This window comes from Tinamus guttatus, unplaced genomic scaffold, assembly GCF_059628265.1.
Source record: "Tinamus guttatus ecotype Peru unplaced genomic scaffold, ASM5962826v1 Tinamus_guttatus_pri_ptg000297l, whole genome shotgun sequence".
Classification (NCBI taxonomy): Eukaryota; Metazoa; Chordata; class Aves; order Tinamiformes; family Tinamidae; genus Tinamus; species Tinamus guttatus.
Window position 1 is genome coordinate 3,110,670 of NW_028288831.1, and position 127,173 is coordinate 3,237,842.

The 127,173-nt window shown below is 51.2% G+C and overlaps 1 protein-coding gene across 4 annotated transcripts; it reads right to left on the bottom strand.

Annotated features, from left to right (window-relative positions):
• Positions 1-59,141: 59,141 nt before the first annotated feature.
• On the bottom strand, positions 59,142-120,098 carry RGS3 (regulator of G protein signaling 3). 4 transcript variants are annotated; one of them, XM_088527986.1, is made up of 21 exons: positions 120,039-120,098; positions 119,394-119,488; positions 118,370-118,438; positions 117,524-117,584; positions 115,927-116,017; positions 115,289-115,356; positions 111,383-111,464; positions 108,656-108,761; positions 107,725-108,067; positions 107,234-107,273; positions 103,811-103,998; positions 102,124-102,207; positions 95,749-95,860; positions 90,627-90,667; positions 78,191-78,313; positions 66,996-67,640; positions 64,673-64,746; positions 61,244-61,345; positions 60,552-60,613; positions 60,083-60,249; positions 59,142-59,604 (listed from the first exon to the last, which is right to left on the bottom strand). In XM_088527986.1, the coding sequence occupies exons 1-21, from the start codon at positions 120,093-120,095 to the stop codon at positions 59,419-59,421; spliced, it is 2,796 nt and encodes a 931-aa protein (XP_088384112.1). In that variant the 5' UTR covers positions 120,096-120,098; the 3' UTR covers positions 59,142-59,418. The 4 variants fall into 4 exon arrangements, with proteins under 4 accessions (XP_088384112.1, XP_088384113.1, XP_010217282.1 ...); XM_088527987.1 differs by lacking the exons at positions 115,289-115,356; positions 115,927-116,017; positions 117,524-117,584; ... (1 more) ...; positions 119,394-119,488; positions 120,039-120,098 and adding an exon at positions 113,729-113,861; XM_010218980.2 differs by lacking the exons at positions 64,673-64,746; positions 66,996-67,640; positions 78,191-78,313; ... (12 more) ...; positions 119,394-119,488; positions 120,039-120,098 and adding an exon at positions 63,206-63,290.
• Between the last annotated feature and the right edge of the window lie 7,075 nt (positions 120,099-127,173).

A 127,173-nucleotide genomic window follows, 5' to 3' on the forward strand; every position in this document is an offset into this window, starting at 1 on the left:
CCTTCTGCTGTTTGAGAACTACCCTGTCTATCTCTAACCAACAGGTCTTTGGGGAGGAAACCTGCTTTTTACACAACCAGTCAATGATTTTTATGTGAGTTTGAGAATGTGTTAACTGTCACCTGTACACTCACTGCAGTCCAGCACACAGAGGAGCTCCACAAAGTCACAGACACAAAGCAAGAAAAGGCAGGTAAGATGGAGTGTGGTAGGATGATGGGCAGGGAGAACCTCGTGCCCTGCAGAACAGCAAGTCTGAGAGCCATCCAGGCCAGGCAGGACTATCATTGCTGGCATGTCCTCAGCTGCCAGGTGAGGATGTAAAGTGATATACTGGGGATGTGTCCATGTCTCTCACTTCCTCTCCAGATTTTGTCACACTGTGAAGCAGCACCAGTCAAGAGGCAAAGTCTACCATGTCCAGACTGACATGTATATGGAGAAGGGCTGGCTGTAGAAGGAGACCACCCAGCTGGGCACCTGTGGCCAACCAACAAGTATGATACCTGACTTTTTCTGCCCTCGCCCCTGGGCAGAGATAGTGCTAGGGTCCTTCTTGGCTGTCAGAACACAGGTTTGCATGAAACTCAGCTGCTTAATCGCCTGGAATCCCCTTGTGAGCAGTAGCACTGGCTAACAGTTTCCAAATTTATTAACAGGAACTGAAAGAAATGTAGCGGAATAAAAGTTCTCAAGGTCAGAAATCAGGCCAAAAATGAGTTCACCAGATGATCCAAAACCCCAGCTGCTCACCCTTCAAGGGCTCCTGTAGTGCTCAACCATCTCGAGTTTCTCTTTGGGCTGTTTGCTTCTTTCTTGTCTTAGAATTTTGACAGAAGCAGCTTTTTTGTCCTTATGTCCCAGCATGGAAGGAAAGCTATAGGCTGGAAATGAGTGAACGAGCTCCTGCTCTGCCTCTACTTCTGCCACAGCAGTGTGGTGACTGTCTCAGGGCTGTCCCAGGAGAGGTTTCTCCAAGCTGTTCTCAGTTCCCCACTGCTATTATTACCTTCTTGTGAGTCTGCCTTGGAAGGTACCTCAAAATGTTTAGAGGACATTTTGCCTTAGCCCTCACTCTCTGAAGAAATGAAAGCCACTTCTGAAATGGTGGAGACTTGGGTTGGTAAATATTGCAGAGCTTCTTCTGTTCCTAGAATAGAAGACAAGGGCTGGCGCTTGCTAGCGGGATATCTGGCATGCGTCCCTGGGTAGCTCTGCCAGGAAGGAAAATGCAGTGGCCAGTGGTGAGTAGTCATGGATAAAAAATTATAAAAGCAGGCAAAAACCATGTGACCTTGACTGCAGGCTCTGGAAATCCACACTCAGGACAATCTGTGAGCTAACACCTTTGCTGCAGGTCCTGATGCTCATTTCCTATTTGGGGAACTGACCCAGGAAGCCAGCTCAGAGGAGCAGGAAGTAAGTGTCTGGACACCCTTGCATGCAGCCAAATACAGTAGTAATTTTTTTTTCTGCCCAAGTAATACTTTTTACCCAAAAATATACCAGTGACTTGCCATTTTAATACTCAAAAAAATTAATAAGGACCCTAAACATATGTGGATGTCCTGAAAATAAATCACTGAGCTCAGCTGTGAGCAGAATTGCTTGTCTGCATTAAAAACATTTTTCTTTTGTAAGTTTGGTTATACATTTCATGCCTGGATGCAGGACTGATAACGTGGCTCTATTCCTGTCCCATCGGCACAGCTGGATCCCCATTCCTTTCAACTGTAAATATCCGTTAAAAAGAACATCTGCGACATAGAAATCAAAACACTGTGGCCATAAATAGCAGCAGGAGGGGAGGCTTGTTAGACTAGCATGATTGTGTGGAAAATAATCAGAGCCAAAACAAAGCAAGGGGTTTAATGGGAAAGTGAAGCATCAAGCAGGAATGAGATTGAGGGCTTTCAAAGGGTGGAGATTCTGTCTTTAGAAAGGCAGGTAAAATAATAGCACTTAAAAAAGCACTAAGATGAGGTCTAAAAGGAATATGGTTGTGATCACAAACCCAGTCCCAGATAAGGCACTGGATGGTGCTTGCTGGGCTCTCAGTCAGTCACCGACCTCCCCTGGGAACACATGGTCCCTTATGCAAGAACCTGCTCAGTAACCAAGAGACTGTTCAGGTGGCAGAGGAACTCCACCAATGCAGGGCTAATAGCACAGGAGGGCTCAAGGAAGTGCAAGCAGTTTCATAATTCTTACCAAGTCTCTTCTACAACTTCCCCACTGCTCACAGATCATACTGAGAAGGCACACCTTGTGCAGCCAATAGGTTTGAAGGATTTTTTTTCTTGTGAATACCAAAATATATTGCATAAGCCAGCTTAGCTGTGCAGCTAGATTGTATGTGTCTCTATGAGCTTCTGAAGTCTATTCATGGAGGATAGTCATCCATCAACAACTTTTAGTGCTCCCCCATCAGACAAATATTGGCTTGAGTAGAGCTAGGCCAAATATGAAACTAGACAGTGCCCTGCAATCCCGACTGGCTGCACCTCCCTGCTGCTTTGGCCCAGCTCTGCCACTAGAAAATGCTGATGTGCACAGAGCAAATAGCAGTAGGAATGTATAGATGCAATCTATGCTTTCTATTAAAAGCCAGCATAAATATTCAATTTTGGGAAAGTAGAAATATGGATGTCAGTGCTGACATCACAATTTGTGCAGAATATAGCAGCAGAAAAGTCTCAATCAGGTCCAAAAGGATTTGCCCTTTCCCAAATGCAATCTACTCATCTACACTCCAGTGTTTTCCTAAAGCTGACCCATATTCAGATGGACTTGGACCTTCTTAAAAAGTCTTTCAAAAGAAGCTGAGTACCCAGACACTGCTGAGGACCTGACCACTAACCTCTCCCTGTATCACCCACATTCTGAGGTTTAAGTCTATAGCTGGGACAAGTCACCCAGTGGAGTGTAACACATGAGGAGAGAGGCTGGAGGGGGTCTTGATATGGCAGTCTGTCAGCTGAGCCCTCCAAGGACACATGCCCATGTTCCCTTTGGACAATGATGTCTGTAGAGTTCATTAGTGTAATTTTTCCGCATTCTAATTTCATTTATCTTATAGTACGTGATTATAATGTCATACTCATGCACAATCATCAGCCACAAAAAGCACCTTCTTTGGGAGTATCTGCCATTCAGGAGCTATCCCAATAGCTCAGAGGATAATTGGTCTGGCCGATGGCCCTACCACCCTGGTGCCAAGCAGTGTTACAAAGTGGAATTTTAGGATCAGCGCTTCATATTTCAGTTACTGCAAACATTTGGGTTTAGGGAAACTCAAAGTAAACATTGGCTTTAACTTTCCACTAGTCAATATTTACTTCTTCTGTCAATAAACCCTGATGTTCATTTTACCAGAAGCATATACTTGTTTGAACAACATAGATTCTTTTCCCAAACATATGTCAGCACTAATAGGAGGCAAAACACTCAGCTCATTAACATATGCACTGCCTTCAACAACCAGACTGGCAAAGCAAGAAGGATGGGCATTTCTGGAGAAATACTCTAAAAACCACACTGAACATGAGCATTGATCAAAGGTGAGCAAAACTTCAACACCTTCCTACCACTTCTGAACCACTGAAAACAAAACTGTGTCATGGGAACTCCTCTTTTGGACACATCCCAATTTTTCATTTGTGCACATCAGCCTTCTATAGACCTAGGATGCAGGATGCAGCTGAGAAAGGCAAATATGTTCTTTGGCATCCTTGGGAGAGAAGACACCTTTCCCAGGATCACTGAATGACTACAGTCATGCTTCCATGGGTGGTGTCCACTCTGCCTTGTGATGCCCACAGCTGTGGGCTGGTGCCAACTTCAGTTGCCACTATGGAAATCCCCCTTCCCAGGTTACATCCTGGAAGTGTTGGGTGGGAGGTGTTGCTGGAGGCCTCTACCCCAAGTCCCGCTCAGAGCACTTGTCCATTTCCAACTCTAGGGAAAGTCAGTGAGAGCTTTCTCAAGTCCAGTCCTGAACACCCAGTCCTGTGCTACACTTCCCTATTCTTTGTGCTATGTGAGTGGCACTGGCTCTTCTTCAACCCCAGTCACACTGATGCAAGGAGACAAACCACCCACAGCGGCATTCCTGCTCCTGTGGTCTTGGCTTCTGCCTGCCTGAGCTCCCTGACACAGCTCACGCAGGGCCAGAGGTGCCAGGGTGAGGGAGATGACAGGTCTTTGGGTACGGGAGTAGACAACAGCAGCCCAGCTTAGACCTGTTTACATTTCTACAGCAGTGGGCCCTTGATGGTGGGTTATATTAAAGATCCTTAACTTTCAGAAGTCAAATGCCTAAACAGACAAATAGCAGAGTGCTTTTCTCCTGAAGGGATGTTTTCCAAATGCTGCAATGAGATCCAAATTTGTAACAAGAAATTTAGGGGAATCCTGACCTGAATCCTGAAGGACTGAGCTCACAAATCCCTTTGACAAAACAGAAAGGCTGCTCAGAAACAGAGAAAATCCAAAGAAGATCTTTGTAGAACAGATAGTGTTTTTTATGGATTAAAACAAAAATGTGCAGCAACAACTAGAGGCAGAGTGGAGAAGGGCAATGTGTCCAGGTGCCAGCATACATGTTCCTATGCAGATGCAACTGCCATTTCTGAACAGCAGTACTCAGGTTCTGCTGTCTTTTCAGTGAGCTGCCACTATAAAAGGCCAAAATTAGGATCAAGTATGTGTCTCTAAGACATTACCATGGGCAATAAGATTGCTTACACAAACACAGGGAAGTTTGGTTTTCCAATAGATTGGTCTTTCGTAAAGAGACAGGAAGAATTTGACTCACAACGTCATTTATAAAGCCAGCACTCCAAGATGAAGCTTCATTAAATAAACCAGTCCTCTTTATGTCTACTACTAATAATTTTTCTTAAAGAGGCTTGTTACAGATTCAAGCAAAGGTTGCAGACTCCAACTGTGTTATTGTGTTCTTTAATCAGTTCTTATAAGGAGCAGAGCACAGAAAGCAGCAATGCAGAGACAGAAGGTTGGATATGTTCCAGAGCAAGAGCTTTGCTCTAATAACTCTATTTGCTCCATTAAGAGGAGGGACGTCTCTGTGGAAAGTTTCCACCATGGGTTGAAAGAAAAAAGCGTAGCTCTCTGGCAGCACCTGACTAGCAGGATTAAGGGTCATAGACAAATTTTGGGGATCAACAACTTAAGTTGCATCCGGAAACCTGGGAAAGTGAAATGACACTGCGGCTCAGAGCACTAATCAGATAGTACTTTACTAAAGGAAGAGAGATAGCAGGATTAATTGCTTCTTTTTGAATACATGGCTGTAACTGTTTCTGATCTTCATCTGTGGTTTCAGTCTGAGAGACTTCTCAGACTTTGCTATTCTTTGGGTCTGGTGACCTCCTTGGCCCAAGGCTACATTCCCAGTCATTCTTGCCCCACACAATTAGTCTCTTCCCAACTTGTATATCTTTGTACCCTGATTTTCCTTCTTTTGTTTGGCCTTGCACCTCCCTGGAAACGTAGTTCTTCCAAACAGCATTGAAATATGGCATTTTGACTGTGTTGGTTTAGATCATGCTTGATTAGGAATGTGCTGGTACATTTTGGCCAAGGTTTTGGTCCGCTTTGTGCCCTTCCTCCTGAGAGGTACCACCTGAACTCCCTCCCTCTGGAGCACCCTGTGGAAACTTGCTGTCCTCCTGCACCTCAGGGTCTTCAGCTTAGCTGCTGTAAGGCCTGGCAGTTGGGTTCCTTCAGGAGAAAGCTCTCCGTGGGCTGCACTTCTGCTCTGTCCTCATAATGTCACCTGGAGGTAGTGCTTTGGGCAGACATGTGCAAGAGCTGTCCTGCAGACACAAAGTGGGCCATGGAAGAGCTGCAAAGGGGTTCTTACTTCAGTTTCTTGTTATTCCTTGTGTGGGGAAACCCATTCCTGCAGTGCTGCTTGAGGAGGATTGCCAAGGTCTATAGTTGTGGCCAGCTATAGCACAAGAGGCACAAACTGAAACACTGACGCTTCCTTCTGAACAGGAGGAAAAACCTCTTCACTGTGATAGTAACAGAGCATGGAATAGCTTGCCCAGAGATGTTGTGGAGTCTCTGTGCTTGGAGATACTCAAAAACCATCTGGACAGGGTCCTGGGCAAGGTGCTCTGGGTGACCCTGATTGAGTTGCGGGGCTGGACTAGAAGATCTCAAGATCGCTTCCAACCTCAGCCCTCCTGTGATACTGACTGTAACCTGCTAAATCGACGTGCTGAGGAGCCCTGGATTTACCCAGGAGAGATTTTCTTTGCATTTCTGGAGAAGTGTGTGCTTGATCCCATTGAACATTCCTGCTTTGTACTGCCATCCACAGGAGCTGTTTCCCTCCTGTTTCATCTCTTAATGCCTCTATGTAGCTAACAAGGGTTGTTTGAAAACAAAAGCCAAAATTGGTCACTCAGAAGATAAAAGCAGCCAGCAGCAGAATAAAAGTTCTGGAGAAAATACAGATGAGGCGTGGGGGAAAGTTTGTGAAGAAAAGTAATGCAGAAAACTGAAGACTCGCAGCTGGGAAACATGTGGGCCACTGACAAAATTAAGACAATGAAAGATCAAAGCAACGTCCTTAACATAGTAATGGTACTGGGGCAGGGAGTGATAGCTGCAAAACTGCAGGTGCTGAAAATAAAGGAGCCACGGCCCAATCCAGATACAGTAGTGGGTGTAACGAGGTACTTCAGTTGCCTGCCGACCCAGCCCATCAGTTACTGGGTTGTCCCAAGTTCAGAGCTTCTGACTGCCACCTTCTCAGCTGGTGCAGGACAGGTAGATACTCCTGTGTTGCAGGCGGTAGCATCACTGCTTGCATAACACCCACCATTGTGAAATGAGACCCTGTAGGAAAGCAGAAGCAGCGAGATTTAATGTGCATCTGTTCAACATTTAAATTAAAGCCCAGGCAAGTTTAGTAAAAATCTTTCTTCTGCTGTGAAAAGCAGGGGCTGCCTGAGATTGAGAGGGAGGGTCAGAATATTTTTTTCTTCTTATTTGGGAGATGAGTTTCTTTGATCTCAGGCTGAGACCTATGAGCCATGCCAACTCCCTGAAGTCAACAGCAAAGAAGCTGAACACCCTCATCTCTTCTCCTTGTGTTTAGCACTCATCACACACGACAACAGATGAGAAGAGTCTATCCTCCCTCCCTGCTCAGTACTGCTCCACTGGGATGGCAGCTCTCCTTTGCACGTGTTCCCACTAGGATAAGTGAGCATGTGGATATTTACATTCTTTTTTCCTTTTAATGTGCTGCTCTATTTAACCAGCACAATAAGAAAGTCTGCTACAGGTGTGGTAGATGAAAAGCACGACCAACTGCCCATTTCGGCAAAGAAAGCCCCAGCACGCTGCACTGGCCAGCTCCCACGTGCGGATCAGCTTGACTGCGTTAACCACAGCCAGCTCTGCCATCCTTCTTTCCCCACTGACTTGGTGTTTTCTACCTCCGTCCAACCACGCAGCAGCCAGGATGTTGCAGTGAGCTGCAGAGGAAAGTGCAGCCCTCCCACATCAACCAGATACGGGTCACAGCCCTGGGGAAGCCACAGCCTGGCTGGGGTGCAAGCAAGCTGGTGACAGGGAGCCTGCATACAGAGGATGGGGTAGACTTTGTGCCTCTAGGAAACGAAAGACTTCATATCCTAAATGGCCACATTTATTGTGACCTCTTTGCCTAGATTTCCAAACTCCAGGACAGCTAATTGCGCCTCATTTTTAGGAAGCTTTGGGCTTTTCCAAAGGTTTTGGACATCTGTCTGATTGCAATGAGTTGCAGAAGGGTTCCCGTTGCAGGGAGAGCTTTGAAGCTGTGGGACTGCAGGAAGCTGCAGGAAGCAGATGGATTTAACTGACAAATTGAGGCTCATGCAGTTTTCATTTAATTAACTTTTAATTGGCAAATTTGGGGCTCATGCATTTTTAGTATAATTAGCTGCCTAAATTAGCTTTTAACAGAGATTTAAATTTAGTACCATGCTTTTTATATCTCATGTCTGGTTTTATACAGTATCCGTGTTGTGATTCTTTCTAAGCCAAAAGCTTTAACTCTATCAGTCCAAAATATAAGGAACTTCAGTATCTGCTGCAGGGACCCAGGATGGAGAAATCAAATGCACAGTTCCACAAGGATTGTCCTTAGTTTTCCTAGCTATGTGGGATTTCCAGTCTTTTACCAATGTCAGATCAAAGGAAGACCAGCAAATAAAGCTTCTCTGGAAGGCATGTGCACATTCCCTGACACAGGGCATATGAGCTTTGTGCAGACTGTAGAGGTGCCAGGTGCCGCAACAGACTCCCAAGCCATGGAAGTCGCTACCACAGGTTATTGTAAAAGCAAGAGCATAGCATAGTTCAGAAAATGCTAGGAAATGTATATGGATAATAAGACCTTCCATAATGAGTCTTTCCAAACTCAGGAACTAAAACTGTAACATGCAGTTAGGAAGACCCATCCCTGTGGACCTGATCTCTCCCAGGGATGGGAGAGACCTGTCTTTCCTTCCAAACTTAATCTTCTTTTGCAGCGTCATACACCAGCTCTGCCTGGGGATGGCTCTTAAACTGCACCTATTTGTGAGCTTGAGTGTACTTGGGCAGTAAGTTTGTACTGGGAAGTTATCACCCTTGTTATCAGGGTTAGCTAAAGGAAATCTCTGCTGGGAAGGGCTGTGTGAACCTTGGCATGTGGCTGCATCTGCAGCAAATGCAGCCTGACACACAGGCTTGGGCACACTGGGGTTAAGCCCGATTGAGCAAGGATCATAATATATACATCATCTTTTTCCTCAGAAAGAATAAAATCTACATTTTTCTTCTCTTTGGTAAGTTTTGTATTAATAGCACAAGAAACATTTTGCAGAGGAATGACCTTTATCTAAACAGAACAAGGAAGGCATTGTTGGGTCTCCATTCTTTCCTGGTTAAAAAAAAAGGTCAAAAAATATTTTAAGAACTGCTGAAAGAATGGAAATGTGGGTAAGTGGAAATTCAAGTGAAGTAAGAAACAATACTGTAGATTAGGTCATTCCCAACAAGAACAGGCAGAAAATTACAGGGATTTAAGTGGTCTTCACTCTGGTTTTCTCTCTTTTACCAGGAAAGGGAGGTGGAGATCACCCTGGAAATACCTTCCTTCGTGGCTTTGCAACTACCCTCTCTCCCTTATTGCAGAATCACAGATTTTGACTGATTTCAGCTGGTCAAATACAAGAAATAAATATATAAAGAAGCCATCAAATCCAGCTAGTTCCAAACAAAGCGATCAGTGCTGCACGTCTTTGTGCTCCCACCATTCTGTGGAGTCTTTATAACAGCCTGGAGGAGTGACCTGGCCCTGCAGTCTGCATCCATTTACCCAGCTCTGCAACAGTGGGCAAACTGAGGCTGGCTGGCCCTGGGGTTGCTCTCAGGAGGGAGGCTGAAATCCCCCTCCGGGAAGAGAGTGAATAAAGCAACAGGATGAGCTCTCTGACCACCCCTGCAATCCCAGAGGAGCTCCCCTGGCAGGGAGAACCTGAGCACTCATGGCATGGTCCTGTGTGCTTGCCACTAGCGGCAGAGGGGCTTTTCAGCTGGATGGTTCCTCCAGGCTGAGGCACATCCCCAGGTGATGTCGTTCATGATGGACCAGCACAGTCCTGGTCTTTGGGAGATGCAGACAAGCCTCTTCCCACTGGCCTGGGAACCTCAGGGACTTCACCCCCTTTGTGTTAATGATTTCATAATTCCACTGGTCTCCAGTTATCATCTGCCCCCAGCACTCTCTGCAGGATTTAGGCTCATGCACATCCAACAATTAAAAAGCAGCTGCCCGAAAACCACCTATGCAAAAATTTTCCCAGGGGAAAATCTTGATTTGCACGAAGTGAAAAACCCCTAAATCCTGGAAGAAGTCAAATTTCTGCAGAAATGTTGAAGAATTTTGAGAGGAGGAGGAAAAATGAGGGAGGAAACATTTTTCCACTGACACTTTGACCAAAGCAAAAAAGATACGTAATTTTGATCATGATCTTCAAAAATTTCCACCAGATTTTCTGCCCCCTTTTAAAAAGCATTTTGTGGGGCCCTTAGGTTTATGTGTTTACAACTGCTCCAGCAGGATGGTTCTGGGGTCTGCAACTGAAATCTGACAGGAAGCAAAACTTGCAGAGCAGAGGGATGGGCTCTGAACACCATTTGTCCTTGGAGAGGTTGATTTTGTCAGAAGACGTGCAGCTATTCTTAGGCAAACCCAAGAGAACAGCCTTCCCCCACTTAAAATTCACGACTGTCAGAATGGGAAGATGCACATAAGTTCACCAAAAAGCCGTTGCACTATTTCTCCATGTAAATAGTCAACCGACTTCATTATTGAGTCAGTTGAGGCTTGGGTCTTCAGCTAGACAAGCAAGGACAACAGAGAGGGAGCTGTGGATGGGTGGCTGCAATGAAAATGCACTAAGACATATGAAATCCAAGGATAAACACAAGCAAAGCAGAGATCTGTTGGTTTGGTCATCCAGATGGGGCTACAACACAAAATGTTCCTCCACCTGGCATATGAGCTAAGTAAAGCTGGATTCTCCTGGTTACAACCTAAACTGCCATTTTCCCTTGCTCTTCTCCCATGTGTTCCCCTCCTTGTTTCAGAAAAGCCCTCCTCTGAGGGAGTGATCTGCAAGTTCATTCCAGCAGCCACCGGCATTTCCTGCCAGGTGTCCTGGACTGTTGCAACTCTTCTAACTTCTTCCTCTCAACTTACCAGAGCTTGCTGGGTGACTTTAGAAGCTCCCAGCTCTCTAGCCAATCTCAGACTTCAGTATTCAAGAGTTCACCTGTCTTTTTAATCTACAGAGAGACAAATCTGGGGTTCAGTGAGCCAGAGAGCAGAGAGGTAGGACATAGTATGAATGGAAACCTTGGCTTAAGTGAAGATGAGAAATATCACATCCATAGCTTGGTAGGACTGCGGCGAGGGCTGCAGTTTACCCCAGTAGTGGGGAAACAAGAGGAAGAGTGCTGGAGCAAGGCTGGAATATGTGAGAATTCATCCTCAGCAAGGAGGAGTGAGGAGAGCTCCAGTTGTTTGCAGGGAACCTTTGCACCTGGCCAGCTTAATAAATCTGTCTCAGACATAGCAGCTGCCAACTGCTATAGCAGCAGGATAGTTCCTGTCATGCCTTTTGCACATTCTGTCTAGAAGAAATGTGTCCAAAAGTATTAAAGCAGGGTCACATTTTAGGAATTGATCACATCCTGAGCCTTCCGCCTTGCAGTGAGTCAGCATCAAATACCCAAAGGGATATTTCCTACAAGCTACTAAGGGAAATAAACTGCCAGGTTAAGATGCCCTGTTTATCACATTGGGGGAGAGACTTCTGTGCTTCCTACATGATTTCAAATAAATTAGAAGCCCACCTGTTGTGCTTGGTTCTGAGACATTAATTACTCCCAAAGTGAGTGACAAGTTTTTACAATAAAGCAATTATCAAGTTAATAATAAAGACAAAGGTTGGACCTTTGATAACAGCAAACTGCTACAACTCCAGGCCTGCACCTGGGCATCCCAGCAGTTCCCTCCAGACATTCATCCCAAGGGCTCCAGAAGAATGATGCAGTTTAAAGAATAATAATGACACCATGCTTGACCACGCTAAGAAGCATCCAGGGATGGGCTCCCACAGACATAAAATAATAGCACTTTTGGAATTAGCAGTGTGTTTTGTTGGGAAAACAGAGGGGACTGAAGTCTGAAGCACCAGGAATCTTTTGCTTTTTTGAGAAAATAACTGTTTGTCTCAGTGGGAATTTTGACCTTAGTCAACCTTGCAGTGTCTGCCCCAGAGATGCCCACAGCAGATGCTGCTGTTTCCCTGAGGCTAAAACCCCATAAAGCGCCAGAAAGCTCTGGACAGGAGGGCACAGTACTGCCACAGGGTGAATGTGAGTAACCAGCAGAGCTGCATGGACATGACTGGTGTGAGGTAGGACAGTGGCTCTCTGAAATACTGGGAGCCTCTGGAACTCAATCCAGACACAGGCACTGCCTTCAAAGTCCATGCTTGGGATGGGTCTCATGCAGGATCTAGGCAGACACATAGGCAAGAAACAAGCCTGTTCATCAGGGACTTTTCCATATTTGAATATGTCAACAAGTTGCTCATTTTTTAACCTATAAACCTGGGGTCAGTTTAATTGAGAGAAAAGCTCCTTTTGCTGCAGTGATGAATAGTGATAAATAAAAATCTGCATACAGGAGAAGCTGATTAACCTCAAGGTAAGGCTTTCCTCTGAAAAGCTGGCCCGAGCATCTTCACATACATTTCATCACCCTCTTTTCTTTGCCTTTGTATTTCCAAAGCTTATCTCTAAGGCTACTTTAGATGTCTTCTTTAAAAAACAAAAGGTGACAGAAGACGAGATCCTTTTCTAACCACCTGATTTTTATCCTTTTTTAAAAAATAGCAAAAACTACAGCTAGTGATAGAAGTTGCTACAGTATATCCAAGAAGCTGGATATATAATAGCATATGGTATTATGGTATCTGCATATTCTTGCATATTGTGCATCTGAGAAGTGTGTTGATTTAGCGATGAAATGAAAATTAACTGATTTCGAGGGAAGAAAGGACAAGCCTAACTTTTTCAAGGAGCACTCATTAGCAGGAGTATAGGACCACACAGGGCCAAGAAAAAACCTTTCCCGGCCTGCTCTAAGCTGTCCAGAATATTATGCAGGAGAACCCCCCATAGCATACAATATTCCCTTCCACTCTGGTTTGTGTTCATTTGAATTGCTGGTTTTCTGAATGTTCCTGCAGCTGCATCACATCAGGGAGCAAAACAACAAGGAGAGGTTTCTGAAATGTCCATATATTCCTGACACTTCTAAAAATACACAGTTCTGCAGAGACAAACCTCAGCTTCACCGAACTGAATGTTTCCGTAGTGGCTTGAGTGTTTTTTGGTGGCTATGTCATTGCTAAGAACGCAGATATTCACGTGGAGGCAAAGGACTTTTTTCCCACATAGCTAATGGCCAAGGAAAATGATGAATCAGGGCTTTGGATGATTTATCTGTTTCAGTCACCCCTTAACTGTATTTTCTATTTCTAGCATTCGCTGTCATTCAGGAAAATCTTTTTGGTATCAACAGCCACCATGACTCATTCTCTGGCTTTTCCAGCTGTTATGAATAAGATTTTTGCTATGATACAGATTTTGGCACTCTCTCTATTAAAGACTAGTTGTCTGGGACTGGTATCACTACTTTGGAGAGAGAATGCTTAATTTCTTATGACCAAGTCCTAATGTTTGCGGTCTTCATCATACTGTCATTATTAGCATGTCTTTTTAAATGAAGGAATTTAAACAATCTTGAGAGCAGAAGCAATAATGTTTTTAGCTTTTATTTAGCTCTCTATTACCTGCCCATGTTCTCCATCAACCAGAGAATCTCTTCCTTTTATTTGAGAGGCTGGTTGAAACCAACACCCTTGGAAGTTAATAGCAAAACTTTCTTTGAGGAGAAGCCAGTGTTTCACACCTCAGACTTCATATGCTCTTACCTTCCTGAGATGTTTCTGTGTTAGGAAGCCTGACAGTCAGGTCTGTGAGAGTCATCAAAAACATCAGAACTACCCCGAACAGCAGAATAATCGCAGATCCACACTAGAAGGAAACCACATGGCTGTAAAGCAGAGTTAGACGTTATGTGCAGCTCACCCTCTTCACAGACAGCTTCATCCTCATGTACTGCAAGGTTCTCCGTAGTTTAGAGCTCTGCACTAGATCCCTGGGCATGTTCCCACTGCCATGCCCCTCGAGTTTGCTTGTGTCCCCACTTTGCCTATGTTCCCAGACCATCAGTCTGCTCTCTACAGCTGCCATCCCGGGAGGGAATGGCATGCGTTAAAAAGGCCTGGATATTTCAGAGGTCTGTATCCTGGAGTCCACTCCCAACTATGGCCTCTTTCATACAGAAATCTCCTTCTCCAACAAAACACACACTGCTCCTCACTTCTTCAATTAAAAAGGGCTCCCATCTCTTAGTCCTTGTCCCACCCACAGCTCAAGCCATAGTATTTGATGTAGATGACAGATTCTGTCCCATAGCCATGAGACAGGTTTCTCACTGGCTTTGAGGACATTCAAGCTCTGGGAAAAGCAGTCATAAATTTCGTATAGCTGAAAGTCAATGGAGCCAAATCTGCCTGAGACAGGCAATTCCCATCTCAAACAGATCCTGTGGAAAAAAAAGTCAAATTCAGTCTAGCAGCAGCTCCCAGTTTGAAAGGTTGGAAAGTCTAAGTTGCAATGCAGCAGAGATCATCCCTTCCCTGTCACACAGTCCCAGAGATTGTTTTTGATCCCATCTTCCCCATGTCCAGACTCGGTCAATCGTGTCCAGTGCCTGCTCAGACTCACGTAGCTGAGGCCAGGAAAGGTCTGTGGATCCAGATGGCACCTTGGGAGTTACTAGCTGGAGAACGAGGTCCATCTCTCAGTGCCGATGGGCTAGACAGGAGACTGTGGACCTTGCCAGGGATAGTGGTTTAGCCACACAGCTGATGGTCCTCATAGTCCTGTGAGCAACCTGCAAGAGCTCTTGAGCAGATGCCACCTGCCTGCTAACATGTTGTAAGGTAAAGGGTGCCATACTCACTTCATGCAGTGTGAGGCTGAGGAAATACCTTCTTTTCACAGGCAGGCTGGCGTGCTGCAATCCTTCCTCGATGCTGCAGGAAAGATCCCTCTTCTTATTCCTGCTGAAACTCTCCTAAATCACAAGCCAGCTCCTCTGCAGGGCTGTGGTGATACATCAGTGTATCCGTCAAGATACGGCCTGCACAAGGGGATAGGGTCATGGATGATGGATGCCCACATTTCCTCCTGCCCACCCACAGCCTGCAGTGCCTGTAAATACAGGCACAGTGGTCAGAAACAAAACATCAAATGCAGGTCTGCAGGAAACCTTTCTTGCCAGCTTGGGCAGCTTCTTGTGTTTTTCTTTACCATAGCTTCCAGCCAGATATATCTCCCTCAGCATGGAAATACAACCGAATAAACCAACCTGACCTTGGTAACGTAGCCAAAAATCTCCCAAAGTCTTTTCCCACTTGCAGGCACAAGTGATGAAAATCCTCAGCAGTCATGCAACAATATTGGAACAGCAAAGTGCAATGAGCATAGAAAAGCTCACTGCAAGAGTATTTCAACAGGCAGAATGATTTTATTTTAAGTAAAACTGACTTCATGTGTTCTCTCACACCCACAAACTCACAAGCACCAAGAAGCGGGTGCCTAATGGTCTGTCCAGGCTCACTTGCAGAGTACAAGGAATATCAACTATCGAGGCCCTGTCACATCTTTCTTTTTTCTTTTTTTTTTTTTCTTAAATTGGCAGTCACATGCAAGGTTTTGGATGGGCCTCTCATATGCTTTAGGAGCTGACAGTAATTAACATTGTGGGGTGGCATGTTAGAGTTTCTAAACATGGAAATGCCTCTTCCTGTTTGTATCACTTTTGCCCAGGGAAATACAATTTTGTGTTGATTGCCAATAGCTAATAAGACAAATAAATAAATAAATAAATAAATAAATAAATAAATAAGATTCAGAGCAGGAAAGCAATACTGACTTGGGTGATTTATATATTCTTCTGATGGAACCAAATTAACAAGGCCCTATGAGCAGACAATCTGCTCAAACTGAAGAGAGGCAATATTCTCCCACTCAAATCAGACTGACTCCAGATGTCATCTTGGCAGAAAAGATGCTGCCATATCAAGTTTAAACACTTGTTGGGCTTTCGAAGAAACCGATGTGTCAGATTGGATCAGGGTTTCATCCCTCTCAGGGTCTTCAACCCACGGCTGATGTCTGTGGAGAGTTTGAGGCTACAGCTCTGATCTGATAGCATCTCTGATATCTCCAGAATTTTTCCTGGCTGGACTGGCTGGACTGCAAAGGGCATTGACTGGGGTGAACTGGGCATGCTGGTGATGACGTGTGTTTGTAGGATGCGTTAGGTACAGGTGGCCTCTGCACCTGTACCAGCTGTTTGGATGCTGCAGGGGCGGTGCACACAAGACAGCTGTGGCTTGGCAGAAGGGGCAAAGCCACCCAAACAGATCTGAATGATTCCAAATCACTCCTTCATTTAGAGCAGCAAGACAAGCCTGAAAGCGTGACCTGTGACAAAGACTCTCCTTGTGCAGGGAGGCCATTTCTTCCTTCAAAAGTGTTCTTGAAGATCTTCTGCTGAAAGGCATTGTCCCTGTGAGTAGAATTCATCCACCAGTGGCAGCCAGTGGCGAATGTCCTTCAAATGTCCACCATGCTGGTTCCAGACCAGTGACCAGTCTAAAAGCAGCCTGCTCTTAGCTGTGTGTCCAGCTTTGCCCTTGCACAGGGAAAGTTGCACTAACATAGGGAAATGGGAAAAAAAACAACACTCACAAATTATCACTGGGGTAGCAGGAAGAAAAGAAGGTCACACCAACCCGCTTGCCACTTCAGTATCCCCTTCATAGCACTTACCTGCTCATTGCACAGATATAATTAGTTCACCTGGTGGGGAGCAGGAGGGATGGGGCAGGTCCCCAAGCAGGTGAGCACACAAGTGACGTGCGCTCTCTGTGGTGCAGCAGTGAAGGACTGGCTGGTGGAAGATGTGGAGCGGAGAGCGCATTCTGGCTGAAGAACTTGTAAGAAACCAGGTCAAAACTTAATATACTTTTCAAGGAGTTTGGGGGATGCGTTTGACTTTGAACGCCCTCTTTAAAAATAAGAAGTGACCTACATAGGTCTGAGCAAAAACGAATATGAGCATCCCATGGTAACGTATACAGGAGCAGTAAACCTCAGGATTGCGTCAGAGTGGGATGTATGCCCTCAGTGCAGGGCTAGCAGGGACACCGCAGGTGGGAAACTGCAGCTCCTAGTGCTGGGTCACTCTGCAAGGAGAGATTTTTGCCACCCTATCTCAGGCAGCTAGTGTGACTCCATGAAAAATTGGGGCATGTCTTTGAGGTAGGGGTTAGAGATCTGCTGAACAGGGCTTGGGCACACTGAGACAGGCTGAAGGCTGGAGGGAGTCTACCTATTTGGATACTAGGAATAGTTTGTTCTCCAGCCTCTGCAGCCCTGAGGTTGAGAGCCACATTCATCTACAAGATGGATTAGGATGTATAACCATAGTGTAGTGCAAGGAGACATCTGCCAAGGGGGAGCTGGCCAAGAGCTGTAAGGGAAAGAATATGGAGAGTCCATCCTACAACTAGAGGCAGCAGGTTCAAGAGCTTCCCACAGGCAGAGAATCCTGAAGAAGCATCCTAAGCCCTGTTCTGGGTTTCAAGGGCCAGCATGGGGGAAAAGTTGCTGTGGGCCTGGGCTCTGTGTCCTCCCCTTCATTTACACTGCCCTTGGTGGTTCCTTTCCACCTGATACCCCAGGCACTGACAGCAGGTTTCTCTCTACCCCTATAAAGATCTCTTTTTACTGCCCTGGGACGTGCTTGCGTCACGGCACCGTTCCCACATCTCCCAAGATTGTGTTCAAAGCAGCTGAAGGGCCCAGCTTCCATGGGACACCAATGCCTTGGGACTGAGGCATCTCCGAATTGTGGGATGCCCACACATGCCAGCACAAGGCTAATGTGAACAGCCTGTGGCATTGCCAGGGCTCTGCTTGGCCCACAGCATGACGTGAGTAGCAAAAACCACATCCTGTCAGGACCAAATGTCCTCATACAGAGCTCTGCAGCATTTGCAAGTAGGAGACACTCCACTGCCCAGATTCATAAATCAAATCAATTCCTTTCCCTCAACAGTATCAGAACTTAATGCCATCCTAATGGCGATAAGGCAAGGACCAAGGAGGCTGGTCCAAGTGTATGAGTGACATAGGGTCTGTGAAGACAAATTATATCCTTTCTTAGGGCTATTTAGGAAAAAAAAAACCGAGCAGCTCTCAGGCATGCCAACTCTATCTCAAAATACATTCTGCTGTTTTTTTGTTTGTTTGTTTGTCTGTTTTGTCCCCTCGCAGCACAAATCCTGATTCATTCATTTCATGGCACAGTGAGAGGGGACCCCCATTTCCCTCAGGCTGATGCCATTTAGGAATGTAACTCTAACAGGGACGTCGAGTTGGCTGTTGCAGAGCCATTCTAACGCTATATACTGCTCTGTTGCCATATCAGGTCTGGCAGAGTTAACAGCCATCCAAAGCGCTCTGGGATCGCGGGCCTGCCCAAGCCAGCAGGTGCCAACTGAATACTTGAAAGCAGCCACATAGATGCTCTCCAAGCCCTCATGTACATAACGGCTCCGGATATTGCTCAGTATGCCTCCATTTACCATCTCCAGCTGCCCTGGCCATGTCTGCAGTGGTATCCTCAGCTCTTCTTTCCTGCCCATGCTCAGCCTCAGCTGCTTCCCCTGCTCTCCCAGCTTTCTCTTCTCACTGCAGACCCACATGGGGATCTCACTGGCCAGCTGGGTTTCCCTAAGATTGACAGGGCATCTGCTACCCTTGCTTCTACTTCTCCCCAGCGCTTCCGTGTTCTCAAATGTGCCACCATCCTCCCAGACCTGCTGCATTTGAGCTGCTCAATCCAGACAAGTCTCATTAGATTTATTCATAGGCCAGAGCATCACAGCCTCTGCAAGCAGCTTTTTCAGTGTATCACAGTACAGAAGAGTGTCTGCAAAAGGGAACTAAGAGTCCTACAGAAGTTTCGGGGTCAGTGCTTACTAAAAGTCAAAATGTTCAATTTGTCTGTCTTTCTTATAGCTTTTGTCATTGTGTATAAGAAAAGGATTTCTGTTTATCAGAATATGTATGTACCAAAGGGAGTGCTCATTCCTGAACTATCCCCATAGTCCTTGTCTGAAAAAGTTGCCAACTCCTGTAGAATGGTTTCTCTAAGGGTGATCATGGAGCCCAGGAAGCATGGCAGAAATGAATTCGCTTCTGAAAATCATAGATTTCTGTAATTTCGAAGATGTATGTCAGTCTGGCACAACTCCACCTCAGTCAGCAGCTCTGGGTATAAGCCAGTTTGGCCAAAAGCAGAACGGACTCCAAATTCCATGCAGGTAACCGAATATGAATTTAAGAACCTAAATATAGGCAGTCAGCTTGAAACATCCAAGCAGGATTTTCCAGTTACTGCTTTTTCCTGGTAGAGAGAAGGGAGGGTGACAATGAGTATGAAGATCAAGCTCAGGAAGGAGCACAAGCAACTCCAGAAACAAACTCACAGCATTTCAGCTGCTGCTTCCAACTCCTCCATCTCCCTCCGAATTAATGCTCAGATTTCGCTGCATGTGGGTCAGTAGCTCAGGGCAAAGCTGGGCAGTTTGTGCTGCAATATGGAGCATTCAGCCAAGGTGGAGGGAAGTGGTACCAAAACAAATTGACAAATTTTGCCCAGTGAGATCAGGGAAGAGATGTGGTAGCCCAAATATGACTCTTTATTGGTATCAAATATGTGCTGGAGCACCCCAAAAAATTGCAGGTCCCCTGTGAGTCTCTGTTGCATCTTCCAGCCCAATACAAATGATATCTCAACTACCATGGAGCAGAGTTACTGGTTTTTAGGGGCAGATGAGTGCCCCAGTACTGATAGACCTGTGAGCTCAGAAATGGCTCTTGGACCTGGGTCTGCTGGGAACCACTTTGACGGCCACATGCCCAGCCCTGGCTCACAGACACATCACCCAGAGAGAGGCTCTGCTGTAAGCAATGTCAACATTCTCATCAATGTTCCTGGGGTTGAGATTTCCCCTGGCTCACAGTGATGCTCCAGGCCCTGCAGCCACAGCCACGTGTCTCATGGCAGCAGACTGCCCAGAGTGGGGCCGAAGGGGGCCCTCCTGCAGCCTTGGGGCAGCAGTGCTCGCCCTAAAGTATCAAGTGCTGTTTCCAAATTGCTGCCCTGGGGAATGCCCAAAATACAGGGCGATTCTGCCCATGTGGGGCAGCCCCACATGTCCCACTGTCAGCCCCATGAGAACGAGCCCCTTACCTGAACAAATTCATTGCAGAGATAGTCCAGAGAGCAAGGCAAATGTAAACTAAGTTCCTGCTTCTCAGTCAAGACCCCTGAAGGAGCCAGTTTAACTGATGGCAGGATGCAGGTGTCACCTGTATCGTCCTGGCCCTGCATCCCACACAACTTGCCACTGTGGCAAGCATCAGTCCACATAGCACACAGTGCTTGGACTAGTGCTGTTCACGTTCAATGCATCCACCATCCTCATCCTGCTAGGCCCCACGGACCAGGTTTGTGCTGTGCCATATGGCAAGAGCATGCAGCCACTCTGACCCTTCCCCCCATAGAAAAGAATGGCGAGAGACATTTTTAAGCCAACTTCTTTTTGCCCTGTGCATCACTGGCACTCTCAAATTTGGGAGCATCACGTCTTATGGATGGGTCAGGAGCACACATTGGGAGGCCAGCGCTGTTATGCCATGCCCCCTCCTGCTTCATGTTTCTTATAAAGCCCATCTGGAAAAATAACTTTGGCAGCCGTGCTGACGAGTGACCAGCTCTGCCTCGCGCAGCTGCCCACCTCCTCGCTTTGCATGGGTGTGTGCTGGGAGCCAAACGGGGAGAGCCTCGATGTGTCCAAAGAAAACACAGCTCTTCCTGGACAACCGCACTGCCGAGAAGCCAACTGACGCATGGATAACTTATCAAGAAGCATAAATACAAACCCTGTCATAGGCCAGGGGCTCTCTCATCGCTGTAACATGCTGTTGCCACTGCCAGATTGATGTAGAGCATCTTGGGCTGCAGCCTGGGCAGAGGCAACATGTCCTGCAGCGAGGGCAGGTGGGATGGAGGGGCCACGTAGCCTCTGTATATCCAAGCTCTGCTTGGGGGATGGTTGCAGCCGCTGGGGGATGAAACACAAGCAAAGGATGGTCATTAACCTTCATCTACTAGAAGCACGCTCAGCAAAGGAAATCCCCAAACCCCTCGTGTAGTCAAGGGGAAAAAAACAACAACAACAAAAAACAAACTCATCAACTTTGTGTGATTTTGCTACCTAACAGCCCCTTTTAGAGACTCTCTGAGGCCGGGGGAAGAGTAGCTGTATGCTGCAAAACAGATCAGGATCAGGGCTACCATATGATTCTCTGATGGCAGATATTTTAGGAAAATTTAGTCTGAAAGGGCAGGAAGGGAAGCATTAAGGGAGGAAAAAAAATGGGGACAGGGCCTCAGCTAACATGAAGCAGCATCTGAGGTAGCGGAGCCAAGCAGCATCCTGCCAGCACCTCTTCCCCAAAATCTCCGCATGGGAGAGTTACCTCTGGGAAGTCCGTGCCCTGCCCCCGGGATGCCTGGTACCCACAGTGCAGAGGAACACATGCACTTGGGGCAATGCAAGGTGAGGATGTGCATCAGAGCCCCTGGGACCAAGGCTTTGTTGGCCTGTTTGTTGACAGGATCTCTCTGGAATGAGGATTGCTGTGACCTTCATCAGCTGGAATGTGAGAGATTTACTGAGCAAATAGTTTTCCAGTCATGCGTGAAAGGCTGAGAACAGCATCTATATGTTTCTGGGGAAAACTACAGGCAGACACACTGCTCAGATCACTGTGCTTCAGAGCCAGGCAGATAGAAAAACCTCTCAGATTTTTTTTTTATCTGTCTGAAAGTCAGTTTTGACACTCACATTTCCGTGGCAAGTATCTTCTTTGAAAAAACAAACTCCCCCAAATTGAAAATATTCCTGACTGAATATACAGAAAAACTTTCAGGCACAGAAAATCAGTTTCCAAATTTTTTGCTCAAAACTGTTTCTTATCCAGAACCAAATCTTAAAGGTTAAATAATCTGCCCAGACTCAGTCAAGAAACTAGGAACATCCAACTGATGCACTTCTTTGCAACTCAATGCTCAGCAGACATCTGACTTAACAGATAAGACAAATGTCACCAGAAGAATTGCAACTGACTTCATCACTTCAGCTAAACTTTTTACCATGGATATGCATCAGGCACAATAGCGGAGTCGATCACTTCTGCATGCAGGGCATGATCTTAGGCTGCATTAAATACCAGTCAAGAACATGCAGTTAGCTAGGTCATGGTCTTACATTCATCATGATACAGACAGCAATGATATTTATGGGAATCTTCAGTACTGATTAAAATAATAAAAGATGTGTTGCACTTTCCACAGGAATGAAGAAATCATTTTACAGGGGTAAGCAGAGACAGTGGGAATATTCAAAAGGCATTCTGCAGTATGAGCAAAGGAAATTTCTCAAATGCTCATGCTACACTGTCAAATATGAAATGAGATCATAAATATAATTGTAGTATAACTTCTAAGAATAAAAGCTCTTCGAGCTTTATTTGTTGCTAAGAAATGACAAAACATAAAAATAAGCAAAAGTTCTCTGCAGAAGACACAGATGCATACCATAGCAGTGTCTGTAATTATTCATGGAGATACTCGATTGCAACAGCAAATTAAATGCAGTTGTTTTCCATGGCTAAAGTGATACTCTGTGGTAGGAAAAAAGCTTCATGCATTACTAACAGTATATTAACTACTCAATGGAGAAAACAATTCAAGTCGGCTAAAAAAATTGTGCTTTTCTTTGTGGTTACTGAAGTCTCAAACTATGAGAATTTCAAAGCATCTTTCAAAGTGTCATTATTACCCAGCTAGAAAGGGAATAATCTATAGTCTGATTATTTTCAAGGATGAAATGCCACTAGGAGCATTTGAAAATGTAAAAAGTGTGTTTCAATCATGCAGTTTTGAATCCTAACAATGATTCATCATGTACCACTAAAATTTTAGCTGTGGAAGTCCCACCCTTTCCAGAAATGGAAAGGGAAAAGACTGAATATTTGCTTCTAATTGTCCAGTTCAAATATGAGATTTATCAAAATACGGTATAAATTCATTGTATGGTCTTGAATGCTGACTAACAGAGGTTTGCAAGCTCCGTCATTTAGCAAAGAGGTTATACAGGATTTGGCATCTCGGTCATATCAAATACATGGAAATGTTGAGGCAGTTCCTCATAAAATGGCCTTCTCTACACATGAAAGTCTTCTCCATGTGCTAGGTAGGAAAAGCATGGATGAAATGCATATATTCGTTGGTATCATGCAAAGGGCAAGGAAGATGGAAAGTTCTTTGTACACAACTGCTGAAGGTTTTCAATGATAACTTTAAAATACAGAATAAAACTTCTAAAGTAACACTAGATTAATCTTTTTGTGCAAGAACTTATGACACACATTCACTGAAGTGTAAATTACAGCCAAGAACTGACAGCAAATTCCTTGGTCATAAATGCTGCAGAGAAGAGTAAGTAGAAAAGGACTTCATTTGGCTGCATGAATTATCTTTCAAACATCTGATTTCACAACAATATCAGCATATGAAAATCACTTAACCTGATTCAATCATTTTTCCTGGAAAAAAATGCTGACTGTTCTGGAAATCATAAACATTCCCAAAAGGTTGATGTTTGAGGCTTGCTGGGTACTTGTGTGTATCAAAAACTTCAGTGAGTACACACATACCTTCATAATCTTAAACTAGAAAATGGTCTAACAATGGAACTGCAAATCCCAGATTTCTTTGTTGTTCAACAATATAAGGATCTAGCATAGCCATTTCTGTTACAGATATCTCAATATGCATCCTTGTACGAGCAGATCTGGATAGACTGCAGACACCTAAATATTGATTCTGCTAAAGGATGACTCTCACATTAACTCCATTTGCCCAGACAAAGTGTTTTATGGATTGACTAGAAAGCATAAACAAAACACAGATGAATGGAAATGTCTCCCTGTCATCCTCTCCATGAAAGATAATTAGAACCTTTTAAATAAGATATTGATTGGTGGGAGGGCCTTTGAAGATGCAGGGTTTTGGTGGCGTAGCTCTGGGCATTGCACATGAAAGCTTGTGATGTCTTGGGCAACGAGCCAGCTCTGCAGCTGCCGTCCAGTTTTGCAGCATGGCATGAAGCGGAATCTGCAGGGAGCTGCCAGCAGAGCCCTCCACACAGGACATTAGAGGCCAACAGGGGCACCTGGCTGCCCAGCTCTTGTTTCAGGATTGATTGACACAAATCAGAAACAAAGGCTCCAAGAAAAGCTGGTGTGCAGGGCTCTTCACTCCTCTTTTCTGGAGTCACAGTGGGTAATTTAATAACAGCCTGGCCTGGAAGAGAGCCAGGCAGTAGAGCCAAGTGAGATAGTCTCCAGTTGGCTTATTAATTTGTTTTTTGACTCCAGTAAGTTTTTCCTTAGAAAAAGACTTGTCTCCTGTGGGCCAGCATGGGGCAAACAAATTGGAGCTCAGGCCAAGACCTACATGTCACGTTTCTTTTTGCTCAGGGAAACACAAACAGATCTGCCTGGTCTTCTTGGCTAAGCGCCCATGAGCACCAGCTGGTCTCAAGCTCACAGAAGGACACGCTGCTGCAGCTCCCCTTCTGCCTGTCTTTGGGGAGGGGAACTACATAAATAAAGAAAATGCTAATGGGTTAAAAGGGGCTTATTTTGCTCTGCTTTCTATTTTGGTCTTTTCTCTTAGAGGAGTCATAGCTGCAGGTCAGGAGGTCTCCAAATGCACGGCCTGTCCCAGGGTATTCAGACCTTGCCTCATTACAAAGCACCTGGGGAAAGAAAATAATAGCTCCAGCAGGCATGACAGATGTGTGGAATTAGCTATAAGTCACAGTGAAATAAGCCTTTTTTAATGATTTTGGCCCAAACTTCTGTGAGTTACTTAAATGCTAGGTGTCCTGGACTCAAGGATATATTCCTACAACAATGAACAAAACACTGATGTTCATAACATCAACCCATAGGCATTTGCTGCCTGTGAATCTCTGGTTTTCCTTATCCAGAAAATACAACCTTTGTACAAGAGATGATGTTTAACAGTTGCATTTTCTGATGAAGCTATTTCTAGAAAATGAATGCAATAACTCTCGACTCGGATATGACTGTTTCCAGCAAAAACAAATCTACACAGCCTTTGGACCACGGATCTAGTGTCTGGAAATATCATTGCAGAGAATGTTTATTTGATGTTTTCCATTTCTTTTATTGTTCAGCTTGTTTTCAGCATCTGCATTCATCTGGGGCAAAACAATGCAGTCTATTTCATGTTTTTTTTTTAAAAAAAAACTTTTTCCAACATAAGTGCCTTTCATGTATCATTCCAGCATTTCTCTCTTCAGAGCTTGGGGACAACCAACCTACTTCACTGTAATTAGTTTCCTTTTATGACATGACATTCTTCCAAGTTTTCATAAAGGCTAAGTATTTATTTTATATACAGCAACCAGCATTGAGAACATGTGTAATCTTTGGCACATGTAATCATGTATTATAGCTGCTGCAACAACAGTCTGCATCCATCCTCAAACTGGAAAAGTTTGCTTAAACCTGTTTACACATACTGCATCAGGCTTCGGCATCCATTTCATTCAGGTAGTATGTCTCCATGTCTCCATTTTAGATGTTATTTCCAGGGTACCTTTAAAGAGGGAAGAGAGGAAACTGGTATTTTTGGAGAGTAGCTCACTTCGCCCTAAAGTCAAGATGTAACACTTGATAGAAGAAGTAATTGCAGGAGAAACCTAAGCAAGTGCTTCAGTTGGAAGTTCTCTGGACATCAGGTAAGATGCCACCCTTCGGTCTGATAGTGTTGTGTTTTAGCCCTAGTGTGCCAAGTGCAGCAGGAGGTCCTGCTCTGGCCTCTAGTCTGGTTCTCAGAGCCATCGGCTGGGCCTATTGCCCCACATTTCACCTATGTCCAAGCCTTTTGCTGTGTTGCATTTTTATTCTCCATCCTTTTTAACACTGTTTCTTAACTCAACCCCCAGTTTCCCAGGAATGAGGGAAAAGAGAGTGTTTTCCATATAGACTGATTTATTTCTGGTTGTTTTGGACCTGCGGAGTTGTGGAATGTTGGAAACCTTTGCTGTCCCTGCCGCATAGGGCAGTCTCGAGGATCACAACAGTTACTTCTCTGTATGGGGCTCCACAGCTGCAGACTAGTGATGAGCTCCTAAATACAGTTTCTGAAGAAGCATGTTCTAGCAAAAAGGTTCAGCATCCGTAAGGTGGCTGTCCATTCAAAATGGCTATAGACACGGCTGTGCGTTCCCATTCTGCCCTCTTGTTTTCAGTGGCTTTTCTCTTAAAATCTGTTAGGCTGAATTTTTCCAGGCAGGAGCAGTTCAGATAAACGCATAAGCTCCTGAAACACAGTTCCAGTGAAGCTGAATTACAGCTGCCACTTCATAATACCCAGTCCTGCTACATGGAAGAAAACCACCAGCCACCAGGAGGACATCCTCAAAGAATGCATTTCTTGTCCCTGTTCTAAAGGTCCCTGACCCCAGGCAACAGAGCTGCAGACCACCTGGGTAATGCAGAGATGTTATTCTCCACACCCCAAACAAAAGCATCTCTTTCAGAATGTCAGATGCAGGACTCTATTTGCTCTGTGTTTACATTCACTAACAAACCAACCACAGAGAGTAAAGCAGCAGAGTATGGAACACGTTAATTCAATGCGTGCCTTCCTGAGCCTAACATTACAACAGCGGATAAGTGTATTTTTGTCTCGCTTCCTCTGAGATATTTTTAGCTGCTCAAGTGACTTGTGGCATTTCCCTGAGGCCAGAGTGATTCATACGGTTTAGGAGACGGGCTGCAGATAGAGTGCTGGAGTGCTCTTTGGGAAGGGAGAGTCATCCCAATAAAATCAAGAACTAGTTTCATAGGCATATGGATTTTTTTAAAAAAAAATCATCGGTATTTCCAGAATAAGCTTTTTGGTACTGTCTAACTTGGAGCTTTCTGATTATTACATTTGTGGAGGGGGGATCTATATTGGGGATTTTTTTTTCTGATGCTGATGAAAGGGATTACATCACAGGCTGGACGCAGGCAGTGCATGGTGCAAGACTGTTCCATGGAAACTCTCATTTTCTCCCAGTCATCAGGACGTTTTAACCCTGCCCAGGGCACCATCTGTCATGTTTTGACCTGCTTTCCTCCCCTGCAACCTCATCTCCCTCAGTGCATATCAGTCCTGAACTGAATTCCTCCTCTCCCTTCAGACCCATGCCCCAGGCTTATCTGACTTTCTTGCACCTATGAAGGGCTTTCAGGGGTGTTTTCAAGCTCTCCTTTGCAGGCAGCTGGAGTTTTCGAGCATTTTTGAAGGTTAGATAACCAGAAGAATGGAGAAGAGGACAACTGTCTTGCTCCCCTAAATCCAATCTCCCCCTCTTCGTGGACACCCCTGAAATACTGCTCAAGAACTGGAAAAATCTGAGAATTTGCTCTGCTCTCCTTATTTCAGCTTCCTCCCTCCTTTATTTATTTTTTTTTAATAATGGAAACAGAGCAAGAAAGAGATGCAGAGCCCCCCAGAATGCCCCAAACCTCTGCAGCAAGCAAAGAATGAGCTAGAGACCAGCTTCCTTCCAGACTGATGAAAAACAGAACAAGAAGCTTCATATAAATCCATGGGAAGATGAGATGAGATTGATTCAAAGGGGAAATTCTTCCTCTATCCCTTCATATGCTTTTATCTGGGAATGAATTGCATGTCATACGCCTTAGGCTTCCCATTGATCCTCTATGATGTGGGCTGAATGTGAGCTGGATGAGTTCTGTGTTGCTTTTTTGTTACCTGGAAGAAAGCTGGGAGATAAGGTTGCCTGCTCAGCACTTCCTGACAAAGGCAGTAGGTGGCAAGCATGCTTGGCAACCCCTTTTCCAGAGAAAGCAATCAACAGGGTTGTAATTATGACAAGAAATAATCAGTGAGAGGGAAAGTATCACAAGCAATAATCAGAAGAACCTCTTTCCAGCAGTAGTCTTCATAGAGTCAGGAGTGCCATGTAAAGAGGGAAGGCATTAGGGTCCTCCTGGCAGGAGGGCTCTGGAGAAGGTGGAGAGGATCTTGAGGTCTACAGGAGACAGAGACACAGAGCAAGAGAATGCACATGGGAGGAAGATCCTCAGCCAGTGCTCCTTGTCTAGCTTGAAATATCATGCCTTAAGGATGCTCTTTGGGACTGAAACAGTGACGAGACCTCTAGCCTCAGTTCTTGACTTCCCTGATCATGTGGATTCTGCTGGACTCCAAACTTCCCACAGCAGCAGTGTTTTGCGGCCAGATAATTCCTGGCTGCTCTTGTATGTGTACTGTTAGACACTGTAAGTGACCCAGCTATACAGGGCAGTTGTTGATGAACAGGCCCTTCATGAGGTATTTTTGCCATGGACCTGAGCCAGTGAGATCATGTGCTGAGAAGTTAATTATCCTCTTTAGCCGTCACAGGCTTGGCCACGACAGTCAGGCTCCAGAAGTTATTTACAGCAAACCAGCCAAGCCCTTTGGCAAAGCAGCTGGTAAACTCCACCACCAAAGGCAACAAGGACTCCTTCCCCCCCATGACCAGCATTGCTACAAACACAGCGTCTTCAAGCCCTGTCTGCTCTGGGACTCATCCTTAACCTACCCTTGCAGTGCAGAGCCGAGACCTCCAACACAGGCAATGCACCATGTCCAAGCTTTTCTGCTATGGGATGAACATGACAGTGCTGGCCTCTGCTGCCAGCTCACACCTGCTGAACCCAACATCTCAGCCCAAACTGCCATGACAATGTATATGACACAGACTTCTCCTTCAACCATATAGGAAATACACCCCTGCCTTCACCCTCCTTCAGGCAGACACAGCTCCAAGCAGTCTTCTCCTCTATCAGGTGTCTACTGCATGGAGGGGATCCTGTACACACCTCTAGGACACAGTGAGCAGAATTTCTTGTGGATTCTGGTGCTTTGAGACCTCTGTGATTTTCAAAACTGCCGTTTTCTTCTGAGGAACATTTTCTATGGAGTATTAGTTGGTATCTTCTTGATACCAACTGTGTAAGTCATGACATCATTATGAGCCAGGCATACCACTCCATGCCACTGCCTTAATTCTTAGAGATGTGGGGGTTTCAGTGTTTAACAAGAATTTAGCTAGTTTGGTACAAACAGGGGTAATCATCAAAGAGGGTTTTATCATCTATTGCCTTTGGAGCAAGCTAATGAAAACAAAACATTCTAGTGTAGTCTAGATAAAATAAGTGTACCTTGTATCTGCCATAAACATTAGAATACATGAACATGTTAAAAAAAATCAGTTGGACATATTTTGATGGGAAAGTATTTAATTATTATTCGCACTTTTGCAGAGAGATGTGGTGAATTAGGTGATGATTTCTTATATTGACATATTCTGGGCATGCCTTGATCTTCCAATCTTTCCTCTGATTGACAACTAAAGGGATAAATAACTTAAATTATGTCTTTGCCTGAGTGACAAAAAGTAAATACATAAGTATTTACTACCCAGCTTGGAGCAAAGCAACTTTTCTGAGCTGAACGACTTTTGGAAGGCAGTGAGAAACCCAAACCACAGACCAATCTTCTGGAATAGATTGCAAAGGAATGACAAATAACAAGAAAGAGTAGAGACCAGTTGCCAGCACCTGGGAGAGGGGAATTCCAGGAGGACACAAATGGACTGCTGTGGATGCTGGGTTGGTGTCCAGTCAACAGAGACTGCCTTGGAAACATCTGACTCAATAATTTTCCTTCTATTTCCAAACAATCAGAATAAACAGGGTGGTTTTAGAAATACCTACTAGACTCGCAGTTCCAAGTCTCAAAGGGTTAAGTGCTCATTTGAGAGAAGACCTCACTGGTTCACTAGAGATGCTGTGGTATTCAGAGGCTGAAGAGCTGGTCAGAGTCGAGGGGCCTAACTCTAATGTGGAAGCCAGGCCAAGGCTGATTTCAAGAGCCATTCAAGGGTGTCATGTGAAAATTTGGAACAAAAACTATCTGTCACAGACCACAACAGATACAATCACAGCTGTGATGCCAGAGTGTGCTCAGTTAGGGTTGACAGGATTTTATTGAAAATCAACCTTTATTATTGGCTCCTGCTGTTTATCAACAGCTATAATTTCTGGTCAGAAAACCGGTTCTGAAACTGATGCATTAGGAAAAAAATAGGCACAGGATGTCCATAGCATGTTCAGCACCATAAAAATCCATCAATGTCATCGATTCATGAATTAGAAGCAAGTGCTACCAAATTACTTGCATTGTTTGCATAACAGGGAACCCTAAGTACACACATGATGCCAAATTTTAAAGACCAAGTCTGTTTTAGCATGCTGCAGTCATCCAAAGGTGAGAAGAACAAGCATGCTTTCATAGCTGGCTTATTTATGTGAAGATGTTCCTGAACCTGGAAAGAGACTAGCAGCCTGAAACATCGTTTTTCTAAATACTGTTCAAAATAGTGGTTAAATTCCCATGAAGTGCACTCTTGAATCAGACTGAGTCTAGAAAGCATCTCTGGACTTTATCACATTAGCAGAAGTATCAGGGGCATCCCAGAATCCTACTTTCCAGAATAAGAGATGCTCATTTCAGAGACGCTTTTTCTCTACAACTTCCTCTATGATAACAGCTCAAAACCTTTCTCTTATGCCAAATACTGGGAGTTGCATTCGGAGTCCAGCTATGTTACTGCCAGCTATTATTCAAACTTATTTGGCACTATAATAAAATAATGAGCTTAGGTCTTCTATTCTTTGATCTTTATGAGTAGTGACTAGGACCAGTCACTGAGGAAGAAATACCACAGAGCTTCCTATCATCTCATTTGTATAGACAACATAGCCAAGGGCTGTATAACAGGGGAAATCACAATTTATAATGACACAAAGTTTGGGAAAAAGTATTATTGAAATACAGAGATGACTTGAATCTATGCATCAAAAAAATGGAGAAATAAATTTAGTCATTATCAAAAGAAATAGAAAAGATTATCATGTAAAACAATATTAATTCAGATTCATGCTAGGAAATATGCTATGGATCTCTAGTTACCATCGTGAAAAGCAGTGTAATTATACAAAAATTACAATTTTACTTAGAAAGATTGATTACTTACATAGAGAGGAAATGATTTCATAATTCCTCATCTGGATGTTTCCCAGATTTTAAAACATTATGGTTTTCATTTACTTTTAATTGGCAGAGCAGCAGTAGGGAACATAGACATAGGGTTTTTTTCCAGACTGCAGTCAAAAGGACATGGTTCAAAACTCAGTTCTGAGCACAATCGAGAGCAATACCCATTGAGGTCTGGATCCTGGATCCAAAATAGCTTTACAAGGGAAGCAGTCTTGTGTGCCAGCCTAAAAAACTGGGACTGTGTCATGCAAGATAGCAAACTATCCAAAACAGCATCAGAGGTGGGATCCCAGAGTCGTATCAGCTGCTAAAATGTAAGAACAGATTCTTTCAACTCTAAACCCTTTATTAGCCCTCCAGCCCACTGTGGGAGCTCAGTGAAATCCCTTCCTTTGAAATCAAACCTTGCAATAACAGGCTTTATAATCGAGCTGGTATGCTGCCGAGGTATGCTTATGTGCAGTATTGCACATAGGCTATATTAGAAAAACAATGTTTCTCATTATGATGCTAACAGCATTTAGGAAATGGTACCTCGTGTTTTATGATATACAGTATCGAAACACTTTTATGGGCATAATAGTATTAATTTTGATGGCTACTTTTGGAATCTCCTTTACTTTTAGACTGCCTCCATTTTAAATGGAAGAAAAGGGCAATAATTTGAGCCCTGTGAATTCAAGCATGGTAGTCTCAACTTTATTTGAGATATAGCTTCTAGGTTTGTGGTGACAAGGAAAGATTTGGGCTCGTGACCTGTGGAATCTAGAAAAAAAAACATGAAACGTTAAAAGTGCCTGCTCAAATTGTCTCCTTGCTCCTAAAAGAGCAGCAACAGATTTGTGGAAAGTATTGGTAGGGCCGCAGCTTGATTCTTTTCTCACTCTTACGCTGGAGTGACACAAAACACTTAAAACCAGGTTCTTAGAAAGGTCTCGCTACTCTTGCATTTGGCCTTTCCTAAACTGCCTTCTCATCAGGCTCTCTGCTTCCTGCCCCTCCACTCCCTACTGAAAAAAAACAAAAAACAAAAAAAAACAAAAAATAAACACACCTCTGGAAATGAGGCTGCAGGAATTTCACGGCATATTTATCACATCCTCTTCTCTGGTACCTATTTTCACTCAGCACTGTGGTCTCAGTTCTGAGGATGCACTGGGACATCCCCGGGCTATCTGGAACTGTAAAGGTCACTCAGCATCACATGCCTCTAAGTTGCATAAGATGATCAACTGCAAATAGCAGGACAGGAGCAAGAGGCCCAGACTGAGCTAGAGACACTGCCCCTCTCCACTTTTACCTTGTGTCCCATGCAGCTGCCCTGCAAAGGCCATCCCTGCTCAATTCTGACATGATCAGCTTCCTAGTGGCTGATGAGACCTTCATTTCCTGCAGAAAAGGGCTGTGCTTTATCTGTTCTCGTTCTTCCATCTATGGGCAGCCCCTGGACTAGGGCCAGGGAGGATGACTAAAAGCAGTGATATGCTCAGAGCAGAATCACAGAAGCGCAGAATGGTTGAGGTTGGAAGGGACTTACCCTCTAGAGACCTAATCCAACCCTCCTGCTCAAGCAGGGTTACCTAAAGCATATGGCCCAAGGACTGCAGAGAGGTTTCACAAGAAAATAGCAATGGCAGCTGCAACCCCCAGCACCCATGGGCATGCGCCAGGGCTAAAATGTTTCTGAAAAGCTTTCTCAGAAGGAACAGGGACTCTAATGTCTTGAGTAAAACCAAGGCATTCTCCTATCCTGCCTTTGCACCATCATCCCGCTGATACTCCTGCTGTTCTGCTACATGCAGAAGAGCTCTCTTAGCCCTTCCTGCATTGTAAGCTCCAAAAGCAGAGGTCAGGCACAGTTTGAGTCTCTGCACCATATTGAGATGGACCATATTGGTCTAGCAGGGACTGTAAGAGAGACCCAGTCCCTGATTTAGGGATTTCTGTACCCCGGGAGACAAAATGACTCACTGTCTGGCAGGCAGCTGGGAAATTACCCTTAACATAGGCCAAGCCTATGGTGCAAGCAAGAAAATATCTATCTCAAAGAGACAAATAGAAGCAATACATTTACAAATGATATAGTGATGAACAAAAATGTATGGAAACCGGCTTGGTTCTACTAATAAGAGCCAAAGGCTTCTCTCATTCATTTTTTCCAGTGGACAAACTGTGCCTGAACACACGGCCAGGAAACCAACTCCTATGCAAACTTTCTACCTTCAACAAGTCTGTTACAAATGTCCCTCTGCACTTGAGTGAACAACAGTAATGTTCCATCTCCAGCCTTTTCCCACTTTGTCTCCTACCTTTCATAGAAAATGCACAACTTAACAACAGCACTTCATGCATTCTTGCAAATGGGATTAATCCAGATGTCTCCTCCGATGTCGTTCTGGGACCAGCCATAACAGCAAATCACTCAGTCCCTGAAGATAGCGGGGTTAGAGCATCTGACCCGTAACCCAACCTTTGCAGGATCCTGTTACACCGGCTGGCCACGCGACTCTGCAGGAAACGATCCTTCATTCTGTCTCTGGTCAGTGAGGGCTGTATGGCTTCTAGAGCTGTATGGCTTCGTAGACTCCTGGACAGGAGATATGTTAACCCTCTGAGAGCCTCTATAACAGAAATGTAGCACGTTAGCAGAAACCAGCCTCCTTTCCAATACAAAGACAGGATTCATCAGTGCCCACTGCAGTAAATTTCCCAAGCTGTGCACATGCTGAGTGAAGAAATATTTCCTCTGGTGTGTTTCAAATTTACTCCTCATTTATTCTGGGAGAGCCCTTCCCCTCCTATTTGAGGCAGGAAAAACTGAAGGGACCAAACCATCTTTATGGTATCCTCCAAACATTTCAATACCTTGAACAGAGCCTCTCCAGCTTTTCCTGTTGTCAAACCAAGGACTGTCTATATTGACAACATCCAGAGTCCAGACACACAGAGTGGGAGTCAGGTATTTGAATGTGGGCATCCAGTGCCTCTTTAGACATGATATAGTAGCTGAAGCACCCATAAATATGACCCAGCCCAGGGGATCCTGAAGATCTGGTCTGTACCAAAAGCTGGAATCAGGTACAACGTTTTGAACAACATTCTTGGTCATTTCTGAAGACATTAAATGGTTATGTGCCAAACTGCAGGCTTGGAATCTTTTCCATATCCAAACTAAGCTCCAGCTGTAGCACAAGAAGGTTGGGGATAGGGACCCCAGAATGGACACAGCTCTGCAGATGATGGTTCATGCAGATATATCCCAAGGACAGGGCCTAAAGTGAGCACAACAGATTCAGGTTGGTCATCTGGAACTAGAGCATGGAGGTGTTTGCAACAGGTATATCCCAGCTACCCCAAGGCAGGAACTGTGAAATTCTGCTATGTAAGAGGCTAAGCTATGTAGTGACCGATTCCTCCTTGCCTAGAAATCCACAAACCTGGAAGCTGCAGGAAAAGCAGACAGTGAGGCATTTGTATCCCATGCAAGCGCCTGTCTTGGGAGGGTGGCCGTCTCAGGCATCAGGAGGAATGCCACTGCTATGAGCCTTACATGCAGGACGTTTGATCTCTAGTAGTGAGATGATACCCCCAGGTCTCACCATGGACATGCCTGTAAAGCACGTTTCCCTTTCTGTAGAGATGGCCTTTTGCCAGGGTCTCAGAGGGAGGAGGAGTGTGTTACTCTGCTTCCCCAAGGACAGAGCAGTATTTTTCCTTCCCAGCCTTGCTTCCCACCTGGTATTTTGTGTTACATTGAACAGCTTCCTACTCAGACTAGAGTGAAGGTCAGCAGCATGGTGGGAGCTGAGTAAGAAACCGCAGAAATATCCATAGAAGGGAACAGCCCGCTACAAAGGCATTTCAGACACAAATATTCCCAGCTAAAGGCAAAGACAGGAAGCATAGACTGTGTCTACCGTTATGGCCATGGATCATCTAACAATCACCAGCAATGCTTCCAAATAGCCTGTTCAGACCTCCCCTATATGGCCGTCCATCTGATCCATTAAAACCACTAAGCACTAAACCTCTAGAGAGGTACAGAGACTTCAGCTTAAAACATTTCAGTGCTCAGGAAAGCCTTCCCTTCTGTGACATGGGCAGAGGATAAGACCGCTGCAGAGCCTGCTCTGGTTTTGGACTCTGCAGTGAACAGTAGCTGAGTCAGTGAGACAGATTCTGCCCTCTCGCCCAGCTCTTACTAAACCCAGGATTTCTCACACCAGAACTGATGATCAGCATGATTGGCATGTCTTGGCACACAGGAGATGATTAGCAGATCCTTCTCAAGGCCTCCAGATTGGGGACCACATCAGGCTACCCCCGGCCTCCCACCTTCCAGTCAAGAAGCTGTGGATCACAGGCACTGGTGTGCAGGTTTGGGCAATGCAAGAGCTGGGAGAAGATATCATCCCAGGGAAACACAGGAGCACCACCATCCCCCTCCCAGCCTTCTGCAGGGAGATGTCCTGCTCTCCCAGTAAACATTGTGCTCTGGGGCTGCAATCTCCTGGCGCCCTGGGCTCAGCCCACCTGCAGCAGCAGCGGCTGCCAGGTTTTCAAATGCTGCTCTCCCAATCATTTCTCCTTTGGCAAAAAGCCTCTCACTTCCTGCCACAGATAACTCAGCAGTTTTAAATCCAACGGGATTATTTTTGTGGATTTTACTGGGAGAGTCAAATTTGGGTTCATCTGGAACTTAAATATCAGCACATTGGTGTAGGGACCTGCTGAGCCACTACAGCACAATGACATGTTCTCTTTGTCTGGAGGAGCCTTTCTTGAATCAAAGGATGTTTATCCAGCCTGTGGGGGTCACTTGATTGGAAGTTACATCCCCCAGAGCTCCTGTCATGCCTGTCTGCCAGACCCTCCTCATCTCCTCCAGAACCAGAGCCCTGACCACATCTAAGACTCCCAGAATAGCACAGGATTAAGCAGATTGAAATGGATATCAATTCAAGACCTAGCTGAATGTTTTCTGTTGCTCTCTTTGGCCACTGGGACAGACTCCAACTCCATACCTTTTTCTCACAACATCACACAGATGTCACATGGAAGGAATTCATCATCAGCGGAGGAGCTGTCAGTCATTGCAGTATAGCCAGGTTCATCAGTAGGCTCCCTACTGAAGAAACCTTATCAGCATGCAAAACATATCCAGAGAAGTCAGACGACAGCTCTCTCCATCCACTAGGTAGTTTGCAGGCAGTTTGCACAGCTGGGGTCTCTCCTGAAAGGCAGTCCTGCACTGCCCACGAGGCCTGTGAGTCAGGGCTATACCAGTTCCCCCAGCAAAAAAACCTGCTGACCCAGCCAGGCCAAGTTCAATCAGCCAACTTCATCATGAATCCCAAACACTCCCCTATCCCATTTCTGATATTAAAATGTGAGATGTCTGTTTGTTTGTTTTCTTCCCAAGCGTCTGCCTTTTTCTTCCTAGGTATGCCCTTTCCCGGGAAACATAGTCATCTACCTGGAGGCAGCTACAGGACTGAGATCCCAAAGAGCCATTGGTTTCTGCAGTGTGTTATTACTGCTGCAGAAAATTGTATGTCCTTCTGGCTACAATGATCAGTTGTCAGAGCAATTGAAATGAACTGGAAAATTCCACACAGCGCGGCAAATTGAGCTGTATACCACACAGTTAATGCAGCTACACGAAAACTATCTTTTGAGCTTTAATGGCCCCTTTCAACTGCAGAGCTCACAGCACTTGAAAATGTTTATAAATAAGCCCTCCACAACTCTCCAGAGGAGGCTTTATTTCTCTTTTAAAGTTGGCCAATTGTGCAGAACAGAGTCGAGCAACTTTGCAGAGATCTGAGTGTGACACAAAGCAGAAACCTCTTCTCCTGCTGCTCTGGCTCTTGATCCAAAGAGCCTGTGCCTTCTGGATGCCAGACTCAGTGCCGTCAGATAAGCAAACACCTCCTGTGGACCTGCATTTCTCACAATAGGCAGTATTTTTTAGATGTCCTTGCCATCTCGTGTTTCTTTCCTGAGCCATTGCTAGTCACTAAGCTCCTTTCTGGAGCATGGAAAACACAAAGTTTCCTAAAATCTCCAGATGACCAAGGCAGGTGAGTGGAGTTTTGATGATTTTTGTCATCTCTAAGCATGAATGCAGTTTAGCCTCCCAGGATCCAGCCTGCTCCAACAGAGAAGGTGCCAGAAATACCTCTTTGCTGATCCAGTACTTAAGGGCATGACAACCGTGGGAGCTGAATGACCCACTGAGAGAGGCAGTGGCATAGCCAGCCCTGTGCTGGGTCAACCCTTTCTTGGCAAGTGTCACTGTGACACCCAGAGCAGCCACCCAGCTTCCTTTGGCTCCTTTGACTGCAGAGCCTGAATATCCCCAAACCAGGGTGCCAGGGCTGCAACGCTCCAGAAGAGCCGCGTCTCTGCTGCCTTGAAGCAAGCCAGCATGAGATGGTGCAGTCCCACTGGGCAGATGTGCTCAGGGAGCCCTTGGTCCTTCCTCTATGACCTTCAGGTAAGAAGGGAGATGGGGGAGCTGCTGCTTTCTCCCCTCTGCCAGCATGCACGGCTCAGAGAAGTGCACACACATCACCAGAAAACCAGTGAGCCCTGGAGGCTCAGACAGCAGCACCCTGGGGCAGCACCCACAGCTCTCACACCTGCAGACGTGGACTCAGCTGCAGGTCCCAGCACAGTGCCTGTCACCAGAGGGCACCCCTGGCTCCCTTTGCCAGCAGTGGGCTGTGCAAATGGGGAAGGGCAATCTCTGGAGAGGCTATGGAAATCAGCTGCAAGACAGGGAGAGCCCAAGCGGCTCCAACTCCAGCCTGCCAGCACAGACACTGAAACACTCCTTGTTCAGCGCCACCAAGAAAGCCCCAGCAGCTCTCTCCAAGCCAGGTCCACCTCTTCCATCAGCATTGGGGCAGCAGAGCGACAGTTTGCATTCTGAAGCCTCTGAAGAAGTCTCTCCCCAGATTTATGGCTCAGTTTCGGGCTTGAGATTGGGGCCCTTGCTGCGTTTCAGATCCTTTTGCCTTCCCCCACAGGTTGCTGCAAGACATCCCACAGGGTGAACATCTAGATGCAGGGGAGAAGCAAGGTCTGGCCAAACCAAGGCAGAACCTGGAAGGTTAGAGATGGAAATGAGAGGTGTGACCCCCCCTCTATGGGTCACTTTTCCTTTCTCAGGCTGGGAGAATCTCAGGTTGAGGAATCCCTGAGGCCCTGAGGGGGTTCTCAAAGCCAGCAGACAGTGTTCAGTGAAGCACGGGATTGTCGAGGCCGTGTAGTGAGCGGAGATCACAGCAGACCCACAGCAGTGCCACGTGGCCTCACCTTCCAGCCAGAAGGGACCCCACCTATGCCGGAGGAACCCGGAATATCTGTGCGTCCACTTGGAAATGCTGAGAGCAGCAAAGCAGACTGTGTGGGGTGGCTGGGCTCCATCCCTTGGTCATCCCCAGCTTTGTCTTCTCCCAGCTGCCCATGGAGGTGGAGCCCGAAACAGCGGCCTGCCTGCACGCGGAAAGGAAATTCAGCCTCGCATCCCCACAGCCTTTCCTGCTCTGCCCAGAATAGATCTGTTGTTCTACTGCTACTTGTCTGCTTAGTCAACTGAGGTCCCATTAGCCCTTTTTTTGCAGTCTTGTAAGTGCGGAGGATAAACGGACTGATTGTCTCCCCTTCACCGTGAACGAAGGGGTATTTTGTTTATTAAAAAGTCATGTTGTTAATAAAGATCTTCTCATGGCCAAAAATAACTAAGGCCACAATTGTTTCCTCTCTGCTTCTTTATCTGCACTGGAGGATTCACAAAGAGAGCTGTGGCCCTGACCAGATGCAGCTCCACGCTAAAAATATGCTTTGAAGCAAGAGGCAACGGGACCGCTCAAGAGCAGCAGAGATCTTTAGCAAAGCCTGCAGCCATGCACAAGCAGCAGACTCTGTTTCAAGAGCATTTCCAGGCGTGTGCTAAAGATGTCATGCCCAGGGTGGTAGCCCCAGCTTGCTTTAGCTCCCCAGACTGCTGTCACCCGTCTTTTTCCTTGGGAACACAACAGGAGAAATGTTAACTAGGGTGGGGGGTGTTGAAGGTAGACAGGAGATGAGAACTGCTCAGGACTCTTACCAGTGAGCCCAGGAAAGGAAGGCTGGGATCAGCAAGGGCTGCTCTCAGCCCTGTGTTTAGTAGTCTCTGTGGTAGGGGCTCATGTTCTGGGGGGTGTTCAGTGTGCCCTGAGGATGAGAGGGACAGTCCAGAAGAAAAAAAGCACCATGGCACCATCAACCAACCCCCAGACTCTCCAGCCATCAGCGGCTCTGGTTTGGTCGCCCATCCCAGGGCATTCAGACAAAACATTTACGCCTCCTAAACAGTCCAGATGTTTCTTCTGCTCTTCACGTGCAGGATGGACTCATGGAGCCCAAATCCACCCATGTAAGTGGCTGCATAGCCACTGTTCTTGTAACCAACTTCTCCATCAGCCACTGCACCCCAGATCTCAGCGGTCCTTGCAGTGAATCCTCAGAGATCTTACCAGGACAAGGTCCTGCATTTGCTTAACAGCAGCCCGCAGGCCTCTCAGCACCATCCCCAGGTGTGAGGCCTGCTCCTCAGCTGCTGCTCAGAGCTGGCAGGAAGGAGACCGAGAAATGGGTCAACATTAGCCATGCATGTCCCAGAGGTGTCCTTTACCCCTCCCAGTTTGAGGCACCATCCCACAAATGGTGCACACTATAGCTGTGGCCTCCCATCAGCTATTCGGACTGTACCTGTCTATTTTAACTGCACATATTTCAAGGCAATCACTGAACACAGCTGAAGGTCTCTGCCCTGGTCTGAACCCTGGTATGGGTGGAGGTTTTCTGGGACATGGCATTAGTAATACTATGCTCTGCACAGGTCAGTCCACAAAGAGAATGCACAATGAACTCTTCATAGCAATCTGGAAAGCAGGGCATGAATCCCTCTATCCAGAGAAACCTCAGTCATGGTCTTCTAGCCCCTCCTCTGCAGTAGGAGGGTTTTCATCAAGCCCTTCATGTCCCATGTCAGCACCCAGACAGGTGACACATCACAGCCAGCTTTGAACCTTCTGGGTAGCCCTGGGTCCGGCACCAGCTCTCATGGTCCTAGACACCTCCCTCCCTGGGATAAGTAGCTCGGGCATTGCAGGAGCATTGCATGGGCCACAGTGGAGGAAAGTCTGTGTTAAAGTATATTGTAGCTTTGGAACCACTTCATTTTGCTTTTTCAAGAGCCTGACTTTGCTTTCTGGCCTAAACACACTGCTCTTTTTTTTTTTTTTTTTTTTTTTTTTTCTGCAGCAATGAAGATAAATGCCAATAAATCTTCTGCAGTCATTTCATGGGGCCAACAGTGATCTCAGCCCTGAAGCATTTCAGTATCCTTCACTCAATGTTACACCCTAAGGCCCTGATCCAGCAAATAACTTAGATGGGTCCACAGCCTCAAACACGTAAGTGCCTCCTTTAAAAGAGCTTGAATATTCCCTCTGAATTCAATGATGCCTCTGTGCTCAAATGTTTTACTGGATCAAGTCCTAAATAAGCAGTCTGCATGTAGGAGAAAGTGCTGCTAGTGCCAAAGTCCATTTTGCAATTCTTACAGGAGAACTCCTGGGGACCCAGGTGTCCTGCTGTTCTTTGTAGTTGTCTTTAACCAGCACACAGTCCAGTGGCACACACCTTTGTGGCACTTAGGGACATGGTTCAGCAGGTATGATGTTGAAAGTTTACGTTTGGACTTGATCTTGAAAGTCTTTTCCAATCGTAACAATTCTATAACTCTATGATCTCGTATGGGTGCCCGTTTGTCTGAGCAGGTCGAGGCAGGTGTGTTCTCCTCTCTTGCTCTCTCTTGCAAATACATCAAGGGTTTGAAAGCAGGTGATACTTCGTGTCCTCTTCCATGCAAGACCTCATTCCAACAAGCGACCCATTCTCTGGAGGCATGAAGACCTTCCTCAGATCTAGGGACTGAGTGGAAGTCCTTCCAGGATGCAGGATGCAGGTTGCAGGAAGTCCTGTCAGTCCTTCCAGGATGCAGTAAGTTCCGACTCTAGCCAGTTATCAGTCCCTGGTATTTGCTTGTCTGATGTCTTTAGCTCTCACGGGACCAGCCTGTAGGCAGCTCACTACCCTCATTTCTTCTCAGCACATCACCTTTAGCTGGCTCCATAGGTTGCTTTCATTGCTTCCTTTAATTCAGGCTACAGATCCACCATTCAGAGGACAGGTGTTAGACAGTTGGCCATCCTACAAACTAAAAGGGTCTGTTTTCAGTGAAGGGAATGATTCACCCATCAGAATATGCCACTCTGGGCTGCAGAGAGCAAAGCTACCATAGCATAGAGATGTGACATATAACCCCAGCACAATCTTCCATTAGTGACTCTCTGCCTTCCCCTATGCACCTTGCAGCAGGAAGGATTTTAGCCCGATGGCCATCGCAGGGATCCCTTGCCCTGGAGCGTCCACATTGGAGCCTGCACATGACTTCTCCTATTCCAGGGTATCTCTGTATTGTTCTGCGTGAGCTATCTATCTGCTCCACAATGTCCAAAGGAAAGAGTGCAGCGGGCTCAGCCTAGAGGCTCTTGAATGCAGAGGTTGTGAAGCACAGCTGTATACAGCAAGGATGTCTTTGAAGTTGAGGTATATATTTTAAGGACTAGGTAATCCAGTCAAATTGCTGGACTGAGCTGAATCACACCAGCATTGATGCATCACACGGGAGGGGTCGAAGCTGGAAACTGGGTTATCGATCTGCAGGAGATGGAGGACATCCAGCTCTGCTCAGCCACGAAACTCCCATTCCTCACCCTGCTCAGGAGTCAGCCTGGGGGAACAGGATTGGTCCCTTTATGAAGGGGCAAGTGCTGGGACTGGTCGAAAAACTATGAGAGGAGACTCTGTAGTTTGCAACTTCTAACCAAACCGAGGGCTGGGAAATGTTGTTCTACTTGAGGCACAGGGGGTCAATTTCTGCTGCCCAGGGTGGGCAATAAAAGCCCACTGGGTAGCAGTCCTTTCCTCTGCAGTAGGACAACCTACATGTCTCAAACAGCAGTTTTATGCTTCTGCTTGCCTTTCTGGGAGAGTGGTACCTACATCCTACATAATCTGCAAGGCAGGGATGCTCATGCCCTGACATGAGTTGCAAGGTCTTCAGTTAGCCTTGTTTTCAGACATTATTTTTGGCTACTCAGCATATGTGCGGGGTGGTCCTTGCTGAACAACTTGACCTTGTGCAGTACCATGAAAACAGACTGTTTCTAGCCATCCCAGACCAGGCTTTGTCAGCACTCTTATCAGAGAAAGAGGTTAGAAATTCCTCTGCTGCCAGAGCTGGTGCCAGGTCAAAACTCTTATCTTCTGCAGTCTCTGTGGAAGAAAGGAACATCCAGTGTGTTCAGGAGAAATGAAGAATTCATTGTCCTAGCTGATTCCAGTGAATCCTCATGGATTGGAATGGAGCCTAAAGAAATCGAAGGTAATTTATTTTTTACATCCCTAGAGCTTTTGATGTTAAAAACTCGTAATTGTTCCTTTACAGTGGTTCTCTTGTTCCAGTTTAAACAAGGACTCACATCATATACAAGTACCTGTTTGAAATGTAGCTATTACAAAATTTCCACCTTTGCAAAGTATCTGAGGAGTCCTGCTTTGAAAGTGACCGTGAGCAGTGCAGTCACTCAATTCCTCTGCATCCTGCATCCCAGTAAATTCATTTTACAATCCAGGACAGGCTGACATAGCTGAAGACATTTTTGCTAACTGAAATGTTGCTTTTCTGAAGGCAATGCCACAGGTGAGACACTGTGTGTCTCTGCAGTAGTTCCAGGAAAGAAGGATAGGGCAGTTGAGCCATGGATTTCAGCCCTCCTGATCTGCTCTGCAGAACCAAGCCATATGAGGCCAATACTGTTCTCCTCCCTCTCTATGCCTGTAGCTCACAACTCAGATTAGTTATGTTGACCTCATCCATCTTCTATAAGCACAGATCTATTTTCTAGAGTTCGGTCCAATCCTTAAGGCACACAGGGAATCAAATGCACAGACTATTTGTTGACTTTCCACTCAAAAACCTCCTCTCTGAAAGGGATCTTTCAGAGCAGAAACGAGCATTTCAGCAGAGACCAAGGCATCAGGTACAGAACATCTGAAAACAGATGGCAAACAGATGTTGCTGCTAAAATAGTAATGCTATTTGGTCTGCCTGAAGTTGCTTAGGTAACACTGAAACAAAACTCACCTTCGAAGGATTTGAGAATCGGCATCAGTAGAATATGAGAAAACGATCTGATGAAGCCTACACCCTGCAGACTCCCTCTAGAAGCCAGCAAGTCTGGTTTTCATTTCCAGAGTGAAGATATTGAGCAAGCTGGAAGCAGGGTTCAAGAGCAGCCCCTGGACAAAAAGTTCATCAAGTGGAAGAGAAGCAGTAAGCTTCAAAGACAAAGGCAGCAGTATCCGAAAGCAGCAAGCAGAGGGTGGTGGAGAGAGCAGATAGAGGATGATCTGAAATTATCTAGAGGAGTTAGGCTCAGTTCTCATCGGTCTAAGGTGGAGGTCCAAGTTGGAGCCACTCGGGAGCAATGTCTGCACCCTGGGATTGCTTAGGACTTCAGCAAGTCCTACTACAGTAGGACCTATACGGACACTCTTTAAAAGTGTCCAGAAAGGGTGCTCTGGGACTACACTGCACACTTCTGGGAGTGTGAATCCTAGAAGGATCTGCGTGCCCTGGCAGGCTTGAGTCCATAGTCTAAAGAGGTTTTAGGACTGACCAAAAATGGAAACTTGGAACCCCAACAGTGAATGTTGCTGCCAAAACAAAAAACCTGTTTGCCAAAGGTGTTCTGCCCGGTAGCTAACTCCAGCAGCCCCCATGCACTCCTCGGGTACCTTCAGCTGTGGTGGCTGAGCTTGCTCATGGCCAGCCTTATGTCAGTGCAGCAGCACCATGTGGGCTTCTGCTCTTGGCAGAGCCTTTCAGTCCCATCTGGCCCAGGGCCAATGCCAGGGGCGTTCTTGGAGCCTGGCACTTCTTCAAGCCCACAGGACTGAACCAAATGACAAAGGGATCCCCTTCTTTTGGTGCGGTGGCCATTCAGTGGCTCCTCCCACAGCCCTGGGCCATCCAGAAGGACCCATGGCATAGTGGCCAGGCAGCACATCTGCAAAACACATTTCAGTGAATATTGTATGTGAAAAACCTGAAGGTCCCTGAAGCAGGGGCCAGAATACACATCTCCATACTCTAATCACTAGACAGGAGTGCCCTTTGTCCAGGCCTCCTCAGGTTTTCAGTGGCTTAATTTATATATAGCTGAGAAATATCTACCCTCCATTCCTTCCAGTACATCAGCCAGTGTACTCTTCTGTGCATGGTCAATGTAAGCCTCCTCAGACAGGCAAAGAAATAATCTTGCAGATCCTGCTAAGTGCCTCAGTGTGCTGGCAAGGAGCTGTTCTCCTCCGTGTCCTGGTAGGAGAAGCTGGCACCAACACTGCAAACCCTCACTGAGGACAGACTCAGCACTCTCAGGACACCACATACCAGCATGGTCTGTCAGCAAGTTGAACTAGCTCCAAGCCAACCTGCTGTTGCTTGGTGTTGCATGGTCCAGCTCCTACCTCTCCAGCTGGGCTCCAGAGGAAGCTGTCCCTAGAAAAACAGCCCCACCATTTCCATGCGCTTCTTCAGGGTCAGGAAGAGCAGAGCTGAGCTCGTCTCCCCTCCATCAGGCCAACAGAGAGCACTCAGGAGCAAACCTTCAGGGACCTGGGCATGTCCTGCCACTTCTGACTCATCCCTCAGTGTCACCCAGTAGAGTAGGTGGCAATAAGAGTGCCCATCCCTTCCACACCCAGCCCTTTCAAAGAAGGATTACAGCACCTATGCCCTATAGATCTTATCCTGTGCATGTTCACTGTTGAGGGAATCCTGACACCGGCCAGGCAGTCGAAGGATGGGAAATGTTCGGCATTTAGAGCAATGTCATCCTCCAGCACGTTCAGAAGATGCCTGGGCATCCTGGTGACAGGAGTGCTGGAGGCAAGCCAAGGAGCCAGCGGGTGAGCCATCGACTCTCACACATTCCTGGCTAACACTCGTCCGCTGCTGGTTTTCCCCACCCACACACCAGCCCGCTGTGTAGCTATTGCAACACCAGAAAAGATCAGTGACTGCAAAAACAAGAGTGTGTGCAATGAAAATAGCCCCCGTGGTAGGAGATGGACTGAGAGGCAGAAGTCAAGCAGTCGGGGAAATGACTAAAACAGAAGCTCAGGCCATTTCTAAGAAGCATCCTGTAATAGACTGACTTCAGTTCCAAGATAGAAACTGCTCCCAGGGGGACCATGACTGTTGCAGAAGGGTCATGGCACGACCGGAGGGCTAGGGAAGCCATGCCCTTACATCAGCTTCACTTGTGTGCGTGAAGCCAGCTCTCCTCCTCCCCATGGCCACCCAGGCAAGCATCCTCCTGCCCCCGCAGCTCCAAAAACAGGGGATGGCCATGCTGAAAACAGCCCCCACCCTGCTCTGGTCATAGCTGTTTGGGGTTTTTTTCTACTCCTTATGTTTAGAAATGCATGTGGTATGTTGCCAGATCCTGTTCCTGAAGCTCCTCAGCCCCATCTGAGCAGACGGTCTTCCAGCTCAATACCCTCTAGGAGCTGCTGCAGCCACTGGACACTCTGCTGCTCTCCCAGGACTTGGCTGGAAGCCAGCAGAAGGTGTGGGTGGCCTGCACACAACTTGCTGCACCAGAGGACATGTTCAAGGTCTCTGCGCTGCCCCTAGTAAGATCTTTAAGTTGCAAGTAAGTAAGGGCTCAAAGACTACCACACTCATGGCACTGGCCTGGGTGAGCAGGGTGATGCCATGAGCAGCTGTGTGAGCTTGTGTGACAAGGGACAAAAATGCACTCAGTGCAGCACAGAAAGGACCAGGCAGCAGTATGGGGCTGGGGAGCCCCTTCAAGCTGAGCTGTCGCAGCTGGGAATCCGAGCTGCAGAGAACCAACCACTGGAAGGAGAAGAGGCTGCTCCCAAAAGGAGTGGATGTGATGGAGAGACCCCAGGGCGCTCTCTGAACACAGTCACTGGACCCCTACTCGTCACATCATCCACAACGCACAGCCCTGCAAGGAGGAAACCTGGGCAAAAGGGTGAATGATGGCAAAGAGTAGGACATGAGGAGTAGCTCCAGAGGTCTAGCTCTGCAACCATCTTCTGAAAAATTAGTCCTTAATGTTCTGTTTTCACCTTTGAGCCATCCTGTGAGATCCATTGCTGCTGACTGCTCCTAATGGGAGCACAATTCAGCCCTCCATGTGCAGCCTCCCCCTGGGTGAAGAATCCCCAGGGGCGGAGATGTCTTTGCACAAGATGTCTATAGTGACCAGAGAAGGCCCACAAGGAAGGAGACAGCCCCACCGCTCCAGAACAAGATGTGAAGGTCCTGCTAGTGCCTAGGGCCAGACTGGTGGCATGGTTGGCAGCTATCAATCCATCATCTGCCCTCGGCTTTCACCTCGCTTGGGATGCAGTGGGAGACTCAACCCCACTGTGACAACACACCACGTCCACACACAGCTCAAAGAGTGCGGGGCAATGCCGTATGCTAGCAGCTTCCTTAGTGTGGCAGCGCTTGGAGCAGGCACGTTCATTCCTCCCCCATGTGCTGGATCACCCAGCTTATCAAAAGATGTTGGAAAAAAATGAGCATAAACCGCCCGTCTCTCCAAAGGAAATAAAATGAAACCAGCCCAAGCAGCAAACACAGTTGGTGCTTTGGGGAGCATCACTTATGGCTTTTGAAGGTCTGGGGGTGGCAGCGCTTGGTCTCGGCTTTCCCCGAGCTAGTGCTGTGCTGCTGGTAGGCAGCCCTTCCCGGACACCTCTCCTGGGAAGGAACCGCTCACCGGGACAGGGAGCTGCAGGAGGGAGAACAGAGCAAGCTGAGACAGGCCAAGGAGTGAGTCCTGATAAGGCTCTCGGAGCAGGAAGACCCAATGCAGTGAAACTTGTCATCGCTTTGTGATTGATGAGAGCCAGCTCAGCTCTGCTGGCTGCATGTACACATCTGCTGAGATCAGTGGGGCCCTGATGCAAAAGCCCAGGCCAAAAAAAAAAAAAGGGAAAAAAAAAAAGAAAAAAAAATCATTGTTTTTAAAGGAAAAAAATGCCACACTTAGGAGCCACAGTGGCCCCAACCCAGGGTCCAGAGCATCAAGGACCTTTGGCAGAAACTCATCTTGACTCTTCTTTTTCAGAGGATTTCTGGCATCTAGTGACAAATGTGAATAAAACAGCACCTCACAAAGCCCCTTCCTTCCGAGTGGCCAGACTCCTCTGCAGCACCAGCGAGCGTCTCTCCAGGGCTGCTTCTAGAAGAACAGGGTCATGATGCTTGTAGCACCATGGCCACTCCAAGGTCCTTGCCCACGATGGCTCAGCCTAGAGCTCCGTGATGCATCTGATTTATGGCAGGCTTTGGAGATGCAGATCTTAGGATGGATCTTCATGGAGCAGTGTTGTGACTTGAACTGAGCAGTACCTGCCGCTGGAGAGATGTGTCAGCCCACGCAGGGCTCTGCAACGTCTCACACACACCAGCCAACGAAACACAAATGAGTGATTTTTGCCTTGTTTTATTTCCATTAACAACTGCAGTTATTTTAGGCGCTCCGTGCAATGGGGAATGTGTTTGCAGGGACCAGTGTGATCTGGGAGGAAAATAGACATGTTTTTCTTTAAAAAAAAAAAAAGGCAGTAACTTGACTGGGAAAACGCTGGACTTCTTTGTTTTTCTGGGATTTGTTTTTCTCTAACTGGCCAGTTTTCTGACAATCTGGAGCATTTCAGGTTTTTCCTAAATGAAGAGCAGCAGCCCTGCCAGGAGCTGTTACTGGGCCACAAGAGCTAAAAGTGGCAGTTGCACCAAAGATTTCCAAAAACCACAGCTGGAAATAACTGACTGCAGCCCTATAGAAACACCGCAGGAAAAGCTAAGATGGACCCTGCGTGCTCCTTTCCCATGGCTCTCTGCCTGGGTTTTTCCAGTTGCTCCATGTTGCAGAGAAACACATTCCTCCCCTGGCCCAGGGCACTTTGGGGGCTGAGCTGTGCTTCTAACATGTCCAGAAAATAATCTGCCCTTCACTGCCTCCTTCCACGGGAGTTTCACAGGAGGCTGATGGATGAGTGACTTGACTGACATCTCTTAGTGAGTCCCCACAGCTGCTGAGAATTGGGAAACAGCAAGATATTGATTTTGGAGGAGAGAAACGGAGCTCCAGACAACAGGAGACTTCTAGGTTGAGGTGCTTCAGAGAAGAACTGGGAACAAAGATAGGGCTTAGATTTACCAAATCTGTCTCTTTGCTTTCATCTGTAGTAAATTAAATGTGTCCAGGACCTTAAATGTGCTGAGGACATCCAACTCCGGGCAATTCAACTCTCCCACCAAAACACATCCCTGAGTGTGATGTGCCTGGAAGGAATGCTCCTGTGCCCAGACTGACTCCCAGAGCATGCCTGGGAAGTGATTGAAGATCCCGTCTGGCCTGAGAAGGAGTCACCCGAGGGGCCCTCCTGCCAGTCTAACCCTATGGGTAGTTACACCTCCATCCACTTCCAGTCAACCCTGCCTGAGCACCTGGAGTAGGGGTCAGGCTTTTGGGGCCAGACTTTATACATAGGTAATGCAATAGATTTACACCTCTTTGGCATATGCAGCTAGCACAGGAGGAATGGCCTCTGCTGCCTTTCTGATGCCCGCCAAGACTCCTGCACCAGGAAGGTTCTTGCAGCCAGTCCATGGCTTGAGGCTTGTGGAGGTACAAGGGTGCTGGTGTGATGCCATGCAATGGACCACCCATATCCTTTAGAAAACAACAGCAAAAATATCACAAGGAAAAAACCTGTGCCTTAAAATGGCTCCCTAAGGATGTGACATCAAGCAGGGAACGATTACAAAACAACAGAATGAAAATCGCCTGCCTGGCCGGAGGTAGTGTCCACCGGTGGGGGCTGTCTTGGCAGGCCTGGCTGCATGCGAATGGATTAGTTTTCAGAAGATGTCCCTGGTTCAGCTCCCTGGAATTGAGTCAGGGTGGGAAGGGGGTAGCAGAAGCTGATCCTGATGTACCCAAGTGTGGGATGAGCGAGGCATATTCTGGCACTGGGCACCTCCTGCAGGGATGTGAGCCAGTGGGACCTCTTGCTCTAAACATTTACAGCCAGACCCTGGGCACCTCTGAGCAGGGAAACCTTTGGCTCTCAGCTGTCTATGACTCAGATACCTGGCTGTAAAAGAGGGAAGGATTCAATTTGTGCCAGCATTCCTGCCACGTGTCCAACCACAATGTTCCCCACCAGTTCAGTCCTCACCCGCACACCAATAGATTTGGAGACAGGGCTGTGCAGATGGACTGTGCACAACAGCACCTAGGGGCACAGGAACTCCAGCAAGGACCAGAAGCTGCTCCCATGCAACAGATGCTGGAGAACCTACCACATGGGCCTCTGCCCCAGTGCCGTGTTACATCCGATGACTTAGCAGGTGTATCCCCTGGCCAACAGTGGTGCCTGCACAGGGGCAGGACGCGGTGTTCAGGGTCTGTTCACATGACACAAGCCATGTATGCGCTCTCAGGTGCTGCTCTTTCCATGTCTCAGGTGCTAGAGGAGGATTAGCCAAGGCACCCTTCAAGGAAACAGTGACCTGGTGAGCAGTTTGCACTCTGCTCTGCACCTGACACAAGCGACCTTGTTTTTGTTTATGCTTCCATAACAACCAGGCAAGGAATTGGACACTGGAACTGTGTTGTTTCTGTTTCATGGATAAAAATCCTACCTCAGAGCCCAGCCTGCTGCAGGGCATGTGTGATTGCGAATCACCGGTTCACCTGAAGGCCTCTAAGACGACCTACGGGCTGTATTTCCCTGTTATTTTTATCTCTGTGGCTAGGAGCAGGCCATATCTTTGCCCCTTTCTCTCTGTCCATGGTCACCAGTTCATGTTTGCTTGCAGCAAATCTGTCTTGGATCCCTAGGTCTGCTCTCTACAGCGGAGTCCCACCACCTTCTACAGCACCTCTTTGAATAAGACACTACAGGTGAGGTCTATCTCAGGAACCACTGTCCCTTCTGCTCCCAGGGTCCAGGCTTTCACCACTGCCTCATGAATCTACAGGCATCTTCCATATAGCCCAGCCCTGAAGTTAAAGCAGCTTGTGAGCCAAATAAACATCTTCCACTGGGCATCTTCCCTCCAGGAGATAGTTAGGACCTGAAGAACCTTAGCCAGAGAAAGCAAGGATTTTAAGCTTAGCAGTAAGACAAATATTCAATAGTCCTATCCAGGAAATGAAATCATGGAAGGGAGACAGGTCTCCAAGAGCAAAAACAATAGCTGAATTTCCAAAGCCCAGCTTCACCTAGCAAGGGAAGCTTTAGCCATTCCTAGAATCAGAGGCAGTTAATGGAGTAAGATGATAGTCCCAGAAGTCAGACCAATAATCCATGTTTTCAGACAGCTTTGCAATGAAAGGAGCATCCAGAAGGTCTCGCACCAGAGGAGTGAAAGCACAGCACATAGCAGGCATGTGAGAAGACTCCTCTTACTGTCTGTTTGCTTATAACAGCCCAACATTTCGGTTATCAGTTTATCAGCAAAACTTTCTCTCACAGGCTGGGACTCGGAGCATCCTTCCTCATGACCTGGCAACCAGGCAGTGCTGGCAGGCTCTGGGGCAGAGCTGTCCATCAGCCACTCAGGTGGAAAAGATCACATTGCTCCACAATAGCTTCCCCAGCTAGGAGAGCTTTAGGCTCTCGGCAAACAGTGAATAGAGAATTACGACTTCTTCTTAATTAGGTTAAAGATCAAAGGCTTCAAAAGAAAGGAGTGGATCTGCATTTGGCTCAAGGCTACCAAAGGCATGGTAGATCCTCAGGCCAAGATTCTCCACTGTAAAGGTAGAGGGTTGCTCAAAAACCGAATTCTGGTCAGAAAGCTTGCAAAAAACAACCTTTTACACTTCTGTAGGTGTAATGGTCTTTAAAGCTAGACCCTGGAAAATATTTACGGTATTCGAGCACCTCTACAGTACACAGGCTGGCTGAAAGATAACAGAATCTCCTCTGTGAACTTGCATGGTCACTCTGGAAGCTGATTCCATAAATAGAAAGACATCTTTCAAGGGATCTTCTCTTGTCCAGATCCAGGAGCACTCAAAGTTCTTGGCATGGTCTGTGGTCACAAAGCAGCATGCCAGAACACCTCCTGCAGTGACAAATGGAGACATATATGATCTGGACAGCAGGAGTTTGTTTGAATGAGGAGATCTTCACTCTCCTTACCTGCCCATTGCCAAAAGATTGGCTCCATTCCAGTACTTTTCAGCATGTGCCCATTCCATGCTGGCTCTCCGCATAAATGGTCTTCAGGACCAAGAGTCTCATCAGCAGGGAAAGAGTTCCCTGTAGGAAAAGGTTAATGCTTGGTGTTCATGGTTCCCCAAAGAACTGGCTTGGCTCTGCACAGAGCAGCTTTGGGCATCTAAACTCATGGCAGTGGTGGAGTGGACAGAGAAATAGCACCTTCATGCACTCCCAAACCAATTCTCAGCAAATGGGTACCTGGGAGATGGAGAATGGAGTACCCAGGTAGAGAGACGTGCTCTAGCAGACAGTGCTCCTCTTCTTTGGCATACCTTGGGGAATGCATCTAAGTGAGAGCAATTCCATAATGAAACAGCCTACCAGGAGGCACCCACACAACAGGCAAGAGGACAGAATTGAAGAACGAGAGATGGCTGGGATCATGTGGGAGAGGCAACAACACTGGCCAGCAAGGGCTATCTCCCAGCACAGGCAGTAGCTGGAAGCTGACCAAGCTCTGCAGCAGCTTGGTCATCCCTAAGACAGTAACGGTGGCTACGTTTCCCACTGAAGTTTCACTCCTCTAAAATGCTCCTCTTCCCATCCTGGGCTCCCTGCTGCGCTTCAAGGGCTTTGTACCCTTGAAGAAGTGATGGATCAGCAAGGCCAGCTTTAGACCCCATGGACCTTATATTGATGTTCCTAAAGCTGCCCATCAGGCTTCTCATTGCACAGAAGAGAGGGAGGACAGAAATATGGGTTGCCTGCTGTGAAATCAGGCAGCAACTTCAAGGACTCCAGGTTGGGTCTGCAGCCTGGAACAGCCTGTATCAGCACAGTGGGCACAGAACATTATTTGCATCTGCTGTGAAGATGCAGCCTGATCTGACCCTCTGCTGGTGCGAGCTACATGTACAGAGGAGCTGTGCACTCTCTGGAAATAACCTCCCCAACATGTAAGCACCTGGCAGCCAGCGAGGACTGGTACAGCAGAACCCGCTATGCTCATTGCCGGCGTCAATTCCTCAGCTGTAATGAAGCTGCAGTAATGAGTGTGTCCATAGTTCTAATTAATGCTGTGCTAGTGCTTCAGGAGCTTCTATTTTATGACTTAGCCATTAAAGCTGGCACTCTATAGAAATGTGATTTGCAAGGACTCACGTTCTACCTCCTTCCTTTCTATTTATTTTCTAAAAGGAAGGGCGGGCTATATTAACTTATCAGACTTTCTACCTGTAACAACCTGTTGGTTCCCAAGAAACTTCCTTAAGCCAAGTGTTTGCATTCACATGGCAAACTGTGCCGAGCAATAGCTGCAAGAGCTACCCAATATCCTTGTCTCGTGTCTAATAGTTGTACAACTGGTGTTGCTCAGTCATTAAGTGGTTTTCATGTTTGTGGAGCCAAAACAGATCTTAAAAGGGAAAACATGGTAATCTGGGAATCAGAATTTTATAATCACATTGCTTAGAGAAATGACTTGCCTGATCAGTATCCTGCTAACAAGAGACAGGCTCAGCATCCCATCCTAGAACCCAGGCCAGGTCCTCGGTGCCAGTTTTTGGCACTCAGTACTTATCTTTTATCCAGATCCAAACAGTGTCAGAAGGTACAAGCTCTTCCCTCAGCTCAGACATTAACACGATATTCCTCTCCCAAAGCCAAGTGTTTTTTTTTTTTTTTAAGAAAAACACAGACTTCATCCTTGCCGATCCCGTGATGTCTTTGGACTGCTGCATTTCTATCTCACATCTCCCAGGGGCTCAGTGTCCAGGACCTGGAAAACATTACCTACGTCCACCAGCAAAGCAAGGGGGAGGCATCCTTGGAGGTCTCCAGTCCAGCTCTCTCTCAGACTAAGAAGATCACCAACACCCAAACTGTGAACTTATCTGGCTGAGCCTTGACCACCTCCAAAGATCGAGCCCCCCAGACCTTTCTGGGAACTTGTTCTCCACTGTATTAGCCTTGAACTTAAAATCTTTTCCTAATATCTAAGTGGAAGGTACCAAGATTGTCACAAACTATGGGGCTATTGCTCCTTATTTTGACACCTGGCACTACCAAGGTGCTACCAAGACTACTTGTCTCCATCACCTTTGTTGCAGTTCTTCCAAAGCTGTAGGATGTTGTTAGATCTTCCCTTAGCTTTCCCTTCCCCATACTAAACTAGTCATGTTGTCTCCATCTCTCCATGTGGGTCCTGTGCTTCAGGCCTCTGCATACCTTGATAGCTGGACCCTCTCCAATTTCTCCGTATCCTCTGGAGCTATTCAGAAGAGATGGGACACAAAATGAGACAGACTAACTCAAATGCCTGGGGTCAAGCACAGGAACGACATCAAAGAGCAGAACGATGTTTGTTTTGCTTTGTGGATCAGCCTTTCACGTCATTCCTTTCTATGCAGGGCCACTGATTCTCCCTGGGCCAAGAGCTTTGTCTGGCACTCCACGACCGGTCACTGCTGTCTCCAGACTTCTGGGAAGAGAGGGCTTCATCAGCTTGCGTTTGTGTAGAAACCATGCAGTTGGGTTTGGAAAAATAGACCTGCTGCACCAGCAAGCTGACGCACACTGTGCGTGGAACTTTCCATTAGAAACATGTGCATCCTTCTAAAATAATTAGCCTATTAGTTCAGGAAGGGACGAGAAATTACTTACAAATGGCTCCTATGCAAACACTGTGCCCCAGCTCCCCACCTGCGTCTGCTTGGCTCTTCCCCCCGCCTCCCTCTTCCTCACTCACTGCCAATCCATAAAGACTGGGAAGGAGGGTCCTGCATGTTTCCAAGGTGGGAATACAGTTCACCACCTCCGAGCCCATCTGTGCCCCCTGCCAAGCTGGGAGGCCCACGGGCCGTTTCCGAATCAAGGCCAGGGATGCTGGCGAGCTGCTGAAGCAGCTCAACGGGAGAGCAGGTCCCACGGGAGGCGTGTGGCCATTGGGAGCCCAGAAAGGAGACAGCAAAAAGGAGCTGAGCATCAGACAGACCTCAGTAAACATCACACTTTTTTTTTCCTAAGCAACTTTTCTAAATAAAAATGTTGAAATCTCCTACTGCTTCAGAAGCAGCTCCTGTGCTTCCAGGCACTACAGCTGTGTCACGTCCCTGGAAGATCTGCTTAGAAGCAAAGTATTTTTGCCATCCTCTTCTCCAGCACCTCTACAGTGGCTGAGAGTCAGCAGTATTTGCCTTCCTCCCCCAACATTGGGGAACGTGTGAGCTGGATGAGTGAAAAATGACCTAATGTGGAGAAGAATCAGAAAATGAGCAAGGAGATGGTCATAGCAACACTTCCCGAACGAGCTTGCTGCGCCCAGGGGACTGCAACCACCATTGGAGTTTCCTGTCCTGGCCGCGGCTCAGCTGCATTCATTCTATTTCCTTGACAGACATCATCCGAGTCTGACTCAAAGCTGGTTTTATTTTCACTTGAGAAGTGCTTTATTTTCTCCTTCTTTGCTCCCCCGGATTTTTGTAAGAGCCACAGTGCTGCTGCAGAGAGTTTTCCTAGGGCGGATGAAATCGCACAAAGGGCCACGGCAAGGCCCGTTTCCAGCTGCGCGTGCCCCAGGACCGTGTGGCGTTCAGAAGGACATGGGCCATCAGCGGCATCTCAAAAACCCCAAACCAGCCCTTTATCAAACCCGGTGGAAGCCAAAGTCCCCAAACAAAGCCCAGACCAGCACTGATTTGCAGCACGGCTGGGCAGGCTATTGAGGATGGGTGTCCTGAGCAGGAGCCTGGCCAGCTCCCGGGCACCTTGGACACCCAAATATGAGGGTCACATGCCCCCAGTAGTCTAAATAATTCTCTGTGTGTGATTAAGTGACTTGCATAGAAAATCAACTGCTTCACCAGGAAATTCTTGTGTCTGCAGCTCGATAGCTTGCTGTGGAGCTGTGTTTAGTCTGTGGATGTAAAGTAGGCTTGCTGCTATTCTGAAAATATTTGTCTCATCGGGGATCCAAAGAGATATTTTGCTCTGGAGAAAGCTATGTCTTTATTTTGGATAGATTTCTACTCTATAATGGGTGACTTAAAAGAAAAAAAGAAAACTAATAAAAGCTACAAATCACTGGAGTAGTTGAGGGCAGGGGGCACACCTGCTTGAATGCCAGAGTTTTGACTAATTTTGCAACCAGAGGGCAAGCTTTTGCGTTCCCAGCTGCCCGCCAGCTCTGGGACGAGGGTGGAAGGTCCGTGGGCACCGCGTGGCCAGGGCAGCACCGCCCCGAGCCCGGACGCTGCAGCTGCAGCCACCTCTTTGCAGGCAGATGAGACCTGATTTTGCACCCACTGCTCTTGGAGCAACGGGGGACACCCATGCTGGGCATTAGCTTCTTGCAGTTGGTTTGTGCTCACACATTTGCTGTCACCATCCTGTGGCGTCCTCCAAGCCCTCCTGGGGCTGCTTGCAGTTTCCAACATCCTTCACTCATGGGTGCCCAAGAAGATCATGCAGCTCCTCAGCATGGAAGGGACAAAGCTGCAGCTTCGGTGCCACCACGGAGGTTGTGCTGAGACTCACGCTGCTGCCGCTGGGCTAGCAGGGGGTACTGCTGGGCTGGCAGATCCCAATGAACACACCGAGTATTTGCACTCCCAGCCAAGCTTCCCTTCCCACCCCCAGCCCTGCCCCTCTTGGCAATCAGAGCACCTTCAAGCAAGCAAGGGTGATATTTGCAGAGTGACTCAAACCAACTTGAACTGCTGCTAATAAATTCTATTACAGCAATAACCCAATTTATACCGTTAATGCTGGGCTGTTTCTGTTTTGTCCAAGCAGAGCCCCCAGGTCACACTTTTTCTGCTTTTTCCATGCACTGGCACATCTGCTCCTCACAGGGACGGTCTCTGTGGCAGATCAGCAGTGTTTCTTCCAAGACATGCACCAGATCTTGCACTGTGTGTCTCAAAGCAGCTCCAGTCCCACTGCCTTCCCTGCTGGGCAGGTCCAGATAACTCAGGTGGCAGAGGCGAGCCAGGACTCAGGCTGGGAACAACTCGCAGGAGGGTTAGATGCTGCTGGGAGTCATTGCCCACAGCCCCAGGAGGAGATGCTGAATGTGGAGCTGAGGGCAAGAGAAGGTGTCAAGTGAAACCCTCTGGATGGGGAAGGAGAAGTGCCGAGGACTCCCTGACAGGGAATACCAGCGACCATCACCGTTGCGTCTCCACCATCGCGAAAACAGCAGCATCTGCTTCAGCGACCACGACTTGGCTCAGCCGCAGCGCTCAGTGGGTGCTGCAGTGCTGCTGTCCCCACAGGCAGGACCCTGCGGGACACCCACCACCCCTGGGTGCTGCGGTTCCCACAGGCAGGACCCTGCGGGACACCCACCACCCCTGGGTGCTGCGGTTCCCACAGGCAGGACCATGCGGGACACCCACCATCCCTGGGACCCTCCACGCAGTGCGGTCTGGCTCAGCGGAGCAGCACGGAGCCCCATGGAGCAGCAAGGAGCAGGGGGTCACGAGGGCTGCGGGAGCAGTGCTGAGCCCTACCCCGGGTAGGGGTCAGGGCCCTGCATGCCCCTTCCCAGGGCATCCTGCAGCCTGGGTGCTCCCAGGACAGGCTGGCTCTGCCCTGTGGCACTACCCAGAGATGCTGCCGCTGAGCTGAATCTGCAGGGCTGGCTGCAGGGCAGGCACCAGCCCTGTCAGCATGATGCTGAAGCCCAAATCCTACCAGCTGCCACAGAAAAAAGATTTCCTTGGCTCCCATCAGCCTCAAGCAGGGCTGCTAAAGCTCCTGGGGGACTAACACCAGGTCCTTGACCACCACAAAAAAAAAAACAGTCGGAGCCCCTGGTGCTGCAATGGGCCCTGGAGCCAGCTGGGCCTGCAAAGGGCTGGTGCTGGGCTCGTAGGGAAGCTGTTGGCCACCACAAGACTAAACAGCTCCTAGGGGCTCAGCTTGGAGGCCAACCACCAGCCTCAGGCCACGCCAACATCCTAGTTGGTGGCGCAGGCACCACTACAGCCTCTAGGCAACCCGCTATGGGGTCCCATCAGCTCTGCTTTAGCTTCCCCACCTCACCATCACCCTCGAGGGTTACGGGATGGGAGAGGGGGGCAACACAGCCAGGTCCCCGAAACAGACCATGTCTGACAGCCTTTCCCCATGAGCCACGATGGGCCGGGCTTGCCATGGAGGTCTGTGGCCAGCACACAGGGACAAGGATGCTCCTGGGTGTAGGCAACAGAGCCCCATGATGGACCCTGAAACATCACAACTGCTGAACACAATAGGAGCAGCCTTTGCAAAGACAGTGAAGAAGAACACACTGATTTAACCCAAGTGCTTTCTTTGCCAGGGTAGCCAGGGCCCCGCTACGCCAGGTGGCCAGGAAAACTCAGAAGAGCAGTACTGGGTTTCTGCTGCTTCCTTCCTCGGTCCAGTTTGGATCAGTCCGCAGAGGAACTACAAAATACGCAGATCCCTCCAGTTTCTGGCAGTTTCCACATTCAGAGGTTTATGTCCTGCTGTGTTCAAATACTACCTGTGGGAGCAGGCCTGGGAGTCTATTCTGGGAAAAGCTTTCCATGCGACTATAGTGCTACACCCATGCCTGGCCCTGGCTCTTAGCCTTGGAGCACCTGCACTTCTTCACTTCTTCACTACTTCACTGCAGAACAAAGCTCTGAGATTCATGGCACGGCATTTTTCCACCTTTAGCTACACAACCACATAGTGCTACACACCTCCACAAAGCAGGGGAAGCCCAGCTCTGCCAGGGCCAAGTTGCCCGGAGAAACATACCACCAAGAAAAGGCAGGTACAAGAAATTATATTCTCCTTTTATTTACCTATGACCATGACAATGTATTTTTGCTAGCTTCAGAGATGCTTTGCACTGTAAACTCAGCACCTGGGCGCACGCAGTCTGTCCAGCTTGGCCAGGTTCAGCAATAACCCATGTTTCTCCAAACACAGCATCGTTATCCAGAGTAGCGAGAGCATCTGATTCACAGCGCTGCTTATCTACACCATCAAACCCTCTGTCGTCAGGGAATGATATATACACCCAGGCTCCCCCAGCGGCCTGCTGCTAGGGAACACGCCATTTGTCAGATAAAACCTGCAAACTTAGAAAATTTTGTACGCACTCTTAAAAGAGGAGGCATCCGTTCCGCTGGAGAACTCCGCCGAGACACACACAAATATTGCACTTGTAATTTCAGACCGGGGAAGGACACAAGGATTTCCTATTACACAGCAACGCGTCCAGCTCTAAGGAGGTCAATAAATAAACCAGGAGGTGAGGGATGGGAGCAGGAAGCGGTTTGATTGCACACCTCCAGCGCAGGGGGACGATCCGGCTTTCGCTGCTCCCCGGGGTGACTCGCCGCAAGCGAAGGAAGCGCCGGGCTCCTGTGAGAGAGCTGCGACAGGGAGCACGGGAGCCAGGCCAGCGAGGCTCTCGCTGGCACGGGGGAGCACAGCAGCCTTGGTGACGTGGGACTGGTCCAGTTCACAAGTCTTATGTCCAGGGAAGATGTTCACGGTGGTGCTGTGTTCCCCTTGCCGGAGCCCTGCACAAAAGTCCTCCTTTTCCTCACCAGGTCAGGATCACTCGCCGCCTTCCAGAAGCGCGCGCAGCTCAGGTGTGTGCTTCACAGTAGTCTTGTGGGAGCTTTCCTCCTGGCTAAAATCCACACCAGAGCCACCGCAAAGGCGTCGTACCAGCGATGGTGAGATGGGGACGATAGAGCAGTACCAGACTGCTTGGTTGGTGGGTCCCCTCGGCCTCACGCTCCGTGCCTTTGCCTGCCTCATGCCCGGCTGCTGCAGGAATATGGCTTGGGGGCATGAACGCCAGCAAGAAGGCAAGCTCCTGCCATCTCCCGGGAAGGCCACCACCACCCGATTTCATGTAAACACACAGTTCCCACTCTGCTCCGAGAGAGTCCTTGGGTCTACAGCGGGGAGCTGGCTTTCTTCTGGTTAATTATGTCTAAGTACAAATCAGAGCGGAGGAAGCGGGGGTAGGAGTCCTTCTCCATGAGCCCATAAATTCTCTTCTGAGCGAGGTCAAAGCAGCTGCGGGTGATGTTCTGCAGGTTTTCCTTGGTGTGCTCCCGTGTGTAGGAGTCCAGGTTCACCTGTAGGGAACACAGACCAGCCTGGTGAGCAGTTTCCTGGGCTGCCACCAAGGCCCGGGCACGCGGCCAGCTGCCTATCATAGACACTTGCTGGCAGAGGCCTGATGAAAAATAGCTTTGGGAAGAAATTCTTTTAAAAAAGCAAGTGTGAGTTACAGACAGCTGTCCCACCCCGTGCACGCTGAGCTCACGCTCTGCAGGGCCGCTGCACCAACCCGTGCCACACCAGCACCTCCATCCATCAAGGAGGACTTGCCAGGGAGATCCTGCTCCTGCCTGCAGGACAGGAGGTGCCAGCAAAGGCACCATGAGGCTTAGCTGATCCAAACCACTCTCAGTAACACGTGCACACAGGTCTAGGCCTGTTGGGATAGGACCATGGTGTAGTCTCAGAACGGCACGAGAGCTGAGCGTCCCTGCTGTGCCTCCCAAGCCCTGAGGGACCTCACGATGGCTGAGGCCCAGTGGCTTCCCTCACCTCCTTGCAGGACTGGATGGCGATGTACTCTGCAAAGATCTTCTTGGCTTTGGACACCATCTTGGACTGCGACTTGATCTTTTTGTACTCTTCACATGCCAGCCAGAACTCCAGGTTCTCCTCGCTGAACTCGGTGCGCAGGAAGGCCCTGAAGGCTGCTAGCCCATCTGCAGAACAGGCACATAGCTCCAATCCCAGCTCACGGGAGCAGCCTCTGCTGGGCCACCCTGGAAAGCTACAACCTAAAACACTTCCCTCTACCTTCTCCTAGAAGTTCCTGGTGAGCCCAAGGCTGACCTTGGCTTCTCAAGGCACCACACACAGAGGAAAAAGGCAGCCTCATCACTAGCTCTCTTGTGCCCCCCAAATACTGGACAAGATTAAAATAGGAAATCCCAGCTTTATGCATGCTCCCATCCCAATATTTCCCTGCTGGAAAACAGAAGAGGAAGAAGGGGGGAACACTCACACTTGTGAAGCAGCAGTTTCTCCAGAGACTCCCCCCATTTGAGAGCTTCCTCCGGCGTTGGCCTGTGAGAGACAAGGGGTGCATGTTGGCATGGCAAAGCAGTGAGACCAGCAGGAGGAAAATCCAATATAAACAGGGCTCTGCGAGCAGCCAAGCTGTTTAGGGCATCTGAGCAAGGACCAGGAAAACCCTAAGCAAAGTCCAAGAATGGAGCCACAAGTTAAAGTGCCCGAGCTGAGATGGACGGACCCAGAAATTGCAGGCAGCCCCCAGGGCCCCACACCAGAGCCAGTCGGGGACCCGGTGTTACGGGCAGCCTCCCCACTGCAAGCAGCAGCTCCCCTCCTGGCGTGAGCAGGGCCACAAGGCGCAGGGACAGACCGCCAGGCTGCTGGAGCATCTCCAGGGCAGAAGTGTTTTTTCAAACCATCCTATAATGACTCGAAGGTTTTACGTGCAGGCACTGAGGGAAAGCAGCCATAAGGGGAATTTCCAGCTCTTCCCAAAGGCTGCACTGCCTCTGGAGAAATCATTTGGAGCAAAACTGCCTTAAAAAGGCTCCTCCGAAGCGAGGAGCTATTGGCCCACAGCATCCCTGAGCCCGTCCAGCCTGGAGGCAACGCTGGGCATGGCCAGGGCTCATCCCCGCTCACCACCCCTGGCAACCTGAGCCTCCCGCTCGCACTACCTACTTGAGCGACTTGAGCACTTTGTCCAGCTTGCTGCTGGGGTTGCCTCCTGGAGACTCGTTCCGCCGACGGAAAATCCCCAGGCGGTTCTTCATGTCTTTAGCTCTGAGTGGAGGAAGAGGAAGGGTTAGGAGCCGGGCGAGGTGGCCACAGGGCTCGCGCTCAAGGGCCCCACCACCAGCCCCATGAGCCACCTCACAGAGGGAGCGCGTCCCGCCAGCCCAGCCCCGACACCTACTCCTTCATGGTGTGCCGGCGCTGCAAGCTGCCGTTGTGCGGCCGCTGCACGCCCAGCAGCATCTCCGAGTGAAACTCCAGCGGCTGCGGCTTGGAAAGGTCCCGGAAAAAGGGCATAGCGGCTCCGGCGCCACGCAGGGGCCTCGCGCAGCGGCTCCCGGAGCGACCGGCCCAGCCAGATGCTCGGGAGCTCTGACGCCGGCTCTGTGCCGCGCTCCCGCTCCGGGCCGGTGAGTCCGGAAGTGGGAGGGCTCAGCCTGGAGGAGCTTTAAATGCTCCATGGCGTGAAAGAGGCATGTGTGAGTAAGGGCTGTGTCAGCGCCCGGCCTCGGCCGCGCGGGGCCCGCGGCTATTTATGACGGCTCCGATGGTCGTTGCTGGGGTAACCCAGGCAAGGGTGGAAAAACTAGCGCCCAGCAGGATAGTGGGGCCTTTCAAGAGCCAAGGGTGGAAAACAAGTGTGGCGGGGATTTACGAGCGCTATTTATGGAGCCCGGGCGGCCGCAGGAATGCGGCGGCCAGGCAGGGGTTAAGGGCTGCGCTCGCAGCTCCGCGTGCAAGGACACGGCCAGGCGGCCCATCGGGCCACTCTTGCTGAGGGGTTGTTCCCCCCATCGTAGCCACTGGGCCCATGGAGAGGCTGTGAGGAGGGTGCTGGAACATCCAGCACCGCGATCCTGCCTGAGTCCTCAGCCGGGCCTGGCCACACGCGGGTGCTGTGGGAAGACGAATCCCAGACACATGGCTCCAAGTTCCCCTGGGCAGGAGGAACTGAGTGAAGAGCATCCAGCAGGAACCCCGGCTCAAGCCCCACATCCCAACAGGCAGCACAAAGGCTTTGGAGCGGCCAAGGCAGCGCTGGACGGAGGGAGAAGAGGCATTGGGTGCGAGGAAGGGCGCGGACGATGCTGTCCCCTCGTGGCACCACTCCTGCATGACACCGGGGCATGGGGGCGGCGCAGGGCACAGTGAAGGAGTACCCGGGGCACGTGTGGTCCCCAGAGTCACATCCAGACCCACCGTGGGTCCCACGTGACTCACACGCTGAGTGTGTAGGAGCCCGCTCTGCCCATGCGTGAGCCCGGCCTCTCGTGCCCGCCGCAGCCCGCGGGTGGCAGGCGCAGAGCTTCGCCGCAGGTTCGCGGCCCCGTCGTCCCCGTTGTCCCCTGCCCATCAGCCGAGCATGACCGGGCAAGACACAGAGCCAAAGCAAGGAGTCTCCCGCCGCAAACGCCATCTGCCTCCCATTCCCGCGCTGCCGGCAACACCGCTGTGCGCAACGGCCCCAATCCCTCCAAGGGACAACTCCAGCAGCGTTCCCAGTATAATGAGTCCCGCTCAGGTTCAATGCAGGACTTCAAAGCAATAAAAAGCGCTTGTGTGCACGCAGAGCATACAAGAGGCAACACAGGCTCTTCAGGTACTATTCCATCTGCAGCGGGGAGCCCTACAGCCCACCGAGCCCGGGGGCTCGCAGCAACCCCAGCTGTCAGACGGCTCTGCTGCTGCACAGGCAGCATCTGCAAAAGTTTGCAAGCGCCCAAGGAGCGATGCTCACTGTGCTGCTGCTCTCCCATGCAATGGCAAATAAATAATCACCAGTGCTCATCCAATCTGCAGGGATATAAAACACCCTGGCAAAAGTACTGCAGTGCAAGAAACCGCTGGTCTCCGCTGGGATGAAGCGAGGCCGCATCCTGCTCCTTGCTACCTGCTGTCACATCCTACCTTTCCAGGTATCTCTCCGAAAAGTCCACCATGGCGTGGTACATGGGGAGGCGCCCGGCAGCGGCGGGGGATGAGCGGCGGCCGGAGGTGCGTGCTGATACCAGGAGCGGAGGCGAATGCCAACGGCAGCCACTCGCACCATAAATAAATACTGCTGGCGGCGGCCCCGCGAGCCAATAGCTGGGCCGGGCGCCACGGAGCCGCTCCCCGGCGCATCCCCAGCATCTCAAGGTGAGGGAGGAAAAGAACACCCTCTGCGCAGCTGCCTCCAATCCCTCGAAGCAGCCAAGCGGGACGAGGCTGGAGCCTCCCTCCCAGCCCCTCTCCGGGGTCTCCAGAGCTGCGGAAGGCACATTGCGGCGGTGGGGGGATGTTCCCCCTGAGGATGGGGAAGGATATTTTTAATTTTGAGTTTGTGGGGGAATAATATAAAGAGCTAAAAATACCCAGCCGCAGCGGTGGCTTGCGGGAGCTCACGGGGCAACAGTGCCGCTCGCTGGCAGCGCGCGCGCACGGCAAACGCTGCTCCCGGCCCGCGCGGGCAGGCCTGCTCCGGGACACATACAGCAAGCGGATCCTCACCTCTGGTCACTGCCATTAAAAACCCTGCAAAACGGCGCCCCATAAGAGCACAGCCCCACGTGCCTCCATCCCCATCGAATTGCGGCTGCACTGGTGCGCGGGGGAACCTGCAGCACCCCAAGCTTGCAACACCTGCCATAGGAGAGGCTTTTTTGGTGCTGGCCCATGGGATGGGGTGGTCCCGGAGCCAAAGTCAATGAGGAGCAAGGCCAGGCATGGGGCTTAGCCGTAGCCAGGATCCGTCCATTGCTACAGCTTACTCTATCGGAGCCCTTCCTTGTGCTGCGGATTCTCCCTAGTTCTCCTGCCCATGCGGGACAGCGGGAAGGAGGCCCCCAGTGCACAGTGTAAGGCCTTTGTGTGGCCTCTCCCTCCCCATGCTCAGCTTCCCAGCCTAGCCCAAGCGGTGGCTGCGCTGCTGGCACTGGGGAAGCCTCCGGCATGAGCTGGCCCCATCGTCACATCCATCCAAGCAGCGCGGCAAGGCCTCCCCCTTGAAAATCAAACCGCAAGGACCCCCCAAAATTAGATCCTAACTGATCTCCATTACCACCTTGTACTTTTCCTTGCAAAGCTCTGGAAAAAGGGATGAGGAAGAGATTAGGAAGAACTTCTTCCCAGTGAGGGTGACAGAGCCCTGGTACAGGCTGCCTGGAGAGGTTGTGGAGTCTCCTTCTCTGGAGATCTTCAAAACCCGCCTGGATGCCACTCTGTTCCGCGTGCTCTGGGTGTACCGGCCTGAGCAGGGGGGTTGGACTAGATAATCTCTAGAGGTCCCTTCCAACCTCAACCATTCTGTGATTCTGTGGATGTGGGGGCACCCTAAGGCACCGGGATGAGATGCTTATCCCCGAAAGCACAAGGAGCTGATACAAGGACACTTACAGACTCTTGCTCCTCTTCTTGCGGAGGGTCTCGTCCCCTTCATCGCAGCTGCACTCGGTGTCCGCTCCACTCAGCTGCGGGGGAGACAGAAGGCAGGAGGGCATCACGGTGAGGCCCACGTGCAGTCCCCAAGGGCATCGCCACGGGATGCCTGTCCCCAGCAACACGTTAGGCTGTGCCACAGCGAGAGGAGCTGCAGCCGCCACCACCACCCTGTCATGCCGGGGCAGCCCCCCAGCTTTGGGTTTGTCCTCCAGGGAGGATCCCCGTGTCGCCCCATTCCCAGCAGGTGCTAAATGCTCCTATTCCCATGGTCCTGCAAGGGCCCAGGTCCCTCCCTGGGGCTCTCCCAGCCTTCAGAGCCCTACATCCGAGCAGGGCCAGGCTGCAGCCACCCGCAGCTCCCCCAGGCACCCGGCACCCCAGAGTGTGGTGGCACCAAGCTTGGTGCCCTTGGCCACCCAAGGGCCATAAGGGCAGCCCACGGAGGACCAACAGCACCATGGTGGCTGCCAAGCCCTGGGAGCACCCACAAGACTCCTCATAGTGACCACCAACCTGGGGTGGCCCATGTGGATCTAGGACACGTTGGAGGTGACACCAGGCTGGAGCAGCGTCAGGGCATTCCCTGGGACCCCAAGGCCAGAGCTGGGCCTGGGTTCAGGCCCTTAATGCTGCTGGTGCCACCAAACAGGAGGCGCTGGCATCCTGTGGGGACCCGCGCCGCCAGTGGGGGGACACGAGGCGCTTTCCAGGAGCGCCAGCCCGCACCGGTGCCGTGGGAACCCACGGAGCAGCCCGGCCTCCCGCCTTGTGACACTTCCTTCCATTCTGTGCTTGCCTTTCCGGAGTTTATCGGGCCCGAACAATGCGATGGCCGTGAGGCGCCTTCCCCCGCCAGACGGGCCCCCGGCGGCCCGCGCGCCCCGGCGCTTCCGCCCATTGTCCCAGCGGCTCCGCTGCCTCGCGGGGACAAGCGGTCTCAGCGCTCGCTGCCACCGCGGGCTCTGACCCGGGGAGCAGGAGGCGCGTGGCCTGCGGGGCCAAAGGCGCCGAGGAAGCAAGAACCCTCCAAAAGGCATCTGGGGACGGGGTGGCCCCATCGCTAAGACCACCAGGTGCTGCAGTCCCGCACGGAGCTGGTGCTGCCACTAGAGGGAATCCACGGGGGAAGCGCACATTGCCTTGTCGGGTCTCGTGAAATATAATAAAATGCACATCCCTGCCACAGTACCTCCAAAAACCTCACCAGAGCTGGGGCTGGGGAACACCAGCAGACATGGGGGACCAGGTGTTCCCATGTCGGTCCTGCTGCTCCATGGGGTGTTGGACCTAGCTGTGCTCTGCCTCCGAGATGGGACACGTGCACATGGCCCCTTGGCCCACTGGGGCACTGCTGGGGCCAGTGGAGCTCCTCGTGCCACAGGCCAGCATGACACTGGCTTCACGAAGCACGACACATCCCGGCTCCGATGGAGGCACGGGCTGGCCCTGGAAAACCGCCTTTAGTGTGTGTGAGCGCAGCAGCACCACGCAAGTGCCCTGGGACAACACGACCCTGAGCAGCACGACACAGCCCCAAGCTGCACAACAAAGCCTTGAGCAGCAGAGCATGGCCTTGAGCACCACAATGAGGCCCCGAGCCCTGCGACGCTGCCCGGAGCCCTGCGACGCTGCCCCGAGCCCTGCGACGCTGCCCCGAGCCGCGCTGCGCTGCGCAGGAGCGGTGGCTGCTGGCCGCAGACCTGCCAGCGTGAGCGTGCCGGGGCAGAGCAGGGTGCTTGGAGGGAGGCAGGCAGCCGCTCTCAACCCCCAGCAGGGCTGCAGCCAGGGGAGATGGGGGCAAAGGCCGCTCAGCCCACACAAGCTTTGCCAACATGCGGTCACTTCTTGTGGGACACAAGTGCACGGAGTCTGGAGGCAGGGTTGGGAGATGAGGAGCCACAGCACCACCGCATGTGCCCTGGGCAAACCGGCCTGGGGTCCCACATGCTGGCCAGAGCTGGCTGCCAGTGGCACGGGAGCTGCGGACAGGCCCCGCTTCCACAGAAGGCCGGGCGCTGGCATCCTCGGCACGGCTTCATCCCGCATCCGGGAAGGGCCTTAATAGGGCACTGGGTTCAGCCTGTTTCATCTCTCCCTGACAGCAGGTTTTTGGCTCCAGGCCACAGCCCACAGAAGCATCATCACGCACACATCCTCAGCTACAGACAGCCCCAGCCCACCAGCCCAGACCCCTTCCCATTCCCAGCAGCAAGCCCTGATTGTCCCCTATCCTTACGACCCCGGCTGACCCGTGGCAGCCAGCACCCAGCTCACGTACCTTCCTGTGTCCTGAAAACAGCAGGCTGAGCTGGTGGATGGAGCCGCCGTTCTTGGCGAGTTCCTTCTTGAGGGTCCGAGGGGAGGGCAGGGCCCAGTGGCCCTTGGCGCCCTGGCTGTCCGAGCAGTTGAGGGTGGTGTCGGAGGTGAAGCAGTGGCCCTTGGCCTCCTGCAGCAGGCTGCCCTCACTGTGGGTCCGGCGCCGCAGGGAGCTCTGCACGCTCAGCGTGTACACGGGCTGGCAGCCCGACGTCTCGATCATGCTGCTGCGCTTCGCCTCATTCCTCTCCAGGTAGGGCTCGTCGCTGTCCTCCTCCTCATCATCATCATCCTCCTCGTCCTCCTCCTCGTCCTCGTCCTCCTCGCCGTCTGTGACGCCACCTCCCGGGGCTGCCGCGCTCTGGCTGAAGGTGCTGTCGAGCCGCAGCTCAGGGATGACGAAGGCTGGGGTGCAGCTGTGCCTCTCCTCTGCCCTCTCGGCAGCCCGAGGCAGCTTCTCGGTGGGCAGAGGCCCCTGCGCAGCCCCCAGAGCCTTCTTGGCCTCGGAAGGAGCTGGTGCCTCTGTGGCCGGAGGAGCATCACCTGCTGCAACCTTTCCCTCCTCAGCATGCATCGGCCCCGGCTTCTCAGCATCCGTATGCAGCATCTGCCAGGAAGCAAGAAGAGGGAAAATAAAGGATATAACTGGGAGCAGCCCAAATCTCTTACTGACCACATGCCAGGGAGCCGCTCTGCTCCGGTAGCCCCAAGCCCAATCCGCACGTGCCCAGCAGTGGCTGCATCACTCCCAGGGCGCCCAGTGCCAATCCCTGGCCCATGGAACAGCAACTTCAGGGCCCAAAGAGACTTGGGCACCTCCCAGCTCTGACCACGCAGACCCTAAGGAGCCCCAGGGCTCCCAGTAAACACAGGCAGCACTGCAGGAGAGGGTCTGGGAGGAAACCCAGGCCGTGGGAGGGCACCAAGGCAGCACAGCAAGGCTCAGCAGCACGACGAGGCGCCGGCACCATCGTCCTTACCCTGGCGCATTCCCTAGGGCCCCCGGCAGCCGCCGCGGGGTCTCAGCCCCACGGAGATCGTGCGCGGGCTGCCGGCAGAGCAAGGCCGCGGCGGCAAGCAGGCAGGGAAACCAGAAACACCCGTCGAGCAGCTCCGGCCCCTCCTGCCCGCGGCATCGAAACGCAAAGGGAAGCGCTGGCCTCTGCTTGCCCAAGGCTCGCCCGGGAAGGCCGCCAGGACAAGGCCGCGGTTCTGGCGCCACCGCACCAGCCCACTGTCTAGGTGGGGGTTTCTCCAACTTCAAAAGGAGACGCGGCCCTGCTAACCAACCCCTCCAACCCTTCCATCCCAGCCAGAGCGTTCGGCCCTTCCAGAAAGTGGACCCCGTTTCCAAAAAGCTGTTTGTATCCAGCCAACGGGGCCAGCCAGGGAGACAGCCCGTGGTGCCTGGCGGGCGGGCCGCTGCCTGGGCAGGGAAGGAGCCTGCCCGCACCGGCCTGGCCCATGACCGCCTCTGCAAGCGGGCCACACTGCAACCAGCCTTTTAGCACCACCTCAACTTCTGCCCCAGCAGCAAGCCTGAAGGTCAAAATTCCCCATGTCCAAGTAGCAACATGCCTCTTCCCCCGAGTAACTAGACAGCAACCTCCAGAGCCACGGCTTGTCCTGCCTGCAGCGCCCGCCCCGGCTCCCACCACCCTGGCTTCAATGGGAGGCTCACGGCAAAGGCTCGGAGCCGCCGCCACCGTCCTTGACGCTCTTTCAATCCCCTGGTAATTTCTTGTAAAAAGGATATACTGCCAGACTGTCGTGCAAGGATGCAATTTGCACCAACATTTTATTGATTCGATTTATGTGTTGTTTCTCTCACCATCATTATGAGCATTATTGCATGAAATAATTATAGGAAAAACGCACATGGCCTTCAGTGGCCTCTCTGCAAAGCCCTCGCCCCTCCCTGACAGCCGACTATCTGCACAGCCCTTCAGCTTCATCTTGCTGCTTGCCCCCATCAGATAAGGCCCTCGAAGGAAATGAACAGGCTCCTTTAAAATGAGAGACAGTTTTGGATTAAATTAAATCCCTGTACTAATTCAATCAGAGAACCTGCTACTCTTCAGCAGCGCGGAGGACGCAAGAAGGAGCCTTGGCAAGGTTTCCAGCTCAGGCTTAAAACAGCCCCTCACAGCAAGGGCTGGGGCCCAGAGTGCGGCTGGAGATGCTGGGGACTTCATTGCCACGAAGCCGAAGGTGACCTTGCTTGGAAAGGTGCCCAGAGCTGTGGGATTCTGCTCTGATGTGCCCCTGGAGCATCCCCCAGCCATAAGCCACCACCAGAGCAGCCCTAAGCTGAGAACCTAGGGTCGCTCTAAGTGGATGTCCCCTCTCCACAGCAGTCTGTCCTGGGTCTCCCTGTCCTCATCCAGGAGGTCTAGAGGCTCTCCTGCATTGTCCCTGGAGGTGAACACACAGCTCCAATGCAGCACAAAATCCAAGAAGGGCGGGAGAATGTAGATGAAAAGGCAGCTGCGAGCCCCAGAATGGCTTTCAGGGGTGGTTTTAGGGAAGCAGGAGCTCTGCTGTGAGACGAGCAGAAGGGCAGGAGCTCCAGACTTGCTGCGGCCTCTGTGCCTCTCCTTGACCTCTCCAAGTATCCACTCAGAGGACAGAATCACTGCAGCAGGTCCCAGCAGCAGGTGTGCAAGGGAAGGTGCAGGGTGCTCTCCTCTCCTGCGGAGATGCTGCCATGACCATCATAGTCTCTGTTGGGCTCCGAGTCTTCTCCCTCTGGCCATGAAGAGGTGCTGGGAAGAACGGGGAGTTAATCCCAGTCTGATTTATCCCAGTTGGCCTCAATGGAGTCCCTCTGGCTTTACGTTTGAAGGCATGAGATGATGCTCTTTCCCAGCCTTGCAGTGGCCCCAGGGTTTTGCCTGGATTCTGCACGTCCTCCTGGTTCAGATTTCACTTCTCTCTGCGGAAGGCATCTTTCACTGCATCAAAGGCTCTCCTGCAACCAAGACAGGGGAGAAGTGCAAGGCCTCTGCTCCTCAGGCTGTAATTGGATCAATTTTCTCAGGTTGCTGCTGCTCTGACGCCAACAGAGTAATTTTCAACCAACAGCCTTAATTGCATAATTATAAAAATATACATATAAATAACAAAAAAGCATTTCTTTAGGTGGTGTACCCTATCTGGTGACCATAGCCTGGGACTCCCAGCCTCAGCTATGCTGCAGCTGTGGCAGAAGCCGCTGCTGGCCTTGCCCCGAGTGCCTGGCTCTCAGGTGCTGTTGCAAGTGCCCCAGCAGTTGCAGCCCCCTTAAGTCCACAGCTCTGGGAAGCCAGAGAATTTTTTCAGGATTATTTGAGGCTCTCTCTATTTTAAAAGCTATGCTCCCAGTGGTCCTGTCCACAGAAACTCTGTGGCTCAAAAGCAGAGCTTGGACACAAGAAACCCAAATTCCATCTTTCCTAGCTTTTGATGCGGATGCTCGGGTTTTGCAGCTCTGATTTTTCTCTTGCAAAGCTTTGGGTGAAGATGGGACTTACGATGCTTAGGAGACTTGCAACACCCTGTGCTCAGGAGACTCTTCAGTCAAATTCAGGAATTCTGGAAAGCAGCAAAGCCCCGGTAGATAACACTGGAGCCAAGCATGAGAGCCAAGCCCACTTAGGCGAGGGGGAGCTGGAAAGACGCCCAGACCTGGAGCCAGCCAGGAGGAGACCCAGCTCCCTTCAATGGCAAGGGCCGGAGGAGGGACGTGTCGTCCCAGCTCCCGGTCAGGTGCCCGCAGGCAGCCTCAGCCTGCTCTCCTGGGACGGCTGCTTGTCATGGAGCCTCCTCAGCACCGCGGCAGGAAGGCAGGGACTGGAGTTAACGGCTCTCCTGGGACACTGCTAGAGGAGATGCTCTCATTTGCCATCCTCAGGCTGAACCTGATAGCCGAAGCCAGCCACATCCATCACTAGTCCCAAGGAGGAACGGTGCCGGCTCCAGCTCCTCTCAAATCTACCTTTGCCCAAGGATGCTCCCTCCTCATGCACTCCAAAAAGCTGGAGGGGAAGAAGACCACTCCTCTCTAAGGGGATCAAGGGGATCTGGGGAGGACATGGTCAGCAGATGAGGACAGACAGCAGCCCTGGCATTGGCAGTGACAGGTATAAAGGGCATATCCCTCCTCCTGCAGACAGTGCTTCAGCGGGACGAGAGCCCACATCGCCCAGGGAAGCACCAGGGTTCCCAAAGAAGGTTTTTCCCAGAGTGGGAAAGAAAAAAAAAATCCTACTTCGGGTTTTGTTTTGTTTTCAGGTCAGACTGTGCCCACATCCAGACATCCACAAACAGCCCGGTGAAGCGCGACCGATCCCACTAACAACAAGCACCCTGAAACTTGTAAGACACCCTTTGAAACAGATTAGCAGCATTGAACAGGCACTACGAGGACAAGAGAAAGGAAACAGCACCAGAAAGTCAAAGCAGAACTCTGGAAACTTGAGAAAAAACTAATCCAAGGCATTTTGAAAGCATCGCCCTTGTGCAGCTCGGCTCCTCCGTGTCCCGGTGCTGCAGAGCAGCACTGAGCGTGACGGGGGGTGCCAGGACCCCAGCGCTGAGCACACGGCGGGACACGTCCCCCCAGCACCGCTGCTCCCGTGGGCGCCCAAGGCAAAGGGCCAGAGCAGAGAGGGGCCCCACTCTGCGCAGGGCCGGACGCCAAGGTGCCGCTGCGCGGCAGAGCGTCACTCCAGCTCCCTGCTTCATTACCGGATCCATGAATAATTGATAAGCAGCAATTAGCGCAACAGCAAAAGCGAGCCCTGGCGGATAATCCCGATGAGCCGGGTCCAACGCTGGGCTGTGGCCGAGGGAGGGGGGATATCCACGCCGACGGCGGCGCGGCCGCTGCTACCCACCAAATCGCGCTGCGCTCGAGACGGCTCCGAGCCCTGCACGGAGACAAAGTCCTCAGCAGAAGGAAATGATCCCATGTCAACAGCCAGCACTAATCCCATTACCCTGTTACCATCATCCCCAATTGATGGCTCTGGAAATCCAGCCTTGGCAGGGTATCGTCCAGCCCCGGCACTGCAGCTATCCTGCTGCGTGCAAGGGTGACGAGCCACCCCAGGGCCAGGTCCCAGGGCACTTCCAACAGCTGCTGCCAGCTTAATCCCCCCCTTCATTGCCAATTTAAGCTTTTTTGGCCCTTTTCAGATTTAAGTCCCCTCTGGAGAGGCTGCCAGGACCAGGCGCTGTCTGGCTCCAAGAGAAGCTGCCTGCCCCATTGCAGGACCATGAAGCAGGAGCTGCCACCAGCCAGGTCCCGCAGGCTGCTCAAGGATGCCGGGCAGTTTTGGGCTCAACCTTTGGGAATTGCCCTAGGACAAAGCCCTCCTCACAGCCCAGCCCACTGCTGAGCTGGCTCGTCTCCAACGCCAGCGTTACAGACAGCTAGAAACCCCCAGAGCAGCCGTCCCACGCAGCGGCACCGCTCACCTGGAAGGACCTCGGCGCCCCCGGACTTTCCTGCTCCTTGATGTCCTGATGCTGCCGGCGGAGCCTTCCAGCTTCCTACAAGGCACCTGCCAAAACCAGCCACCCCCCGGCTGGATCCCGGCAGCCCGAGCCGAGCGAGCAGCATCCCCGGCAGCTCCGCGAGCACCGTCACAGCCCCAGCCGCTGCCTGCGCCGTTATTAATGTCCGTGTCAAGCGGCAGCGGGAGGCGCCCCGGCCTCTCCCCAGACACCGTGGCCTCTATTTATGGCTCCGCTGGCCTCCCCTGGAGGCACCATTACCTGCTGCCAGAAGCATCCGGCCGCTGTGCCGGGAGGAAGGTGTGTGCGTGGCCACAGGCACCCAGGCTGGCTCTCCCGTGCCCTGGCCCTGGGCAACGGCGAGCAGCGCCGAGCTCCGCAGTTCCCGCTAAGTGAGACGCGGCTGCCGGTCTGCGGGTGGTTTTTTCCACCCCGCAATGAGCAGAGATGGGATTTAAAGGCAGAAAAATGACACAAAACGAGGTGCTCACCCCCCAGCCGTGTCCCAAGCAAACAGGAGCCGCGGTCCCTGCACCGCGATGCTCCATGCCCTCCGTGATGTGCACAGGCACCACAGCAGTGCCTGCCCGCAGCTGGTGGTGCAACGGCCACCGCTCGCCCGTGATTTCTCGATTGGAAGCAGAGCTCGAATCTTGCCCACCCAGATAGACCGGGACCCTGTCTCTGCTGGGCAATGTTGCTGACTCGAGGAGCTGGAAGTTAATGATAATGATGTACGGGTTGTAAATAAGCCTGACTGCTCTGCTTTGTAAGAGCAGAAGGATGGAGAAGAGGAAGGAAGGAGCGTATCCCATCATCTGCACCAGGACACTCAGCTCAGAGGAGCACGCACAGCAGAAGAGCTGTCCTCAGGACATGGGTTTTAGCAGGTCTTACTATGTTCCCTGCTCCAGCCTGGCCCGACTCTAAGGAACAACCTGGCTCTTTCCCCGCTCCCGCTGAGCTCCACGGTCACATCCCGAGCAAGGAGATCCTGGTCACTCCTGCCAAACCCAAGCACAGCCCTGTGAGAGCTGCATGGCCATGACGGGACCGCAGTGCCCATGCTCAGGCCCTGGCCCTCCACATCCTTCCCTGCCAAGGTGGCAGAGGGGACGTGTTGCTGATCTGGGGCAGTCTCCCCGCAGCGTTATCTGCTGGAAAAGAAGCCCAGGACAGGAGCAGAGTGGTGCTCCCGCGGGCAGGATGGCAAAGGTTATGGCAGAACCCCTCATTGATGCACCAGTCGCTGCAGAGCCAACGCAAACGTTTTCTGCCATCGCAGGAAACAACCACCTTGAGGATGAGGGCCCAGCACATAAGCTCTGCCTGGAACCTACACCAGCAGCAAATCCATGCAAAGAGCCAAGGAAATCTCGCAGTGCAGAAGGACCTGAGGAGGGGTCCAAAACCAGCCGCATATTCCTGAAACCCTGCCGTGAGGCCGGCACGTCAGGAAGGTGCTGGGGTAGAAAGCTGCAGTTCACACCCCCAGCAGGAGCAGGGTTAAGTCTGTGTCTCCCTCCCCGGCACGCGGCACTCACCGCTCCGCGTTGCAAAGTCCCCAGGGTCCGAGACGCGTTTCCACGGGGCAACTCTGGATCCAGGCACTCGCCGCCTGGAGCCGAGCAGCAAAGACCCGGCCGCACCGCGCGGCCGGCAGCCACCTGCCCGAAGGAGGCAGCGGGAGAGGAGCCCCGCGGGGCCGCGCGGCGGCAGCTGCCCAAGCGCTCGCGCCGGCTTCATTAAATCACATCAGCGCTGCATTAAGGCACTTAGCCTGCGCCTCGGACCACCCGCTCCGGCGAGGCGAGCGCCGCTTAGGCCCTGGGCTGCCGGCAGTACTCGCTGCTGCTCACTGGCTCAGCCCCAAAAGCGCCGCCTCAATGTCCCTGTGCCGTCCGTTTTGGGGGGGATGTGTAAAGGCTCCTTGCTGCTCTCCTAAGAGCTTTGGAGTCACCCCAAGCCTCCCACCACACTCCTGCTGCTGCCCTCGAGCCCAGCACCCAGGAGGGATATTTGGGACAGGCTTGGAAACCTCACAGGTGCCCCACGTGCTGCAGGAGATGCTTTAACCCCCCACAGGGCAGCTCCAGAGCTCTGCAGAGCAAACTCCGGTGCTGCCTCCTGCTTTGCTGAGGTGACTGAGGTGCCTGGCAGAAGGCAGGCCGGCCCTTGAGCAGCTTTCGCGATGGGTTGAGTGCTGCCGGGCCCCATGTGTCAGCATTCTGGATGGAAGAGCTGGCTCCAATGAAGCTCCGAGTCTTCCAGCACCTTCGGGGCGAGGCGGAGCCCTGAGGCAGAGCCGTGGCAGAGGGAGCAGAGCCGTCGCAGAGGGTGACCAGGGACAGGGATCCCCAAGGACCTGGGTGAGGGCGATGGGGAGAGCAGCCGCTCAGGACCCACCTCGCACGGGGCCTTTTTGCAGAGAGCCGCAGGAGCGAGAGCGGCCCCGGCTCCCGCAGGCCCCAGCCGGCCCTGGTTTCAATCATCCCTCCCGTAGCCGCCCTTTGCTTTTTGTTGACAGCTCATTTACTTGCACTTGTCAAAGGGGCTGTAAATAGTGAGAGAAACAACCCTGCCCTTCCTGCCGGGAGAGAGGGGAAGGAAGGGGCCAGCCAGGCACCTGCGGACTCATGTGCCCAGTGCTCCAGCTGGCAGCAGTCACGGAGGGAAGAAGCACCCAGGAGGCTCCACCACATCCCACGGGAGCAGGAATCCCATGTCCCCACCATGACGCATCCACGATTTAGCCTTAAGGATAAACCTGCACCTCTCAGATAGAGCTATCACCCGCAAGGCAATCACAGGCGGCGGGGTTGGAAGACAGAACAAGCAGCCGCCCGAAGCAGGGACCACGTCACGGAAGAGCCAGTGAGAACAGAGGCGGTTCAGAGCAGGTCGCTACCATCGGGCTGTCATTCCCAAGCTCTTTTCTCCGGCTGCAAAAGCAGCTGGAGAGACTCCAGCCGCGGCGCCTCGTCCTCGCTCCCGCTCTGCACTTTGCCGTCTCGTGGCCCACGCTAACGCGATGTGCCGCAGGGCCAGATTGCAACAGCACCCACTGCCGCGGTGCCAGGTTAAAGAAAAGAGCACGGAGCTCCGGGCAGATGGTGGGATCTGGCCCAAGGAGCAGCCTCGCTAACTCAATTAGGTTGCAGAGCTACTTCTGCTGTAGTCACAGCACTGTGACTGTGCATGGCCAACACCCAAGGATAGCTTTGCACCGGGAGAAAACATCCACAAACCCTCCCGTGAGTGACGAGGACCGGACACTGCCCCCTGGCCCCGAAGGGTCCTGTGGGGCAAGGACTGCTCCGATGAGCACCCGCAGCTCCAAGAGCTTGCAGGCTGCTGCGGCCATGGGTTGGCACCTCCTCTGTACGTGACCATCCCACCGGGCTCATCCCTCACACCATCCTCCCGTGCGAGCCTGATGTTCTGCCCCGGAGACCCGGCAGAAAACCCTGGGCAGCTTCCTCCACACAAAGCAGCGCCAGCGTGGCCAAAGGGAGCTGCTCTCGGCTCATCCCTGCCGCCGCGGCAGTGACGGCCGTCGAGGACGCGCTGGCCGCCGAGACAGGGCCCCTTTCTGCGCGGGCCGCGTGCAGCTGGAGTTGCCCTGCGCTGCCTGGCACCGCGGCCGTGCTCCGGCCCCGCACGAGCACCCGCCTCTCGCTGAGCGGGGCCGGTCGGAAAGGCCTCTCCCATGGGATTCGCCTCTGGATCGGACATCAGCCACGGCGGGCAGTGCTCCCAGCTGCAGCTCGCCTATTCACGGAGCACACGCACCATCCTGCTGACTTAAACAACGGGGGTATCAAGCTAGCACGTCTCCGCTCCAAGGAACGAGCGCTTTCCGCAGCTCGTCGGGGCGCTCCGCAGCCTCCCGCGGTGCTGCCTCCCCTGGGACACGTCTGCAGCTCGCAGCTCGCCCGGCTGTGCAGCCCTCATCGCGCTGCGCGGAGCCCCAGCGCCCTTGTACCTGCTGCGCTGCCTCCTCCCCTGCAGCTCCCTCCTCTCGTCCTGCTCCCCGGGAACACCCTTCTTCTTGGATCGCGATGCTTCACGAGCGAGTTTGCTTTAAAATCGCCACCGCGTCACACCTGGCTGGGAGGAGGACTGGTTGTGTGACCCCAGCTATGGTCTCGCTGCTCCATCTACAATTCCCTGCCCCAGGTCCCACCAGGGGGGTTCCACTCAGCTTCGGATGGCCCAGGCACAACCCTCCTTGCAATAGCTTTGGAGAGGCTCCTGCCCACTTTCCACCATGCACAAGGCTTCCTTTTGGCCAACCCAGCACAAACACGCTGTAGAAAGGTTTGGGCTGTTTTCTACAATACTTTTCCAATTGCCTCTTTGGCTGCCTTACCACAGGAGCTGCAATTCAGCAGGCAGAGCCCTTCCCCGGCACTGGGAACGGACGCTCTCCAAATCTTTGCTGTGAGCCACAGCGCCTGCAGAAAGCCCAGACCAGGGGATAATCCCACACCCTCCCAAGAACACAGTTTGGAGTGGGGGAGCAGACTAGAGATATCACGCAAAAACCCTGACTGCCCTAAAGCACTTGGCGTGCCGTGGTGGAGAGATGCCAACACCACCCCTTTGGCACCTGGGATGCTCAGGTCTGTGCATGTCCCACCCTCCCTCCTTCATGCCAGCCCCCGTGGCTGGATCCAGCAAAGAGCAGAGCACACACGCACGCCCCAGACCCACGGAGCCGCCACGCCTGCAGGGCAGCTCCAGCCAGGCCCCCTGCAGACCTGCACACTTGCGCGGTGCCAGTGAGACAGATCACAGAGAAGCGAGAGATGCAGCCAGTCTTGTCACCTGATTGAATTATCTGCCCTGGGCTGTTTGCATTTCTATAGATTTGGTTACTAACTTGGTTCTCAGGCTCGTTATGTTGTTGCTATTTTCGTACGCCTGAAATGTGCAGGAAAAGGAATCTGGAGGCTCTGTCTCCTGCAGAGACAATGTTTGTGCTGACCCAGTTTGGGACACTGCAGAGCAAAAGCCACGTTGTCTCTGCCTCTGATTTTGGGAGGCAGCTCCGCTCCCTGCTCCCACTTCCATCTGCAAGAGCAAAAGCATGAGGGGGCCAAGAGCAAGACTCCAGGCACACATCACAGCAGCTGCGCTCCCAGCCCAGCCGTGGGGCAGGAGCGGCTCCACCGAGGTTCACCAGCACAAGGGAAGATATGTGGGTGTTTTTAGCCCCAGGATACCCCCAGTTGCTGAGATTAAAGCTCTTCAAATGCTTCCGCTGTGCTCAGCGCAGTGTGCTCCTCTTGTCCCAGAGCAGCGGGTCACCCACAAACAGTCTGAAGTCAGTTCCCAGGGGAACAAGACGAGCCCAATACAAATTGCCACTGGCTCAAAAAACACCTTGGTGGCCACTAAGCCGAGCAGACGGTAGATGTCCCCCACGCCCATGCAGGGGACATCCATGCACCCCCATGCACCCAGCAGCACTCACAGCAGCTCCACATACGCACCCCTCTCGCCAGCATGCCCAGGACAACGCTCTGGGGTCAGGCAGGCTGCTCCTGCCTCGCTCCGTGTGAAAACCCACGTTTATCAAACAGCCTCTCCATGCTCCGAGGGCATCCGCAGAGGCCCCACGGAGCAGGAGAGCCCACCCGACCGCACGCTCACCTTGCCCTCCCTTGGAGCGGGCGCCGGATGCTGCTGCTTCGTGATGTTCTCAGCCAGACACCAGAAGATCCTCTTCTTCTGCTCCTGGGAGTAAGCCTCCAAACTTAATAAGCACTCCGACTTCTGACGTAAAGGAAACACAGGCAGAGGGAAGGTCATTAGCAGCGTGTCACAGGCCCCAGCTTTGTTTGCAAACTACTTTCTTCCACCACGCTGCAGTGGAGGAGCGTAAGTATAACAGGAGCGCGCGCGCCAAAGGCTGCGCTCCGGGCAAGCAAAATGCATGGGCATTTGGCCTCCAAGCAGCAGGCACAGGCTGCCGTGATGCACAGCAGCTGCTTTCTGCTCTAGGAAGCAGGAGCAGGTAAGATATAGCCGGAAGAGAGGCACGGCTGCAGCCTGCGCCACCGCAGTGGAAATGCGTCTATGGAGCTAATCTGGAGGGTGGAAATTGCTCTTTGCTGTACGCAAACATTAATGAGAAGCCGCAGCATGAACCGCTGGGAAAACAACAACAACAACAACAATAAAAGCAGCAGCTTCGGGCCAGGCTGGTTGGACTGCAAAGCTCAGAAGAAGCAACAGCATCGGGTTTGCACAGACGGGACAGGCTCTCCCCTCCTGCTTCTGCAGCGAGGCAGGCGCCTCGGCATCCTTTGGAAAATGATGCTGCAGCTCTGATGATGCACAGGCAGTATGCAGGGAAGAAGCAATTGAGGGCAATGATAGGAGTTCATTGCAGCTGAACCCACCTCAAGGCCCTTCTGTCCTGGCCACCTCCCCTCCTGCCCTCTTCCTTCCCTGTATCCACACACTTCCCATGGACCTGCTCCTCCTTAACGCGTCTGCTTTGGGCCAGAGCCCAAGAGTTTAAGAAATCCTCGGACAAAATTCCCTCAACAAATGTCTCCCAGTCCCTGAAATGCTCATACTAAAAATTAAGCCTGTGTTAGCAGTTGATGCCTGTTTTGGGGAGTCCTCTCTTTAAATTTAAAGAGTCCAGAAATGTCCCTCACCGGATTATCTCATTTTATGGCTAGAAGTGGACAAAAAAATGTGGAAGTTTAAGGGAGAAGTGTTTAGAGAGAGAGAGAAAAAAAAGCCTATACACTAAAAGGGCATTAAAAAAAAGGCCTTTCATTTCCCTCTAGGATTTCCTTCCACGAGGGCAGGTCTTGGCTAGCCAATTTTTTCCCAGAAAGTTCATGGGAGAACTAGGGAACTTGCAGTTTTGTGACTCAAGGCACACACCACGAGCAGAACGGGAAATGCCTTTTAGTCACACCATTTACAGTTTTTCCCCCCCCAATTCATTCCCAACAATTCATTCATGTTTAATCCAAACTTCCTACCAAAGAGGTAAAGAAGCCAACCTCATGTGTCAGCTATAGGGGTGCCCTAGTCCAGTTCTCTGCCCCTCCAAGGGTGCTTGCAGGCAAGGTAAGATTTGATGTTCCTGATATTAGTCCATCACCACATCTAGTCCTACAGCAGAAATGGGCTCAGACATTGAAAACAGTAGTTCAGGCTTGCTTCGATGTCACCGAAACGAAACAGCGGTTCATGATGCAGAGGCACAAGGCAGCAGGGAATCTCCTTGCCCCACAATGCTCTGAGCATCCCCTGAGGGACACCAAGCTCTTTCCACTCCATGACATCCCCACCTCCCCAGGCTGCACCACACAGACTCGTTCCAAGGCCGCTACACGGTCATTCTGCCTTTGGGAGGACAGGACATTTACAGGTCTGCCGTGCTGGGGTGGCATTTCCTTGCCCAGCTCTCTGGGCAGAAACGAACCATTTTAAGGGCTTTTCTACACCCATAAGATATCAGAGCAGCTGAGAGAGTCTGGTGACAACAGCAAAGCTGTAACTAATTCCCACTGAGCTCCTGCAGCCCTCCTGGTGTGAAGCTTAAAGCACTTCCAAGGACATTTCTCATCCCCTTTAATGCAATGGACTCACCTGATCCTGCCAGCAGATTCAATTACAGTCCCCATCACTTTGATTTAATTTGGTAAGTGACACTCGGTCCCCATCAGCTGCTCAGAGAGAAGGACCCTCTCCCCAGGCACTTGGGCACCAAGGCTGCCTGCACACAGCTGCCCAGGGGACACCAAGGCCATGAGAAGAGCCTGCCCTCTGAGCCACGAAGCAGAGGGGACAGTCAACTGTGCCATTTTTCCAACCTATTTCTTCCCTGTCTAACCAGGAGCTCAGGCTGATGCATCCCCTGGGTGTTGAGGGCAAGGCTGAAGGTGACACCTGTCCAGAGCTCCACACGGGATGATGCTCAACCTGCGGCGCGTGTCCCCGAAGCCCAGGCCCTGCCAGGGCGCCGACTGCACGAGGCTTTGCCATGCCCCACGCAACGGCGAGACCGGTGGCTGGTCCCAGGGCCGCGAGGTGCCACCGGCAGCCCCTGCACGCCGCGGCCTCAGTCAGGGCCCGCTCTGGGAACCGGCCTCCCCGCTATTGTTTTTGTTCAGGGAGGCCGCCGCTCTGCCTGCCAATATTTACAAAGAGAAAGCACGGCTCAACCGCGCGGCGCTGGGAAAGGAGGATGCAGATGGCACGAAGGGGGCGTTTGCAGCCAGATAAAGCGAGGGACTGAAGCGGCTGCCGGTGGCTCTCTAGCTGCGCTCGAAACACATGTTATTGCAGGTGCTGCGTGCCGGCCGGCGCGGGGCCTCCCAGGGCGGCCTGGAGCCCACGGCGCGGCCGGAGCGGGAGGAAAACGCAAGGCACCTGCTGCGGGGAGGGTCCAGCTTAGCTCACATGGACCCCGCGTGCTCCCTGCTGCGGCCAGGGACTACTCGGAGCAGAACAGAAGAGCTCCCACCTGCAGATGCTTCCCCAAGCTGAGCCTCGATCCCGTGGGGACGTGACTGGTCAAGGTCCCAGTTACCTGGCAGGGCATGACCGCTGGCTCCCTGGTGCAGAGATCGGTGGAGGACATCCAGGAGGACATCACCCAGTCACAGGAAAGGCCACCAAGACCCAAGTGCTTGCAAAGCAGGCACATCACAGGCATGGCCCTCTATGGTTGGTCTAAGCACAACCCATCACAACAGTGATCAGAGCACAAGCTTGGCTCGACCCGTTACTGCCAAGCACATAATAATAATGAATCAAACTGACCCTGAGACCTTCAAAGCCTTCGACCTCATGACCAACCAAACGTGGGGGCTGTTCTTGTCTCACTGTTGCAACAACCTCCCCTGGCACTTACAGAGGTGCAGGGAGATGACCAGTTCTCTGGCGTGGCTCGAGGGGACACAGTTCTGCTCTCTTCCCACAACTCCCTTTGTACCCACTTCAGCAGTGTCACCACCCTGGGTGGCACTGGATCATCAGTCAAATCCTATGGAGAAAGCCACCACAAACAAGTTTGAATCAGCCCAAAGATGAAGTCTGATGAAGTCGGTAGCTCTGTCTCACGGGTCCCTGAGCAAGCACAGACTGTCAATACTAAGATCTGCTGGGTTTACAGCACAGTGGCACAGGGACACAGCTCCCAGCCCAGCTCTGCTCTGCCCAGCCCTTGGCCGCCAATGTTCAGAGTGTTGGTTTTAATCCAACTCTAGCAGAGATCCCAGAGGGGAAGTACCTCGGAAATGGACTCCAGACTACAATAGCTTTTAAATTGTGCAGCAAGCCTTCCACCGGTGAAGCAGCAAGCCCTGGGAATATCCTGTCCACAAAACATGGGCAACTGCTGGCAGGGTTAGGTCTGATGAGAAAGTTCAGTTTGCTGCCACGCTGAGCTGTGCTGGGAGGAACTGGGGGCTGTCACTTCTTTTCCTGCAGTTCTTGGACTGCTGGGCAAAAGGGTGATGCCCAAAACACAAACACTGGCGGTGGCAGCCCAGGTTCTATTCGAAGGATGAGAGGAGCAAACGCAGCAGAAGATAATGGGCACCTGAGCAGAAGATGTGCGCAGAGCTGCGGGTCACTGCGCACAACCTGCTGCCACGCGGCTGGCCACGAAGGATGGATGTGCTCTTCCACCCTCGCGACACCAAGGGATGGTTCTTGGGACAGTTGCTTTTCATCCTTGCACAGAAGCTTGTGGAAGGAAGAGGTGCCAACACAGCGAGACAGACCCCACATTTCATGTTGTAGGGCCACCCTGACCCCAGTGCAGCCCAGGGTGCTCATACTGTTTCCCTGGGAAATGCTGGTGCCAGGGAAGGTGAGGGCACAGAGTAGTGCCACGAGGCAGTGGGTGATGGCAACGCACAGCCAGGGGAGCAGGACACGTGCGAGGCATCCAGGAGGGAAGGATGACCTGAGGAAGCTTTTTCCCCTCTTGTTGGAGCAGCCAGAAAGGAACACAGGGCTCAGGCTGCCTTTGCAGGCCAGCAAGGTGTCTCCAATTAGTTTGTTGGATGACAAGCATTTATGGGAAACCCCAGCCCTGAGACTAGCCAGATACAGAACTCCCGTAGCAAACATCCCTCTGGCAAACAGCAGGCAGGTCCCCTGCTCTCCCCTTTCCTGTCACGTGAGACAGCCCTCCAAGCTGTGCTATGTCAGTGGCAGCAACGCTGAGCTCAACAGCCACCACTTGTATTTGCTGTTTGAAACATCCTTCAGATCTCTGCAACCAGCTCCTGGAGCTGGAGGGAACCACCCTGAAGTATCCAGTCCTTTTTCAAACCTCTCCAACACTTTAATTGCAACATTTGAGCTGCTCTTTTTGACAAAATCTGGGAAGTGTGACCACAGAATTGGAGCCATGGTAAAAAGTTTTGGAAAGAAATTCTGCTCCATGAATTCCATCAAGTCACCTCAAAAAACTCAGATTTAGGCTGAACATCTTAAAGATTCACAAAATCAGGGCAGCAGAGTTTATCTTAGAGATAAATCCCAGTTTATCTAATGCTGCACTGCTGAGTGACCAAACTGGCTGCACACAACCACTCTGTGCCCTGCCCATAGAGACCTGACCCGGGAGCTCCCACTGCCCAGGGCGCTGCCCGGGCCCCAGCGACGGCGAACGCCAAGCTCTGGCTGCTGGTGCCATTTCACATCATCTAACCTGGGTAAACACACACATGCTGAAAGAAACAGAGCCCCGGGACCGGCTGCACAGAGGGGCAGCCTCACCACAGCTCCAGAGCCACCGTTTTGCAGGCCCTTGCTCAGGCAAAACATCAGCAGAGCGTCACTCCAAATGAAGGCAGGTTATTTAAAGAGAGTCCTTTTAATACCTGCATGCACTTCAGCTACCCTGAAACCTGGGGTACATCATGAGGATGCAGGGTAGGGCTGCATTTCAGGAATGCACCAGCATTTGGGGTAACTGGGATATCACCTTCAAAAGGACCTTTGAAGATTCTAGCAGCACCAGTCTGCCTTTCCTGCTACAGGTTCAGGCTGCAGCTCCAATGTCTCGGTATCCAGGGTCTGCTACCTGCCATCCTCGGGATCATGGCAAACAGGTATCCAGGAGGAGTTATGCTGTTGCCGTAGGCATGACATGGAGGGATCATGCGGGTGCAGCCTGAGCATCCCACTCACGCATGAGCAAGATGTCCCAAGGCAAGACATGCTGGTGAGGGCAGCGCAGGACACGGCCCGGCCTCCTGCGCTGCTCCAGCAGCCCAGGAAGGAGGGACCACCCAAAAGCAGTGAAAAAAATGTCAGAGAGCAAGAAGGTTTTCTTCAGCTTGGTGACATCTTCTTGCTGCTACAGCTCAGTGGAGCACAAGGAGAATTCTCCCCTTACAGGGGCACAACCAGAAATGGGGAGGCACAGGAGCATACATTTTCTTCTCTCAATTTGCTTCAAATTAATGTAACAAATTGACAAGGTCAGGCAGCAAGGAGCACATCTAGATTTTCTCTTATTGATCTCCTTAATATTGACAGATTCCAACTTATTTCTAGCCCTGGCAGCACAGTCCATTCCACCAGAGCCCTGTGTTGGAAAAGATGAACTTAGAAACAACAGAGGATCTTCCATCTGACTCCAGCCACAACCATCACTCAGCCAAATGCTCAGATGACAAATAAAGCAGCCCACAACCCCAACAAATGACAGCTTTTTTTTTTTTCCCCTATCACGAGTCAGAGGAAATTGAGATTCAGCTTCAGCAGAAAGGAGCTCCATGGCAAGCTTTGTATCCAGGGTTTTGGATCAGTGTGAGGCTGAGGGACTCACTCATGAACCTCCTAAATCACCCCTCCTTAGAGGCACGGACTGACAGCACCAGATCCCCTGCTATACTGGGGAAAAAACGGAAAAGGGAAAGAGCAACTTCCTTTGCTGTGGCCCACTGCCCAAACCATCATATCTTGGGCAAAAACAAATTCAGGACAAGTCTTCCAGCTATCGTTCTTGGGATGGAGGTCAGAGGGATGATAAAACCCCAGCCGATGTTGACAGAAACTCAAGCTTTTATTGTAACTGCCTTTCACTCAGAAACTGAAGCTCACCAGCCTGCACAGCCCTAATGATACTCATCCCCATCCACCCTGAACAGAGGCAAAGCTGCTCTCTGCTCCTGCTCCGTAGGGCCTGTCCCCGCGCTGGATCAATCCCATCATGAGAGCTCATGGTCACCGATCATCATCGTCTCCCCACCAAGTCACTTCTGACCTTTGTAGGGCTGGGGCATCCAGCCCGAGTTGCCCCATGATCGTATGAAAACAAGTCATTACCTTCCACCCCTCCCTTAACAAGTAAGTCCCACTGTTTATCAGTGAACTATGCTCTTTATTATCTTCTACTTCCCCAAATTCCAATTCATATATGCACTTTATCAAGCATGATATACTGTTCTCTACCATGTCAATGATCAAACATTAGCTGGGATATATCAAGAGCCACAGCTCCCAAGCAGACCAATTCTCACAGAAAACGCTGCGAGACCAAACAGACAATTTTTTAAACTATTTATTATGCACCACAGCAACTTCCTGTCGTTTTAAAGTTTTCAGGCCAAGTGTTGTGTCATATCAAGTCAAGTGCCTCTGACGAAACCTGTTCTAGCTGCGTGCCATCAGCATTATCAGCTCTCAGTCTTAATAGCTCCTTTGTAAGTTCTTGACTAACCAAATTCCCCTCAACTGCTCCTGGTATTGCATAGGTTTGATGCCTTCCCTTGGCCAGCCCCTTAGACCTTGTTCTCATCACAAAACCATCCACCCCGCAGCCCTCCAGAGACTCCAGGGCAGCACCCAACAAAGCTCTGGGCAACCTCTGATGACACGTCCATAATTGCTGCCATAATTCATGCAAGTTATGCCGAACATATACCAGGTCTCAGCACATCCCTGGGCAAGCATATCTCCTTATATAATGGATAAACTGCCTTTTTAGTACCCAGCTTGCCTATATGGAGAGGGAGACTCAGTTCTCCCTGCTCTTCCCCGGGGGACAGGGATGGCCAAAGCCACCTCCATCCTGAGGAACGCGAGGCACCCCTGGGAGTGAATTTTCCCATGGAGAAAGCTAGGAGAGCTGCAGGGAAGACCACGGAGCCAGGTACACGTACACGAGCTGCAGTATTGCCTCTCACTCCACCAGTGGTTCAGTTTAAAGAGGATTTGTTCAAAATGCAAGCCTGCCAGGAGCTGGGACCCAGCCTGATCCAGGGCGGGTGGGTGTCCCCTGTTCCTTGGGACAGGAAAGGTGCCCATGGGGTATCCCAAGGGCACAGGGTGCACCCACACTGAGCACGGGGGCAGGAGGGGTGCCCTAGGGATCTCCCATGCAGAGTTGGGATGTGGGGCTCATCCACAACAAGCCCACGTGCAGATTCACTGCATTAATCTGCTTGGGTCTCTAAGCATTACAGCACGCCAAGAAGCTGGAATTGGAAAGATTTTCTGTTGGAGCAATTTCCCAAGGGATAAGCCAGCATCTGCAGATGAAAACTTCCAGAGAAAAGGATCGATTTTGCTAACGTTTTCACAATGAAAAACTTAATGAGCTCTTTGATTTTAAGTCAATCCGGTCTGAACGAGTTGGGTTTGAATCAAAAACTTCTAACAATGCAATAAAACACTGATCTGCAGTTTCCTATCAGTGGGATATTTCCGGATTGGGAAAGGGTGTGAATAGGGCCCTGGACCTTATTCACATCTCTGCGCTGGCTATCAGCTCCCACAACACAATACATCAGTTTATTCCTGTCGGGATTCGTACATGTCACCATGGGAGCTGCGTGAGGAGGTGCCCTGCAGGGACTGGGCACCGGGAACACGGCAGTGTCACCCTCTAAGACACCAAATCTTCTGGCGTGGAGAAACACGGGCCCACGCCGGATCAGCCCAGCACTTCTGGGGATCAGGTGCATTCAACAAATCAGAACAAGCCATTCCAATCCACTTTGATTTAAAATGCTGAGATGAAGCATAGGGTCTACTAGGTCTTTATGGGTGAGTGAGAATTTTTCTTACAGCAGTTGGCAACCAGAAAAATTGGACAAGCTTGCAGGTATACAAATTCTTTATTAGCTCAACAGGGACTGCTTTCACGAGCCTGATTCGGGCTTGCTTCTGTGCTCAGACTATCGCAGCTAACCCCCAGTATCACTAGGAACAAAGCACAGCTGTGTTTCCCAGCTAGAAGCTTGCAGAATTTCCACGGCGCAAAATATTTCAAAATGACAATTTTCTGCACGCAACTGGGAAGGAAGACCAATATTGAGCTGTCAGAATTGCCCCTGGGAGGCAATCTCTCAAGTTTACTCAACCGTACTATTTGCTTAATTGGTCTTCTTAAAAATAATAAATTAAATTTAAAAAAAAAAAAAGGGAAAAAAAAAGAATGGACAGCTAAGTGGAGAATCTATTTCTATATCCTTTCCAATAACAACTTATATTTAGCACTTCTTTTCCAAGAATAGTGCTGCCCATGCCCCAGCCGGATTGTAGAGCTCTCACCAGGCACATCCAAGCACCCACAATGCAGCAATTCACACCCGGAAGAGCAGAGCAACTCAACCCTCCTGCTGTAACCTACACCAAGACATGAAGATGGCAGTTCGCCATCAGATTGTAAACAACCATAATGCACAAGATTTAAACCTTGTGGAGTGATTTATGTAGAAGTGAGTAGACCAGATGACTAACAGTAGCTTTTTTATTACCCTCTAGTATCCTTGAATTTTCCTTGTCAATTAAAATAAAGCAACAGATAGGCAAGGAAGCATATTCTCATTCCAGATCACACAGGATTCTAATGCTAAATGCTACCCTACGAGGCAAAACTAAGTCATCTTCCAGATGGGGATGGAGCCAGAGGACCCAACAGCTCAGATAAGAGCCATTCCCATAGTGAGCTCGAGATTAGCCAGACCCTGTGGGCTCCTTTGCTACACACAGTGGTACTAAATACATTAACGCTCACTGCAGATGAGTTGGGGTAAGAAACAGCAGGGAGAGTTTCTTCCAACCCCATAGACCCTATAAAAGCAACATGTTATCTGCTGTCTGCTAGATACTACAGTGATAGAAGCTTTTGGATGATGATGACCACTAAGCCCCTAGACCCACAGCATGGAAGAAGAGTTGCTGGGATCACTATGGACCAAATGAGCTTTCAGATTGTGTCCCTGTCTCTGTTAGAAGACGCTGCCCAGACTCATTCCTAAAACCCAGACACCGTATCTTCTCCTGGTCTCTAGGCCTATGAACAAGGCAGAAAGGAGCTCCAGGCTACTTCATCTGCTTTCCTGACAATCTGTCATCTGCTGCCAAGAGCAGGAGTGATGCCATTAGGGTAGGGGCAAGACCCCATGGGGTGACCTGGGTGTCCATGCGAGCCCCAGAGCCGAGTTGAGCCGAGCTCAGCAGGACAGCCACCCTCGCAGAGGAAACGGGCTCATTCCCACAGCCGGGCGGGAGCCAGAGCTCTGCACAACCCAAAGGAAGTGGCACAGCCGGGAGCCCCGCCGGGTGCCCGCGGTGACACCACGAGCGCCCGCGGCGACACCACGAGCGCCCGCGGCCGCAAGGACGTCTGCGCTGTGGGGCCGGAGACCCCGCCACAGCCCTGCTGCAGCACAAGGATGCCCCAACCCCAGCTTGTGTTTGACAGCAAAGATAACCTTAACCCCACACAGCAAGGCTCCCACCAGCCCAGGGAGGCATCCAAGGCCCCACAGCACCTCTGTCCTCAGCCAGCTGGCAGCGATGCCTTTGAAGAATATTGTCACCCTGTCCAAGCTCCCAGCACCCCCATATCCTGTAACTAAAGCTTCATTGCTCACAAGTGGCTGTAGAAGAAGGTAAAGAGGGATGACTGAACTGTGACGCTCCTCTTAGCCTTCTTGCAGGATGAAAATGACCAAATGCTCCCAAGCTGGCTCCCAGGATGGTGCCTGACCAGCTACTAAAAGTCCATCCTCATCCCAGTGAGCTCCACTTCTGCTGGAGACAGTTCTTCCAGCTCCAAGACCTCTCACTGCAGAAGGTTTCTGCTCTTGTGCTTTAGCCACCAGTAAAACTCAGTTTACTCAGTTGTTCCATCCAGCTCCTTCACTGGGACTTTTGGTCACTGCTTCCCTGAATATCATCCACAAGGGAGAGAGGACTGCCCCGTCTTGCTCCGTTCACTGCTGACTCATAGGCAAGTCCCATTCTCTCTCTGTGGCCCCACTTCCCCTCCTGAAGGAAAAATATCTGGTGCAGGAAAGTCTGGTGAGCCTTAAGGGTGAAAAAGGTCTCCCCGAAGCCTGAGGTGGGCTGTGCACTCACAAACACACCAGAAACCTCCTTCTCTCCTGCCCTTGCCCAAAAGGCCCAAGCAAAGCCACCTGGCTGGAGAGCTGTATCCTCTCCAGGCACCAGGGCAGCTTCCACTCCCTGGCTTGGTGGAAACCGTCAGGCTCAAAGTCTGTGTACGGGAGGGAAGGGGTGAGATCAGGGATGTCCTGATCCCCGAGAGGATGAATTTGAGCCAAGAGCTGCCCAGTCTCACTCGAAAGCTTCGTGCTGGCCAGGCCCAGGTTATAAGCACCCATTGCTGCGGGACGGGCATGAGATGGACCTGCTGATCCCTAGGGTAGGGATGCTGCCGCTCCGCTTGCTGTCTGGGGCAGAGGGCAGCAAGAAAGGTCTGAAGAGCCTCATAAGCGGGGCCTTTCCAGACCTGCTGTCCTCTGCATGGGCACATGAGGGGAGGTAGGTTAACGTTTGACATTTGCTGTACAATCATTAAACTCCAACCACAATGGATGCCACGGATTTCAACCAGCAGAGCTGAGGCACAGGACCATTTAAGCTCATCAGAAGAAAGAAAAAATAATATAAGCATTTCACTACATTTTGTCAAAGATAAGTTGTCTTCTCAATATCCCACGAAATTCAACCATTGCTCTTTCAATTACTTCTATTTATGGGACCAAAGCTTCTAAATTAAAGGTCAGCCTCCAAATGCATTTTTCCGAATGCACAAGAAAACGCAGGAGCGCCTCATCCCCTCGCTGAGGCTGGCACTCACAGTTACTCGCTGCAGCATTTCGGAGTGACGGCAGTGGGACAATCCACGTATCCACACCGGTCTGACACTGCACTGGACACGTGCTGGGCACGCAACGGAAGACACGGCTCCCTGCTCAACAGCTTAGAGACGTACAGAGGACAAGCAAAGAATAAGAGGGAAACCTGAGAAGGAACTCATTTGCCCAGAGTTACACAGCAAGTCACGCGTTGGCCCGAGTCCCAGCTGCTGAAGGTGAACAACTTTCATTAGATGTATTTTCATCCAACTTTCACAATAGCTTATTATATTGTGGTGTTGCTCAGCAATGTTTGTCTTTCCCCTAAAAGCCCTAGGGAACTTTCCCAGACCCAGATTTCCACCATAAAATACAAGGTCTCCAAACCAGGAACACAGTAAAGTTATCTGAAAACAAAATAGGCTCAGAATTCAGTGATGAGGTAGGGCCAGTTACTACAAGCAAGTTTTGCAGCCTCCTTGGCTCCTTCGTGACATAAACATAATTCTACCAGCGTCCGAGTGATTGCAAATCTGTTTAGAGCATTCAACCATGCACCATCTGCACGCATTTTTAGATCTGTGATTATTTCAGTATTTTACACTGAGCTTCCTTATTCTATTTGCTGACTGAAAATCCGAATGCTTGACAACAACAAAAGCAAGATGCCCCCAGTAAAGTCAAGGCAGTTCACAATGAAATCTACCCCTGGGTTAAGGAACCCCAGGGCAAATTAAAGGTGAGATGCAGGAAGGAAGTTCCACCTACGGAGCATGCGGGGAAAGGGGGGAGCAACCAGGCATAGCCTCCTGAGTCACAGATTCCTTGCAGCACCTGCCTACAAATATGTTCTGGCTACAGCCATTTCAAAGGAAGTAAAAATCATTTTAATTTTGTGCTCTTGATCCAGGCAGGAAGAATCAGAATTGTTAGCACATGCTAAGACCCCACCAAAAAGTAATTCCTAAACCACTACTTACCTCTGCAAGGTAAAGGATGCAGAATTTCAGATCTTCTGAACCTATAAAGAAGAAAAACAGGATCAAAATTAAGCCACAACTGCATTTCTCCAAGCAGAGCGACTGGTAGAGGAGTTGGCTAAGAGACAACATTTAATGAATATTTATTGTTGTCATCCTACAGTACCAGGCTGTGATCTGAGAATGATGTATGCCCATCTGTAGGACGGCCGCGGGGCTGCGCTGGGCAGACCGTGCTTGCACGATATCTTTACATGGACTCACTGCACTTAGGGATTTTCCTTTGGGCTCGTCCTTTAGGAGAAGGGCCCACCGCAGGCTCCAGGTCCGTGCAAGGACTAACTCGAGACAGAGCCCCGTGCCAGCCCTCCTGCCTGCTGCCCACTAAGGGCAGGATACCAAGGAGGTCTAACTAGACTGGCCCTAAATCCCAGGCCTTTGCTCATTCCCAGCTCTTCTTCCTGGGTAGCTCTGTCCTAGCACCTTCTCTCTTGGGCTCTCCAAAGGGCCAGTTCCTCTGCGAGGAGAAGGAGCTGACCCAGAGGTATGGGTGAAATGGAGGGGGTCAGGGATCCATAGAAACAAGCACAGAACCAAACCTCAAGGGCAGTCAGCAATGCAGCAGCATCTACATCAGGCCACAGCTTGTGCTTTTGCAGCACCAGGAAGGGACGTGGCTGGGGGCAATGCAACAACCAAAGCAGCCAGCCAAAAATCTGTCTCTAAATCCAAGAACGCTCCAACTCGTCTCCTCCTTCTACTGCTTGCTGCCCCAGGGGTTGCTCCACCAGGCTGCTTCCTGCAGCCCAGCTCTCCCCCGATCCCCAAAAAAGGTTTCACAGAGGATTATTCCTGGTCTGTGCACACTATGTGCGAGACATGAGCCTCCTAAGCTCCAAGGAAAGCCAGCTGCTGGCACACATCAGCCTCACAGGCGGAGATGAAGCCACCAAAACGGCAAAGGAGGACATCCCACCTCCCAAAGCCAGGGGTGTGATCCCTGCCCTCCCCACCACCCATGCTCTGCACCAGCTTTGCTGCTGGCAGCACACAGCACCGCTGGGCTGCAGGCTTCAGAAGCCTTTTAACAACATTATCTCTGCCATGAGATCAGCTCCGCGGTCTGGGCATGGCCGCAAATCCTATTCGAAGTGGTGTCAGTGCAAGCTCTGCTTCATTTCAAAAGCCTGGGCTGCGCTAATGATGGAAACAGCTCCGCACCGGCAGTGGAAACACCCCGTTCCCAGAGGAAAAGCAATTCTCCCGCTGCAGGCAGCAGCTCCGAGTTAAAGAGCTGTAGCCCACTGGGAAGCTCAGAAGCCACCTGCGGCCCTTCACAGAGATCACAGAACACCTGAAGAAGTGCAAAGCTTAAGGGTGTTTGGGGATGCCTCTTCCAGGTGGCTTTTGGGGACATGACAGCCCTTGATCCATTGCTAGTGGCCCAGAAAGCTTCACTTTTAAAGCACGAGAGCCTGCCAATGTCATCACAGGGACACCAGGCCGCTGGAACAGAGCCACTGGGTAAGGAGTTCTTGTGCAGCTTCACAAGTATCCCTCTGCCAGCACTCTGCACCTCCAAGAAGGGCTTGGGGAGGCAGGAGCGGAGCTGGCCACCAGCATCCACAACACCAAAGTCCCCGCTGAGCTGCTTCGACTTTCCACGTGCTCAGTGGCATAAAAAAAGCCCCTTTTCTGCAAATGGGCCCTCTGCTCCTCACTGCATCATGCTCGTGGTGAGCTATTGCCACTGCTACTGCCACTGCGCTTGCTCAGTGCCACCTGCCAAACGGGTCACGTGCAGGTACCTGCTTGGGAGATACTGCCACCGGAGCCACCCGCTATCCCACCAGCGAAATCTTTAACTCTTGGTAGGTTCCTTATTTAAATAACTGCTGTTAGAGGCGGGGAGAAAAAAAAGGAACCAAAGGTCTCCCTTCTTTGTCCTGTTTCAGAAGCTGGGCAAGTGCCTCTCCATGGCGAGGAGTGATGGGAGAAAGGGGGGAGAGAGCGGCGCTGGGAAGAGCAGACTCAAGCACCCATCTCCACTCAAACCAGCTTTGCCAGCATTTCTGCCAGCAGAGCTTTTCCCAGAGCCCATCCAGAGTGAAATGCCCAAAGGAAATAAGGGGAAAGAGGAAAATGCCTCACTTGGTGCAGGTTGTTCCTAGTGTGTGCTGCTGAGGACGGGTGTTTCTTTGCAAGTAACCTGTACGGTTCCTGCCCTGGGACTGGGATGCGCCACAAGAGTGGCAGGACGTGGGGGTTTTGTGAGGACACAGGTCTTTGTAGGGACACATCCCCTCTGCATGTAAGACCCCGAGGCTGCTGATGCCCAGGGTAGGCTCTTGCATAGCTCTCCGGAGAGCCGGAGCCTTCTGCTGGCTCTGCCATGTCCCCAGGTGAACACAGGCTGCTGCCTGCAGGCTTTGGGTGAAGAATGCCAGGCTTTGGGTCAAAAAGAAAGGAAAAGAGGGAAGACAGTTCTGCTCTTTTTGCCTCCTCTCTGGGGACAGCGGTGACACCCGTGGCATGCCCAGGAAGGGGCAGTGGTGCGGGCACAAGCTACCTACCCAGCGATGCTGGGAGCTGCCTCCAGGCTCCAAGGAGGAGAGCTCAGAGCAGAGGCCCCATAAATCACAGTTCAGGCCTCTGGCAATCTCGGAGTGAGCTGCTGCAGGAGAGCTCAGGTTAGGAAGCCGGGAAGGACAAAGCAAGGTGCAAAAAGAGAAGTCCCTGTCTGCAGGATGCCCATCAGGCTCCTGGCTGGGAAGGGTCTCCCAGCACCTGGGGGTCCTTTATTGTCCCAGCATGGAGCGTGCCCATCCCAGGAGCGCAGTGACCATGGAAATTCCCACAGCATCCAGCGAGGAAACCCACCCCATTACACTGGAAGCGTTGGCGGGCGCAGGGCTCATCAGCCACACTCGGCTTCTAAAGCAGGAAGAGGGAGCATTGTAAAGCAGATTAGAGCGATTTGCTTTCGCACAGTGAGGCCGGCGGCAGAAACAGGAAGCCCCACAATGGTCTCAGCGCACCGGAGATGTCTCGATTGTTATTCTCAGCAATACGCCTGTTCCTATTCAGGGGCCACTCACCCAGGCAGGAGAGCAACTGCAAAACCCTGCCAAAAAGGATGGACAGCTCCTCTTTGCTTGTTCTCCCCAGCTTTGAAGCACAAATTTGAAGGACGAGGGCCTGAAAGGCGAGAGGGTGCTGGATTCCCAGGCACAGCAGCTGTAGGCAGGCTCCAGAGCCAAACGTTGCATGGGAGAAGCTCGCTAAGCCATTCCACATGTGCTCCAGCAACAAGGAAACACATGGGCCACGGCAGCGCATGGCATCCAGCTGCCCTGCCCGAGCCGAGCAGGCACGTCCTAGCACCCAGCCTCAGGAACGCAGATTTCTGAGTGGGCAAACAAGAGCGGGATTACACAGCCACCCTCGGGAGCAGCCAGGATCCACATGCGCTGACCCCAACTGAAGTGCTCCGGGACTAGACACTGCCCAGGAAGGGACAATTTCTTTTGTCCCTTTCTTAGAAAAACATGCACTTGGAACAAGCTCAGACTCCCACACAGTTTCACCAGCGTTTCCAAGTGCTTCCGTGTCACCTCCCTGATCAAGATTCTGCCCCCATGCAGCAGAGCAGTGAATGGATTGGGGAGCAGAAGCACTGCTGGAAATGTGAAATAGCAGCTGCTGAGCAGCCCATGGCATCTGGGTGCCCGAGCGCAGATACCCTGCCCAGTGTCCCACAAGCATGAGAGGCTCCCAGAGTGCCATGGCCTGCACGCAGCGTGCCCAACTCCACTGGGGAGCATCACAGCCCCTTTCTGAGCACCTCAAAAACAGCATGGGGCAACACTAATGCAGGAAATCATTTCTTTCAGAGAATCAGTCCCGCTCTGGAATTAGCCCCATCAGTGGGGAGCACAGGCTGAGGGCCACAGGACTGTCCCTTGCACAGACACGTCAACTCATACAACCGTGGAGTAATTCAGGTTGGAAGGGGACTCTGGAGATCTCTAGTCTACCCGCTCCTGCCCAAAGCAGGTCTAATAGGAACAGGGTGCCCCGGACTGTGTCCAGGTGAGTCTTGAACACCCCCAAGGACAGTGATCCCACAGCTTGCTTTGGGATTCGAACATCCTCATAGAAAAGAATAAATGGTTTTGCTCATGTCTAAGCAGAATACCTCAGGTAGGACCCTGATCCAGCAATACTTGACACATGCAGTCCAGGAAAAGTCCCAGCCCCTCCCTGGGGTGGTCAAGCAAACGCGTGTGGCCAAACAGACCAAGTGCACCAAGGAAGGCACAGAGCGGCCCTGAGCTGGGGCCGAGACGAGCCTCTGCACCAAGAAATAGGATGTTGTGGAGCTGTTTTTCTGTTCCTCTTTTGAGCCTCCAGCAGCAAAGGGCACCTTTCACATCACCTCAGTGTTTCAACTTCAAATAACCCAATTTCAAGCCATTCCCCTGACCTTTAACAGCTCCCCAAACCCACCCAAATTCCAGGATAGGACCATCCAAAAGAAACCAAGCACGGGCCAGGCTGCAGCCACTCCCCGAGACCCAGATTTGCTCTTTCCTGGGGGCAGGGTGTGCATGGGGGAGGGCCGCTAGCCGGGCCGCAGACCGTGGGCGGTGGAGGGGGGAAGTAGGGCAAGTAAAGGTCAGTGCGGCCTGGCCCGTCTCTCGAGGCAAACCTCGAGACTTCACTTCCCTTTCCACCCTCAGCTGGTCCCCACTGTAAGCAACGCAGTGCTGACAGGCCAGGGAAAGGGGAACAGCCCAGCACATCAAGACATTTACAAATACTGGCCCCCAAATCCCTAAGAAAGTCTCCATTCCAGCCATGGGAACGGCACTCCCAAAAGCTAGTGCTCCTTGAGGCCTCCTGGGAGATGGAGCTCCTGAGAGCAGCTGAACACAGGGATGGGAAGGGTGATGCTGCACCTCAATGGGGAGATTGGGCAGCACTGTCACCACTGGAAGTGACCGGGTGCTAAGGAGCTGTGCAGGTTACCTGGGCTGCCCCTTGGCTGGCTAGAAACCTGCTTGCAAGCGAAACAGCTCAGACAACATCCCCAGAGGCTCCAGCGGCTGCCAGCACTCACCCTCCTGAAGCTTGACGTTCTGCAGGTAGAGAGGGTTCCTCAGCACGTTGCAGCGTCCCGGCTCGTCCTCCTTCGTGAAGAGCAGCAAGTCGGAGTAGACAAAGAGAGTCACCTGGAGGGCACAACACCAGCAGAGGAGAAGCTATAAGAAAGGCATGTTTCATCACAGAGGCAGCGTCCTCCCAAAGTCCTCTGTCCCGAGGAGATGCAGCAGCCATGAACAGCAGACCGGCCACCCTTGTCCTGCAAGGGCTGCACGGCTGCCGCCGAGGTTCCCACCACACCGTTCCTGCTGCTGCCTACCGAGGTTTGCCGAGCCCCGCGACGGGGAGAGGAACCGGCCCGGCCGTGCAGCGACGTGCGCACACAAGCGCCCTGCTCTCTCGAGTCACTTCCCATTTACATAAGTTGTAAATCAGAGGAGCAGGAGGAGTGAACAAGCTGCTGATCAAACCTAATACAGTGGAAGCGGCAGCCTGAATGCAATGCTGATCTCCCCACATGTACTCACTAAGGAGCTTCTTGTGGTTTTCACGTACAGTCCCCATTAGCAAATAAGTTTGGCTTTAAACAACAACAAAAAAGTGGGCAGTTGCAAGGAGAAAACTTGATACCTTTAAACCACTTTAATGGGTGGAAAGCAAATACTAAGCTGAGATTCTGCCCAGCTCCGTGCTTAAATAATGACTCAAGTGTCCTAGGAGGTGGGACAGGAGCTACTCCAGAGCTGTGGTATTTACTCCCAATGCAAAGGGAAGATCTTGTTCTCCTTCTGGCTCTTGACTGTGGCCCCTCATATAATCACTATATAAACAGAGTCTTAAAATGAGAAGAACCAGCTCCTCCACTTTACTGGCGATCCTTGGCCAAGAAGCCTCCAGGAAGCAGTGGACATCCGTGGCTGAGGTTTGAGCCTGTTCTGTCCCCAGGCAGAAGCTGGGGGCATAGAGCAACCCAACGCTTAAGAAGATGCCAGGAAATCGCTGCAACATACCAGCGCCCTGGGCCCCCTGCAAAACATCCAACCAAGCATGTCTCATAGCACGGGACACAGCACAGGAGCACACAACTGCTTTGAACCATGAGTCCTTTGGATGCTCCCTCCACCTCCTGGAGCAAAGGGGCAGAGATGCTGCCACCAGGAGCTGCAGCTGTACAAGAGAGAGCAGCAACGACAGAAGTGTCATGGCCAACTTGTAGAAACTTGTTCTCAAGAGCAGAACACAACCCAGCATCCCAGGGGCTTCCCAGGGACCTGGGCAGCTGGCACCGCTGCCACTGTCACCACCAAGTCGCGCTTTGCAAGGTGACTTTGCTCAGGACAGGGGCTGAGTCATTGTTTAGGGGGGTGCACTGCGGGTACAGCGTGTCCCCATGCCCAGCAGCCAACAGGCACATGTCAGAAGAAGGACAAGCCGGGCAAGAGCTTGTCACGTAGGGCTGAGCCTTACATCAGGGTAGCAGCATCTCGCTTTGAAGCCAAAAATCAAGCCTTTGCCATCAGACTGCTCCTAGCTGTGCAAATTTGTCTTTGTGAGGTTCTTGATAAGCACAAGCTGCCAGCAGAGCTTTAGTAGGCAATTAAACCTGGGAGTGACCCTTTCTGTCCGTATTATTTGGAAGATCCCTTCCCCTGTGCTCAATATACTGCTGGCCGAGTGCCCACGTTCACTCTCTTCCATACTTTTGACCTTGTTATCAAGGCAAGGAATAAGAAAACAGAAACCGCATTATAACCTTTCTTCCATGCCTGTCTTTTTCCAAGAGGTTTAGCCTCTGGAACATATCTGGTCCTGTTCTGGTGCCCTCAGCCTCAAAAAAGAGATGCTCAGGGATTGTTCGAAGAGCAAATTGCCAGAACAAAGGAGATAAAAGCATAACCAGCAAGCAAAAAGAGTGGAAATGAAGAAAATGAAGAAATTGGCTGCATACCTAGCATGCAAGGAAATTAAAAGGCAAGGGAAAAAAGAGAGAAGGGGCAGATGGAAAACATCCCTTCAAAATCAAGCAGATTTAAAATGGGAATATGGAAACACAAACACAAGAATTATTTGCAGATAACATTGTGCGTTAATGGGAAGATGGGAAGTACTGAATGCAGGATGAGGAAGGATAAAAACAGTCAGTGCTTGGGGAGAAAAAAAAAGCAAACAGCAAGACAAATGGACTCTTCTGAAGACAGAAGTAGGCACATTTCTTCTATTACTATTGCTGCAGAGTTCCGTCACAGGAAGGAGGAGATGATAATCATGCCCTGCGGAAGAGCTAACAAAAATATTAGGGAAAGCTGGCTTGAAATTCCACCTTGCAAACAAATACCTTTGCACTCGCACTTAAGAGTTGTTAACTTTCTCCCAGTCCCTTCCTCTCCCACACACCTACGCACGTGGACAGCCATCGCCATCTGTGTTGAACAACAGTTCCACAGCGGAGCCACCAACACGGTGGGTCACCGCAAAATCCAGCCCACTCGTCCCACTGCACAGCAAGAAAAGGCCAACCCAGGGGCTATTTCCTGAGATAGTCTCTTTCTTTAGTAAGAGCTGTGATCAGAAAAACAGAAAGAATAGGGGATACCGAGAGAAGCAGAGACAGATCTTTTATGATAAGCCACTCGGACAGAAAAAGAGACCGTCCTGTTGACTCCCTGCACTGCTGGCCAGGCAGCGCTATCTGCAGCTGGCTACAGCAAGCCCATAAGCCTTGGTAGAGACCACACAGACAGGTGTCCTTCCTAGGACTCATCCATGCACATTTTGTATCAAATTACCAGTACAGGATTCTATACCAAGAGGAAGAACTTGCTGCAAGCCCAAAGAGGAATTCAAGTTTTACCAGTTTTACCAGGTTGTATCTGCAAAGTTCATGGGTCTCCATCTACTGGACTGAGCTAAATGGATGAAACTTTTTGATTCTTCCTCTATAAACCAGATATTCCAGATCCTGAATTATTATTTTAACTATCTTGGGAGCACATCAGAATTTTCAGCACCCGGTGTTAAGCAGACGTCACTACCGGATCGATGCTGATCCAACTCCCATAGAGAGCGTGATAACACCCAGCCATTTGCATTTCTGCTCCCTGGTCATATCCTTCCAAGTGTTAGTAGCTTTCTCAGCCACAGCTGTTGCCACCGGCAGTTTTTCACTTAGCTCTCACTGCGACCACAAGAACGTGAGCACGTGATCAAATGTGATCAGGTTACCACCACTTAGGCTCTCAACATCAAGCAACCAAGCCCTGCTCTAACAGGAGAAGTGGTCTAAGCTTTGCAGGTGGGGGCAGTGCGCATGCCCCAATCACGGGCCTTCAGCCATGGGCACCAACTTCCTAGGACATGAAGGCTTCAGCTGTCAACCGTGTATGTCACCCTGGCTTACCAGAATCAAATATTTTACTTTCTTGAACGTTAGGGGGTCTGCAGCACACACCTCTGCTCACACACTGGCAAGAGCGGTGGCTTTACAGCAGGAGCAGCGAGCATATGGTGTTAGCCAATTTAAAAGTGAAGGAGAGAAGGGCATAAAGTCAGAGCAGAGAAAAAGGACAAAGTAGGACTTAGGTGGAAAAGAGAGGGGGAAAGTGAAAGTTTCTAGTATTTGCTCGCAAGTAGAGATGTCTAAAAAGGACAGAGAATGCCATCCTGAAGCATCTCTGCCATGGTGTACGAGTTTTGGTCAACTCACTGTGTTTGCCAAATCCAGTGACCTCACTGACACAGGGAGCTGAAACCTCCCTGTCCTGGGGCAGGAGTGCTAGGATCTTGTAGTGCAACATGTGCAATGAGAGAGAAAAGCCTGATACCCTGCAGAGAGAAGCATAAAACCTGGGCATAAAACCTGTCCTCCAGAGTCCTGGCAGATTTGGAGGCTATCAGGGTTCAGTGGAGAATCATCCTGAACTGGGATATCAGAGAAGAGAGCAGAGGGTGAGCAGTGTTCATGTTGCAAAGGTCCCTTCTAGGTCCTGGAAGTTCCCTCCAGGTACTTTAGAGACAGACAGAAAAGGACAAAAACCATGTTCAAGACTTTGAGCAAAATGGCCAGCATCATGCTTGTTCCTTTGGCACTTCACATGCTGGAGGGATTTCAGAGGGCCATAAAAGTGGGAATTGCAACAAAGTCTAGACAGGATGTGATTAAGGCCTGAATTAGGATTGCCTCAGAGGTAAGGTCGATGAGAGGACAGATCTTGGCAAGCCTCCAGAGAGTCAGGTTCACTCCTTCAGGAGAGGGGAGAGTTTCTTCAAAGACGTGGATGCAGCGCCTGACCTGAAGATTGCAAGGGGGAAAGATTCTTGATTTTAAAAAATGACACAGGATCTTCATTTCCAGCCACTTGCACCTGGGATCTTCTCTCTAGAGCAACACAAGCAAAGATGAGTAACAGCCAGAAAGCAGTCTTGGAAACCACGGGTAGCAGTTCAGTATGGGAGAGACGGGATGAAAAGGGCAGTGAGAAAATGGAAAGCCACGTGGAGCAAGGACTCATCAGAAGCAAGGAAGAAAAGACTCATCAGAAACAAAGAGCCTTTGTTCAGGAAGCAGACAAGGCTGGCGTGGCACTGAGCTCAAGTCAGATGAAAACACAAGTCACAGCCCTTCAGCACCAGGGAAACTCCATTGTGGTCAGGTCATTTTAGGTCTTGCTGGCTTCAAAAGGTTGGGTTCCCTTATCTCACAGCTCCTCAGGACTAAAGCAGACACCCTTGCTGCCCAAAACAAGGGATCTCTCTGGCTTTCCAAAAAGATGTACACCAGGTTTTTTGAAGCTCTCCAAGTCCCACTGTGACTTTGTATGTGATTCACCACACAGACAGGAGAAAGGCAAGCCACAGATCATGGATAATGTCCCAGTATTGTTAGATACAAGATCTGCTCCCATCAATGCTGGGCTCAGCACCACCCCAGGTGTATGCTGAGGGAAAGGCTGCTATGTTGCAAAGCTGGTGCTGCTACATGCTCATTCCCATTCTGCTCATCCATGACTTTTTGTCTTGCCCATCTGCCAGGCTTATACAGATATTACTGCATGAGGCCACCATCCTTCCCAAACCCTGTCTCATGCTGCTGGCTGGTGTACACCATTTTCCCTTTCCAGGTGATAATTCCAATCAGGAAATTCTCTTCCAGCCTTATGGTCATCCTTAGGGCATCATAAGCAAGCAGAGACCCTGCCATGTTCTTGTTCTGATCATGTCTACAGCTATTTCTCCAAAATGGCTGTTATAGCCGTTTGGTGACATAAAAAACAGCACATCTCCTCCAAACATGCTTATACCTCAATATGAAAACCCCTGTACACACACATGTTCCAACCAGGATTAAAATCACATTAGAATTATTCACAGCTATTTCACATTTGGCTTCTTCCACAGACTTCTGAATCTGACCTGAAGGCAAGGAACTCCAAACAACTCAGCAAAACCATCCTCACTTCAGCCTGGCCACCATATTTTCAAACCATCCCATTCAAGCACAGCTGTACTACACAGCTAAGTATTTATTTGATTTTTTCATTCATAGAGGTGCCTAGAAGACCCTGAGCAGTAAAGAACAGCAAGACAGACAGGAAAGAGTTTTATTTACAGATCAGAGAGAAGTTTCCAAATGGATGCTAAATTTTTCATGCACTTGTATAGAAAATAAAATAGCAAATCCAATCATAAAGAGGGAAGGAGTACATGTTGAACAACAGAGAGAGAGAGACAAGTCATTTAACACAACACAGTCTCATTTAACACAACACAGTCTGCAACTGTTTTGTACCACTGGTGAGCAATATAATTCTTCTGTCAGCCACCCAGAAGGTGCTATACAGAAGCTAAGTTTAGTTAAGCTAAAATTATTCTATGGCTTTATGAAGATGACATGTTATTCTGTTCAGTCCAACTAATTCCCCCTCCAATAATACTGCCACAAAAAAGTTAAAGTAGCAAAAGTGAAAGGCTTTTGGATCGGAAACACAATCTCTTTCAGGACCCAAATTTGTAAAAAGCCCCATAGCCAGTTCTGTTTCCAGGTCTCTGAACTTGCCCTAAATACCCCTAAGCTTCCTCCTTCCCTGGCTCCTCATCCCAGCACTGAGCCAGGAGGTCTGCTGGAAGGTCTTAGCTGCTAGGCTGTGGCCAGCAAGCATTTGCCATGCACAGCCCTTTCTTTGTGAGAATAAAGGAGATAAGAAAAAAAAAAAAAAAGTCTAGCAGAGAAGAGTTTGAGCATTTATCTTATCCCCTGATACACCAGCTACATTTTTTCCTGAGTATCTCATTAATGAAGATACTGCAAAGCAAAGTACTCCTCAACATAATATTTGAGACTGCAGTTAAGTGCGTTTAGAAAGTATCAGGTTAGACAGGACAGAGAGCACCTTACCTGTATGGTCTTGTTTCTGCTCTCGTGAAGGAGCAGCTCCTCTGACAGCAGCAAAGTCCGGGCTGGGTTGCAAAGATCAAGGGGCTAAATTTGAGAGAAAAAAAAAAAAAAAAAAGGAAACAGAGCAGAGTCAAACCTTCCACTGGAAGTGTGGTTTGCCAAAAAAACTTTCCGCCCACCCAACCCACTTTGTCTTCATTGCTCTGTAAATCACTCGGGGAGAAGCAGCTAAAAGCCACCCCACAGGGACAGAAAGTTTGCAGTCCAGCTTTGTGACAGAAACAAAACCTTACACTTAACACGTATGTCAGGCTCAGCTATAAAAAGACAATCAGCTGCTTGCATTTCTTTGTACATTAACTGTTCTGTGCAGTGTGGCCTTCGCTACGGCAGGAAACACAACCACAGCAGTGGCAATGGTGTACTCTCACCTACCTGCAGAGAAGAAGCCGCATGATTTTATGAATTATTTTCCCAGCAAGCTGAAGGGATTTTAAGACAGCTGCCCTTTTTCATGCCACCCTTCCCCCTCAGCACCTTTGAGCTCATCTAAATTTAGCACCAAAGAACAACTGGGCAGACATCAGCTGCCCTGACTGCTCTACAAGCCTTGGAAAACCAGCGCTTGGATGATCCTCCTGAGCAGCATGGTCAATTGGCCTTGGTGGAGATACCCTGCACAGCAGTACGAAACACTGCAAAGGAGAAAAGCCAGTTCTTGAAGTAGTAGAAACTCCTCAGACTCAATCCAAGACACAAACTTTTTCTAAAGCAAGAGTCAGAAGGGACAGTTGTTTTTCTCCTAAATGACAAACCCTTCACATGGCCATGGTTGATGGATGCACTAATGGTAATCTAAGTGGCCACCTCCCAGGCCACCACAGAAGCAAGATGTGGGCACAAGTCTGTCTCCCAAAACAGGCCCAGGCTCACGCTTTCCCCCAGGATGGTCAGCAGCTAAGGCTGGAGTGAACGACAACGTGGATCATGGGTTTGGGCTCCAAGGAAGTGTGCCATGTGAGCTGACGTGATGGTCTCATTGCTGCTAACAGGAGCAACCGTTTCCCACTGCCTCAGAGGCTGTTACATTGATTAATTTACTCATCATTAATGTACTTCAACGTACAGGATCACGTTAGACTTCCTGGGGTTCTGGCCATACAAGAATAAAATGGGACATAAAGAGGCAGTCAGGAGTATCTGCTCCACCAAATTCAGGGCTGAATTTTAAGACTATCACTTATGAAACAGGGGAATGAGAATATCCTGCCAAGCTGCTACTGCTCTGGATCCCAGTCAGTGTTTTTAGTGCTGGCCAGCAGCAAATCTATAAAATCCTTTTTCATACACTATGATTAATGGCTACCAGAACCCACAGGAAGAAACTACATTAATCTGCAACTTTGCAAAGCAAATTGTTGAAACCCAGCAGCTGGGATACCTTCTGCTGGTCCATGCAGCCAAAGGTCAGATTTGGAAAGCTTAAAAGGAAAAAGCCCAACAGACCATCGCTAGGGCAGGACATAATTTTCTTAGAGAAAGTACCAAATCTGTGCATTCACGGTAATACCCTGGTGGGGAATACACGTACTTTGCGTGGCAGCATGGACCCTACCTAGGGCAGCAAGCTCTGCTGCAAGCTGGGCACCGTTTGCATCCCTGACACCTCAATTCCAGCTGTGCTCACCTGCACGAAGACGGGGAACACCAGCACCTTGGGAGCCAGCGTCACGTACGTGCCGTAGGAGTGCGGGATGTGCGGCCGCATGATGGTGCAGTTCTGGTAGTTCCCATAGCTCTTCATTGTCTGCACGGTCTTCATCAGCCGGGATTTTCTCCCAGACCCCGTGTATGATTTCCCCTTACATGCATTTCCTGGACCAACAAAGGGAAGAGAAAGAAACAGAATCAGAGCAGAGGTCCCACGGAGCTGCTGTCAGCTCCACTCCTACTAGTGCAAAGCCTAAGGGGAATAACAGGAACTGAGAGCCATGGGGATATTTGTCACTCCACTATCAAAGTTTCCAGGGATTAATGAAAAAACTGCACTGACTTCATTTTCCCTCACACGAAATGGGATGTCCCATGAACTTTCTGCACAATCAAGCATATGATCCTCTATTCTGGGCATGTGCTGCCTTCTGTCCAATGTATGAATACAGTGCTTTGGAGAAAGAGATGCAGCACTGTTATATGCATGTATATTAGCAAGGCCCAGGAAAAAGAATTGAAAGCAAGAAACACAGAACAGCCCTAAACATGACCTTAAATAACCATTCTTGAATCACATCTTGCACCAGGGTGGTTTCCAGCATTCGGGAAATATCTGCCTGTGTTACGGAACTGTGAATCTTCCCCTGCCCATGGGGAGAAAAAAAACAAGCTATTAAGGAGCAGGGAGTGGGGAAAATAGTGAAAGAAGTCTGGTCTACTCTGGAATGGACTTGCTCATTCTGGGGATGGGAGTAGACAAAGTGCAAGAATTTCACATTGTGGGGAAGAAATTTTGCTTTTTAGTTATAGTTTTTAGAAGATACTGAGACTGGAGACAGAGCAAGGGACAGAGGTAATAAAGTCCTAAGCATGGTATGAATCTTCCCAGACCGCTCTCAGGGATGCAATGGTTACGCAGATGCAGGGATGTATTTATAAAAGATGACCTCATTTTGCCTAAGGCTGGCACATTGTGACCACTGATTTTCAGGATTACACTTCACAGCTGGAAAAAGCCTGAGCAGCCTGTTTTTTTTTTTTTTCTTTCTTTCTTTCTCTGCTCCACTTTTCAGCCAAAAGCTGTTAGCCTTACTCACGGGTGGGAATACAGAGCAGCCTTCCTTTGCAGCCTCCTGCATCTCCCAGCAAACCAACTCCAGCCTCTGCAGCTGCTTCAAGCCTACTAGTCCCTATCCCAGGTGACATCAGCTGGTGGATCAGACTGGACCCAGAGTCTCCAACTTGCTTTTAATTCCTGGATTATCAGTGGTAGAGCTGGAAAGGAGCTGCCAGGAGGCTGCCTGCTCTGACCTCAGATGTCCTAACCCAGCAAGGTTGTCAAGCGGGGAGCAGCTGCGAAATATTTCCTATTATTAACGTGAGATCCATTAGGCCCAAGGGCCTTGGTGTTCTCTAATGACCCATGAGTGACCCTGTGTCCAATTCTGGCTGTCCCCGATTGTCACAGCTCAATTCAAACAAGAACAAGCTCAGGGAAGGGTTGGTAGGCTGCCACAGGGACCCTGAGACCAGAAGAACATCACTCATCACCTCCCACACTGGGGCGGAAGATGGGGCAGGTTTCAGTCCCCAGGAGCCCGTCACCCCAAACAATTTGCAACTGGACACTAGCGATGGGCACTCCTCAAACCTGTGAGCAGCACAACTCCAAAGGGAACTGAATGTTTCTCTAAATAGTAATTTATATCTTTTTTGTTTTTTTTCAGAAAGGTCAAACAACAACAACAACAACAACAAAAAAAATCAATCTCATCATCTCCCTCTCGAAGCTGGTGAACTCAGCAGGCCTACTGCAGCAAGCAAACCTTTCCAAAGCCCATGTCTTGCATTTTAACACAACCAAGAGAGAAGCTGGACACTAGTCCAGGACCCTCGCCAGCAGGAAGGTCCCAGGAAAACCCTCCTGCAGTGTCTCTGCTAGAGGGGTGGCCCAGCAAAGACCCCCGAGCCTCCTTCCCTCCCAGCCCTGGGCCTCTCCGTTCCCACCACGGTGGTTCCCAGCACACTGGCTTCTGCCTTTGCACCATAATGGATAACCATAACCTTCCTGAACAAAAATGGGCCAAAACACTTCTGAACATGCTTTGGAACAGATGGGGTCTGGTCCAAAGCAAATACATGGGTCTACCCAACATTACATACTCCATTAAGTATTAGGAAGTAGCGTGTTTACTTTCAGATAAACGCCGACAGAGCCAGACCGTGCTGTGCTGGCAATTGGGACCCGCTGTTTACTGTTGGTTTTACAGCCTGCCCTGGTCAGAGGGGTGGCCCTCGTGACCTAACAGGTTGTTTCCACCTCTAAGTGCAATAGTCATAACAATTTCTCTTTTCCTTTTCTCATGGTTGCACGGCCAGATAAAAAACAAAGCACAAGAAACAGCTCAACACAGGATAGATTCAATCTGTCAGATACAATCTGTTTGGGCAGCTCAGGATTTACTTTCTCTCTTATCCCTAAATCACCTCATTTCATTTGAAGAATTCATTACCTGCACAAGTCCCATTTTCTATGCTCTGGTGCAGAAGTGCAATCAGGCTGCCCGAAGCTTCAGTCCCTGCCACAGTGTCACTGGTGGCTAGCTCCCTACTGCCTTATTTAATCAAGTCTCATGTTAACTAGAATTATCTTGTCTCTGAAGACTTAATATTAAATACATTCAAAATAATCATTAAAAAATTGCTGTGGAAAGAAGCCCAAGTCTTTCCAAATCCACCCTGCGGTAAGAAGTCCCTGTGGCTCAGCCCATCTTTTCACAGGATCTGCAAACAGCAGGAAAGAGTTGCAATTATCTACGGTACAAAACACCCCCTACATCTCAGCTAAGGGAGATTATTTTGGCTGCAGAGCTTGAGCGCCAGGAGACTCGACGCCACTTTGGCCTCGGACACACGCTGCTCGCTCCACCCGTGTCCCCACCACAGCTTTGTGAGTCCCACACTTTGCCTCCTGGGGACATCTCCCCACGACAGTCAGTGCACAAAGCCTAGCTGGAAGCCTTGGTCCGATAGTCATGCCCACCCCAGGAGAGACTGGGCCTTGAAGCAAGGGACCAGAATATTAGCACCTGCAGCGCCACATTTTGCCTAGGAAGGGAAACAACGTGGCAGCCAGGCCCATGTACACATCCACCTACAGAAACGTGTGTACAACACTGCCACGCTTAAGAGTTGCCTGTCCACAACCTCAGAGCCTGTTGCAAGAGAGGACAAGCATTATTTATCTTTAACAAGATGTGAAACAAGACCACCATGCAAAGACATGTGTCAGGATCCAACCAGGACTCAAAGAATATTTCTACTCATTCAACACCATCAGTGCTATTCCAGAGTGACTTTCTTGCACAGAACAGAGCAATTCAGTGACTCCACTTACCCACAGTAGCGTTGTTCTCTTGATAGACAGGCCTCAGCAGCTGTAAGACACAACCCACAAACGACACGGTCACCTTAAGTGGGCTCTGGATGGACTTAAAGACAACCCAACGTCAAATTTCAACAAGTTAAACCCAGCAAACTCCAAGCACTACAGAGAGATGTGAAAATCTTTTTTTTTTTTTTTTTTTTTTTTTCCCCCTCCAATTACAAACAGAAAATGAGAGCAACGACTTGTAGCTGCCTGTGGAGTGGAAATATTTCCCCTGCTCTCACCACTTGAGTGGTCACTGGGAGGGCATTCTCAGCTCTACCGTCCCAGGGATTGTCTCCCAGGGGACACAGCTCTGGCTTGGAAACATGGCATGTGCTCTATACAACATACAGAGATGATGCTTGGTAAGACTAAAGCACAAATCAGGAGAAGACTCAGCAAGCACAGCCAAGAATTAGGTGCAGTAACTTGAGCATGGTGCTCAAAAGCAGCCATACCTGGCTCCCTGGGTTCAAAGGCGCTAAGATGATGTAGTTCTTGTCCCCGGTAGAGGGTACCCGTGACAGGGGTGGCATGGTGTTCTGGCCCCGCTTGCCAATCTCCGTGTACCTCTCCCAGCCGTTTAGCACCAGCCCGTCGCTCCCGTCATACAGAATGTGGCAGCTGCGGCGCTGCTCTGGCCGTGGAGGCATGGTGCTGTTCTTCTCCCTCTTGTTGGGTGGTGACTGGAGGTCATAGGCAGACTTGCAAGATGACCTCCGGATCATGCCTTCATGCCCTGATGACTTGACCTGTGGGACGAGCCTCCAGACCAGGAGGATGATCTCAGTGGGACAGTTCCTGAAAGGGATGTCATGGGACAAGTCAGAGCTGGAGCAGCAAGGCGTGAAGCACCCCGAAGCCTTCCCCTTCCTGCAGCCACTCGAAGCACTGCTGACCTACCCAGAGCTCAAATTGTCTCTCTGAGCTCTGTGCAGAGGTACTCCTCCACACCACTTTACGGAGCTGTCCTTCCAAAAACTCTCACCCACAGCTAGAAGACACGCACTCCCTGCTGAACCCCTCTGAGACTCGAACTTGATTTAACCTGCAATTTCTCTGCAACCATCCTGGACATTTCTCCTTGCGCTGAGCAGCCTAAGACTCCCCTTGCACCCCCTGAAAGCTCAAATCCCTGCCCTACACTCCAGTTACCTCCACATAGCGCTACGACTCTTCCAAGACCACTCAGGCCATTCCCAGGTTATCTAAGGAGACCTCTCTGTCATAGCCCCTTGGTTACCCCTTCCAAGCCCCATGTCCTGTGCGGCTGGATCCCTTTCCCTCCTGCCATACCCAAGGAGAGGCCACGTGGACTTGCCAGTGATTCCAGCTGCCCTTGCGCTGACTTTGGGGGAGATCCCAAGGCTGACTTTGGGGGATACCTACCGGATTTCGTGTGCCAGCTCCACACACTTCCAGTGTTCAACAGGCCGCTCGTTCAGCTGCAGCACCGTGTCCAGCTGTTGCAGACCGGCCTTCTCTGCCGGGCCACCTAATGAAGAGAAGAGTTGAACAGCAGTCACCTACCGGGCAGAGGGCTGAAAGCACTGCAGAAGAATCCACAGGTAAGGGGACACCCAAACAGCCCATGGTCACAGCTTGAGTCACATGTTCCTCTAACCCTACTTAGGTGCCCTCACCACCGCGCACCTTGTCCTCCCAAGTCTTCTTGCTTCTGCACTTACTCAGCCCCACACAGACCAGTGCTCCCTTTCCCTGTGGTTCAGTCTTCTCTCCCTGCTGGATACCAACTGATCCAAGTTCCTCATCCTCCCCTACCCATGGGACCCCCAGATCACCCTGGCCTCTGCATATACCACCCACCAAACCCAACCCTTCTCACTTGCTCAACTTTGAGATCCCTGTTTTTGGCACACAGGACCTGTTGCCCTTCAATCCTTGCTGATAGAGTCAGCACAGGGTTGAACACGCATCCATGTTCATTATGGCAATGAAATGCCACATCCCAGGTGATGTGCAACACTATCTTTCAAGAGCCTGCAGCTCTCCACCAAAATAGGCACAGAGAACATTATAGCTGCTGAACAAGCTAGAGCCACCTTCACAATGCTCTGCCACATTTGAAGGCAGTTTCTCCATTTTTATTCTGGACAAATCAGCATCATAACCCTCCATGTCAGGCACTTGCAGGTTTCTCCTGCAATCCTTGGGCAAAGTACAGCCATGTTCACACCGAGTGATCAGCCCAGGGTCCATAAAAGAAAGCAGCTGACACAGTCCCTACCATCTGTGAGGCATCCTCACATATGCCCACTCACTACATTCCCTTTCTAGGGAATTTGTCCAGGCAGATTCTGAAACAGTTGCTCTTTCAGACATGTGTCGTTTTAATCTCTTTTGGATATAAAGCAGCTTCCTAAAATGAAGTAGATTCAGTTGTTCCTGAACTTCACCCTCCAACATGCACATGCATTTCCTGGAAAAATCATAAACCTGATCTCAACTACCGCAAACTCCTCCACCACAAGGGAAGCTCAGAGGGGTTGCTGTACTCCTGGGCTTGGAGACAACTGGGAGCCTCCCCTTGCTGCTGTTGGGACTGGGGAAACATTCATCGCCTCTCTACTGGGACATCAGAAACTTGGGGGTAATGATTTTGGCAGGAGAGGAGCAAATAGCCTTCTCTTTGGGTCTGCCAGTGGGCAGACACAGCTGAGTGAATTAGCAGCTTCTTCTGCCAAACTTTGCTCTAAGTCATAGGGAAGCCAAGCACATGATGACTGGAGGCTGCACAGAAAGCTCAGCAGACAGCAACATGTCACAGAGCTCCCTGAGGACACCCCTTGGCACGTGTGAAACTTTCAGGAGGAGACACAACTTCCCTCCACATGTGGGAAGCTACGGTCTGCCCTTGATGCCCCAGGCTGATCCAGGGCTGAAGCCAGTTCACCCCCTGAGCCCTCTCCTCCACACAGGAGCCAACTGGTCCCACTGGACAAGCTCACAGAACTTGTGTTTTGCTTCTGCATAACTAGACAGCTACAAGGCAGCAACCTATGGATGTCAGCTAATGAAATCTTCCATTTTCTACTTTTAGAATAAAACTTGAAAGGGTGACATACCAATGCACAAAGGGAAGTTAAAAGACCTCAAAAATGCTTTTTTTAGCTGCCTTTCTTTCCGTGGCTGACTCACTGATCTTAAATGCTTGCGTTTATCAGAGCTGTGTTAGACCAGAGGTGTGCAAGATTTTAATCGTATGGAGGCTCCAGCCAGTCACTTATTGCATGACTACCTTGCAGATGTCCCCATTCCTCACCACAAGATCTGATCGCCTTTCTGCATCTGAAGGGACTGCAGAGGTGTCCTGGGCAGCTGGTGATGAGCCAGATGAAGATCAAATGTTATCAACACCTCCCCTCCAGGACCAGCACTTGTCATGCAAACCTGTAAGCTATTTCCTCACATAGAAGATAACAGAAATACTGCTGTGTGTCAGTGATAATGGACTTGTTACAACTCAGAGCCAAAAAATGCATCCCAAATATTATTTTGGATGGGGAAAATTTACATCTGGATGTAAAAAAAAAATACATCTAGAAAAAAACTTCCTGAGGAAATGTTCAGGAATGCATGATTTTTCTGTCAAAAAGCAAACAGATAGGTCTCTGCTTCTGGTCTGTGGCCAGCGGCTACAGACACACAGCTCCCTGCTGTGTTACACTGCCAACAACTCGAAGTGGGAATTCTGCCTTTCCTGGTGTGCAGCTGGGAGAGCCAGGGGATGACAGAGATGCTGAGCCCATCCTGGAGGTCCAAGAGGAGCTACTCAGGCCCTGACAACACCGAGGGCTCCGGCAATCCTGCTCCCTTTCTATAACACACTTTCTATAGGTCTCCTGGCCAGCCACATGCTTCTCAGACCAGAAGGGGAAGAAAATCTCTGCAAAGTCCTGCACACAGTGAAAATAGCAAACCAGAGCTGACCTAGTGGCCTCTGTTCCTCACTAGGAACAACAGAGAAGTCATTCACAGATAATTATTTGGAGGTAAGTGGACTCCTGGGAGCTTCTGAAGCACCATCTAACCCAAGCAAGCAAAGAGGAGCAGCAAAGTCAAATCAAGAGGGATAAAAATGATCTCATCTCTTACCAGAGTCCACTGCCTGCACACGGACTGGGGAGTCGCAGCAGATTGTGAAGCCAAAGCCATCGCTTCCTCGAGGGATCGTAATCTGAAAGCAGACACCAGAGACAACCCTTTAAATAGCAAAGCAGAGGTCGTGGGGGACCAGCGAGCACCATGCTGTCACCTGGCACTTCCAGCAGCTCAGAGGAGCCGTTGTGAGGAATGCCAGCACTCTGCAAGGGCAACAAGGCCCTCCTGAGCTGCAGCCAAAGGGGAAACGGCCTTAAGTCGTGTGAAATCCAGCTCCAGGATCAGACAGGAATGTCACACAGCGAGTGTTCACTGAGCACATACAAGTTCTGGCTCTCAACTCGTGCCTGTGAGAGGAAGGCTCTGTTAAGAGCTGCAAGAGGAACCCAGCGCTCTGGCTCCAGCAGTGATTCCTACCGCAGCTTCTCCAAGCAGGGAGAACATTAAACGTTTCCTTCCCACTCATGCAATACACACATAGCAGCAGCCCCTTCCGCGGAGGGAAGCCACGAGGACCCATGCTGCTCTCCCAAGGCTCCCGCGCTGCAGCGGGCTCCGTGGGGCAAGCACGACTCCTCACGATGATTTTGGTGGGATGGATATCGCTTCCTTTAGGCTCATCTCCTTCTGACTCTCAAAGCAATGAGCTTTTAATAAAACAATATTTATTTTTTCCATTTGGCTTACAGCAGGAGCTCAGCATGTTCCTGTGAATACCTGATTATCCCCAAGATAATCTGCCAAGTTCCCTGTTTTACTGAAAGGGAAAAGAAAAATCCAACATCTGATCTATATTATTTTTGAGAACAAGCAGCCAGAGAGAAGAGGAGGAAGCCAGCACAAGCAGCCAAACTCACTCCAAACTCTTGCAGCGGAGGGCAAGGCCAGCAAGCTTTTGTTCCTCTGCACCTTTTCCCTGCTTGCATCCTCAACGTGCAACAACAGGCTTCAAAAGAGAAACACTTTCTCCCCAGCAGGATCAGAAAGTAGGTCCATCCTACTACATGGAGTATTTTTTCTCTCTGGAGTTTGGTGGATCCTGAAAAGACCATTGCAGCTCTACCCCTTTATCAGCCCCACACCTTGCCAAATTACAGGGCACAGGGCATCCGAATCCTGCAAGAGTGTCACCATCGGCACCTGACGATCCAGTCCAGGATCCCTCCGGAGTGGAGGCTCCGCATTCACTTCTCAAGCTAAAGCTCTCCCCGTGCCAAGAGATACCTCACTCCTTGGCTGGCTCTTGTCTATCACCAATAGAGACACGTTCCCTGCGTCACTAAATAACCCGCTACCCATTGCGGGCGCTTCACGTCTCAGCTCGCACTGCTGAAGCCCTGAACAGGGACCTGAGCATCTGTTTTTGGCACAGAGCTAAGTAAGAAACATAAAGACGAGCTTAGAGGTGCTCAACAAGAAGGTGGGGAGCTGCAGCACCATGGTGGGCACAGGCTTCCCGTGCCCATACCTCAGGAGGAAAAAGGAGCAGAAGAGATCCCCAAACTAGAAAAATGCAGAGGGCTAAGACTCAAATCACACCCGCTGTCATTAATGCAAAGCAGAGCAGCATTCCTGCACAGCCCTGATAAGGAGTCAGCGTTTCTAATCAAGCCGATTCCCTGCGCAATTCCCAGTTTCTGGTGTACACTGGCCCCTGCTGCAGCTTCAGCACAAACAGAACTTGAACATGGGAACGCAGAGAAACGCTGACAGTGAGCGGGAGCCTTGGCCCAGGCCATGCAGGAAAACAGCATTCAGAAGTGCAGGATATTGGGGAAAAAAGGCAAAGCAAGTGAAGGGTTTCTGCTCAGCACCCTGAGCAGGTCCCCGGGAACTTGCACTGGATTTGCAGAGGGCAGCGATGCTGCTTGAGCTGCTGTCACATGTAACCAGCTTCAAGCAACACTCGATTCCCAAACGCACTCATGTTAAAGCAATTAAAAGAAAAAAAAAGAGAGAGAGAGAGAGAGATAGCAGCAAGCTGGCAGAGGGTTAGTGGCCTGCTGTGCCTGTCTGTGCCCAAATGAGCAGTGAATTCAGACAAAACCTCTCAGCTCAGCACTGCCGCAGTCCCAGCACTGAGTTACAGAGCGAACTGTCTCCATCTATCCCCTCTTACATGCTACAGTGACAAGCAGAGCTGAGATGCCTATCCACAGGATTCCAAATTTCTTAATTACAAAATCTTCCTAGCAAATCCAAACTGCAGTATCAGCATGCAAAAATAGCCCCCAAAAGAGGGAGAAAGCCCAGGGACCCTCTTCACCGCAGCGCAGACTTGCAGTGATGCGCGCCGGCACGCGGATTCTCCCACGCTCCGACTGCACCGGTTGCACAGACCTGTCTGTATCTTGGCTCCGAGCACACCTTGCAGAGGCCATTGAAGCGGTTCATGGCTGGAAACCCTGAACTCGCGTCGAGCCCATGAAAACGCAGCCCCCCGCAGCAGCAGCGGCGATCCCGATCTCCTCAGCTCGCAGCAGCACGGAACAAAACCCCAGCAAAACTGGCATGACCGCCCATGGGAACCCAGCTCTGGAGAAGAATGGCAGGAAGCCACCTCTCACCTCCCCGGCCCCTGCCTGTGCGGCATGCCGCTCCACGATAAGCTGGAGAGCTTCCTGAAAACCCTAAGTGACAAGGAAGAGAGAGAGTTTTTATATTAAAATTCCTGTCAACTCTTTAGTATTCCCTAGTCCCTTTGGGGTCGACGTGGCTTTTGTTCCCGCAGCATTCTTGGGCGGCGCGGAGCGCTTTGTTATTGCGACGGTTCTCACAAACACCCCGAGGACGTTCAAGCGGCGGTTCACAGGCAACTTCATTGAAAATGTGTCTTACGCTCTTCGCACGTTAGAAGATGAGAGAGTTTTAAATAAATAAATAAATAAGAGTTTGTTTTTAAAAGCACAGACCATGAGATAAACACGTCCCGGTGCTTTGCGTGCAGGGTGCCGTGGAGGAGGGAGTTTAGGGGTCGGTCTAATTGGCCTCATGGTTTAATCTTGCAACGAAAGACAGAGCAACTTTTAACCCAGCCAGCAGCAGGGTGCAGAATGGGACTTGGGAAGTCTTTGCGCCACGCATCCCCTGGGAAAAGACGCTGGAAAGGAGCAGAACCCCCCCTTCCACACTCCTCTGTAGGCATAAAACAGGCTTAATGTCCTTAATGACAGCCACAGCCACCGAAGCGAGGCTGGAGCAGGAGGATGAGGAGCCCCAGTGCTCCCGGGAGCCCCCGGAGCGTGCCAGGGCCAGTGGAGATGCTGCTCCAGGCGTATTGTCCTGGGCCGCCTCGCCACTGGCCCCAGCTGCAAGGAGGAACAGCCTTCCTTCCCAGGCACCATCTTTCAAGTCCGTGGCGACGGCTGGAGAGGAAGGGAGGGAGCAGGGCGCCAGCTTTGTTTGTCTTGCTCCGCCGTGCGCTTTCAAACAAATAACCAAAGCCTCAACCGAGGGAAGCAGCAGAGCGGAATTCGGCACAGATAAATCACAGGGCCTGTTGAGCCCAATTTCCGACGCGGGTCTTGTGTTTGCGTTCCCGTTTCCCACCCTCGTCTCTCCTATAAATCACTGAGGCTCCACCGTGGGGCTTTCCCCTACCCAAACAAGCAGCTCCACAAGGAGGAGGGCAGCAGACACAGCCCAACTGCAGAGACACAGTGCAGCATGGAGCAAATGAGGGATGACTCCCTGCGTTGCCCACTCTGCTAACTGGCATGTGATTGGGATTATTAATTACTTCAAAAAGTTGTGGTTTTGGTAAGGAGACGGACACAGCATCGTTCTTGCACCAACCCACTGGCTAGTTCAAAACCTCTCCAGGGCGGTTTCCCTGCCTGATGGCTTCCAGTCCTGCTTGGTCTCCACCTTTCTGGTGGGTCGGAGCCCCGTTGCACCTACCTTCAGCTGCTCCATGTTCGCAGCGTCCTGGCCTTCCCGCGCTGTGCCCTGGCTTCCCAGTGCTGGCTCTACGAGACAGATGGAAAGGTCACATCAGCCTGAGAAGCTCTCACTTCCAAGGGCTCTTCATCCTGCTCACCTTGCCCAGGCACTGCAAGGTCTCTGTGTGTCAGAGGGAGGTTTCCTCCAGCCTGGGCACAGCTGGTTAGTCCCTTCAGCCTAACCCTGCTCTGCACTGGCCCACCCAGCTCCATGCAGTCCAAAACGCTCACCATCAGCCTCCACAGACTTGGATCCCCAGGATCAACCCTAAAATGAAGGGCTGGAGGCAGGAAGGGCTCAGGGACATCACTATGAAATCGATGCCCCAGGGAGAAGCCCAGACAACCAAGGGCAAAGCAGGAGTGAAAAGTAAAGGGAAGAGCCCGGTACTGGTGCCAGGCCTACCAAAGTGGTCAGGATCTCCTTCAGGCCTGTCTGTTGACATCCTGCTGCCCAGTGAGCAGCGTGGAGCTGAGAAGTCCTCACTGGGGCACAGAGAATGGGCTGCTCCATGCTAGTGTCAGGTGTGGACACCAGGTTAACTCTCCTTCTGAGCTAGGCCAACATACCCTGTGATGGTCCTGCAGGAGAAGGACCTCTGCTCTGCTTCAGCCGCCGCGTAGCCACCTTCAGGTGCTTGGTCCTGCCCAGATCCTCCCCAAGGAGGTAGTACCAGCCGCTGATCTCCTGGGTAGGAGCAGAGAAGCTGCTCAACATAGAGGCAGGTGCCCTGTGAGGACTTTACCCCCCAGGTAGCACCGTAAAGCAGTGCCACCATTGCCCATGCATGCTGACCCTATGGAGAGCCACTGGACCTGCTGCGGGCTGGAGAAGTTCATCCCCCTTGGACTCACTGTGGTTGCTGATGCCACTCAAAGGCTCCCAAGGCAGGAAATGCCCTGGGAGCACAGACACTCCCCAGACATGCTCACACACTGAGGCCTGGCCTAGAGCACATCTCCTCAGAGACAGCAACCACTGAGCTCCTGTCCTGCTGCATGGAGGTGCCAATCATGGCAACGGTGATGAACCTCTAGGGATTTAGAGGGAGATGGTGCAGCAAACCAGACAATCCCCCCAAAATAAACAAGCAAAAAAAGATCTCTATCAGGTTTGCAGTGGCCAACAGTCCTCCAAGGAGTGCCCAGCTCTAGCCTTACCACTGAAGGAGAACACTCAACCCCAGCAATGCTGGGTGCTCTGTGGCAGAGCTCCCTTTGCCCATGTCCCATTTCCACATGGTCAAGGACCCCTAAGGACCCTGCAGTAGTCAAGGGGACAGAGCTGGCCTTGGCTCCCAGGATGCCCTCCTGGAAAAGGAACAGTGGGAGGAACCAAGTGCCATGGAGCAAGCCCAGGGCTCCAATGAATCGTATTCCCATGGGAAAAAGCAAGGGGTCCATTTAAAGATGAGTGATTTAAATCTACACTAGGGCCTTCACAGAGCAAGCCCAGCTCATCTCAGCCCCAGCTAGGAGGGCCACATCCTCCTAACACCCTCCTCCTATCCCTGCCCCACAAGAGTAGGTGCCTGGGCGCTGTATGTGGGTGCAGCTCCTGCTTCTCTACACGCAATCACAGCTCGGAGATTGGGCTATTGCAGAGGAAAACGTGCAGTGTGCCTGTGATCCTTTAATGCCCAGGGCAGAGTTTTGCACCTTCCAGTGACACATCTGCTGCGTCTCAGACACTGGCCTGAGTGTCTGATCCCTGTCCCTCTCTAACAGTTCCTGTATTTTGGAAGATGGCAGCAGTCATTTACAGTAGTGCCCTGCAGGCTTCTTTAGGAAGACAAATCCAGCCGAGCTGAAAGCTGCGTTACCAAGCAGCAGCCAGGCTGGGGCAGCAGCACCATGACACGGACTCTGGCGCACAGACCTCCTGGTGGCACCATGGCCTCTAGGAATGACCAGAGAGGGGATAATTTGTCCTCCCACCACCTCCCTCAGAACAGTCCCATGGCCCAAGACCTGTTTCCTCCTGGCCCCTGCATCCCTGCCTTCTGCGGTCACACGGACACCAGTCTCCCTCAATGCTGCGGGTGCAACCAGGCCCACCCTGGGCATCTTCAAAGCTTTGCTCTGTAACTAGAGAAACCATCTCCATCCCAGCTCCCAGATGAAGGTGCATCGTGTCTGCCCACAAGCTTGAGGAGGGCCCCAGTCCTGTGCGCCACGTCTGGTGCGGAGGTACCTTGTCCAGGGTCAGGAGGGACTTCACACCGAAGCTCATGCACCCAATCAGTTCGCTCTTCCTGCAGGAGAGTGGGAGAAGGTCAGCATGCACTTGTTGAACCTGTGGATCAGTTCCCCACAGGCCCCGCTTCACCAGGACCTTCACAAACACCCCTGCCAGAGCCCAGGATGTGTCTCCCTCCTTTCCAGGCTTTATCTGAAGCTGCCTCAGAGTCACTGCTGGACTGAAGCCTCCCACTCATTGAAACCTCCAGCCTGTCAAAATCTTAAGAGTCCCATGGGGGCCTAATGCCAGCAGGAGCTTGGCCAAAGAGGCAGAAGCCACATGCCTAAGCAAGCAAGACACCCTGCCAAGGGCCAGACCTCTTGCTGCTGGGATTTGTCCTCAATTGCTTTACCCCAAGAAGCAACATCCTTAGTCCTCCAGTCTCTTTCCCTTCAGGTAGCGGCCAGGAGGGCAGCAAGGAGCCTGCCTGCTCTTATGCGTGTTTGCACAGGCAAGATGTGAGCTTGTAATGACAAAATTGGGTTGATTTTTAACACCAGCAGGCCTAGGGCTAGCGAGCAGCAGCGACATGGGCAGAGGGCAGCAAGAGCAGATTCCTTGTTTGCTGCATGCACGCGGCACGGCACTCGCCCAGCCAGGTTGCACCGGGACAACCTCAGCCAGCTACAGTCCCGGCCACTCCGCACGGCCCTCCCGCCTCGCCAGCCTGCGGCCACCGTGCGCAGCAGCCCCACTGGCAGGACCCGAGCCCTGGAGGGACTCCCGTGGGGTGGCCAGCGCAGACAGCAGGTCACTGTGCCAGCCCTGTTTTAAAGAGACCGAATCGCAGCCCCTTACCTGGAATTTCTCTCCCAGTTCCAGACTGTGACCAGCAGGCGTTTTTGCTCGTCCTCCTCTTGCACCGGGCTGTAACAAGCAGAGGGGACAGCCCGTGAGCGCTGCTTGGCCACGGCTGCCCTCGGGGCCAGAGACCCCTCGCGCTCCTCCAAGCAGGGTTTCCTCCTCCGTGCAGCACTGCAGCAGTCACCCCAAATGGCAGTTTTTGCAAACGAGTCTCTGTGCACTAATTTGCTAGAATTAATGCAGCTACAAGCTCCACTCCATGTTTCTTACATAACAAGGAGCTCTGCCTGTCCAACTGGAGCCGCTGAACAGAAGGACACAATTTCCTGACAGGCGGCTGCTGAGGGATGCGACCTCCCTTGGGCAGGTGCCAGGGACACTGCTCAGGTGGTTCCAGGAGAAAGCAGTCGTGCAGGAAGCCAGATATCCGACACAAAAGAGCAAACACAAGGAACAAGCCCCAATTCATGCTCTGAAATAACCACCTGTGCCAGACTAACTACCATGCAAGGACGAAGGTCTGACACAGCCTGGCTTGCTAGCAAGGGCAAGCTTCACCGAAACGCTCCATGCCGTGCAGCTCCTTTTCCATGCAGGGACACGCCGCAGCTGCGGGAAATCCTTTTACCTTCCTCGTTCATACCGATGCCTGGTGTCATTGCAGGCACAGGGCCTAGGAGGGTGTCTGCCCAACTCCTGCCCAGCAAGAAAGTCCACCCAGGCGGGAGCCCTGCTGCCACGCTGTGAGCTAACAGCTTTGTGAACCTCGGCAAAGCTCTGCCCAAAAGTTTGCGGCATTTCAGCTATAAGAAACAGCAGAATAATGTCTGTCACTCCTCATCTAAGCAGGGGAGCTGCTCATGCATGATGCATGTTTGTTACAGATAACAACAATGCAAAAGCAAACGCGGGATCTCGGCTGCGAGGGGGTTTGCCCCGGGCCAGCGTCACACAGCTCCCCCGCTGCTCTCTGGGAACCACGGGGGGGCCAGAGCCACCTCTGCCCCGTCGTACTCACAAGAGAAAGTGCTCATGGAAGACGGGATTTTTGCTGTCTAGCACAGTCTTCGTCTTCTGCCTGCATTTCCAGTCGGCATCTGGCACGATCGACATCTTTAGATAGAGAAACAAGCGGCGTGTTAGCCGTACCGGTGCAAACCCGGCTGGCACACGGCTGCCAGCTCTGCCGTCGCAGCAGCAGGACACCGGCAGAGCCAGTTTTATGGATGGCTAAGCCTCAAAGATCCAGCTGAGCCTGTGCTAATGGGTGCTTTAGATCACTTTACCCTATGCGTGTCGAGCCGCAGAATTACAAGACTCTTTAGGAGGTGGGAGGTGACAAGAGCAAACGCTTCAGTTACAAGTCAGAAATACGAGGGCTCGATGCACACAGATGCTGCTGGCCACTCTCTGGCTTGCAGCCCCTCGCAGGGAAGATGCTCCCTGCACACAGCACAGGGACGGACAAGCAGAGGAGAGGACCTGGCTAGCGACTCTGGCAGCAGGCTAGGGACAAACCATCTCCCTGCATGCTGAGGTTGCTCAACACAAGAGACCAAGGAGGATAGGGAAGAGACAGGGAGTCCAGGGCATGCTTGGTGCACCCAGCCCCCAAACCCAGCACATGAGGATGTTCCCCGAGCAGAGCCCTGGGAAAACTCACCTTCACGTAGGAGTCACACGACCGGTACTCCTTTCCCATTAGACCTTTTGCTTCCATGACTGGCAAGAAAAGGAAAGGGTTAAACCCCAAGCTGGCAGGGAAGGCATCTCCGTATGGCACGGCTCTGCTCCACATAGTGCTCCTTCATCACGGGAGCGGGCTGGACCAGCCTCCCGCCCCACAGGTCCCCACATGCCTCCCCTCCAGTCCGGCCTCAAGGCACCCACGAACACACAAGCATTTTAGGTGTAGTTTGACTTTAATAATCCCATACTATAAATACCGGCGCCTGTGCGGGAAGTTGGAGGCAGATGCACTTCAGCATCCACGTGGCAAATTGCATTTCGTGTGCCTGACTTCACACAGCTCTGGGCTCCCTGCCCTGCAGCCAAATGTATCATCAAGTTAAATATCAGTGGCTACATCCTGACCGCAGCCCTGCCAGCAGGAAGGCAACGTTCCCTCCTGCCAACAGCGGGAAACCCCGCGCTTCCCAGCCACGTGCCGGAGGCGGTATCTGTGCAGCAGCACGGATAGCCCGGGATGTGCTGTCAGAGGGAGGCTGAGCTCGTTCCTAACCTGCCTGACAAGGCAACAGGGACTTGGCCTGCACCGGGGAGAGCTATGTGCACCTTATGAACACACTCATCCCAGTGGAAGCTGCAGCGCAGAATGGGAGACAGGCTCTGCAGGACCCTTTGGAGCTGTTTGCAAAGCTCCTCCAGGACAGGCTCCACCAAGAGCTCCTGCCAGACTTGCTTTAGTTTTAAAGACTTTGGGACCACAAAAAAATGAGCCAAAAGCAGGAACCAGGGTCCAGGCACCCTGAGCGCCACAGCCCAGCATGAGGCTGGTCTCCCCGGGCAGGCAGCCCAATGTCACAGAACCCAGGTTGGTTTTCACATCCTGGAGGATTTAGCAGGAACAGCTGGAATTGCAACAATTTGAGGAATTATGGCTGGGTTGGAGCCTCCAGAGGAAGGAGGGGGCTCTCAGGCACTTGGTCTCTTGCCCCTTGTGGAACATGCTGTGGCTTGAGGATTAGCAACCCCAGTGCAACCCAGGGAAATACTCTTTGCAAACAAGTATTTCCAGGGGCAAAAAAGATGCAGTGTCTGGAAGCACCTGAACTACTTGAAAATCCCAACAAAGTCTGCCAAATGGGTTTGGGCAATAAAAGAGACATTTCAGAATGGACAAAGTGTTTCAGGGTTTCTTTCCCCCACATTTTTTTTTCTCCCTTACAGAGTTTAAGAAAGAAGTTCAGAAAGAAGTTACAGAATGGGAACGCAAAATGCTGTGGTCCCAGAAAAACAGAGCTCTCTGGGAATTACAGAGAACCTTCGTCATTCAGTTCTGCCACAGGGTCACTGCCATCACGAAGCCTCCCCGAGCTGCTCGAAGGGCTTTGGCGACGCCGTCCCCATCGCTAAGGCACTCACCGTGCAGCGCCAGCACGCGGCCCCGCGCCTCGATGGAGAGCTTCAGCTGGCCTGTAAGCAAGGAGAGGAGAGACGGTGAGCGCGGCAGGGCCTCCACCTCCTCCCCAGCACAACAGGGACCCCACGGCACCCAGCCCTGCCCAGGGCCAACCCCATCCTGTCTCCCCGCTGCTGGGCACGAGGGCATCGCTCAGGAAGATGAAAGAGGTGGGGAGGAAGCACATTCTCCTGCTACCAAGAAAAGCTCTTGCAAAAACATTCTGGGAAAAAAGGAAGAGTGTTTTCTCAGCACATCAGAAACTCCACTGGCACGAGGCCCAAGCCCACGATGGGGACAGGAAGCACCAAGCTGGTGAAACAGTCGCTACGAGATGGATTAGCCCCTTGCCAATGGGTGCAGCGCGCTCCAATCCTGCCTCCAGCACCTCGCTGACCTCCCCTTCTCCTCCTGCCCGTGCTCTCGCGCAGGGAAGGGGCTGTCACCTCTGGAGAAGGGTGACAGCAGGCCAGGCTGCAGATGGCCTGGACAAACACCAAGGACAACAGGTGCTCTCGGTGGCAGGAACGTGCAGCGCCAGGTCACCAGGGCTGGCTCTGTTCCGGGCACTAACCTGTTTTCATGGAGGACCTTGTTGCACGCAGGTCTCCTCCCTGCGTCTCAGCTCCCGGCTGCTCAGGCACCCTATGGCTTACAGGGCACCCAGAACTCAGCATCGCCATGAGCAGAGCCAGGAGGGTCCAAGAGACCCAACACAGGATGGCTCCAAGAGCCTGGAGTCCAGACATGTCCACCAGGACTCCGAAGCCACTACAACTCTTTTGACTCCAACCCTGCAGTTCCCAAAGCTGCTCCTGGGCGCTCAGAACCAGGCTGGGAATGGCCTGGCAACAGGAACAGAATCAAATCAAAATGTGGGAGCTAGGGAAGAAAAAAAGGGAGACAGGGACACGGTACAGCCTGGACAGTCCATGCCTACGTAACACCCAGACCGAGACTGTTCCAGGAGTCCCAGCCCATCCTGAGCACACAGGGGTGCCTGAAGAGGCAGGATGGGGTGCGGAGAGGAAACAAGGAATGAGCCAGGCACCTGTCAGGCATCTTTAGCATTGGATGACAAAAAGGAGAGAAATCACATTATTTCAGTCAGCACTTCTGCAGAAGCACAGAGAGAGCAGCAAGGGAGGAGCCGCAGCATCCCGAAGAGTCCTTCGCCTGGTGACAGGCGAGGCAGCCACCTGCAAACACAGTGACCACAGCTGCGAAAGCTGCTCAGCTCCCGGCTCTCCCCGCTCCAGAGCGGTGCCGCGAGCAAGATCCAGCTCTTGCACAGCTCCGCACCCGGCCCGCGATTCCCACCGCTTTGCAAAATGCCCCTGCCAGCTGCACGGGTTCCCAGCTCTTATCTGCAAGCGCAGCTTGTCCTTTTTGGCACTGCCTGGACCTGCCTGTGGGCAGCCAATTCCCAACAGCGAAGAGCCAAGCGGGCCCAGCCCTGGCTCTGCGAGCCAGCCCTAAACATCCACAATATTCAGAGTGGCAAAAGGACTCGGCCAAGGTGATTCCCAGGGTCTAGGTGCAAAGCTGCCAGGATGCAGAGGACCCTGAATGCTCCCCTGGAGGGTTTCCTGGGAAGCGGCGACAGGTCATGTGCCAGCCCAAATATCAGGGCCGACCTGAGGGGTAATGCAGCGTCCAAAACCCATGCAACAACTTCAGAGGCCCAAATACCATTAGAGAGTGTAAGATACCACTGTGTATTTTACGGAGTTTCATTCATGAGTACGCTCCATTTGCACGTTCTTCCGGAAAAAAAAAAAAAAAAAAAAAAAAAAAAAAAAAAAAAAAAAACACACACATTCGTAAACACAATTTACCGATGCCTAATGATTATTTCAATTCCGAAAAAACAACGCTGTATTTTGCAAAGGCCACACTCGCAGGTCTGGGTTTTCTGAGGAGGATTTCCAAAGGGATTGTTCAATCCGAAACAATTCAAAAACCAAAACAGCATCTGGTTTTTAAACCCCTGAAAACCCTGGCAGAAAATCTGCAGGTATCTCCCCAGCTCACAGGCGTGTTTGCCTGTATATGTGCAAATGCAGGTGGCTACATGCACGCACACGTGTGCAAATGAGGAAGGGGATAAAACCAAGGGACAGGCTCTATCAGGTGGGAGAAACGCTCTGCTGAAGGCCAAATTTGATTTACGCCAATGGGAACATGGCCCCCAGTTTTATCCTGCCCTCAGAGTCACCCCAGCCTTTTGAACCCAGGCATTAACCCTTCTGCTATCGCCCCATCTCTGACGCGGTGGGAACGACCTCCTCCATCCACTGTTAGCATTTAACAACCTCGCAGCGCGAAAGCAAAGTGCGCCAGTGTAACCAAGCATGACGAGGAGGCAGGCGGGTGATGAATGGGCCCCTGCGAGGAGAAAGGGAGCTTTTGTGCTGGGTAATTCGGCAGCTGGGGGGAGGAAGCTCAGAGGACTGACCTGAGCCTGGGAGCTGCCAGGGCCACGCAGCTCCCTAGGCAGAGCTGGCCGAGGGAGGGAGGGACGCGGGGAGAGGGGACCGCGGTCTCCTGCATCACGTGCATTTTTGCTTCTCAGGGTTTTAGCTGGGCAGTGGCCCCGCTGCGGCAGGCAACCCCAGCACCAAGCAGGGAGGAAATTGGAAGTTTTGCCTTTTTCAGAGGCACCAAAACTGGCCCCCAGGAGAAGGGGATTTGGGAATACCCAAGCCCCAGGCATAGGGTAAGGAAAGAGCCACCTCCTTCCCTGAGGAGAGGTGCAGATGACGATTCTCTCTTAAGACTCTTGCAGCACTCTCCCATGCTTCTGCAAAGCACAGAGTGAAGCTGTCGCCAGAAGGACCCAGCTCGAGCTGCTTGGGGGTATTTTGCAAGCGATCTTCTGTCCCTGGACAGAGCTGCTCAGCAGCAGCAGTGCTGTTTTCTCAGGCATATGGAACGCTAGACTTCTTTCAGACCTGGATGAGCAGAACCACAACCCCTTGTGCTTGGAGCATGGAGAAGAGACGGCTCTATACAGTTCATTCTGACAAGTAGGACACGCTTTTAGGCTGCATTCCCACTCCCCTTTCCAAAGCAGTCAGGACAGCATCATCCCAAGTTTGTCGCCTTCGGCATCAAGAGAAAACACCTGCCCTTGTCCAGCACAGCTTGTCCAGGTCACCCACACTCAGAAAGAATGAACATAAATGAAAATAAGCACACAGAAAGGATAGAGGGAGATGAAAGGGCAGACAGCCCTGCTCACAACAGCACCCCCATGCCCAGATTTTGCATTAATGTCACCAAATCCAGAAGCTCCTTCTGTTAGAGCAGCAGGGTGTTTTCCTGCGAACAGGGGAACACTTCAGAGAGGACATTCATGTTGGATAATGGTCGGGATAGTGGATTCCCAGAGGCACAAGGGGAGGGTACCGAGGGCAGATCAGCACCTACAACTGCTTGTCACTCCCAATCTCAGGTTGGCTCAAAGGCCCTCTCCATGGTCACCCACACCAAGGCACCCGTGCTGGCCTTGCCACACGCTGCTCCCTTGCGCAGAGGAGCCAAAGCCACATCTTTCCACTGGTGGTCAGCCCAGCCAGCAATGGAAACCGTGGCTGCAGAGAGGACATGTGGCCCATATTTGATTATTTGTATTGCAAAAATGGCATTATTTGGCACACATCAACCCCTTGGAGAGGCAAACGGGAAGACTTCAGCTTCCAGGGTCTGAGAGGGTGGACACTAAAACGACAAGAGCAAAGAGCCAAGACGCATTAGCAGCGATCAACTGCCTTGGGCTGCAGCAAGGCCTGACACACCATGTCAACCCAGCACAAGCCAGTCCCTCATCCCCTCCTGGTCTGGGCGGGCCTGGCCAGGAGGGACCATCACAGGTAGCGGGAAGGAGCAGCACCCCAGCTGCCCAGAGCAGGGATGTCCCTCTCCACACACACAACCCCTGGGGAAGCCAGAGAAATGTCTGGCCCAATGCAGGGGACCCCAGCACTTCCCACAGTGTCATCTCTCCCTCAGGACTACACAATGCTGCTGTGGTGTCCTGACCTGCCCAAGACCAGATGAAGAGCCCACTGGCCCGGAGCTGGGACCCAGGGCAGAACAGACATTGAAGGAGCGAAAATCCTGCACAGAAGCTAATGGTCCCCCAAGGCAGGGAATGAAAACGAGCCCATGTGTGCAGGGGTCCGAAGGAGCAGGAATGTTCCCCAACACCTGGATAATGCAATGGCTCTTGGCCCTGAGTCCAAAGGACAGCGCCGTGGCAGTGCAAGCGAAGGCCACTACGTCTGCTGCCAAAGCCACCTACACACAGGGTAGGCATGTGGGCTTGTGGTCACCAAAGCCCAGGGGCTTCCACCAGCAAAGCTGAAGCAGCCACTGAAGGAGCCCACGAGGTGCAGAGGAGGCACCAGCAGGGACTGCAATTCCAGGTTGCCCAACAGAGCCACCCCAGCTCATGCCCACACTGGGGCAAAACACCCCCCGCCACAGCCAGCCCTGGCGGCTCCGCTTCCAGGGCGCTCGCGGGCCTGTCGGAGCCGCTGATGATTCCAGCTCGGCGAGGCACAAGCAAGCAGGCCGCCGCTCAGCAGGCAGCCTCAGCGAGCGGCTCGCAGCGCTGCTGTTCGGCTTGGGAGGTCACGGCTCCCCAGCGCGGCGTGCCCGCGGCTGCCCACACGGTGCGGGCTCCCTGCTTACCGAAGGTGCAGAGGTAGAAGGAGGTCCCCAGCGGGCGGGCCTGCCGGGTGCACAGCGAGACTCTGTGCACGGCGCCGGCCTCCATGGTGGGGCGTCGCGAGCTGGTCGCAGCCCCCGCTGCGCGACAGGGAGCCGAGCGGCCGTGAGCGACAGGCAGCAGCGCTGCCGGGCTCCCAGGGAGCGCGAGTCCAACCGCCGCGCGCGGCGGCGCCGCGGCTCCCATTGGCCCTGCGGATTTTGAACGGCGGCCGCACCTGCCTGAGCAAACAGGGCTGGCCCCGCGCGCTGCCACCACACGCAGGGAGGCGGCTGCTGCTCGGTCCTCCCCTGTCCCTTAGAGGCCCCTGACCTGGGAACGAGCTGACGGGGAGGGGGACAAACCCCCCGTCTCTGGGGTTGCACAGCTTGCCGGGGCATCCGGAGGCAAAGGCAAACCCCAGAGAATGCAGAGGAAGGAGCTAGAGCCGGGGAGAGCAGTTGGAGTCCTGTAAAGGAGGGCTCCTCCAAGCTGCTCCCGCTCCCCCAGCACCGCAGGAGCAGAGCCACGCGCAAAAAGCTCAGGGCAGATGCCCATCCACTCACAAAGATCCAGTCTTATCCCAAGGAACGAGGTCCAGGATGGATCCAAGCCATCCCAGCAGTGACAGCGAAGCTACACGCACAGCAGAAGGCGGTTTGTCGCTACCTGCAGTCACATTCCCCGGCTCGAGCAGGAGCAGGCTGGGCGCTGCCAGGGTGGCAGCCACTGTGCTCGGCACCAGCTGCCGGGGGGACAACTGCCCCGTGCATGTCCCCATCCTGGCCCCAGCGCGCGGCCCCGCGCACGCCCGGCCCTGCTCACCTTTCCCTCTCACTCGCGCGAGGCTGATCTTCCTCCTGCTCCCTGGCAGCTCCCTCCGCCTCAGCAGGGAGGGCTGCGCAGCGGCGCGCTGTCCCTTTGGCAGCGAGAGGACACGCT

Coding starts and splice junctions, on each gene's coding strand:
- RGS3 (XM_088527986.1), bottom strand. CDS start 120,095: ATGGAAGCAAAAGGTCTAATGGGAAAGGAGTACCGGTCGTGTGACTCC. Junction 115,357..115,926: donor GCGGCTGAAGCAGAGCAGAG/GTCCTTCTCCTG, acceptor TCTGTCTCGTAG/AGCCAGCACTGGGAAGCCAG. Junction 64,747..66,995: donor TGTTTTCAGGACACAGGAAG/GTACGTGAGCTG, acceptor TCTCCCCCGCAG/CTGAGTGGAGCGGACACCGA.